The sequence below is a fragment of the Glycine soja genome, chromosome 1, assembly GCF_004193775.1.
Source record: "Glycine soja cultivar W05 chromosome 1, ASM419377v2, whole genome shotgun sequence".
Lineage (NCBI taxonomy): Eukaryota > Viridiplantae > Streptophyta > Magnoliopsida > Fabales > Fabaceae > Glycine > Glycine soja.
The window spans coordinates 53,427,555-53,571,733 of record NC_041002.1 but is presented as its reverse complement, the minus strand read 5'-3'; the positions used below and the strand labels follow the sequence as shown (position 1 = coordinate 53,571,733).

The 144,179-nt window shown below is 31.3% G+C and overlaps 13 protein-coding genes, 1 long non-coding RNA gene, 1 other non-coding gene and 2 pseudogenes across 18 annotated transcripts in view; 5 read left to right on the top strand and 12 right to left on the bottom strand.

The window, feature by feature from the left end:
- LOC114422623 (branched-chain amino acid aminotransferase 2, chloroplastic-like) overlaps positions 1-1,583 on the top strand; it is a 5,586-nt gene extending 4,003 nt beyond the window's left edge. The window contains exons 9-10 of the mRNA XM_028389081.1: positions 911-1,023; positions 1,206-1,583. Coding sequence (XP_028244882.1) covers positions 911-1,023; positions 1,206-1,320 — 228 coding nt within the window. The 3' untranslated portion in view covers positions 1,321-1,583. The remainder of the gene's footprint in view (positions 1-910; positions 1,024-1,205) is intronic.
- Positions 1,584-8,193: 6,610 nt separating this feature from the next.
- Positions 8,194-10,277, top strand: LOC114422615 (transcription factor RAX3-like). The gene is made up of 4 exons (XM_028389069.1): positions 8,194-8,286; positions 8,384-8,556; positions 8,759-8,888; positions 9,034-10,277. Exons 2-4 carry the CDS (start codon positions 8,421-8,423, stop codon positions 9,809-9,811), a joined length of 1,044 nt encoding a protein of 347 aa, XP_028244870.1. The 5' UTR covers positions 8,194-8,286; positions 8,384-8,420; the 3' UTR covers positions 9,812-10,277.
- A 22,438-nt stretch (positions 10,278-32,715) lies between these two features.
- LOC114422607 (1-aminocyclopropane-1-carboxylate synthase 3-like) lies at positions 32,716-35,383 on the bottom strand. The gene is made up of 3 exons (XM_028389056.1): positions 34,842-35,383; positions 34,317-34,609; positions 32,716-33,970 (listed from the first exon to the last, which is right to left on the bottom strand). The coding sequence occupies exons 1-3, from the start codon at positions 34,986-34,988 to the stop codon at positions 32,998-33,000; spliced, it is 1,413 nt and encodes a 470-aa protein (XP_028244857.1). The 5' UTR covers positions 34,989-35,383; the 3' UTR covers positions 32,716-32,997.
- Positions 35,384-54,057: 18,674 nt separating this feature from the next.
- Positions 54,058-56,102, bottom strand: LOC114422598 (receptor-like protein 57). Its single transcript, XM_028389045.1, has one exon. It carries the CDS (start codon positions 55,762-55,764, stop codon positions 54,958-54,960), a length of 807 nt encoding a protein of 268 aa, XP_028244846.1. The 5' UTR covers positions 55,765-56,102; the 3' UTR covers positions 54,058-54,957.
- A 12,912-nt stretch (positions 56,103-69,014) lies between these two features.
- On the bottom strand, positions 69,015-72,674 carry LOC114422588 (AP2-like ethylene-responsive transcription factor ANT). 2 transcript variants are annotated; one of them, XM_028389024.1, is made up of 9 exons: positions 72,148-72,674; positions 71,491-72,028; positions 71,182-71,264; positions 70,984-70,992; positions 70,730-70,818; positions 70,558-70,631; positions 70,424-70,474; positions 70,229-70,308; positions 69,015-69,822 (listed from the first exon to the last, which is right to left on the bottom strand). In XM_028389024.1, exons 1-9 carry the CDS (start codon positions 72,449-72,451, stop codon positions 69,209-69,211), a joined length of 1,842 nt encoding a protein of 613 aa, XP_028244825.1. In that variant the 5' UTR covers positions 72,452-72,674; the 3' UTR covers positions 69,015-69,208. The 2 variants fall into 2 exon arrangements, with proteins under 2 accessions (XP_028244825.1, XP_028244835.1); XM_028389034.1 differs by having other exon boundaries at positions 70,229-70,305; positions 72,148-72,673.
- Positions 72,675-79,763: 7,089 nt separating this feature from the next.
- On the bottom strand, positions 79,764-79,857 carry LOC114368755. Its single transcript, XR_003657408.1, has one exon. It is a non-coding gene; the product is annotated as a small nucleolar RNA snoR126 (small nucleolar RNA).
- Positions 79,858-81,456: 1,599 nt separating this feature from the next.
- Positions 81,457-82,293, bottom strand: LOC114422578 (basic leucine zipper 4-like). Its single transcript, XM_028389012.1, has one exon. The coding sequence runs from the start codon at positions 82,266-82,268 to the stop codon at positions 81,750-81,752; it is 519 nt and encodes a 172-aa protein (XP_028244813.1). The 5' UTR covers positions 82,269-82,293; the 3' UTR covers positions 81,457-81,749.
- Positions 82,294-90,381: 8,088 nt separating this feature from the next.
- Positions 90,382-91,029, top strand: LOC114422568 (phytosulfokines-like). The gene is made up of 2 exons (XM_028389003.1): positions 90,382-90,629; positions 90,736-91,029. The coding sequence occupies exons 1-2, from the start codon at positions 90,513-90,515 to the stop codon at positions 90,850-90,852; spliced, it is 234 nt and encodes a 77-aa protein (XP_028244804.1). The 5' UTR covers positions 90,382-90,512; the 3' UTR covers positions 90,853-91,029.
- A 2,089-nt stretch (positions 91,030-93,118) lies between these two features.
- On the bottom strand, positions 93,119-95,327 carry LOC114422562 (protein PHLOEM PROTEIN 2-LIKE A10-like). The gene is made up of 2 exons (XM_028388990.1): positions 95,125-95,327; positions 93,119-94,770 (listed from the first exon to the last, which is right to left on the bottom strand). The coding sequence occupies exon 2, from the start codon at positions 94,725-94,727 to the stop codon at positions 93,507-93,509; it is 1,221 nt and encodes a 406-aa protein (XP_028244791.1). The 5' UTR covers positions 94,728-94,770; positions 95,125-95,327; the 3' UTR covers positions 93,119-93,506.
- A 203-nt stretch (positions 95,328-95,530) lies between these two features.
- Positions 95,531-99,846, top strand: LOC114422552 (ACT domain-containing protein ACR1-like). Of its 2 annotated transcripts, none has more exons than XM_028388978.1 (8): positions 95,531-95,909; positions 96,248-96,342; positions 96,468-96,513; positions 97,414-97,528; positions 97,768-97,835; positions 98,231-98,887; positions 99,034-99,141; positions 99,240-99,846. In XM_028388978.1, exons 2-8 carry the CDS (start codon positions 96,272-96,274, stop codon positions 99,615-99,617), a joined length of 1,443 nt encoding a protein of 480 aa, XP_028244779.1. In that variant the 5' UTR covers positions 95,531-95,909; positions 96,248-96,271; the 3' UTR covers positions 99,618-99,846. The 2 variants fall into 2 exon arrangements, with proteins under 2 accessions (XP_028244779.1, XP_028244771.1); XM_028388970.1 differs by having other exon boundaries at positions 97,411-97,528.
- A 1,878-nt stretch (positions 99,847-101,724) lies between these two features.
- LOC114422546 lies at positions 101,725-104,109 on the bottom strand. Its single transcript, XM_028388957.1, has 3 exons — positions 103,434-104,109; positions 103,051-103,238; positions 101,725-102,625 (listed from the first exon to the last, which is right to left on the bottom strand). The coding sequence occupies exons 1-3, from the start codon at positions 103,990-103,992 to the stop codon at positions 101,954-101,956; spliced, it is 1,419 nt and encodes a 472-aa protein (XP_028244758.1). The 5' UTR covers positions 103,993-104,109; the 3' UTR covers positions 101,725-101,953.
- Positions 104,110-109,939: 5,830 nt separating this feature from the next.
- Positions 109,940-110,764, bottom strand: LOC114422539. The gene has a single exon (XM_028388943.1). It carries the CDS (start codon positions 110,665-110,667, stop codon positions 110,203-110,205), a length of 465 nt encoding a protein of 154 aa, XP_028244744.1. The 5' UTR covers positions 110,668-110,764; the 3' UTR covers positions 109,940-110,202.
- A 7,831-nt stretch (positions 110,765-118,595) lies between these two features.
- LOC114422529 lies at positions 118,596-121,259 on the bottom strand (annotated as a pseudogene).
- Positions 121,260-124,616: 3,357 nt separating this feature from the next.
- Positions 124,617-127,764, bottom strand: LOC114405810. The gene is made up of 4 exons (XR_003665300.1): positions 127,439-127,764; positions 126,091-127,093; positions 125,477-125,590; positions 124,617-125,354 (listed from the first exon to the last, which is right to left on the bottom strand). It is a non-coding gene; the product is annotated as an uncharacterized LOC114405810 (long non-coding RNA).
- Positions 127,765-128,071: 307 nt separating this feature from the next.
- On the bottom strand, positions 128,072-129,467 carry LOC114396432 (annotated as a pseudogene).
- A 6,001-nt stretch (positions 129,468-135,468) lies between these two features.
- LOC114422516 lies at positions 135,469-136,869 on the top strand. 2 transcript variants are annotated; one of them, XM_028388920.1, is made up of 4 exons: positions 135,469-135,698; positions 135,788-135,848; positions 135,929-136,137; positions 136,241-136,869. In XM_028388920.1, exons 1-4 carry the CDS (start codon positions 135,660-135,662, stop codon positions 136,268-136,270), a joined length of 339 nt encoding a protein of 112 aa, XP_028244721.1. In that variant the 5' UTR covers positions 135,469-135,659; the 3' UTR covers positions 136,271-136,869. The 2 variants fall into 2 exon arrangements, with proteins under 2 accessions (XP_028244721.1, XP_028244713.1); XM_028388912.1 differs by having other exon boundaries at positions 135,779-135,848.
- A 3,137-nt stretch (positions 136,870-140,006) lies between these two features.
- On the bottom strand, positions 140,007-141,786 carry LOC114422507 (galactomannan galactosyltransferase 1-like). The gene has a single exon (XM_028388900.1). The coding sequence runs from the start codon at positions 141,511-141,513 to the stop codon at positions 140,164-140,166; it is 1,350 nt and encodes a 449-aa protein (XP_028244701.1). The 5' UTR covers positions 141,514-141,786; the 3' UTR covers positions 140,007-140,163.
- Between the last annotated feature and the right edge of the window lie 2,393 nt (positions 141,787-144,179).

Below are 144,179 nucleotides of genomic sequence, written 5' to 3'. Positions count from 1 at the left end.
TTCCTTCATTTTGTAATATACCATCTGCTAAAAGGAGACATTTAGAGATAATCTTTTGTGTATCCCTACTATGCACATCCAATCCAAGACTAAGATTAAACAATGAATTCATTGCTAAACTTTGGTGTAAACCCATCCTTACAAAATAGTCCTTAGCCATGTCTTGAAGAGTTCTCACGCTAGTAGTTATTCCATCATACATGTCTTGTATAATCTGAAAATCCACCGTGCAAACACTTTTCTTTTTCAAAGTTTTCCACAAAACTTCTCTTGCACTAAATCATATGTTTTTTCTAAGTCAATAAAAACTATATGCAAGTATTATAATATTATTCTTTAATTTGGTACCTTTCTATCAACTTTTCCTCAACACTTCTCTTGCACTAAATCATATGTTTTTTCCGACAATAGAAACTATATGTAAGTATTATAATATTATTTTTTACTTTGGTACCTTTCTATCAACCTCCATAGAAGATAAATATCTTTTGTTGCAGACATTATTGTCCTAATTCCAGTTTTTATTTTTTCTACCCAGTATCTTCTCTTAATCTATACGCAGTTACATTTCCCCCTAATTTCATCGTGTGATTTATAAGTTTTAACCCTTTGTAGTTTACACAATTCTAAATATATATCTTGGTCTTATATATAGGGACCAAAGTGCTCCTTATCCCTTTGTTTTGGCATTGACCACCTAAATGGCTTTGGCTTGACTCTGATTCTATACGTATTTGTTTCTTAACCATTGATTCTTGCCAAGTTTTCCTCAATGTCAGCTGGAAAAGTCTTAACAGGATAGATGTGACAGGTTTTATTTAGATTTTAGACAACACTACACTTTACTTGTTTCTATTGGCCTTAGCTACACAATTTTATTCTTCATTTCCCACGGATCTGATATGTGTAGGTTGAGGAGCGATTAGTTTCAGTGGATGAATTGCTAGATGCTGATGAGGTTTTCTGCACGGGAACAGCTGTGGTTGTATCACCTGTTGGCAGTATTACTTATCTTGGCAAGAGGTACGTTGTAGTAATTGCGAAAGACAACTTGCATTTTGTACAAACAAATATGTTAACTGAGAGAACAAAGCAAAGTAACAAAAAAAAATGAAATTGATCAGATGTTTATCATTCATCCCCCACCCTGCTTAAAACCAAGTATCCTGCCAACTGAATTTTGACTCTTTTTTAAATTTCTACAGGGTAACATATGGGGATGGTATTGGCGTGGTTGCACAGCAACTTTATACTGTCCTTACCAGATTACAGATGGGTCTTACGGAGGATGAGATGAATTGGACTGTTGAGCTGAGATAAGCGCACTAAGAATAGCTTGCAGTTCATGTTTTGCTAAAACATGTTCTTTCAAAATTTTCCGAGCTCTAGAAGTTGCTTCTAAAATTTTGCTATCATATGATTAGCTGCTGTAGATAATACTATGGTGTGTTTATTGCTATTGAATGACTATAGCAAGTACATATGGTTGGCTCTTGCTATCTGGAGAAATCATTGCCAGTGGATTAGTTAACCTTGTATTTTAATTAAATATTAAGTATATTTAAATATTAAATATTTTATTTCAAATTATAAAACACAATTATTAATTCTTTTGACTAATGATACATGTAAAATAATATTTATAAAATTAATTAAATAAATTAATTGTTTTAATCATTTATTACTTTATCTATAAATAAAATATCATGAGTTAAGTCCTACGAAAAATTGCAATTTATCCTAAGGCATAAAAAAAAGCCATAGGAATTTGTTATAAGGTCCGTCCAATTAGAGGAGTTGTTGATAAAATAGCTACGATGTAAAACACAGATGGAATGTTGCACAATATTTTATATTTTTATTTTTATTTTAAAGAGGCAGAGATGGAGAATGGAGATAGGACAGGATTTTTGAGATATTTGCTTCATAGCATAAACGTTTTTGAATTCCTACTTAAACGAATGTCCCTAATAAAGTAAACGAGTTAATCTAATTAGCATTATTATAAAGTATTTTCCTGACCCTCCGCATTATTCAAATTGAGAAAGACATAAAAATAATAATGATGAAGTATTTGGTCTCCCTCCTTAATTTCATAGGGGGGAAATCCCTAATCAAGCGGTAATATACTAATATTAATTCTTCAACTCAAATAAGACGGACAATCAAGAAGGAATATGTGCTGCACAGGTGTCTCTTAATCCGCATACTATGCCACTAACAACGTGGATGGAATTTTCATTAACCCAGAAAGCATGCTTTTTCAAATGTAAGTATGATGTCTGAGTCTTTGTTTCATATGCCCTAATCTTTTTGACCTCTGTGCCTCCATTTTCATTTTTATACTTTCTAACTCCCCAAAAGCAAGCAACCAGAAGAAGAAACCGCGTAACTGACTCATGCGGAAAAGAAGCCGAGAGATTCAGAGCTAAAAAAATATATATAACTTAGTTGATTGAACGTGAATTATTAAAAAAAAAATCATATTATTTTCAATTCTTACGAATAAAAAATTATTTCTTCTTTAAGAGAATTTTTAGCAGTTGATTAGGTTTCAACATTAATTTTTGGATTGCTGCAATCAGCCGCTGTCATGCTTACATAACTTGACCGGCCAAATCCAAATTAATCACCGATTATAGTAAAAAAAAAATATTTAGTCTAATTGAAAATTTAATCTTTTATTATTGCTCATATGTGACAATTCACAACTGCAATTAATGTCCCAAATTTACTTGAAAATAGAGGAATACGAAACAGTATACATGCGTATTTTACATAATTAACTAACTTGGCTATTAGGTTCACCTTGTCACTTTCTTTTAAATGCTTTTCCGAGTTCAATTCTAATTAGTGCGATTGGGTATTCAAAGCTTTACAAGTACACTGATTCAATAGAAATGTTCATTGATGATAGAACCTTCTCCGCAACACTTGGTCTCACTGCTACTACTGTAACTTAATTACCTTCAAAACTTTATTGGCCCTTTCATATATTTGGATTTTCTGCGTCACACTTGGTCTTATTGTTGACGAAGTGGTAATGTGATAGTTGAACGAATAGTTACAATTATTCTCCGTCAAGATATGGTCACATAACAGCAAACCACGCCTCCACGAAGCTTCCACACTGTAGCACATTTTCTAGAAACTTATAATTGAAGACAAAATGGGGGCAAGTTATTGTTGAAGAGAAATGTCATCAACACAGTGTATAACATAACTTTTCAAATACACTCTTTATTATAGACATAAATTTACTAAAAATCATAAATTTTAATTAATTTTACTTCAATTAAAAATTAACCGGCCAAACATTATATACAGCGTAGTAAGAAAAATAGAAAATGGTACATAATTCATTTAAAGAAGAGAGAGAGAGAGAGAGAAAATGACACATAATTAATGATTTGATTGATTGATTTATTTGATTATCCATGTAATTATAACCTTAATTATAGTGATTATGTACGAGGCTATAATTACAATTATATGAATCATGTTCACTGTGTAAGGCTATAATTGTAATTAATGTACATCATAGGTTTCCATATTATCCATGAACTAACAAAAGATAAAACAACTTATTATATTTTCTGGAATATACAATTACTATAGTTTTGAAAATTGAATGACATTGTCATATTAGTTCTTGAATTGAATAATTTTTTTTTTTTGAAAAAAGTAAATTATACTAATTACTTTCAAAGTTTTGTAAAATTATGTACACTCTCTCTGCTTCTTTTTTTTTGTTTGTTTGACAGGCTCTCTAATTTTATTTACTCCTAGACTCCTTTTAATTTTTCAAATATATATTGACATCCCCTTATACAATACATTAATTTTCCTTAATTATTTGAAAAAATATCACACTATGCTCCCCAATAAGCAATGTTGACGTAAATGTTAAAAGTAACAAAGGATGTTTATGTAATTCTATGAAACTTGATAGATAGTTAGTATAATTTACTGAATTAAAAAATCTTCCTAAAAGCAGAAATTGAAATCACATTAGTTCAATTTCAAAAAAAAATCACTTAAATGATAATATTAATATATATTTATGAATTAAAATGATGATCAATAGTTAAATTTAAAAATTTATTAAATATTCAAGAGACTTATTTAATATTTGTTTTAGTTTTGAAGATTAATGTAACAATGTTATTATTATTTTTATTCATATAAATTAAAAATAAATATAAAAATTTATAATAATTCACACACTTTATTTAATTAACCAAATTAGATGATGTTATAAAAATTTAAAGTGTCTTTAGTTTAATATTAGATTAAACGGACACACATTTTCACACACATTTATAAGAAATAAAAATTTAAATTTTTTTTATTTAATAACTATTTAAACATCTCTCAACACTAAACCAAACCCATCATCAAGAATTGTTTACTAGTATTTTCTCATGTCATACAAGCTTATGCGCCAGGCAGGGCCACTGGGCCAGTGTCTACGTACCGTTCTAGTTACAATTAACATTACTTGAACTTGGATTCTTTACACACTATTCACTTGGACACACCTTGATAATTATTGTATTATTACATGTTCAGTGCAACCTTAATTTTTAATTATTAACAGTATTATATTTTTCCTTAGTTAGCATTATTGCTGTTGGAAAGCACAAAAGAGCCTAGTCAAGAAAGATCCCTTGAGCTGTCCTCGCTTAGAGTTAGAGTAGACTTTAGATGTTATGTTACTATAACAGATTGGACCCTGTCAAAAAGGCTCTCTCATACCTGAATGAAAACTAGGTCTACGATTACACACGCAAAACATGGAAAACAAGGAACTCTTCCTTTCTGTTTTTTCTCCTTGTTGAAAAGGTAGTAACTAGTTAACCATGGTTAATTCATTATCGCGGAATGACAAGGAAAAATAGTGAGGGTTGAGTATAGAGGGTGACCTACCACCAAGACCATTTCGTTCATTGAAAACTTATGTACTTTGTTTCTTCCACATCTTTGTTTACTTTCTATTCTATATATGCACATTAGATCTAGTAACAAATAGTGTTATGAAAATTCAACTGCTCTTGGCTAATAAATTTTGCTTTGTTTCACTTTCATTCATCTACCGGTCTAGATAAAATTTAAACGCATTTTGTTTTTAGTGTTATTTTTAATTAAAATTAAAGTTATAATATTTCACTAATACTACCTACTAGTTTTTAATCTTAAAATGTAAAAGCAACTCTCATCGAGTTAAGTTGAATTAAGTTTAAGCTTATCTTCTAAAATTTAATGTAAAAATTTATGGCACCAATTATCAAAATACAATTCTATTTGGATTAAAAAAATAATATAAAAACACTCAATTAGCTACACTAGTTTTTTTTCTTCAATGAACATTATATTGACCTTTGCGATTGTTAATTGTTATCGGATGCGAGATAAAACTCGTAGTTGAATTCTATCAAGCATTTGATTTAAATTTCAAATTGGGAATTTGTAAAATTTATGCATCCCTATTATAAAAAGAGTTATGCATCCATATTAATTATATTATATTAATTTAAAAGTAAATAATTTTATTCTATTTTAGAAACCAATATGTGCCGATTTATTTTTTTCAAAAAAATAAATGTTATTTTAATATTTATAGTTTAAATCACCCTTCAATTATATATTGTTTAAAAATTAATTAAATCTAAAAAAACAAGAGAAAAATATGTACAGGTCACCCGTATAATTCGTGACGTAATAGAAGTGATAGTAGTGAGAATCCTAGTTGTTGACTGCCATACTCAATAAAGTAATCTTGTATTGTTGTCTTCTCGTTTTTTTATAGATAAAGCCATAAAGGCTGCTAAGATAGGATTCCAATGGCATGTTTTATTAATCTAATTATTTTTTTTTACAGGATCTAATTATTTTTTAAGATGATATTTTTATTTGAATGTAAAAGAAAAATAAACAATAAAAAATAATCTTTTATTATTTTAATAAAAAGGCATTATTACTCTTTTTTTATGATTTTTGTTAGATGAGTTAAATTTAAATTCAAAAGGATTAACATAGGTCTTAAGGTTAAAATATAACTATAAAATTACTTATAATTTATCCAGCAAGCGAGAATCAAACACACATTAGTTTGTTCTTTATCAACTAACTGAATTGACACATCAATACTTCCTATTTGATGATATATAACTAAAAACCATATTTGTAAAATAAAAATAATGTTATTCTTTTTTTAAAAGCGATTCCTATACTTGTGTAATTTTCTATTTTTTTTCATTTTAATACCCTTTTCAAATGGAGGAAAACGTCAACTTATTACCATTCTTCATCCTGCATTTAAAATTTTAAATATATCTCGATAATAATTAAATAAAGAATATCAAATATTTTCTTAAATAATATTCTTAAATAAATCGTTGAACAAATACTTAAATTAATTAAGCCTAGAGCTAATTAAAATCTAAACCTGTCTAATAATAAGATACATCTATTATTAATTTAAAATATTAATTTAAAAGGATATAAATTTATAAAATATTTTAATTTAAGTTAATAGTAATTTTTAATTCTTCACTTTTCCGATTACTTTTTTTTTTATTGTTTTGGTTCTGGGATCAGACCACAAATATCTTCTAACCCAATGATTCCAGAAAATTTTCCATTAAAAAAAATCAAACACAAATTTTCTATTAAATATATTATTTTTTCGTGTAAATACAACACCATCTTATATTATTTTTTCAATCTTATGGGTTACTTTGACTGTTACATGATGTTCCACGGTTTTTTTTTTATTATTTATTCTCACTTCCCTTTCATAAACCATACCAAGTTTCAGAATTCAGATTCGTCCAAATCTCATACGTACGTACGTAGTAATTACTAATTAAGTGCGGATTAGATACCATACGGGAAATGTCTTTTAAAAAAAAGGCACCATATGGAAAATCATGCACGCCTCTATAATATAATACTAGTAATAATTTATTTGCGAGCAAGATCTATCATCTAAATGCAACTTTAATTTCATAAAAAATGCAATTTTTTGTAGTAAAAAAATTAAATGCAATTTTAAATAAAATAACCAGAGCACGTAAATTATTCTGATAATTTGATTTGAGAAAATATTTTTATCTTTATTTTTAATTAAAAATATCACCTTATTTTAACTGTATTTTCTATTTTTAAAATTTTACTTAAGAAGTGAGAAAAAATATTTCATTATTTTCTATATAATATAAAAATTAAAAAAAAGTAATTTTATAATAAAAATAAAGAAGATACTTTCTTAATAATATTACTCTTTTCTATTACATTTGTGTGATAGAGAGACAAGCACCCTAATTTACGTGAGACTGTCCTTTTATCATTACTTCGGAGGATGTGATAAAACTTCTTGGTATGTATCACTTTCAATACATAACGATATCAAAGCACCAAGATTTCAAGAATGCTATTTATATATGTTTTATTAATTATTTATATTTGTTTTGAAAATTAACAAAAAAGAATACAAATTTCTATGCATTTAATTTTTACCTTTTTCTTTCAAAGTAAGAGATCAAATGTGAAGATGGTGTAGTATTTTTTTTATTTATTTATAAACATTGCTCATGATCTAATAACCAGAAAAGTAGTTCACTACTTTATTTTTAGCATTGCTTAAAGGTTTAAAAACTTCCGCAGTATACAACTCATTGTCCTCATAATTTCATCATGAATGGCTCCACTCGATTGTTAAACTGTTTTGTTTTTGCTTTTTTGTGAGGTAGTTCCTTCCATAGGACAAACATGTATACGACCTGGTTCTTTCTCATGCGCAATCGAAGAGCTAGTCACTCGTCTAGGCATTACGTAACCAAAGAACCATTCAACGAAATGAGCTAGGTTTGTTCACTTCAACCTTTCTTTCACCTTTGGTCCCACTACTTGCACCATGCACGAGGTTTATGATCACAAAACCCATCCCATCTAACAATAATTCATATCCCCGTTACTTCAAAAAAATAATATATGAGAGAGACTGCGAATTGGAGTATAGGTCATGCGAACGGATCGATCAGAGGGTAAATAAAGAGTTACATTATTCTTATACATGCTTTTTAATTACAAATATTTTCTTATAATTTATTTAATTATATATAGATTATATATACACTAAGAAGGACAATAAGAAAAACAGTGGTCTACTTCCTGGAATTTTAAATTCATTCATTATTTTAGGCATAAAGGAATATCTTTTCTTTCATTCACATACCTTTTTGAAACCTTCCAGACTCCAAAGTTCTCTCTCTCCTTCTCGAGGTTATTTCTCTCTCCCCTTTCTCCTTCTCTTTATATATAAACATCTTTATTATCATTATCATCAACTCAATAGAGATTGGCTTTACTTGAAACTCAGACCAACTGACACAGAGAGAGAGAGAAGCATAGCAGACATGGGAAGAGCTCCTTGCTGTGACAAAGCCAACGTGAAGAAAGGTCCATGGTCACCTGAAGAAGATGCCAAACTCAAGTCTTATATTGAGCAGCATGGCACTGGTGGCAACTGGATTGCCTTGCCCCAGAAAATAGGTATGGTCCATTTATATATTCATCAATCAACACATATCCAATTAATATTCTAAAATCAAACTTCTCCAATCTCCATACATAATGATTTATTTTACAAACATATATACACACATAATTCTTAACTTACCAATCATATTTTAGAACACAAAGTTCTTTATCTATGTTGCTTCTTATTTGCTTTGTATGTGTGTGGTTTAATTAGGCCTTAAGAGATGTGGGAAAAGCTGTCGTCTTAGATGGCTGAATTATCTTCGCCCAAACATCAAACATGGGGGTTTCTCAGAAGAAGAAGACAACATCATCTGCAGCCTCTATGTCAGTATTGGAAGCAGGTAATTAAATAGGTTCCTTATATTGATCAGCAAAACTCAATTTGAATTGGTTATTGATATTAAGCAGCCTCTATGATATTTAACGGTGGACTTTAATTACTTAATCGATCGCTTAGAATTCCTTAGAACACATATATACATGCAGGTGGTCAATTATAGCAGCACAGTTACCAGGGCGCACAGACAATGATATAAAGAACTATTGGAACACTAAGCTGAAGAAGAAGCTCCTTGGAAAACAAAGAAAGGAACAACAAGCTCAAGCTCAAGCGCGCCGAGTCAGCAATAATCAGCAGAAGCAAGATTTGAAAAGAGAAACGGAGAATTTGGTAGTGGCTTCTGAAGTCATCAATCAAGTTCCCTATTGGTCTTCATCAGAGTTTTCTTCTGTGCCTATGCCAGTGGTCAATGCTTCCTTCCAACACTATGGCCTGAACAATCAAACATCTCTTGGGAGCATGATTGTTAACAAACTAGAGGGAATTACATTTTCCAACGATCATCATCAGCAGCAGCAGCAACCATACGCCAATGCATGTGAAATTCCCTCCCTACAAGACCAGGCTTTTCCAACCATGGTAAATCAAGTAACCGTGGTGAGCAATGAAAACAATAGCGGTACTTATCAGCCATCGAATATATTTCAAGGGTTTGAAAACTTCCCAAGTGATTTTTGTGAACCGGTCTGTGTCAACCCCCAACAAATGGAGGCTTTTAATTATGGAATGGAATCCATGGACATGACTATGAGCAATGGTGGCAGCACGAACACGACTTCAACAGAAAGCACTAGTTGGGGTGACATGAGCTCCTTGGTTTACTCTCCTTTGGTATCTGACTATGAACGTTGCAGACAAGGAATTCCTCAAGATCATGTTGTTGCTTTCGAAGAGTGTAAGTACTTTGAAATGCAGATGCAATAACGGCTCTGAATACGAGGTGGTGTACATGTCAATTTGTACCGCAAAAAAAATTGGTACTGGCCAAAACCCTAATGAGTTCACTTTCGCTCACATAATTATTTGTTGGTTTTGTAGTTTCTTGTTTCATTCAAACTGTGCGAGCTAGCTTCTTCCATATGTTGATACATATTGAGCACGACTCTTATGTTTTGGATTTGGTTGCTGTTATATTTATAGTCCTATATATATGGATGCTACAGAAGAAAGAATCTTAATCAGTAATAGTGCGAGACCCTTGAATACCTAAATGTGTCAGTTTTCTACTGCACCTGGATGGTCAAGTGCAGGATATATAATAGTTTTGGATACGTTACATATGATTATACCACTCGATATAGTTTAATTATGATGACATTTATGATCATATTTGTACTTGAAAATCTCAGTTTCTCACGGAAATACATGATTGAGTTGTAACTTTCGCAAAGTTCTATTGAAAGCTGTGGGAAGTTTGAAAGGTGCATAACATTTTGGCTGTGAGTTTCTTAGCTTTAGCACCCGAGGCATCAATATCTGGCTGCATTCTTTTATAGTTTTCTTTATGTCCGGTATTTAGTTGGCGTACATCTCATGTGAGTCCAACTAGAAACTATAGAGCATTAAGTCTCGTTGTCCATCAACTTGGATGCCTCGTATAGAATCGAGCTGACAATAACAACACATATACTTGCTTGAAACTAAAATTAGGCACACGTACGAAATATCCCTTTTCTTGCTGTTTATACATTGAAACTGAGAAAAAGGGTTCTTTCTTAACATATATCTTTTTGAAAATTATTTTCGCACTTTCTTTTGGTGGAAATGTGTCATTCTCGACCCTGCTTTTTTTTATCACTTGCAATTTTATATACATATAAGCAATTATTTAAAAAAAAAAAAAAAAACTAATCACGTACCGAACAGTGAAACAAACCTAATGTATCGAACTGTGAAACAAACCTAATGTGCTGCTAGCCTCACAAAAATGAAGTTAGGTGATTGCTCATGAACTTACTGTATTTTATATTACAATATAATATAGTCCAAACTCAAGTTAGAAAATTTTCTCATCCTGAGTTTTATAGTTTAATGAACTCGATCTATAAATAGAATATCGTGGTATCTCTTATTCATAATTAATTCAGTATAATTCCATTTTAGAGTTTCTTCTCTTTTAATTTGAAGCTCTCAAGCTTCCCTTTTCGATCTTCCTACCTCCTTATCCTCTTTTTCTTTTCTTTTTTTTACCAACAATGCCGGCATTCTTCTACAATTTTTAGCATCCAATGTTTGGGATTTAGTTGGTCACTGGCCGTTCTTTACATTTGAGAGTTTTGCATAAGATAAAGAAATAAAAAAGTAATGCGTGTTTGTTTTTTAATTAACGAAAGGGCAAAATTTAGAGACATTTCTTAGAAATATTTTATGTTGTTTTCTAATTAAAATTAGAGTTTCACTTTAAAATTTTGTATTTATATTTAATGTAAATATTTATTAGGCAGATATTATTGAAGTAAAATTTCATTTTTATTTACAAAATAATATCATAATCACCTAAGAAACTATATAGGTTTAAGTCTTTTCCATAAAAAAATATGAGTTGGGATTCCTTCTTTTATGTTATTCTCATAACATGATAATAAAACCAACTTAATAAGCTATTTGACAATATTTTTACAACAGAACCAATTTGATCCAGGGATGACGTGCAATTTTTTTAGTGATTAAAAAATTTGTGGAAATTACCCATTAAAGGTCTTTAATTAGTTTAGAGATTTTTTCCCCATAAGGGTGGGAATATCTAGGGACACAAAATCCCCTGAAGTAGTTCTGAAGATGCGATAAAATAATAAAATCATTATTAATTAATATGCACAGAAATTATTATTTTTAGTCTTTTTCTTAATAATTAATACAAATAAATGTATTTTTAATTTTTAATATAAGTTAACATATGTTTTATAATTTTTACTTTATTAATTAAGAAAACTTAATTAAAATTATGAAATTTTTGTTTTATTATTTGAAAATTATAATAATTTATTACTATAGGTTTTTTCAATGTTGAAGACTACATGAAGACCGATGAGAAATTGGCAAATAGAGATAGGAGAAATTCTTTTCCCAAACCTGAAATGGGGATAGAGACAGGAGAACATTGAAGTGGTAGGGATAGAGATCAGGGAAGTATTCCCTTACCCTCACTTCACATGGGATCGTTACAAATTTTTTATAAGATTGTTATTTGACTCGTTTAAAATAATATAAGACATTAATTGTTAATGATAAGATTAATAAAGAATATTTTGTATATTTCATGAGATTCTTATAACTGCTCATGTACTATATTAAGTATGACTTTTTTTCACCATATATTTAGATTTATTCATTTCTTGGAATTGAGGATTTGAGCAAGGGAACCAAATCTAAGCAACCATTATTAGACAGTGACAGTGATTTTGGATCATCGCTTGAAACAACTAATAGTTTATTTAGCGGCTTTAGCTGAATTCGTGTTCGTTTATAGTAAATAACATATTTAATGTGAGTTTTCCCAAAAAAATAGAAAAATATTTAATGTGAGATAATATCAATATCAATATAATACTACTATATATAAAAGAGTGACATCGACACATATTTGTTAACACATCCTATTGTTTATTGAAATTTATTAAAAATTATAAAATTACTAACAAGACTCATTACATTAAAAGAGAAACCAATAAAATTATATTATTTTTAATAAATTTTAGTCAAAAAGCATGTTAAAAAATATATTGATAATATTTTTCATATTATAATACATAACTTTATATACATTATTATAGTAATACACTACATTGATTATTTAGTATCTTAAAAAATTGCCTCCATATAGCATCTTCAATATCACAAACTTTTTATTAATTATTTTTTGTCTTAATCGGTGTTTCAATCCTATTAAAAAGTACCTAGTATTAACCTAATTTAAAAAATATATTTAAATCTGATTTTCATTATTTTTTCTCAACTTGAAAAAAAAAACTTAAATTCATCTATATATGTCATAAATCTTCAAAATTTATCAGACCGAACGCATTCTGCTTCAGCAAGCTTTACTAATAGGTCAAAGCATTCAGCAAAAAAAAAAAATTAAAAAAGGTCAAATCAGGCCAACGCAATATTTGTATGATTGTTTCACAGCTCGCAAGGAGTTGTTGCAACTTGCAAATTGAATCAAATTAGCAATACTTAATGTTGACTTTCCTCCTCAATTCACTTGGTATGAAAAGCTTGTTGAGTATTTTTAATTTATCGTTTAAGTATTGTTTTTACTTTTCTCACATAATCTTAGAAGTGATTTGATATTGATAGTTGATTTGTCAAGATTAGAAACTTCAACTGTAGCTGATCCAACTTTCAAATCACTGTTAAAAGTATTTTTGCCTTTCAAAACATTAAATGTTCATACTTAGACAAAAGATGTTACTAATTAGTATCATCAAACTATTGATAAGAAAATAAAAATTAAAAAATAATTCAATTTATCAATCTATAGGCCGACATTCATGTAAACTTGCTTTTTTTTATAATTTATTTGTTCTCCAAAACTTATTAATTTGCTTTTGAATTATTTATGTTTTGAGTTTTATTGTCTATATATATATATATATATATATATATATATATATATATATATATATATATGGCATTCAAATTAAATTATATGCAAGCCAATTTATAAAAAAAAAGTTTTTTATTTTTTGGAGAAATCATATAAAAAATTTACAAATTAATTTATGTATAAGTTAATTTTAACTTCTTTTTTCTTCTCCTAAAAGCCTCTCTGAATAAGTTTACCTCAACAGGCGTATTTTTACTTAACTCTTAACAATAAAATTGCAAGTATCCATCAATTCAAAATCTGGCACACATTTTAAACTAATTGGAACTTAGATTGTTTAAATATATATACACTACAACAAAATCAAAAAAATAATTATGGTAATGGTCGTCGCTAATAACGATTGTTTAAATTCCTTTACGGTTATGGAACACCCTTAATGTCTAATCAATAGACAATAAAGAAGGAAAATAACGATCGTCATTTAAAGGGGAGAGATCCTGTCAATAAGAACGCCGCATGCAAAAATACAGAGGGAAGCAGATTAATTTCAGTGGCTTTGGTTGAATGCTTTTGGATTAAGTCTCTTAAATCTTAGATGAAATTTAGTTTTACGAACAACTATAAATGTTTATCAAGAAAGGAAATTGGGTATTGATTAGTCTACATTTCAATCAATCAATTTTTTCCCATATATAAAAGAAGATTTAAATATAATTTTAATTTTTTTATTTTAAAAATTCATAATTTTGTTTTTTCTATTTTAAAAGAAAAATCTGTAATTTTAGTCTCTATATTTTAGAATCTACAGTTTTGTTTTAGTCTTTGATTTTGCTTTTATTTTATTTTTTATTTTATAATTAATTAAATCATTTCTTGATGATATCTTAAATAAATTTGTTAAATTTAAAATTGAATTGGATCAAAAATAAAAAATAAATAAAACACAAACAAAATTAAAATTTTGATCAAAATTATAAATTTTTTAAAATAAAATAACTAAAATCGTGAATTTTTTAAAATAAGAAAATTAAATGTCTTAATTTCAAAATAAGATAACCGAAATTACATTTAACCCTAAAAAAATAATGGAATTTTAAAAATGTAATGACTATATATATATATATATATATATATATATATATATATATATATATATATATATATATATATATATATATATATATCAAATAATTGTAACTTTATGTATAAATATGGTTATTTATTTATTGTATATACACAAAATTAGGAAAGGAATTTTTCTAAAAAAACTGAAAGTTAAACCTCTGATTATTAATTAAGTCCAACTAAAAATATATTACTCATGTTTGGAAATGTAGGTGGTCACTCCAAACAGAAAATTCTTACATATATGATTAGTTATCCTTTCGCCACGATTCATATAGACTATACCCCGACTCTTAGTTGTACGAGTACAGGAATATATATATATTTTTTGTGGTGTGTTTCAGTCCTTAAACAAATTCATATTTTGAACATTCCTAACCAACAGCAAGAAGACAAATGAATAAAGAAATGAGATGGCTATCATGTATATTTAATTTCTGTTAAAGAATAAAAATGAAATATTGAATGACTCGAACAACGGCCAAAATTAATTTGTTCTATGCGTCCTATCCACACGCAAGCTAGGCATAACATGAATATATAATATGTCAAAATATAAACATGACTATATAATTAAATTTGACAAATAAGGAATAGGTACGGGCTCAAATGGCGGGATTGAAAAACAATCGATAAAACAAATATTTTAGATTTGATTTCTGTAAATTTTCATTAAAAAACAGCAAAATGTTACCGTAAAGTTTACGATATGTATTGACGGAATAATCACATAATTAACAACATTCTGGCCGACGGCAGTCACAAGTTTGTACCTATAATTCAGAGATGGAAGCGGGTTGGGTAGGCAGTGCCATCAATATGAGAAGGGGAAAAAAAAGTAATGTGGACTGAACAATAATGGTCTACACACCAAGCATCATCCACCAACTTACTCAATACAATCGCTTTTGTGAATATTTAATAGTAATGTTCATAAAGTGGCTTGGAAGTTGGAACTCAGGGCATAATCCCTTGACGAGAGCAACCATTTCGGAGCATACCAACAAAGGCTTTGATTGAAATTAAGATATGTTTTTAAATTTAGATGGCACATTCTGTCAATGCCATGACGATAATAAAGGATTGATTAAATATTTAAATAAACACCAGACGAGCCTTAATTGAAGCCTTAAGTCTTCCCAGGCCACGACAAATGCCCCCTGACGACCTTCTTGCGAGCATTTATATACTTTTCATGCAACAGGCAGTAGCATTACAAAAATAGGTATGCCTCTCACGCTTTGTTTATTCATGATGTTGACACTCACTACCATGACACTATATAAACATAATATATACTTGTTTATTCTAATATTCATTTAATCGTTAAAGTTAGCAATTTTGTATTTATTATATTTTTTAAAAAAAGTACAAATATTTTGCCCTGATTTGTCTGTCTGACTATACTATTTGTTTCTCCCAGAATAAAACTAATATTTTCTTTTTGTCCATTTTGCCGGTGGCAGGCCGAAGAATTATAAGAGATGGTGATAGTAAGTAGAAAATATTTCCTTTTGTTATTAATCTGATCACTAATAATATACTGTATTTAAAAAAGAGATATCAACAAAAAGTAACTTTAAACATATAACTTTCCATATATCTTTATATCTTTGTTTTCTTTTGATCCAATAGTTTCAACGAATAATTCATTTTAAACCCCTAAAATAGCGTATATATCTTTCTTTTCTTTTAATCCAAGACTTTCTTTCCAGCGGATGGACAGTGGATGAGCAGCGGGAGTGAATATTTACAAGGGTATATCCAAACACTTAAGTCAGAGAGAGATCCAATAGGGTAACAATAGGTATATGAAAGTGTCTCTTTTCTTCTATAAATTATAGATGGATGTAGGTGACTCAACCATGTGAACTATGTTTAACTCCCTGGATGTGCACCAACCGTCTGAAATTAATCATAAGATCACATCCAATGGAAGCAGTTAAGAAAATTCCAAAACGCACGTTCTCTTGCAAGCTAGATTGAGATATAGCTGGTTATAAACCCATCTAAATTTGGCCTTGGCCTCGGATCGGATCTACCTCTCCTGCTTCGTGTTTGGGCTTGAACGACGGCCTATCTTGGTCAAGAATGGATACCTACCCTATTCTATACAACAAATAGAGTGATAAACTAATATTTATAAAGGTGTTATTCCGGAATAGGTTTCTCCTAAGGTTACAAATCTCCTGCTCTCGAGCATATAAAAATGTATTTTGCCTTTTATCTCAGGTGAGGCATTATTTATATAGAACTCTCTAATTATGGTAAAATAAGATTATAATTTATCACCATAAATGATGGAGATAACATATAATTAAGAAAATACATGTGCCTATCTTATCTCTATAAATCTTGAAAAATAAGATATAATTCACATAAGATATGTTTAGATGGAGCTAAGATATACTTAATACATGATCAAATATGATAATAAGATTATGCTTAACAACACATTTCAATTAATTTTTAGTTTTTTTTTTACAGTTTGATAAACAAACTTTTTAAAATAATTTTTTAGTAATTTTTAACATTTTTTGAAATATTGTTTGAAGTAATGTTTTTGAAAATGTTAACTTCTAATTTTTTATATTTTCTTTCATTTTTATCTCAATACGTTTATTCAATTTTCTTAGTATATTTTTTAAATAAATCATGATTTATTATTTTTATCATTTTATATTTTTCAGTTCCTTCAATAGTTAGTTTTATCAAACACTTATAATTTAATATACTAATTTTTCAATTTTCAGCTAGTTTTAGCTTCTATCATTTTTTGAGATGATACTTGAAATAATATTTTTTTAAATGCTAACTTCTACCTTTTAACTTTTTATATTTTCTTTCATTTTTATCCTAAACATATTTATCCAATTTTTTTACTTGAAAATAAATTTTAATTTTATTATTTTTTTATTATTTTACATTTTTCAGCTACTTCAACAACTAATTTTATTAAACATTAATAATTTATAAAGTTAATTTTTCAACTCTAGCTAGTTTTACAAAACATAACCTAAGTGATATGTCCGTAATGATCAGCTCATTGGGAATTGACCCATCGAGCTCAATCAAATGGGGAACGAACGGTATATGTATAAACAACATTTTTTTTAATAAAAAGATGAATTGCAGATAAAAGTGTTAAGGATAAATAATAAATTCATTCCTAAAAGGGTAAAACAGTGACAATTTGGTTCTTGAAATATTAAAAGTATAAATTTAATTCCTCAATGTGTTTAAAAGTATAATAAATTAGTCTTACTATTAAATTTATGAAACTATTTTATTATTAAACGGTAATGTTTAAAAATTAATTTGAGAATAAGTTATATTTTATAAAATCAATTTGACATCAAGTTACAAAATTTAGGAATTAATTTATCATTAAATTATCTACATAATTAATTTATCATATTTGTTACATATTTAAAACTAAATTTTAATTTTTATCTTTTAGAAATTAATTCAAATTTGGTTATTTAGCTAAAGTATTTATGAGCGTAAATAACATGTTCGGTGGGAATGAGTTTGTCCAACGGAATATCATTTTAGGAATGAGTTCGAGAATTTCCAAAAGAAAGCTTCATCATGCCCCCAACATTTGATGATGCAGAGCGAGAGATTGATAATAAAAAAATAAAAAAATAAAAAACATAATACTAGAATTTAGTGCGACCGAATTAAGTAGATGGGAAAAATCAATATATATAGACTTTTCCTAATCAAAATAATGTTTTCTCCAATAGAAATTTCATTTCCACACCTTACTCTTCCATTCTCTTAGCTCACCAATCTCAGGAAGGGCATTTTTTTTGTTATAGACTCAGGAAGGACCTATTAACTTTGTTTTTTTTCCTTCTAATTTCTTATTTTATTATAAAAATGTGATATTATTCTCATTTTATTTTCGTTTTACAGTTTCCTATACATACCTTTTAAAAAGAGAACAAAAAAGAATTCAGTAAAAAAAAACTTTTAGAAACGGAAATAAAATGAAAATAAGATAACATTGAAATTTTCTCCAAAAAAAAAAATGTTCAAATCCACATATCGCTCCAAAATGAAATATTACTTCCATCATATCATATTTTAAACAACCTTTATTGCTTTTATTCAATGCCACATTAGTCTTTCCACCAAATAAAAGAGTATTTTGCTTAGCTCCCAAAACATTCGCTACTCCAAAACATCTACGCAACCTTATTTAGGCAACAAAACCTTAATCCATCAAGCTTTATTTACGGTGAGAATTTTCCATTTACACTTTCCAATAAGGCAAAAACTAAATAACTTCAAAGTTTTCAATCCCAAAACCACCTAATGAGTAAATTTGCAACTTCGTACCTGGAATTAATTTTTACTTGTAGTTTACTAGTTCTTGAATGCAAGTTATTTGTTAAATTTGAACTCAGTAACTTAGTTCCTCTTGCGTTTTATTTTAATTTTTAGTCTTTTAAAATTTATTTATCAATTTCTATTCCTCTATTAATTTTCTGTCAGCATTTTTAGTCCCAAATTTTTTTTTACCATTTTAGTCTCTTATATATATAAAATGAGGGACTAAAAATGGACAAAACAATAACTAATTTTGAGAAATAAAAATAAATAAGAAGTTAAAAATAGACAAAAAAAAATTGAAGGATCTAAAAACTTTTAAAGGACTAAAAACTAAAATATAGAAAAATAAAACTTAATTAACTCTTTCTAAAAAAATATCATTGGAAATGAGTTTTGTTAATTGAAAGGTTACCTTGTTAATACTTACATAAAAACTGTTCAAAAGTTGACACATGTCACCATTTTAGCCAACCTTTCATTTGTACTTGCTCTCTCTTTGTTCTGATTTTTTTTTATTGAATAAGATAATTTTGTTCACTGAATGACTGTGCAAAGCACGGGTTTAGTATTTTAGTTATTAAGTTTAGAGAGTAAATTAAAATAGAAAAATAATTACATGAACTGTGTTTCTATTTAAGCCATTCAAATTATTGAGCCGAGCCTGAATGAATACTTTTAAGTTTGGCTAAAACTTCTTATACCTCTAATTATTATTTATTGCATCTCATTACAGAAAGTCTAATGTAATTTCAAATAATCGGAGGTTAAGGAAGCAGCAGGCCCTTCACTTGACATTTTCCCCCACCCTTGCATAATTGGGCTTTTAACAAAATTCTATACTAAAATCCTGTCAAGATTTAGGAAGGTCAACTATATGAACTTAGCCCATTTGATGGGCCATACTTATGCCCGTCCAATATTGAAGGCATAACGTAATGGATTACACGTCTCAACAGCGTTTAGTGAATTCGGGTCGAGCTTGATTTTTGTCTGTTTAGGGGGGAATAGACACTTGACACCTCATAAATTTTGATTTTTGAAAAGTTATCTAAAAGGTATTAAGAAATTTTAATTCACTAACTTTAAAAAAACTATAAAATTAAAATTAAAATATTGCAAGCAACTGATTCCATACGGAGTAAACCGTGATTTCTAAAATTAGTCTACAGAAATCGTGAATGCAGTGACGATTTTGGTTTTTCTTTCTTTTTTTTAATTTTCGTAAATTTATAATTTATAATGAGTTTTATTTTATAATTTTTGCATAAAATTAGGAAATTTAAATTTAAATTTTTTTAAAATTATGATTGTAATAATAAATTTGGGTAATTCAAAAACACTTGAAATTGTTCATAATATTATAAATTAAGATACAATATATTACATATATTGAAAGAAAAATATTTATTTATAAGAGGATGTCTCACATATAGGTCTCTTTGTGTAGGTCGTGATCTTTCTTTCTGTTGCTGAGTAGGTTCTTGTTAGCACCTCTGAGCTCAATAGACCCAAGAGGCACACCCAGAGACCCACTTACCTCAGGGATTTCGTGTAATTTCTACTGACAGATAACGACAAGGGAGCATATCTTTGCTAGCACTACACTAGAATTCTTGCAACAAAAAAAATACAAATTCGGTTATAATATTAGTATTTCTATTAGAATCTTTTAGCAGACAAGGTTATTAATTTGTTGATGAATTGCAGCTGGCTAGTACGACAACGACCTTTATACCTCTACAATGTCTATAAATAACATCAACAATGATATGAGAATTTGCATAATTACTTTAGTCTTCATAGTTAGTAGATAACATACTTAACAAGTAGTCCGACTTGCTGCCACTATGCTGAAACACAACACCTGACAAACCTCCATCGAACGTCTTAAAGAAGTCGTCGCCCGACTCACACAGAGTCACCAATCCCTTTCTCAAAACCAAACCTCCCTCGCCCAGGCCCAAACAGACATGAACCTCAAGATGGACTCCCTTCTGGAACATCTTGCAAACCTTACCCCTATCCCCACCTCACCTAAATTCACACCAACCCCTACACCAGCTAGTTGTTCTCGCTCTCACATGAAACTTGAAATACCCCGTTTTGATGGCAGCAACCCTATAGGGTGGATATTCAAGGCTACTCAATTTTTCGAATATCAAAACCTCCCCGATCAAGAGAAAATCACTATTGCTAGATTTTATATGGAGGGTCCCGCACTTTCGTGGTTTCAATGGATGCACCGCAATGGGTTCCTCACGACCTGGCCAAGCATGCATACCGACGTTCACAGGTTCATTTCACACTGTTTAACTTGCCAACAGGTGAAACCTAAAATTAAGCGTCGTGTCGGCTTGCTTCAACCTCTGCCTATACCCTATGCAATCTGGGAATATCTATCACTCGATTTTATCACAGGTCTACCTTCTTCCCACAATTACACTACTATTTTGGTTGTTGTTGACAGGTTCACCAAGAGGGTTCATTTCGGCGCTCTACCTTCACAATACCCTGCTTTTAAAGCCGCCACTTTGTTCATCGACACTTTTTGCAAATTGCATGGCTTCCCACGCAGCATTGTGTCCGACCGCGACCCTCTTTTCATTAGTGCCTTCTGGCGGGAACTTTTTCGTCTAAGTGGGACGAAGCTCAGGATGAGCACAACTTATCACCCGCAGACCGATGGACAGATGGAGGTCCTCAACCGCGTCCTCGAGCAATACCTCCGTCCATGACCGCCCCTCCCAGTGGTTCAAATATCTAGCCCTCGCTGAGTGGTCCTACAATACCTCCGTTCACTCAGGCACCGGCATCTTACCTTTTAAGGCCACTTACGGCAAGTCGCTGCCGTCTATTCCACATTACATTCATGGTACCTCTCATCTTGAGCCTGTTGATGACCTGTTAGCAACTCGCTTCGCCATCCATGATACTCTCCGCCGCCATTTACAAAAAGCTCAAGCATCAATGAAGGCTGTCGCAGATGCCCACTGAAGGGACGTTCACTTTTCCGTCAACGACTAGGTCTATGTTCGCCTTCGCTCGCACCGCCAGATTTCTCTCACACCCACATACACCAAATTATCTAAGCGATTCTTTGGCCCGTTTCGCATCCAAGAACGTGTAGGACCTGTAGCTTATCGCCTAGAACTCCCTGCTTCATCCAAGATCCATCTCGTTTTTCATGTATCATTGTTAAAACAACATCTCGATCCACTGCCTTCTCTTCTAGGTGCATTACCACCAACTAGTGTGGGTAATGACCCTGTCGTTCACCCACTTTCCTTTGTGGACTGGAAGTGGGACCGCTCTACAACACCTCCAACAAAGTTGGTTTTGGTCCAATGGGCGGGCTTGGCCCCCAAAGATACCACCTGAGAAAACTGGGAGAAGATTCGAGTTGCCTATGACCTTGAGGACAAGGTCCATTTTCTAGATGGGGGTGATGCTAGCACCTTTAAGCCCAATAGACCCAAAAGGCACACCCAGATGCCTACTTACCTCAAAGATTTTGTGTAATTCCTACTGACAGATAACGACAAGGGAGCATATCCTTGCTAGCATTACACCATAATTCTTGCAGCAGAAAAATCCAAATTAAGTTATAGTATTAGTATTTCTATTAGAATCTTTTAGCAAACAAGGTTATTAATTTGTTGATGAATTGCAGCTGGCCAGTACGACAATGGTCTTTATACCTCTGTAATGTCTATAAATAACATCAACAATGAATGAAAATGATATAAGAATTTACACAATTACTTTAGTCTTCAAAGTTAGTAGATAACATACCTAATAGTTCTGGTTGTTTTGTCTTTCTCTTGATCTACGATGCTTAATTAGTCCGCGTACAGTGTTTAAGTAGTATTAAATTTTACTCATTTATCATTTTATCATTAATATATTATTTTTCTTATATATATATATATTTTTTAAATTAAAAACTCTTTAATCATTTATAACTTTATGCTAAAATAAATCATTATAAATCATAAATTCACGATTTTGTTTTAAGAATAATACACAGCCAACATCGTCATTGCATTCACAATTTTGGTTTAATTTTTTTTTTTTTAAACTCACCATTGCAAACACGAATTTAATTAAATTATTTAAAATAAATAAAAATCATGAAATCGTGAATTGGTGCACGATTTCTTCATCTGGAAACGAAAATCGTGTTTGCAAACTCGGTTTTTGTGTATTTAAAATCGCCAACCCAATCACAACTTACCTATTTTCATAATTAATTTAAAAATTACCCATTCTGGTCAGAATGGTAAAAAAGTCTACAATAACTCTCATATATTTGGTATGATCATCCAATATATATTTTGTTATTATATTTTCTTGTTTCAGGAGGTATTAATTAGAGTGAGATATAAGTAAGTTACAGTGCCTATAAAACAGCCTTGTTCTCTCTGTCATAAAGAGTTGAGGCCTTCAAAATATAATCTACCAGATGAATTAGAATTGAAATTTCTGGCAAACATTGACCTTTTTTTTAAATACGGCATAACATTTTGAAATAGTACACATGTGCAATCTCCCTCAACTTTTCCCATACAAACAGAAAAAAATTAATGGAGAAGATTTTGGAATTCAGAGTTCACACAAAGAGATATTGCTTTTGCTGTATTCCATTTCGCTTGTGTAAAGACAAATCGAAAATGTTTGTTCAACATTAAAATTTGGAGAACAAAAGTTGTTTTCTTTGACTGTGAAGTACGTACATTTTGGAAATGCAGGTATACAAAAAAAAAAAATCCCGAAACTGAACATAATCATATATAATTTCAATTTTGATGTTCAAAACTTCAAAAAATGATAAACAAAAATTTATCCTCTTTGCTTGCCAGATATATTTTTGAAATGTATATATAAAAAAATAAAAAATAAAAAAATTATACATAGTTATATATGATATTATATATAATGTCAATTTATGATCTCCAAATAGTAGAACTATAAACAATATCCTATTTGATTGTGAGATATGTTTTTAAAATACATGAATACAAAAAAGACAAGAAAAAACCATAAGAAAGAAATATAAATAGTTGTGTATGCTATTTTATATAGTATTGATTTAGAGTAATTATATTCATGCATGTACCAAAGAATGCTTGAATTAGTTTGCATAAGTTAATTATTCTAACTTAATTATTCAAATCTTGAATATATAGTTAGGTTAAATATTTTAATATATATATATATATATATATATATATATATATATATGTGATTGTATGTTGTGAAAAATACATTTGGTCTCTTATAAACAAATCTTAATATTTATTTTCATTTTCTATCTCATTTTACTTTTTATATTACTTATTATTTCTTTTTTCTATCTCTCTTCCGGATATTCACCTTTATCCATCGATTTATGATGCTCTAATAATAGAACTGGTGGACAAATGGTTACCACCTTACAGTCGGTATACCCACACCAACTCATTAAAAATGACATTAACTCCGACAATAATGATCTTGCATGGAACAAATATGTTTTGACTACTACTACAGTAGCTTTTGGTTTGTGGCACCGCCATAGATTATTACAATCAAATTTTGGAGCGGAATGGTGGGGATATCTCTACCCCTTTTGGAGCCATAAGGAAAATTTGTTCTATAAAAGGCAAAACAGTTTCAAAAGATTGTCCCAAGTCGTATTATACGCACAAGACACACCCCATTGCATGCAGTGGAATCCTTCCGACTCTCTTTCTCTATTTGCCTCTGAAGTTTCTTGGAAATTCACTAACATATCAGTCCCAACCGTATCCAAATTAATTGAGCAAACTAATTAATTAATACCCCGAAAGGAAACATCTCACTCTTGGCCACTGACCCACGTTTTTCCTTTTTAATTGCATTCGGAAAAGACAATGCATTACAATAGTCCAAATGCTGAATTATAAAGTCCTCCCTTGCGATGTACGAATATGAATTAGAAACAACATGATATGTAATATACTAGTAGTGGTAATGCAAGTCCAGAGTTCCAAATACTTCGAAGAATAAAATTCTTTCTGTAACTAGCAAGAGGATCCATAGTCCTCCTCCTCCTCGGCTTTCAACATAAACGAATTCAATGTCGATGAGACCAATACTAACTCTTCGTTGAATTGGTGAAGGGGACAAAATCTGCACGATGATGCGTGACCTAGATAGAAAGTGATTTGGTCATGAATAACGGCATGCATGCGCATGAGGGAAAAAGTTAAATCAAATAGTCTACTTTCTTTTTTCTGAGTTGGATGAGTACACACAGAAAGGCAAACAATGAATCAGATTTTGACTATCCAAACCATGTATTATCATTAATTTTAAATAGGATTAATTAAATTTTTAATCTCTATTTTTTTTTTAAAAAAATTGATTTTTAGTTCTTAAATTTTTATTTGATTAGTCAAGATCGGTCTATTTTTTTCCATTAAAATTTTTTAGTCCCTAAATTTTTATTTGATTTATTAAGATTCTTTGATTTTTTTTCATTCAAATTTTTAATAGCTAAACTTTTGAAAAATATTATTTTTAGTTTTTAAAATCTCATTAAATAAATAAAAATAATAAATTTAAATTTTTATTCAAGGATTAAAAATTAAATTTTCTAAAAGTTTAGACATATTGACTGGTCAAACAAAAATTTAAGGACCATAAACTTTAATGAAACAAGATTAAAAAATTTTGGTCGGTTAAATAAAAATTTAAGGGTTAAAAATCAAAATTTGAAAAGGTTTAAGTAATAAAAACTTCGTTAATCTTTTAAGTATTTCAAAAAATAATCTTTGAAATCTTTCAACATAGGATTTTTGCCAAAGTTCAGCTAATATTATTATTATTATTTAATTATTATAAACATCGTGACAATATTTTTTTAAGGTAAAATCTGTGTTTCATTCTCAACACTTTTTTGAAATTCGATTATAATCCCCTTAAAAAAATTATACATTTTTTATTTCTCAAAATTTAAAATGTATTCTTTTTTTATTCAAACATCCAACTCCATTAATTTATTGTTATTTTACTGTTGTACACATGAAACACTTTAACGTGACATTCACGTCACTGTCACACGTGTCAAGCATTTTTTATCCTTAAATTTTAAATTAATTTTTGTCATCATAAAATACAAAAGTTTAATTTTAGTCCATAATTCATTTGTCATCTAGTTTTAATAATTTTTTAAATCTCTAATAGTTTCTTCTGTTGGTACAATAATTGGGTTCAAGAGGGGTGAAGTGAACCAAACCAGAGCAAAGGAGAGTCAAAGCTTAAAAACTAAAACCACGTTTGATAAATTTTTAAAATATCATAAACATATTTAATGCTTAATTTTTTTTATCAATAACTATAGTATTGTTTGCTTTCCCTCTAAATAAATTATCCACTTTAAAACAATCGAATCCGTTAATTTTATGTCTTACAACCGGATGAAATTTTATTTTAAAGTAACGTCAGACTAAAATACACCCGATATTCGAGATAAGATATTTAATTTGATGATTAAGTTATGGATAGGGTGTCTCGCAATCACATCACATTAAAGAGATAAAAGAGACAAACTTCCATATATTTTCATGATAGCCAAAATAAAGACAATGCTGTAATTGATCAATCATTCATTGACATCGTAATGGTCTATCTAGCAAACCTATGGGACCCAAAATTACAGTCCTAAAATTTCTTGTATGGGTTATGGGTGAAAGGGCATAATTATGAGAAGCAAAGAGCCATGTTCAATTGACCCTTCTTGTCTCCATCAACAAAGGAAGGGCTTGACTTCTAAGTTCTTAGTCGCTAGCTAGCTCCTTCCATGAGAAACTATTCAAATTGCTAATTACCAAGTAGTTAATGACCTCCTCCAAACTATTTAAATTGCACAGGTATTCTATGTTCCCTAGCATATGCTACATCATGTGAAACCCACATGTTAACCATACCATTACCACGTAATCGAAATTGTCACATCATAGCCAGCAGGAAAATTTTAATTGAAAAAAAAAGGATGGGATAAAATCTTAACTATGGTTTTGTTGCTCAATTATTTGATTCATAGAAGCATAATTTTATTAAGGGTGAAGGATAGTTTAGGATATTCAATATTATTGACTTACATGCATGATTTTCCATACTTGGTGAAATCGGTTCGTGTCTGCACAGCGATGAAGCTAGATGGTGTGGTGAAGGAGCTCAACTACATAAAAAAAAAGTTCATATAATAGATGTAACATCTCAAAATCTTTTTTCTGAGATATTATTTTAAAATCGTATAAATAATAAATATTGAAGAATACCGGTCATTAAATCTAGTTTAAGAAGAAACACACATATATATATGTTGCCTTTAATTAAAACATGTACTATAATTAAAATATTCATGAATAGAGGATATTATAAAAACACGTTTTGTATATTAAAAAAACATTTCAAAAGTTGGTGTCATTTTTCTTTCATCTTTACACAACGCTATAAAAAAATACAACTTGTAAAGAATTAACTTGCACAAAACTAAATATCGATAAATTAAAAGAAATATGTAATCATACATAATGATTTTTTATGGTCCTTAAGATATAAACATAAATGTACCGAAGTCATTACAATTGCTAACAAGAAAATAAAATATCCATCATCCCTCAAAATATTGCACAATACCACCAAAAGGTTTAATACAACAAAATATCACGATACTGAGTATAGAAATCCTCTCACCTTCAAATATACATAAAAAGGAAAAACAATCTTACATTCACAGCAGTAACTACCCAAGACCCACAAGTTACCTTAGACGAAGTCATATCCTCAGAAGGGTTGCTCTTGTCTCCCAAGGAATCTTATTTCTCGTCTGGCAAAACCATCTCTCCCTCGAATGTCTCTTCATCACAAACATCTCGGAAGAAAGTGATCTCGGACGACGAGAGATTCTCATCATCACTGAAATCTACCACATCCCTGTGAACTTGAACGGTCGTGTCCCGACAGAAGGTAGATCTAGTAGGCCTCCCATTGGCATTATGCCCAAAGAATTATTGCAAGAATCACAATGGGTTGTCCGGCCGGGCAAATCGAAAGTAAGCATAGTAAGAAATGATATGGCTGATATCACGTTGAAGGGTACACTCAAACAGGAAGTGGTATGTAGCATTTTCCTTTATAGTGATCAGTGGCATCTGGGACTCACCTAACAACAAAACATGGCGTCAGATGTATCCAAAGTGCATGTGGAGGCATGCCTCTTCCTTTACCGTATAGTTGTAGCGGTAGCTACTGATCCACAAGAACGTCCTCCACGAATGCTCCATAACCTCCCTCTGAAATTGGTGGTTGCAAGGATGAGTCCTTCATTTCTTAAACGCGACAAACAATATGCAATAGCAAAACAAAATTTAAAACATACAATCTACGTAATCATTGTGTGTAGTTATCTAAACAAACAACATTCTCGCGTCCAAAGCGCATAACTATCACACTTAATTCACAATAGGGCCTGATCACCGCCACCAATCCTCCCAGGTCTTGATGGTCTTATAAAATCATGTAGATGACAATCAGGAGTGATGGCTACATACGAATACATCATACATTGACCCCTCATCTCCAAACTCAAAAAGCATAGTCTCGAAGCCCGTCAAGAGTAGCAAAGTGAGGTTTGTGAGTTACCCACGCTAAATGGGTGCACCAAATGTAGGGTAGTCACCACTCGCTAATTCTCCTAGGTTCTTTGAACCTCTCTGCCCACTACATCTCAATGTATCTATATCCGTCATCCACTTCCTCAACACAACCTTATTTTCTCACGAAAGGAAATAGAACCACTGGTTCTTTACTCTCTATCCAGTCCTCTTGAATCTTGTCATCGCATTATGTGTGGAGTCCTCGTACCACGTACATCAACAAACGTGTACAAACAAGCAAATAAGAAAGAGAGACGAGACTCAAGCCTACGTACTACTCTTAGCGAACCAGTTACGGCCCCTTAAGCGGTAGAACCACTTGTCACAATAAAGAATTGGAAAACATAATAGTTGTACTTATAGCTATCTAACCAAACATAGTAAACAATTTAACGAGGGTCGAACACCCCCCGACCCAAACTACAACGTATACAGATTAAAATGACAATATGTAAACACACACACACATGTTATAAAATAAATTTGCATGCCACAGATATAATTGTCGGAGTTCACACTCTATCGATCTTATCATTCAATTATCATAATAAAAAACAAATATGCATTTCAATCATTTTATCAGCAGAGAATTATCACAATTTTAAAATAATTATTGAAGACACTCCAATACTTTATGCCTAAGATAAAATAATTATTGAAGATAAAATTTATTTTAATGATCTTTATGCCTAACATAAATAGTCTTAACCCTTTCTGTTATAGAAATGTCTTGGTTTTTTTAGTAACAAAAAAAACAAAAATAGAAACAAACTACTAAAAAAAACACACTCGAATATTTTGGCCAAAAAGAAGAAAGAATGTAATTATTTCCATAATGAAGACTGTAAAAATAAAATATTTGTAAAAATTAAAAAGAATATCATTGTCATTACAATAAAACTATAAAAGAGAAATAAAATGTTTTGTAAAAAAAAGGGATAAATGGCATTTAAATGCCATTATTTCTATAATTTGAACCCAAATAAAAATATTTACTTAAATACCAAAATTCCTTACACATTAAAATTTTAAAATAAAAAAAATAACCAAGCCCACCCCTCTCTCCCCATCATTAACATAAATTTGTCTATGTAAATTGAATTGAATTCGAGTTAAATTAAAATTAAAAGTTCATATTCGACTTGAATTGAGTCTTAAGGGTATATTAGATTAGTATTTTAAAAGATTATTTTAACATAAAAAAGTCTTGTGAATTTTAAAAATTATGTAGAAATATTATGACTTATCATATTTCTTAACAAAACTTTTATAATAGTTTGGATTTTAATGGATTTATATCATAAAAATTTAAAAAAACTTTATAAATTTATAAGATTTGAAAGGATTTTCCGCATTTTTTAAAAATATTCAAAATTATAAGAGTTAGTAAAAAAATAATATGAAATCATGAGGTTTGGATAAAAAATAAAATCAATATATATTTTTAATGTTTTAATAGTTTTATTGATTCTAGTTTTATGTCTTCCTATACTAACATTTCTTGCGACAAGATCTTCTCATTCTCACTTTTGGATTTGAATAAATTTAAAATTATATGTCGGTTTTATATTTTTTTAATTACTATAATTATTTTATGATAAATTCAACGATATATTTAAATGTGGTGCAATAATAAGTATACACTAGAAGAGAGTAGTGAAGATAAAAAATTGATAGGATGATTACTCAATTATGTTGATAACAAAATTAAGAGTGAAAAGAGACAAAATGATACATGTGATGAGAAAAAAAAAGTTTGATAATAATAGAAAAAGAAAGAAAAAGTCTAGCAAAATCTTAAGAATTTTAGTGAGATTGTTTGATAGATGTTTCATACTAAAATTTTTTATGAAATCCATTAAAATTTTTATTAAAAATAATTCATTAAAATTTATATATTTTTTAACATAAAATTTTTTAATTAAATACCATCAAATTTTATTATTTTCCTTAAAAAAATTAAAAAGTATTAATTAAATATCATAAGCCTTATTTATATCATTTTAAAATTCAAATTGAATATCACAATTTTTTTTATAAAACAACTTTTAAAATTATAATCTAATACACTTCTTAAATTAAATAAACTTTTTATCGAGTCGAATTAAGGTAAATTGATTAGACTCATTATGGTTACAATTTACTAGTTGGGAGGGATACATTTTATTTGGGATTAGAGACTTCTGATATTGAAGTCATACTTCCAACATACAATTTATTTATTTTTTTAAACTAATCTATGAGGTTACAAACTTCCGAAAATATTTTTTATATGTCAAATAAGTCATAGATTTTTTTAATTTAAATAATAAATCATATGTTAAAAGTGTACTTAACTTCACTTTTTAAAATATTCAATACATCATATATAACTTGCCCCCTCCAAATAATTATTTTTTAAATATTATATTAGTTCAGTGAATCTCACTATACATGTAAAAAAAAAACTATAATTGATGATGTTAGTGTGTGTTTGGTAACTTGGTTCTGCTTTTACATCGCACGTTTATTAACAAATTAATTCACGTGAACTGAAATATTAAAAATGACCCAGAAGCTAGACGTGCATCCAACTTCATCTGACGCGTATCCAGACATGCAGTTATTGTTTTCCAGAGTTTTCTTCATCCAACCATCATTCCAAGTTCCAAACGCTTTTTCTCCCGTTAATTGATTTCTTGAAAACTGACTCAAACAAAGCCAAAAGTTGCTTAAAGAAAGTACGTAGGATCTGCGGAGAGATAGCCACCACATATACATACTACACAACGATATTGGGACAAAATAACTTTTTGAGCAGTGATGGTTACTCCCAGAAAATTCAACAAACAAAGCAAAGTGTTCTCAACTTTGTTTTTTCGTTGAAAAAAAGTATAGTTTGTGTTGGCGTAGTTGGTGACGATTCATAAGAACTATTCCCTCCCTAATTAAAATAACTCTTCAATTAATTTAATTCACTCAACAAAAATAATGAATTTAATCAATCATATTAAATCTTTCAATTATTTGTATTATTATTTTTTCTTTATATCCACTTAATTATTTCTATTAATATTTGAAGAAATAATAATTAAATAAGAATATATAAGGTAAAAAATTAATGCATCTAATTCTTTTTTTTTAAAAAGTCTTACAAAAAAGAAACAAATAAATTTCTACAAAAAAATCTTATAATTAAACGGAGGATATAATTTTGTGCGATTCACCCTTTTAACAATTACATTCATTGATCTTTATTTTTTTTCTTTTATATTTTATCACATTATTTTATTTATCTGACGTTATTCATATAAATTAAGTAATTTGAATTATTAATTAAAAAAATAACTATGAGTTTTTCAACTAGTAATCATTTTTTTAAATAGTTTGCTCACTTGAGAGAGATTGAATCCCTTTCTATGTCTCTTTAAGTTATAAGAAAAAAAACACAAAAATATTCATAAACACATGTATCAATCTACATTCAGAAAAAGAATTGAATGAGATAAAAAAAAAAATGTAAATATAATAAATGATATAATATAATTTTTAAAAATATTAATTAAATGCATACTGCTAAAATATCCATATAACATATATATATATATATATATATATATATATATATATATATATATATATATATATATATATATATATATATATATATATATATATATATATATATATTACTCCTTTTTCTTTTCTCTTCAATACCAAAAATTGGGTTATTGACCTTTTGTACTCTGTCTCACACACTAGTACGTGTTCTCCTACTGATGCACCTTGAAAACTGATAGGTCAGTAAAAAATTCGTAAGAAGGTCGATCTGTGTGTAATACCGGTGCCAGCGTCGGCAGCCCAACCCATGCTGTGTGGCCGCTTATCTCGCCGGTGCCATTATATAACCTTCACGTAAGCTTTCGTAAGCAATGTCTGTGTTCACACATATTTTTTTTTTCTTTTTGTGGACATTCGCACACATATACCATATAAATATGTTATATTATTATTATGTACAACATTGATTAATAACTAGGACTAAGTTACAGGCTACACTGGATGGTTTATTTGCAAATATACATAGGTCTATTTGGGACAACAGGCATGATAAATTATACATCCATCTTACACTAATTAATACGATATTTCATGCATAAGGTAATATATTGATGATTGAGATAGAAGTTATACAAACGATGGTAGCTGACTAATTAAAGACCACACTTCACATCCAAACGGACAGAGTGCTCGTCTTTCTCTCTCTAGCTACAATTTTACCATTCAAAAAGAAAAAATAGTAATAATAATTAATAACAACAAGTGGTTATAACTTGTAACTCCACCAAAAATATTCGGGGAGGAAAAAGAAATGAATAAAGTTAATTATGCATGCGTTCAGACTTGGCACAGTTCACGTCACGACCTGGCTATCGTTCTTCTTGCTCACGGTGGTCGCGAGACGATAGCCGGAAAACCCAATTGGAGAGTGACTTTCTTCTTGAAGAAGTTCCCGAAGACTGAACTCTTTTCTTGGCGCACCCGTTGTCGCTGGACTCTTCCACGAAGGTCTTCAACCGGTTCATGGCTAGGTTTAGAGTGTCCTCGGACATGTTAGCGAAACACATTCGGAACCAGCCAGGTTCGGTACAGTGGCAGGACGAGCCTGGTGAGATGTTCAACCGAACCTCGTAGAGTATCTTCTTCCAAAGGTCCATCTCAGCTTCGAATGTGTTGGAATGGAGAAGGTGTCTCATGTCAACCCAGCAAAACAAGCCTGCATTGTTGGTCTTGAGGGTGCTAATGCCTGCTTTCTGAAGGCCTGAAACGAGGTTTCTCTGACGTCGTTTCAGCCTCTTTTGGTTCTCAGAGATGTAGTTTTTGGTGAACTTCTTGTCACCGAGCATGGCTGCGAGGAGGTACTGGGTTTGCGAGGAAACCAAACCGAAGCTTGACATTTTTGTCGCAGCCGCCACAACGGCGTGGTTTTCAGAATAGATGGCGCCCACACGGAATCCTGGTAAACCCAAGTCTTTGGAGAGACTATAGACAACGTGAACTCTGTCCCAAATGTCAAGGTCATTTCTATCCTTAAGGATTTCCATGACGCTAACGAAGCCTGGGGAGTTGTAAACGGTCCCGGAGTAAATCTCGTCGCTTATTAAATGCATGTCTTTGTCTTTGATGAAGTCAATGAGTAGGTTCAGTTCACCCCGGGACATTGTAGTGCCTAGTGGGTTCGATGGGTTTGTCACCAGCACGCCTTTGACTCTTAGGTTGCGCTTCTTGGCGTCTTGATAAGCTTGTTGCAAAGCAGGTTCAGTGACTTGGAAGTTATTTGAGCTTGTGCATTGTATTGGAACGATCTCCACCCCAGTTCGCCACTTGAGATCTCTATCGAATCTGCACAACACAAGCGTAAGCAACATCAGGGATATGTATGGGGAACATAAAAGAACTTCCACGTGGGCGTGTGTATATGCATACTAGGATATATTTTGTATTTTCTCACGTCAAGTTTTAAGATAATAAGATCATGTTCAAATAGTGTATTTGTCTCTCTCCTAATAGACAATAAATACGTATGATTGATTTAATATTTATTAGGAGGGAGATTGACACAACATTTAAACATGATATGTTATTTAGAATGAGATGATTAATTCCTGTTAGTTGACATGATTTGTATGACATTATTTATTGTAAAAGGAGAATGCAAAATGTTATAGAAAATGAAATTAATACGCACCCTGGGTAATAAGGAGTGGGAAGGAGGAAGGCCTCTCCTTTTTCCGCGAGGCAAAACATGAGGGTCTCGTTTGCTGAGGTGGAACCGGCTGTTAGAACAATGTGATTGGGATCAAAAGTGACTCTGTTTCCTCTAATCTCTGCCATGAAGTCTACCAATGCCTTCTTGAAGGAAGGGAGGCCATGGTAGTCTTGGAAGAGAGCAAGCTCACGGAATATGGATTTGCCTTCGCTTTTGAATCCAGGCACGTCAGGGTTTTTTGCGAGCCAAGACTCTAGGAGATCGAAAGAGAGCTGAAAAAATGACAAAATTTCATCAGCCCACCACCTTAATTATTAGGACATTACTCAATAAAGCTTGATAAGATGGCATGTCCAAGCTTGATTCATGTTACGCAAAAAAGCCTACAGTGGATTCTGCTTCTTTGTTTCTTTTCTGTAGTTTTTTTGTCTTATTATTTATAATAATAGAAGGTGAGTATGCACCACAATAATATTGCTGCTGCCACGAGAATTAATTCCTAACCTGATTCTCTGCAAGACCCATCTGAATAATTCCCTTGGGATTCAGAACCTCATCGAAAGGGTTCTTCTCGTATTCCTGCCATCCTAGGAAGTATGAAGAATCTTGGCCGTGAGAGTTGCATGTGGCTTTTGTAGACAGTAGCCTCATTTTTGTTTTTTGGGGTAAATTAAGGGTGGGAAAAGAGCTAATGAAATAAAATTGGAGAAAGGCTCAAGGAATAGAATAGCTTGGAAAAACAATTCGAAGAAGAAAGAATATTGTATAAGAGAGAGTAGAGAGACGATAAAGTGAAGGTCCTAACTCTTAATCCTGTTGTACTGAAAAAATATTGTTGAAGAGGATTGGTGGGGGAAGCAGTACATAAGCGGGGTATTTATATATGCCGAATTGTATTGGAAAAGATGGCCACGTGATGCTGAATGCGACACTTTTGACCAAGTAGTGTGTCTCTCTGCTAATGAAGAAAGAAGAGGCAAATCCTTCGAATGAATGTGTTAATTATACGCGCTTTGTCCACCGTCCCATCATGTCACGTGAACACCACGTACGCTCCCTCGCCTCACTCAACATTGGTCAGCTACTAAAATATTATTATCAATAATGAAAAGTGCCTCCCACCGGCAACACCCTCGCGTGGGATTTCAAGTTTGTGTAACACACAAGACATCATGAGGTATTTCCTTCTGTTTCTAAATTTTTTTCTTGGTATATCAATTCAATCATACATTTTTTTTCAGCTTTATACCTCTAGTATTGTATATATGTTTTGGAGAAAAAAAAGCGATGAATATAATAAATGAACAAACAAAAAAATACATAAACTCAGAAACAAAAATTATGTGTAAAAAAAGAAAAAGGATGATATTGTATGAATTAAAAATGAATAAGTTGGTTAAAATGGAAGCAAGGGAGGGTACTTAAGTCAAAAAGACACAAAGAAACAAAAGTCATGTAACCTGATAGGAGGGGGATATAGTAGACTTTGTTGCGGTACTGCCAACACCATACCGACAGCAAAGCACATGGTAAATATATAGGTCATTAGAGACCCACACGGTCCACGATGGCTAGGGTATACCCACAGCATGCATGGACCACAATGCTCCTTGGTTGCACTAACCTCCATCTAATTTTGTCGGGCAATTTTCATTCGATCATGTTTTAACTTTCCCAAATCATGCTCTCTCTGTTTCTCCATTCTATGTTTTCTTAGCTAGCATGTTCTAATATTTTGGTGCCAACAGGCTAACATACGCACTCAATATCGGGCTACACATCGCATCACGCAAGCAAGCATTTAACTAAATGAAATATCAAAATTAATGATTGGTCTAACTTAGCTCACTATATCAATAGTATTACCATGATAGTGGATATGAACCATACCATAGCAAGCAAGCAAATAAAAGTTGGATTTACAAGGTGTTGCTAGGTTTTAATACTCGCTTAATTATAATACTATTTACAAGGTCTTAAAAACATGTTATGATTCGATACGGAATACGTATAAATTCATAAAAATTCTACGAATATAACAAAAAATGGCAATAATTATTTGCCTTATGTGTGAACCTATATGTATAATGTTACCAAAAAAGAACCTATACGTGTAACAAACATGCATGGGATCTTTTAGTTAAGATTCTGGTAGAATTGATGGCAAAAAAATTGATGTTTTGAATAAAATTTAATTTTAGAAAAAAAATTATTTGTATTTAAAAAATGGTATTTTTAAAATTTTTAAAACAATTGACTTTTTATGATAAAGTAACGAGCATAGCAAAAAAAAAAACAATTGACTTTTTATTAAAAAAGAAACCAGCGTGTGTGCGCAAAATACGTACGTATTTTAATTTTATAGCTAATAAACACACAAATAAATTTTATTTGATGGAAAAACTGACTTTCTACCTTATGGGGTTGAAAACAGATGTGGTTGTCCTCAGTGATTCTTCATTACAAGAGGCGCAATTTATTAATTTTAATTGAAGGAAGCAAATAAAGATTTTAAGTTTTGCAAACTTGGTGCTTACATTTAAAAAATTAAAATTAAAACAACCAATAAATGATAATCACTTGATTGTAAATCTTAACCTGTCACCCGCCCTTAGTTTCTAGCTACTTGATTTCTGGATATTCAATTCCGTTGGCAGCTGGACTCACATGGATAGTTGAAAAACAAATAACCTCTTTTGAACCGCTCCACGCCTTTTAGCTCTTGTTAAGTAGTAGAAGAGTTTAGTGAAAGCGTTGATCCATTTTTAAGTAATAAAAGTGGTTAGAGTGTCGGTAGTTAATCTCGTTTTTTTGTTGTTAAAAAGAATATGTTTAACGCAAAGAAAGCAAACCTAACTGGGTTGGTACGGTAGTTAATTGATAACTGCGGATCCACGAGTTACCCCGCTCACTGATTTGCATAGCCTCGTTTTCTTTCTCTTTTTTCTTTCTTTCATCTTTGTTTTCCCCTTTGTGTTTAAGTTTTAACATATTGTTTTGACTTGTAAGAAAGGCGAAAGACAACTAATGATGCATATAGCTTTCTGACGTTTCGAGGCCGAGGTGGGTCGTGTAAAAGAAACCACGCTGAATTAACCCTAACAAGCATCTAAAAGCAAAGACGGTAAAACCTGCTGTGCTCTTTCACTCATGCGTCTTTTGCTGCAGTGCAACTCTTTCATGACCAAAAGGATTTGGAATACAGAGATTAAATGATAATGATCCATGGCACACTAAAATCTGCTCAGATATGTGGATTCATATAATTCATATAAAGGAATGAAAAGCCTAAGGACATTATGTGTATATTTGTTTAAATTTATTTTCTGAAATAAAGATTTTTTTGTAAAATAAGTAATTTTTTATTTTTTAATTAGTGTGTTTATTCAAACGGTTTCTATTTAGAAAATTAATTTTCTATTTATTTTAAGAAACAAATAATATCTATTTTTTTTAAAAAAAATACTTATATAAAAAGTACTTATTTTAAATTTACTTTTTAAAGTTTTAAAAAACTCACCCTATTTCAAATATTAAAACTAGACATTGCTCGTTACATCATTATGTCATCAAATTGAGCTTGCCACGAAGGTGTTGCAAATTTTATCACTGTTACATATGAGATTAAAAAAATGTCATTTACTAATAGTATAATACATTATATTAACAAAGAATTTTGTTCATGATATGAACATTGCGAATTTATACTAATAATATGCAAAATTCTGTTTCTCGCAAATCAATATATACTATTAGTAAATTATATATTACCTTAAAAATTAATAAATTATGTATAAGTATAATTTAAATTATGTAATTATATACCACACTATTAATTAATATAAACACATAATCTTTATATTAAATTATTAATAGTTATTGATAACTAGTTGATCCGAGTAATTCTAAGTTCAGTATTCTTAAATAATCTTAAGTTTAAGTCTTATAGATAAAATACATCGTTGAGAAGAAAAATCTTATTAAAGGTGATTAGTGAGATTAAAAAAATATTAATAGTTTAATTTTTACTATACATAAATCATATAAATAAAATAATTTTAACATTTAACTAACAAATCTTTGATTGATCTTTTAAGTAAGATCTTGGGTTTAAATTTTGTTAATAAAAAAATATAATTGGATAAAGAGATTCCATTGAATTGACAAATTAGATTGTCCAACAGACATTAGTAATCAACAGTTACATGGTGATGGTGAAAAAAAAAAATCTTAACGTTTATACTTTTTTCATTTCATTGACAAATTAATGGTATTTAATGTAAGTACGTACAAGATAGAGCGTTTGATTGTTTAAAAATGAATAAAGTGTTGATATGCTTTCCAAATTTGAAAAGAAATTTTTTTAGCCATTAATTACATTCTTTTTTTCACAGCAAAACAGAATAATATCGTTAATACCTCTGAATTTTGCTTGACACAATATGTGAACAAAAGAATATCAGAGTATAATTTGTACAGGAAAACAACATCTTCGAAAAATGCAAACATATAGCCATTAATTACGTTGATTTGAAAATAACAGTAAACGTGATTGAAGTTTATATTAAATAAGTTGGCCTATATTGATAATAGTACAGGGGATGTTTGTCTATACAAAGTATAGTATGGTTCAATTTGTACACTCAACTAAATGAGAATGGATAAATAAATTTGACATTTTGAAAATGAGTTCCTCCGACCTATGTACATAATAGACTTCGTTTATAGAACATTTTTAGTCAATGAGAATTGACTTACTGGCTAAGTATTGTTTCTTTGTCTCATTTCAAAATTAATGCATACCGCAAGTTTGAATGAATATTAATATTATTACACTAACTTTTTTTGTGTGTGACACATACACCAACTTGTTACCGACAATGAAAGTCTACCGTTGAAAAAATAGAACATGAGAGACTGATTTTTTAACTAAGATGCCCATATAAATATTTTCAGAAGACCATTTTTGTCTAAAGATTCGAGTACTTCGCTCAAAAAGAAAAAAAGATCCGTCACGTAGTGTTTTGAAAGGAAATTTTAAAATTCTAATGAATTTCATTTTAAAATACATGGATGTAAAAAAAATTAAAATGCATGGAAATGTAATATATTTTAATTATTTTTTATTTATGAAATATTTTATGTAGATAAAGAAATTTAAGCCTTTTAATTTTAAATTCGTTATGTATAATATAATTCAATTTTAGTTATATGTAAAAGTTCCTTCCCAAATATTTATTTAAAAATTAGATTCACATATAAATTTACAAAAAAACAATATGAGCCAATTTTACATAATAATGCGTTCACAAAATCATTTAAAAATAGAAGAAATTGGAAAAATAAAAAATAAATTATCAGCATAATTAATTATACCATTTTTATAGATAATTAATAACAACAAAATAAAGTATTAAATTAATACTTGATAATTTTGATTTCAATATAATTTGAAATTATAAAAGTGCCGTTTACCATGAATTTTTTTTTAACTGCACCAAGAAAGAAAAAAACTATCAATAGTAACTATGATAAAAGTATATTTGCAATCATATAAACTTGTGTCTTATGGCTGAAAATTTATATTTGCAATAATGGATAAATTGTAAAAAAAGGTGTAAGAGACATGTAAACATCTCGAAGAATTATGCATTCATTTAAAAAAAAAATATTCTCTTTCTCCAAAATTAATTTACATCCAATTTTTGTAAGACCTGTAAAAATGATTTAAAATCTTAAAATTAATAAGATTTACTATTAGAGTAAAAAATAAAAAAGATATTATATTACGAAATCCATAAAAAAGTAACTAAAATCTTAAAATAAGATATTCTATTAGACAAAGATAGGAAGGAAAAGAAATGTAAAAGAGAGAAGGATGGTGCAAAAGGGAGAGAAAAACAGAGAAGAGAAAGACGGGATATAGTTTGGAAGAAAGATGGACAAAAGTTCAAAGGAGAGAAATGTGTACAAACAATTAAATAAATGCAAAATATAAAGAAAAAAATTGAAAAGTGTACCGTAACTTCAATGTGAGAGACAATCGTACACATTAATCAACTAGCACAAATATATTTTTAGCTAAATTAAAAATGTTGAATTCAAGTATAGAATATATATAATTGTGTTTAAAATGTCTAGTTCAAATTTTGAATATATATAATTGTATTAAATATTTAAAGAATTCACAACAACACCTGAAAGACAAAGTTTAAAAAAATATCTTTTAGCTGGGTCTTATTTAAAAAATTTCAATTTACTTTAAATTTTTTCTTATGAAATTATCATCATTTAAAAACAAACAACTTTAATATTCAACAGACATTTTGCTATATAATATTTAAAATTAATTAAAAATAAATTTTCCCTCAAAAGAATCCGTCCAAAGCACACTCTAAATTATTTAAAATTAACCTTCTCTATGAATAAAAAAAAACATGTCCTATTGTTAAAACTTATATCTTAAAAAGAGAAAAAAATACTCTCTCTATTTCTTTTTAATTATCAAATTTTGGGAGAAAAATATGTTTTTATTTATATGTGGTTTGCAAATTTTAAACTTCCATTAATTACCCTTTTTATCAATTATAACCTTACTTATTTTCTAATATTTAATGAATTTACACATGCATTACTGTGAAGTGGAAAGAAAAAAAATAATAGAATAGGAATTTACAACTATTTTATTAGAAATAATAAAATTTATTATATTTTTTTATTTTTACATAACAATCTTAAAAACAGATAAAAATAATAATAATTAGTCCCATTAAATAAATGCAAGGAATGAAAATTGAAAGCGACGTAAACAAAGACGAATGGGATGCTATAGAGTAAAGACAAAAGGGGTTGCAAGTCCTCACCCCTTCACTCTAGCAATCTAGAAATATAATCCGAATTAATAACATGGTCCAAATTCATGGACAAGCCTGGGAAGAGGGTACCCCATAAATTGTTTCCGGGCAGACAACAACAAATACGGTCTCTCATTGGGGTAGAACGATCTGATTGATGCAATTGATGGCATTTTAGCTCTAGCAAACACAACTCATAAAAGCACTGTTACGGGAGCACAAAACTAAAGACATGAAACAAGAGCCTTCCAATTTTGTAACTGGCCATATTGGGACACCCCAAATCAATGAATATATCATTATTGGTAAAAATGCCCAAGCATGTACTTTCTTTCATCTTCCTTAGATAGGAAGGAAATCACAGAAGCCTATGGAAGGTTTTAAGTTACACTACCTCTATAACTATTCTTACCATTCTGAAATCAATTTTATTTAACTTAGTGAGATTTTTGTTTAAGATATTATACGTCAATTCTTAAGAATATGATCATAATAATACTTTTGTAAACTTTCGACAATTTTCCCCTTTTAAACTAATTTTTAAGAGTTAGATAAGTCTGATTGGTTTATAATTAACATGGTATTTCTTTTTTGGGTAGTGAACTAGTGATTATAATAGTATGGTATTTGAGCTAATTGAAATGTTGGACCATCCATCACTGTCTAATTTTACAAATTTTATGTTTGAGTGTTACGACTGCCCTCATTGGTTAAGAATTTGCCAAAAATATATCTTCTAAGACTGGACAAATCTTCCTTTTCAAGTTAATTAACTTTTTAGAACCAGTTAGACCTTATATGTTTCTGAGTAACCTTTGTTGTTTAAAATAAATTGTTATTTTACAAGACCTAAAAGATATCTATTACTTTTTTTTCTTTTCAAATTTGTCTTTTTCCTTTTACATCAATGGTCATTAATTTTTTGTCTTGATAATTGTAAAACTAGATTATTTTACTAATATCTGTCAAAAAAAGGTTATTTTTAGCAATAACAAATTAATTCAACAAAAAAAAACTATGATCAAGTTTTTTTCAAATTTGAAAAGGATACCTGTTTTCGTAATTTGTATGCAATATTCTAAAGTTACAACTTTTAAGATACAAGAGTTATTACAATTTCAGGAAAAAAATGCATAAAACTGGGATAAATTTATTAACAAGTAATTATAGGAAAATAAAATAAGAAGGTACCCAAATTAAACTTCTTTTATAAGTTAAAATTAATTTATATACTTTACTTTTATAGAAATATTTTCATCAAATTTTTCAAAAAATTGAAATCCATAAGTTAATTTTAACATACCGAAGAAACTTGTTTATTTTACTATTTCTTTTCTTGTCGAGAAGTTTACACTAACATGATTACCGTCGATCGTCTAATAATTATAAATTGCAACATACGATAAGATTGTTAAAATTTGTAATAATTACTCTAAAAGTTATAGTGATTTTTAATTGATTAATAATATAATGTTTTTTTTACAATAATATACTGTATAGAAAATAAACTCTACAAATTAATCCAAAATATTATGATTGTAATTACACTTTGGGAGCGAAATTTTAAAAATGTATCCTTAAATGGGATTGCAGCAAATTAAACAATCCCATTCCACTCGATCTTTTTTTTCTTATTCATTTTTCTCCCCATCAAAATTGAATAACAACATCAAATTCACTTGCATCACAAGGCATGAATGCAGTCACCCCCGACTTATACTTTAAAAGAAAATAAATAAACTGAGAAATCTTCATCCACTCTCTAGTGGTCTCAAGTATCCACAAGTTAATTAAATAGAAATGTGTTTAAAGAAAATGCGCAAAGATAGAAGAGACCACATGGTTTGTAGTGGAGGAAGGGTTACTAAATACGAAACCCTCGTTTAAGTCACCCCCGGCTCTAACACCTTCCTGGACATACTTAGACATTAGTCATAATTAAGGACCATTAGAGAGTTTGTAAGTATACCACCACAACAAACATTCACATTAGTCCATTCTTCACTCTCTTACAAGAAGACATTGCCATGATCCACATTCTTCGTTTATTCAATGTTGTAGGTTCCTTGTGACCCATCCATTTTGAATGCTCCTCTATCTTACTCATGGCTTCTCAAAGTGGGAAAAAAATAATTTTCTTAAACCAAAAATAAATTATTAGTGAGAACATCTAATCCATTATTTAGCACATTGAGGTCAACAAAAATTACCTATACCAACTCTAATTAATATGTCTATGACGCTATTTTTTATTTTTTTTTGGCAATGAGTCACGCTATATTTTAATACAAGAGATCTCAAGACTTAATTTTGAATAACAAATAGGAATATAAATGCTCAAGATCTAAAATGTGTTTCTCTAACCACTGTCTTCAATAGAAGTCCTAACATATTGGATATATTTTGACGACAAAATTATATTATTGAAACTTCCATTATTTCCTTTTACTGAAAATATTTTATTGAATTTTATTCGAGTATATTCTGCACTCTGATTTGTAATTATAATTTCTTAAATTAAACTCATATAAATACATTTTATTGAATTTAATTATAATGTATTAATTTGTATTATCATCCAATTATATTGATTATCATCATATCATGTATGGTAAAATTGTAAAATTTTATAATAATTACTTTAAAAATCATATTTAAAATATTTTATAATTGGTTGATTTCTTTCTTATTCGATAACTTTAATTAAGCGTATTAATATCTGTCAATTACTCCTAATAATTTCCCTTTCTTTCTAGTTTGCTGCGAAATGTTGATTTCTCCCTCCAATTAAGTTTTCTTGTTGATTTTACGTCAAATTATATCTAAGAGAAAAAAATTACCTTATTACTAAACACCTAAATCATCTGACATAAGATTGTCTTAAATTACTAAGTAATTATCCGTCATTAAAAAATATAAACAAGAGTATTAATAGATCCATCAATACATTCAATTAAAATAAATAAATGTAAATGGAGAAATAAAAATGTGGATGAAGGCACCCAACAAAATGTTGTAAAATACAAAAAAGGAAATTGGTTCGGGAAGAAAAAGACCTTAAGCTGCATGCAAGAGAAGTGGCCCACCGAAGGCGGCATCGTTGTTCATACCCTACTTGCAGGCCGGACTATATTCATGCATCGTCATCCCCATGAAGATATTTTTATTATTCTTTATATATATATATATATATATATATATATATATATATATATATATATATAAAAGTATATAAATCATATAAGTAATCATATAAATTAGGTTATGTTAGTCAATTAGTAATCAATTGACTCAACCATTGATCCACTGATTCAGCATCTTAATTGCATCGATCATCAATTTAGTTTTTTAAACTATGTACTCCATTAATATTTTATATTGTTACTTCTCTTTCATTTAATAAGTGTTGATATAAAATTAAATTAAAAATAATAATTAATTTTATTTTTTAAAATGATTAATATTTTTCAAACAACAGAATTATTCCTTTTAAAAAAATTTATCAGCAGATTATTCCTTTTAATGTATAGATGTTCTAGCAATATATAATTTTATTCATTTTATTTTTCAAACTTCAATTTGCTCGAGGTACTTTAATTATTCCTCCAAATGCTGTTAGGATCCCCGAACCATTGACAAAATTCCTACAATCATCAAATTTATAGTGTAATTGGAATGTATGGTAAGTGTAAAAGTTGATACATTATTAACTAATAAAATATAATATTTGATTTTAATATATTTGTTATAAAAGTTAAAAAAATTTATACCATTATAAAAATTAATAAATTTACTATACAGAATGATTTGTAATTAAATGTCATAAATAAAATATTTTAACTATTAGTACGTATATTATTTATTTTAAAACTTAAGCTAACTATTTTGGGGGGATATATATACGTGCCAGGCTTGTATTTAATTTGGGATTAGACTAAACATGTAATTGTAGGGTATAGTGAAATTGAAAGGTCGTTATCTTCATTATATATTGCTTATACATTGTAATGTATAATGAAATATAATAGAAAAATAATTGTTTTTTTATCGGTGAGAAAAACAAAGATAGTATTAAAGAATTTATAATAACTCTTGCGCTCCTAATCAATTGAGTTAGACTCATTTATGGAAAATATTTTTGCTTATACTCATTGTTCAAATATAATGAGTATTTTTTTTAAAAAAAATATTGATAGAACAAGGAATAAAAAATTGTTGGAGAAAATCACACACAATAAAAATAAAAAATGCATGATAACACACGAAAACACACCATGAAAATGCATAAATAAATATTTATTATACATGCTAAATAAAGATTACAAGTTTGATATCCTATCCTTCTTAAGTTGTGTATCACCCTATAAATTCAAGCTTTTCACTTTAGAGTTGTGAGGAGTGATAAATATTTCCAGTTTTCCACTCATAATAGACTCTTTCGTTACAAATGAAATCACACACATACTTGCTTCCCTCTCATGAACAAAGACTGGAATGTTACAATTCTTCACAAAATCCCCATTTATACAGTGGTAGGGCATGACTTCTTTCAATAATGGAAAAGTATCAATTATTGTTTGTCACAGTTCTCTCACCTTTGTAAATTTCTATCTCTTTTATCGAAAGTTAAATGTGAACTTCTTAAAAATTAAAACAATAATTTCAATATCTTATAATTCACAATGGATTGAAACCACAAATTTAATGGTTTAAAAATTTGAATTTTCTTTCCAACAAAAGCATGTGATAAATCTATTTTCAACTGCACAAAGCCTTATTTTAAGCAACGTGTCCAACATTTTTTCATTGTATATAAACTGTACACCATCAATTCTTATTCCTTATAAGGGAAAAAAATCAGTTCAACTTGTCATTCTGAACCCGAATGTTATAACAAAACCTGGTCCTTATCAATGCAAAGCAAACTAACATTTTGTTAAAAGTTTTTTTTTATTACTAAATCTCTTTGACATCAATTTTTTTATATGAAAATAAGGTATTCTATAATCCGGAAACAGCCTCTTTGCATATGCAAGGGTAAGGCTGCGTACAACATCCCTCCCCCATACCTTCGCATAGCGAAGAGCCTCCGGACAATGGGGTACGAAGTTTTTTTTTAAGGTATTCTATAATCAAAAGTCATGATAGTAACCACGAAGACATAAAGATCACTAAAATAGGGTTTGTCTTTTCTAATAAAGTTTTTCTATATGTACAACTAGAGAATCAAATTATTTTTAACATACCTAAAGAATCCAGAAATGTTAGATTTTATTGGTATTTGACATTAATTATAAATGTTCTAGATATTTAACTTCAATAATTAGTGTCATTATACATAATTAAATCCAAAACAAATTAGTGTGATGAAATTGGATATATGTTGGATTTACATATGATAAATTTTAAATATTTAAATAATGGTTGATTAAAGCTGGTTGAATACGAGTCCTATATGTTTTTTTTTTTAAAAAAAAATATACTTAGCATTTTATTTACTAACTAAAATATTTATGTCAAATATTTTGATGAAAAAAAAATATATCTGTCAGTTTGAAAGAGTGCTATTATAGCCATTACTGTCGAGCAGGATTGGCATTTCAGTGAAGACTAATCCATAAGATATATAATGCATAAGTTTGACTGCTAAGGCACGTCTCAGTACTCTTAATAAAAAAAAATCATAAAAAAATGTTTAATTTCATAGTACATGAAATAATTATACATTTAATTCAAAGAAAAGTTATACATTAATTATTACTGCTACTCGAAATTAACTGAAATGATTAAAGCAACAAGTTTTTTTTTTTATCAATAAGGGCAACAAGTTTTAAATTTTATATTACTCAAAACTAACTAAAATGGTTAAAGTACCAAGCTTTTTTTTCTTTATCAATAAAGGCAATAAGTTTTAAATTGTATTTTTTTTATACACTACAATTATTTTCTACAAATACAACTCTACTCGAGTTGGATAAACAATTATAGGTGACAAAACTAAGTTTTTCAAAAAAAAAAAAAGTGACAAAACTTATTTTAAGCATTTTATGTAACTGGATACTTAAGTTTTGAACTTGAAATCACTACTTAAACAAATAATTTCGCTACCAATTAATTCACACAAAATATACCAATGATTTTTAATGTATAAGCCAAGTTCGTAGATGAAAGTGATCAGAAGCCAACCTAACTCAAGAAAAAAGTCAGAAGCAAATATTTATGAAGTGAAGAGTGAGGATCATGAAGCTGGTCCTAGTCCGACATAGTCCATACAGTCCAATTGTTATATTGTCTTATTAAAGTCATGTGGGTCATAGTGAGTAACTATCAAGACAGAAAATGAAGTCAGTGTGGCCTATGCATATCAAAGGGTTTCACTTACAAACCAACCTCTTCCGGAAAATTATTTGCATCAGCTGTCCAAATCAAGAAGAGAAGCCCCAATTAGTCTGTATTTCCTTCTCTTTCCAAATGGGGACTCCTCCAGCCCAACATGAAAGCGAACCTTTGTAGTCTTTTCCTAGGCCCACTTTCAACTTGATCATCATCTAGATCTCCTGCATTTACTCTTTTTTTTTTTTTTTTTCAGTTCATCGATCATAGTTATCTCCAACTCTTTTTCTATGCCTTTGTTTCATCTTTCAAATTCTTATTAAAATATTATTTGTACGTAGTTTTTGAATATCTAGAGTAGACTCGTAGTTTATAATAAAATTTATAAATTGAAAGTCCACGTGAATAAAATTCTCATTATCTATATTATCTGCGGGGACTTTTATATATATATATAGCTGTTAAACAGAAACTTGTGCTAAAGAAATAAAATAAATTCTCATAGACTTGGGTCAAATTAGTTTTTCTCTTTGTTACAATATCCTAAAGCATAATAGCATGAGGAGTAACTATCAAAGAAAACGACTGCAATCAGAAGTCAATAGTTATTTGTTAGTTGTTACGATCATAGTTCCAAACAACTGGATTTGTTTTTTGGTCCAGAAACAACTGGATAGAACTAGGAGAATTCTAGTATGTGATGTTAAACATGTAGCAAGAAATTCTCCCCTACATACATCTATAAGGTTCATATAAAAGTGATGGCTGTAGCTACAAATATAGATCCTCTGTTGCTGGAGGATTGTTACCCCTAAATTGACAAGTTTTAGCCACGTGGGGACATTAAAATGAAGAGCCATTGGGATTGAACTTTGAGTTTAAATTATTGGGCCAACCTACTGTCTGGTTTGCCTGTTTAGTGAAATTGATGGGAGTTCTGGGCTACACTCACTTTAGCTAAAAAAATCCTTGGGCCCAAGAACATGCCCAAGACACACCACTCCTTCAGACCGAAAAAGAAAAAAAATCAGGGTTTTGTTTGTTTGATGTTTTTTTTTTAAAAATAATTTTCAGTTTTCTAAAATTTTAAAAAAACTTATTCAACTAACCTGTTTTATCATTTATTTATTTTTCCAAATTATTACCATTTTATGGTTATTTAAAACAGAAATAAAAGAATTTTTTTCATTCTCTCTTTCTCTCTCTTTTTTTTCTTTAAAAATAATCAATACAAATTGAAAACACAAGAAAAAATTGATATTTTTAAGATAAAATTATTGTAAATAAGTGAAATAAAAATAAAATACACTGTTGTTTTCCCCATTTTAAGGGCATCTAAGGTCATCGATTCTCTCACTCTTTGTGGATTACTTTTGGTTTATAATTATAAAATAAAATAAAAAGTAATGAGAAAAAACACTAAAGTATTAATTCAAAAATTAAAAACATTTCTTTACAAAAAACCATTAATGCACTTTCATTATTATTTTTAATGTGTTTATGGTATAATTTTTAATAAAAATTACTTAATAATATTATAACAAGTATTATAAGATTATTTGGTTAGTAAGACCCAAATATTCAATGAAAACATGTTTTCATTTTAAATTTTGTAGGCGATTATACAACAAAACCACAATTTTGTGGGATGAACATTTTTGGAATAAAAAAAATGTTAACCCCTTAGTAGGGGTCAATAGCAACTCCAAGTAGTTTTGGAGTGTTTGTTTCCAGGATGGACTTCAGAACTCTGAAACAACCCAAGGGGATAAAAAAGAATTGAGTTCAGTCTTAAATGGCTTTACATGCACAATCCTTTTTGGTTGAAAAGAAATGACAAGTCCAAATTTATTAAACCAGCCCCCAATATTCAGTTTATTTTTTTCGGTAATGGGAGAGGCAGAAAGCCCAAAATAAAAATTACACTGAAGTAATGCGAGAAAAAGTGACTCTTAAAGAATTTGTTAAATCAAATGGCTCAACATAGTAGGAGGTTGTTCAAACATCACAAAGTCTATGTCCATCTAATGTGCATGATTGGCTAGGACATCAACACGTCTATTATCTTCCCGATAAATGCCAGTGATTCAAACGTGTCCTATATTGATCAAACAACAAATAGATCAGACTATGCTCCATCCAGAAGCACAACCTTTATTTGCTTTGATACACCTCAAATGCATTCCGGATGGTGAACATTTGAGTGAACAAAACGGCCTAAAACAAAACAAAGGTGGTAATTATTTAACGCATTTCATTATTTGCTTTGATACACCACAAATTAAACTAGTCAATTTCTTTTCATTCAGTCATGGTCTTTATGTACTTGCGCATTTCCAAAATTCTTGGGCCATATAAATCTTCTTTAAAGGGCTCTTGTGAAGTGATCAGAGAAAACTTGGAAATTCAAGAATGATGATGATGCAGTTTCTTGGTAAAAAGGCAATTCAAGAATCATGCTCAATAGCCATAAACATTTTTACAAAGCTGCAGCTAGGACGGGCCTTCATAACGTGAAGAAGCGACCCAAAGGAGGCTACAGTTGGTCTTACTCTTATTGCGAAAAAAAAAAATTCACTGAAGTATGAATAACTCAATAACTTGCATGTGAAAGTCACAAACATCGTACCAGACTGGGTGAAAAATGCAAACCAAAATCCTAGAACATTTAGTGCTGGATAAATTTTCCTCACGCACAATATAAACCGAATAGAAAATTAAACTATATTTGGTGCGTGTTTAGTTTCATGTTTTTGAGGTTTGATTCAAAGTTGAAATAACTTTTAATAATTTTTGTGTTGATCCAAAATTTTATGATAAGTTTTATTCTTAAATTTTTTACAATAAAATATTTAAATATAAATTACTTCACTTTAAAATTAATTTCATCAACCCTTATCCAAACATGCATGTAATCGTTTCTTCAAGAACCTTGTTATTCAATTGAATCACTAATAGTAACTGAGTCAAGTAAAACCATATACTAACACCTTTTGTTCTCTCACAGTATTCAAATTTAATAAGCATCAGCAAAATTATATTTTCTGTGAATCTAATTTTCGGGTTTTTCCAAGTTCTTAATTTACAATTCCTGAAGACCCTTAGCTAAGTGCATGAATCCGTGTGAGTTCACAAATTAAGGAGGGTGATTCATATCACGCATATCATCACGTCTCCCTGCGTTTAGGAAACTTGTGGGCTAAGCCACACTGCTAAAAACGTTAAGGAACTCGAAAGCAACAGATTATTAAACTCAAGTGCACTTTCCTTGTGAATGCGAATTTCATAATTCCTAATTAATTAATATGAACTACATATTATATTATAACATTTATATTAGTTATTTATATTTAGATAAATTCAATATAAAGTGATCCAATTCAATAAGTCTATTAGACTGAAAACAGAAAATTGATATGGGCTTAATGAACGGAAATCAGTTTGGTCCATTATGGGATAATGAGAACCTTAATAGGTTAAAACCTACGGTATGATTATGGTCTCCAAGATACCAAATCAAGAAACAGTTTCTCCTCTCCACATCTGAAGAGAAAACGAAGGTCCCATAAGAAAGAAGGTAATTTGGTTGAAAAAGGTCATTAAATAAATAGTTGGTGACCGTTGTAAGATTCCACTGCGTGTTCAGAATAGGCAGATATCTATAGAACATATAGGGACTGATTCCATGCTAGCTAACCCACTTACTAAATGTTTGGTACCTAGAGTTTTTCATGAGCTCATATGGGTGTAGTTCCTAACATTACCTTAGTTTAGTGGGAGTCCCATTTATGTTTTATATCTTATGTTTTTCAGATATTTGTATTGTTTGAATTTTCTATAGAAATAAAGTTGATGTTTATCATTCTATTATGAGCTTGTGTTTGTGTGCAATATTTGTATTGCACTTTGGATTGATATCTATAAAAGAATAAAGTTTGGACTAGTTGGAAATAAATATGATTAAGATTACATTGTATGTAATTTTCATGTCGTTTATCCATATTTGATCTATGTCATTGAGTATGAGTAACAGTAGTGATCGTTGTGGCTTAGTCACGCTAAATTGTGATGAAAATTGCAGTGATTTCCTGTTACTATATGAGATGGACTAGATTGTATAAAAGGAGTCTAAAAGTAAATAACATAAGGTTGCGCACCTAAAGCTCAAGTGGGAGATTGTTAGGAATTTTATAATTCTTAGTTAATTAATATGGGTTACATATTGTATTATAACATTTATATTAGTTATTTACATTTAGATGAGTTCAATATAAAGTGATATAGTTCAATGAACCCATTAGACTGTCAATAAAAAATTGATATGAACTTAATGAGCTCAAACCAGTTTGGTCCATTAGGGGATAATGAGAACCCTAATAGGTTAAAACCTAAGGCATGATTATGGTTCCTAAGACACCAAATCAAGAAACAGTTTCTCATCTCCCCATCTGAAGAGGAAACAAAGGTACCATAAGGAAGAGGGTGATTTGATTGAGGAAAGTCATTAAACCAATTGCTTGTGACCACTATAAATTTTTGCTATGTGTTGATCAAGCTCTATGAATCCGGATATTTTTTAAAACCTCTTGATAATCTGACGTAATGTAATTTAATGTTCATTTGATATTTGATAAGGTTTATTAATAAAATTACAACAAAGTAAGCAAATAGAAGGTAGCGAGGGGCATGACATGAGTGAGCACAGTGTCAATCAAGAAATTCCATTAGCTATAGGAGCAACAACGGGCCAAAAAATATCCTCTACTCCGCAATTTTGTGAGCATAAAATACCAAATAATATGGGTGGGGCTAGGGGCCCAGCTCCATCATGACATTCATGCCAATCTCGGAGAATCCATTAATGAACGGAATGAAAGCACATTTGACTTTCACCCTAAATAACTAAAGAATACTTGACCATCTCACTTTCGGTGTAGCTTCAATATCTATTGTTTTTTATATATCGTAATTTCAGAACTCAACGGTATCATCACTATGATTTGTTATGGAGTAGACAAGTTTAGCAATAGATATCCGGGTCAAGATGGCTACTGGCAGTCCAATCTTTGTAGTTAAAGATGTTTGTTTGTTTATTCTGAATGTTTTTTTTTTGTTCTCCCAGGCCAGTTTATAGAACTGGAGCAATTTAATCTTGTCACATTCAATTAGTTTAATGAATTTAAATATAAAAGTATCAAATTAATCATCACCTTTAACTAATCATAGCAACTATTGGATGTATCACGCTTGTTAAAAAAAAATAATAATCTAGATTTAGTTGTCTACTGTTTTGATGTATCATGATTCACTTTGACAACTCACATACATTACTACTTCCTTTTTCGGCTAGACAATATATAAGTCCATCCACGATAAGCTTTAAAAGAAAAAAAACAGTTTCAAAAAGGAGCTTAATTTGAAAGAATCCTACAATCTTTTAACATGCAAAATACAACATAATTATTCTCTAATGAGACTATAGACATTACTATTAATCACGATTGGATTTTGACAAATAGTAGTTAAGTTCTATCAAATTTTCGTAATTTAGCATTACTCTTTTAACAACTTAGGCCATTTTTGTTTCAACTTTCAAGTATAAAATTGTATCTTAAATAGTAATACTCTCCAGAATAATATGGTTAAGAATATCATTCTTAATATGTTTGATTGATATTTAGTAAAATATAATTTTTTAATTAAAATCTAAAGGTGAAAAAATGTAGAGATACATAATTATTGTAGAAAATAATTTTCCTTCTCATAAAAATTCACCTTTCAGGCTTTCACTATGAGAATAAAATGTGGTATTCCCAGTTGAACTTTTCCAAGAACCTTAACTGTATAAGAGCTGGGTGCCACGTAGCTTAGTAAAAAATTTCCTTTTCCAGTTATATTTTCCTCCCCGAATAAAGTAACAAGAATGCAGTGTCCGTTTGTGACAACGGGAAGCATATGAGAAGATTCCACATAACAGTCGCTTTAGGAAGAAACAGAAACTCCAGTCACGAGCCTCAGCGCCTAGGCCCACTAAGCTGGGAGGGGAAGAGAAACCAAAACCGGGCCGGAAGAAGAAGAATAGGAAAGTCTCTGACCATAGAATAAAGGGAAGAAAAATAGTAGAGCAAATAAACAAGGTACCCACTAGCCATAATTATGGGAAGCACTAGATTCACGTTAACCCCTCATAACTTTATGGCTGTAAATTTTAATTCTTGTTCACACTTTGCCCAACATCATCATTCATAAAGTGTCATTAAATAATAATTAATTTAATTATAATAATAATTACTATCGATACTATAATTTATTCACCTATTGTTAAACATAATGTCTTTTTAGTAGAAAAATTGATAAAATTCTTTGTCTAAATATTATATTCAGGATTTAAATTTAAAAATATTAATTAAATCAAAATAATTTTTCAAAGTAATTAAGTATAATAGGACAGCAATAAAGTTTTGCATGATCTAAAAATAGTGATCCTAATCCTAAGCTAAGTAGGGAGGGATAGATAGATATAGATAGGCACATTGTAAATAAGAGGGTTGACTAGTTGACGTTGGACAAACAAGTGAACAAGAGTAGAACAACAAGTCATTATAATGTGAGAAGAAAAGTCCCAATCCACGTGGCTGTGTAGTACCGTTGGTGTCCTCCGATAATGTGAGAAAAACGCGGCACTCTTCTGCAGATTAAAATAAAATGGCACCAGCTGTTGGATGAGTTTGTAGTATATATTTTAGCACACTGCCAGACAATTTTGCAGTTGAACGGCGCAGCGGTTCTTCATGTATCTAGCAGTAGCAATAGCACCCACTAACCTACCCTACCCTCCTGCCAAGTGCCAACAAAACCCAACCCACCGAATCATAAAGAATAAAAATTTACTAAAATCAAGATATCTCATTGCCAATCCAAGCATCACTACAATAAGCAAAATTAAAGCTGCAAAGTATCAGCATCATCGATGCAAGTGTTTCAAAATCATTTGGATTTATACACCGCTAATCGTATTCAATAAACAGAAACCATAATAATAGAGCCAATCAGCAAAACTTTGAAACAGTTAGTAATAGTTATGGGTAAAAACAGAGAGAGAGAGAAATTATATATATATATATATATATATATATATAAATTATAAAATAAAATATATCCCCCGTGATCGATAAGAGACAATGATCTGAACGACCCATAAGTACGAAGAAATTAGGGGTAGCCCACACCCAACCTCGCTTTTATAAAAACAAAAAAATAAGTAGTACCTGGTACGGGTACTATTTTTTTTTTTTAATTTTAATTTTTCTGAGGTGAAGAAGCATCATCAGCGATCGATCAAGTTGAATAATGAAAGATAGTAGTACCTTGGAATTGGAATATTTGAAACTAGTATAGTAAATTTGTGATTTAAAAAAAAAAAAAAGTTTTTATCAATAATCAGGCATAAGGTGGGTGATTTTGCCTTCCTCGAGCGCCATCTTGCGGTCCGTAATTTTCAACCAAATACAAACCCCGGTGAAGCTAAGCACCAAGCTAGCAAGGCCACTTCCCAAGCCGATCCCAACAATGGCCAAAAGGGATAAGCCCCTATTCCTAAGCGGCGGCAACGGGTAACCGTAGAGATCCTTATTCCCTAGGAATGAGCTGGCGTTGAATCTGGGCAAGTTCCCGCTCCGGTTGGAAAGCGAAGCCGGGATGGGCCCTGAGAGGCGGTTATTGGACACATCGAAAGCGGAGAGGCGAACGAGCAGGCCCAATTGCTGAGGGATGGGCCCAGTAAATAAATTATCGTGGAGGTCGATGATGTTGAGGTAGGCGCACATTGTGAGCTGCGGGGGGATGACCCCTTCGAGACGGTTCGACGAGAGGTTCAAGACGGCGAGGTTGACCAGGGACTGAAGATCAGCGGGGATTGGGCCTGTGAGGAAGTTGGAGGAGAGGTCTAGGGCTTGGAGATTGGTACAGTTGGAGAGGAAGGGGGATATGGTGCCGCGGAGAGAGAGGTTGTTCAGGGAGAGCTTGAAGATGCGTCCGTTGTTGCAGATTGCACCTCGGAGATTCGTGGTTGAGTCGTTGCAGGGATTCGCGAAGTTCTCTTCCTTCCAGTTATGGAGCTGGTTGTTTGGGTCTTGCAGCGACTTGCTTAAGTGCGTCATGCACGCTTCGTCGCTTGGATCTGATAAAATCCCCGGGATCAGAGTAACCCAACAAAGTAGCAGCACGGTCCCAACATCCATACCTGATTCTTCTTCCGATGATTATTTATTCCTTATACGACGAGGAGGAGGACTGATTCAGATTGAGATTCATCCAAGGCGAAGCCAAGTAACTGAGAAACAGTGAAGCACGGGAAAGAGGGATCTATATATTTAAGCCTTGCTTGCTTCCGAATAAAAACAGGGGAAAGTAGAGAAAGCGAGAGATGTCGGAGTTTGTTCTTGTATTGTATCTCTATCTCTCTTGTGTTGTGTTCGGTTCTGTTAAGGCCAAAGTGAGAGAGAGAGAGAGAGAGAGAGGAGACTAATTGAAAAATGGTCTTCACTAATGTGGTACTACTCTTCAATCCTGTGGCTGGATGGCCGCCTAGTTTGTTTTGTTTTTATGTTAAAAATTAATAATAATTATTATGAATAGTATTATAAGTATTTTTTTTCTTCGGGTCCTTTATGGGAGCGTTTGTTTGGGATATGGACGTGGTACGAGTGAAGCACTTCTCGTAAATTTGGCTCACGAACGAAGAGAACGCGCGTGCGTGCGGACGGTGAAGTGAGGGGAAAGGAAAGGAGTTTGGTGACACTGGCTAACATGCGTGAGTAAAACTTATCCTGTATCATGCGTAAGTAATTTTTCACCATCAAATTATCACTACTCTAATCTAACGGTTATGACTTGATGTGCTCAACTTTGTGGAAGTACACCAGATTATAGGATCCAACTCTGTGGGTTGCACAATCCATGGAGGCAGCAGAGCACAACTTCCGACATCACTTTTGTCCACTGATTCTACAGCGTCCAATCCCAATGCCGTGCCACTGTCTAAGTGTATACCGGTGTTGAGTCCTACTATTTTTTTTGTGTTTTCAGGTCTCAATTCATGAAAGAATAAAAATATTCAGCATAAATATAAGTAAACTTAATATCTTTGTAAAAAATTTCATTTACTAACACTACACATTAAAAACCCAATCACATAAACTTTTATGATGATTATTCTTGACAAAAAATTGTAGCTCCAAAATCATAACTACCGTTTGAACCTCCAATTTTGGTATTATTGATAGTCACACAAAAGTCTTTCAGGGAACTTGAGTCATACATAATTAAGCATATGCAACAAAGGATACATGCCACCAAAGCCAAGACAAAGGATCGAGAAATTGAATCAGAAATAGTTTGTTTGTGCAGGTTATTGGGGATCACCGTTGTTTGTATCTTTGGCAACAATTTTCAGGAAAATCGAAAAACTTCAACTAAGCATAATCTAATGTAATGTCACAAAGTTAAGAATGTGACCCCTATTATCTGAGGGTGAAAAAGTTACTTGCGCATATGTTTTCCTCGCGCAGGGTCGGGGTTTGGTTTGATGGAGTGAAAATGAAAGTGTAGATAGAGGGAAGCAGAAGCGGAGAGGGTTTGAGTGGGGCCTTTCGAATTGGAGTTTGTGGGGAGCGATGACCTGCAAATATGAGGCCTAAGACAGCGACAATACGTCAAGGACATTTTTGACTTTTTCTATTTCCACGCCACTCAATTTTCTACAGTACTAACTGCACTTGCCGTTATACGTTCAAGAAAGAGAAACACCCTGCTTTCCTGTTCCTGTTCTCTCCTTTTCCTTTTTTTTTAATGACAGTAACAATAATAATAAAAAAATAAAAAGCTCTCTTTAGTGCTTTCTTTATCGTCTAATTCTATGTTACTGAACAGTCTTCGTTTTGGAATTTACTAATCAGTTCATTTTTTTTTTTAAATCTCAAAAGCTCGAATCGTCACGACGAATAACGCTAGGTTGTTCTGCTCGACCAAAATAGTCTGCATGTTTTGCATCACAATCGTGATTGCAGTAATGGAAATGATTTTAAAAAGTAATTAGCCAATATTTCTTCTCTATATGGATATTTTTTATTTAAGTATAATATTAAATTTTAAATTAAAATATTATAACAAATTAAGATTACAAGAGATTATTGATAACTAACTCTAATAAATAAAAATTCAAAATTTAAATATTTCAGATTTGAAAAGAAAAAAAAATAATTTTATAAAACTTGAATATATAAAAACAATTTAACAGTGTAAGTAACTAAACACTAAAAAAAAAATTAAAAAGTAATTACTTCGAGAAATCTGAAACTTGGAAGAGAAATGAAGTTTTTAATGTGAAAGAAAATTTTGAAACAATACTAACAAAATTCTGAGTTTTTTTTTTAAATTAAATAATAATAAAATCACATGTCATAAGGAAAGAAAATTTACAAATTAAAAATCATTGATATAAATAGTTTGACACTTGTATTTTTTAATCAAGGATTAGGATTCTATTCTCAAATAATATCACAATTGTAGATATCATTTGCTTCTAAATAGGATCCATCCTATGTGAAGAAGATTAGTTGTCAAATACAAGTTTCATATATGTCTTGGTTTAAAAAAACTACAAGTTATCTCATTTTCAAAAGTAAATATTCTATTTTATTATACAAATAAAAATAATTAAATAGATTAATTTTACAATCAATATGAATGATTTCTAGAAAAAAAAATTATCAAACAATTTCATAAAAAAAAAGTATTCTCATTTTTTTACCATTTAGATAAATATAGTATTTTAGTACATGCAATTCACAAGATATATACATGTTATTTGTATAATTAAAATTTATTATAAAATATATGTGAAAATTAAAAATCAAAATCAATAAATATTTTTAATCTCATAAATTATATTTTAAATATATGATTGTTATGTATATTTTGATATAAGATTGTTTTTAATTATCAATAATTTCTACTAAAAATATCAAAAATTAATTTAGAAACGAAAATGAAGATAGTAGATAAAAAAGAGAATAAAAAACATCTAAAAATATTTTTATTAAAGAAAAACTTATAAAATTGTTATTGTTAAAAAAACTTTAAAAAATATTTTTATTTAAATATAGTTATAATTCATATACAAAAGAAGAATGCTTTTTAACTTTATTTTTAAAATATTATACATACATATATATATATATATATATATATAATTTTTAAAAAATTAAATATGTGAAAATTCTTTTTTTGAAGAGAATTTTATGAAAATTCTGAACGCATGACTCCGTGGAGTGATGATGCACTTTAGTTGTGTATGATACATCTGGGACCTAATAATTTGCATGCTATTTATGATTACGCCTGCTGATGATCGATCAATGGCATTAAACAAATGATACCAATGTGTGTCTGGCATTCTACACTCCTTCACTCATTTATTGGGCGATATAGTTTTTTCTTTTTTTAGAACATAGGAAATTTATAATGTAGGATTTTTTTTGAAGAGAAAATAATAATGTGGGATTAACAAACACAAAGTGAGTGAATCTGGGCTCATTTGGGTTGGCTTGCACGGGTTGATCAAAAAGTGAGTCCATTTAATTCAGTTTATTTTTTAGCGAGTTAAAGATAATCAATTCGGTTTCATCCATCACAGATCAGTGAATTTTACAAGTTAACTAACCTAAAATTATACACATATATAAAAAATATACAAAGGTAAAGTTGAGGTGATAAAAATTAAGGAGCTAAACAAAAATCAAAGCATCAATAGGTTCATTACTTTATGTCTCACAGTTTATATATATTAATGATTTGAAAAGTTTTTTTGTACGTGATAGGCTAGCATTACCAAACTACGGATTTAGATAGTTTATGGCTTTGTTTCTTGCTTGAGTTTGGTCTTTGCTCCCCAAGTTGTTTGCCATTATTCTTTTTTTATCCCTCGAGTTAATGTTATTCAGGAGTGCTGGTTTAGTTTTCGGGTTAGGTTAGTGTCAATTTAGTTGAGATTATCTTCATCTTGGGACTATAGTCATGTCTCTTTTTGTTCAAAAAAAGTAATTTTAAAAGTCATATTCAAGTTATCCTTTATTAGGATTATAATATAATTAAATAATTGAATTTACATGCTACTTACTTGTATTATTTAGTGATCGAGTTAGTGTAGTAAGTTGTAATTATCTTTTTTTTTTTTAAGAAAAACAATCATATTTCGCAAATCAATAATTGAATTTACATGCTACTTACTTGTATTATTTAGTGAGTTAGTGTAGTAAGTTGTAATCATCTATTTTTAAAAGAAAAACAATCATATTTCGCAAATCAACTTAACTTAACACGTGTGTAATCTAAGTGTATCTTGAATTAAGTGAGTCAGTCCAACTTTAACTTCCATTTTAAAGAGTTTTTTTTTTTTTTTTTAACCCAATCTAACTCAAACATGTAAAGAGCCTTGGCTCACAGGTTAGAACCCATATTAACCGTTATGAGTTGGTATGCCTCAACAACTTCGTATGTATCATAACACCACGTACTAGATTTATTGAAAAAAAAGAAGTTTATTATATATAGATAGTGTAAAAATCAAAAGAAAAAGGAAACAATAGTTACTCAACGAGAAATTATAATTATTCACCAATATGTTAAAATAGAGTTTTTATTCATGAGAGTAAGAATGTTTCCCACAAATATTAACATTTATTTATTATTTTTACATGCTTTAAAATTCTTAAAAAAAAATTTAAGAATGTTTTTTTTCTTCAATTTTTTTTGCGTGTCAATTTTTATAATGTCAAATATTAATAATTTATATTCCCATATCAATTTTTTAAAAGGTATCACCTCTAAATTTAAGTCACCAATATTTTTCAATTATTTATTGGAACTAACTACGAATACTTTTCTCATAATATTTTTTCGGAAGCACTTTTCTCATAATTTAGAAATGATTTAATTTGAGGTGTACTTAAATTTAAAAGCTTCTTGTCTGATTCTTTGAACAAAAGTAAATAGTACGATGAGTGTGCGACTGATCCCGCCACTAAACATAAAAAAAATGAAGGTATCCGGAAATTGATTTGGCATCTGAACTGAAGCAGATTACATTATTGAAGCGGGACCAAGGAGAAATGATGGTCCTCTACAGATAGCACATGGATGCCTGCGGTGCGGACACAAAAGGAAACAGCATCTTTAACACACACAATGCCATCAAAGTCAAGAGAACCAGTAACCCACCAACGCTTCATAAATGCACATTACCTGGCACTTCATGTTTACATCCATAATAGCTCAGACACAACCAACAGAATGAAATGAAATGTTTCAAGTCACAATTTCCATTATCACAAGAGATTGTTATTTTTTATACAACATTTTTTATAAATTCAGTCAGATTGATGTTAGCTTCCAAAATCCAAACAAATGCAATAACCAAATATAAGGAAAATTTCATTCAGTTATTAATAAAATTTAATCACTTAGACTTCTTTTTTTATGTATTTGAGATTGTACCGTCTGGGTCATATGTTACCGCAATTCATTCTTGTTTGATTTTAATTTTTTTTAATTGCACACTCGAGATTAAGAAATTATGTATTATATTGATCATCGTCAATCAATCTCTTGAAATTTTATAGATTTTTGTGAGTCAATCGATGATCAATTCTTTACTCTTCACTTAATATAGACAATCTTTGGAGTGATATAATAATCACATGAGACTTGAATGTTAAGATTGTGATTGTGAAATGAAAGAAATACAAAAGATAAAAGTCTAATGATATAACCTAAAAAAAATAAATTATATTTTATCGCTTGAATGCCGGAATAGGTCTTATTCAACTAAAGAAAAAACTTATACTAAAACAAATATCTTTTTAATTTACAACACAGATCTTTAATCATAATATATAGCACCTCATTGAAAAATCGAACTCTACTTGTGGGAACATTTTGTTAATTATATTTAAGTATCCATTGGGAAATGCCTGTTGGTAATACCTACAAGAAGCGTGTACCCTGCACCTTTGAAGTGGGGATGATAGCTAGATTTGTTTGTTTTGCACCCTCCTTGAGAGATTGCGGATTGGGAATTGATCCAAATAAAAATTAGAATTAGAATTGATTAATTGATATTGAAGATACGATCAAAGGTTTTTTTAATCACTGTTTTATTGAAGAATAAATAATATTTTTTTATTAAAAATTATGATAAAAATATATTTTAAAAATCATTGAGAGTATATTAAGAAATTTTACTAATATGCTACTAAACATCTGGCTATAATAAAAAGTGAAAGAAAATAATAGTGGTGGAATTTATCCTAATAAAAAAATGTTGGATATGCATCGCAGCACCTTCCTTATTTTCCGTTGAGTCAAAACGTCAAAGACATTAATTTATTTTGACACGAAATTTGTTCCAAAAGTAACAATCCCTTCTCCCAATCCCCCTCTTCCATTTCACAGTTTAGGGTCAATATTTAAATCGTTGCATTGATCTGAAGATATACTAGTATTACTATAATAGAACATGGTTTATTAAGTGTTAAAGTCCCAAAAGACGCGCAATTTAAATTTGTTACGCCACTCACGCAAGCCGTTTTTACTTTCTAAGTCTCTTTTGGCGTTGCATTTGATCCTCCACCCCACACAATCCAATTCAAGCTAATCATCAAATTAATCGTTCTTTCTCGCATAATAGTGTAATATCTTGCGAGTGATGTGTGACCAAACCAACTTGATGGAGATGCTAACCTATGTAAACAGCATCAAGAGAAGTTGTATAGGACTAATTCTTTTGTTTTGTTTGGGTCATAAGCCTTAAGATCTAGTTGGGCTTTAATTATTGAGAAAGGTGGTCCCATTGCTATTGGGCCCATATGTGCCTTTGCTAGGGGTAGCAAAGGGCCCAACATGAGTGTAGTATGTAGACACAACAACATACTCTTGGAACTGTAAAACATAGTTGTTTAACCACGGATGATAAAGGGGCCCACGAGACTCGTGTGGTGAGAAATTCGGGCCTTAAGTTCAATGCTGAAACATGAGCCCTGTAATATCACCATCGATCTTCCACCTCCAGTAGCCCAATATGGTCCCACAACAATAGAACAAGAGTAATCTTATTCTTGGCTTTGAATTTTGATGGATAGCATATTGGTTTTGGTTTATACGATAACGCGAGACAATCGGATATTTTTGAGTTTTTATGTGATACTGCTGGATGTGACCCATGTTTAACTAACCAGAAACAGTATGTAAATTAAATCTTAATTCTCTGCTCTTGTTTGGTAGGTAGATAAGCATGAGATTGATTTTTCTTTATTTTTGGAAAAGGAAAAAACATACACGTGTACTGTGCCAGCTTGATTATTTATTTTTTAAGAAATAAGAATTTATCATTGGATAAATTTTTATTTTTATACAATTAAAATTTATAAAAATAAATATCTTTGAATGTACAAATTATAGTTTAAATTTACAATAAATATTATAAATTGTTATGTAAGATTATTTTTTAACAATTGATATTTTTTTAAAAAATTTATTGAAATTCAATTTAGAGATATAGATAAAATAGGGTAAATTAAAAAATGATAGACGTTTGAAAAGATAAAAAAAATGTAACTTGAGATAGGTAAAAGATATTTTTTTTTACTAATTGTAAGAGTGATATCTAAAAGACATTCATATTTAAAAGAGAGAAGAAATAAAATATTAAAAATTTCTATTTGCAAAGTGGAAAAAGTAGAAATCTCACTAGTCACTCCACACATCATAAATTTTGATTTATAATATAAAAATAGATAATTATTAATCTTATAAAAAAAACTAAAAAGTTGTTTCTAGCTAGAAACAGGTTATAAAAATACATATAAAATTTGTTAGGATGCACCAACGTTTTTTTAATAGGAAAAAACATGTTATCAAGTTAAATTTAGTTTTCTTAAAATATACATTTAAAATATAACTTGTTAATATGCTTCTTTTAAAAAGTGGATAAGTGTGTATTAGTTTTCATAATTACTGACATAACCAACTTGGTTTTCTAGAGAAGTATATTGATAAATTATAACTTTAATTTTCTTAAAATACCCAAAAAGTATTAGGGTCATTCTCTTTCTATTTTTTATATTAAAAATTGTTTTTTAAAACAGTTTTAATCAACTTACTAGCTAATTTTACACTCATAAGTTATCAAAATTTGTAAATTAATTTAAAACAACTATTTTAAAAATTTTAAAACAAAAACTACTCAAGAAAGTTTTCTAATCTAATTTTTCTTATCCCCTCGTGTGAAGAAAACACAATACTGTTTAGGAATTAGCATGGTCCACAGTACTTCTTCTCCACACGATGGTCAGCAACTCAGGGAAGGCTCTCGCAACCTGCTAGATGCCATCTCCTTAACCTTGTCCGATTAATCTTATAAGATGTTCCGATCAACTTCATGTAAAAATTAAGGCCCATACTCGGCAAACAAAGGCAAGAGCCTCCCACCACCCTGCTTCAAAACATAAGATGATACCATTCAAACGAGATGTTTAGTCTTTTAATTTTAGAAAACTGAAAAACTGTTTTTGTAAAAAGAAACAAATAAGTCCTAAATATTTTTTTCCTTTCTAAAATATAAGTAGGTAAACAATGATAAATATAAATATACACAATCTTCTTAAATTAATTGGTATAAAAATCAATTTTCTATTCTTTTTCTTGACGTAATTGAGTCATCCTAGACTTGAACTAGAAATTTCGTCCGTGAAATAAATCATCACATCTACAATCTAACCAATTGGAAGAGAATCAATAGATTCTCCTTTCATTTTTAATGTAACAATTGGAATAACATTTTTACTACTTTTATTTTTATAAAATTGTTTTAATATAATGATATTAATTTGTACATTTATAAGACTATTTTTCTTTCTATCTTTTTTCATCAGCCATCACATCAATTATTTTATATCACACTTCTCCTTTTTTTAATCACACTTTCCTTATTCTAAAAGAAAATTATAGTACAAACACAAGTTTTCTGTTATTAATACTCCCAAAAGAATATATCTTCTATCTTTTTAGTTGTCTGCTATTGAGTTTTTAAAACTAAATTAAGAGATATATGCTATGTATTTTTTCTCACTAATATATTCAACATGTTAATTAAAAGCTTACATACCAAGAAAAGAAAAAAAATACTTGTACATGTAGCGACAACAAAAATAGCCTTTCCATGTAGGAATGTAGCAACTATATATAGCTACCAATAGCATAGGGATGCAACGGAAGACAAAGTCGCATTCTGCTTGTTTTTTGTGTAAAGGATTTGAGAATCAAAATTGTACCTCTTGATCCCTGAATAAGACTTAGGCGGCATAATGTTCGACAAACTCTATTCTTTTTTGCCTGAGTTAGATATTGAATTGTATAGATGGATTAGAGACGCACATAATAATCCTTTCCCCCTTCGCATTAAAGCCATACAGCAAGGGAGAATGTCCACACTAAAAGGATGGCCACGAAAAATACTCCTTCTCATTAAATGACAGTACTCAGTAGACAGTAGTGTTCATTATTCATGGACACAACCAAATATTTCTTCCGTGGTGAGGATGCATGCATTAGTAGAATTGGATAAGAGGTCTAGATTAACTTTTTTATATTAGAAAGGACCACATTTTTTTTTTAATTATATGGAAATACTTCATGTAACCAAAAAAATATGGAAATACCTCAAAATTAAGTTTCTTTCGGAAATACTACTATATATTTAGGTATGTATGTGTTTTCTAATTGTGTTAGGAGTCTCGTTTATAGTGATAAGAATAATAAATTTTAATCATACAATTAATTATTATAATTCGCGATCGTCCAATATTACTTATAAGGACTACTAAATCACTAAAAAGGCACCTTTTAATAATAGATAAAAAAAAGCGTTGAGATTTTTTTATTAATATTTTTTTTAGTATATGACGTTTTTTTAATTAAAAGTGTCCGTTTAATCCAATGAATTTATCAGAACAGAAGAATACAGGCTTCATCAAAATTAATCAAATCCAATAATATAATGATCCCTATTAACTCTCTCCCCTGTGAAGCCATACACTCTCAAGCGCCTCCATATTCGATCTTGATCCTTCTACATGGCTAATTAATCTTTTTGACTTCAGAATGCGCGCTGTTCTCATACATTGTACCCTTTTTGCTTTTGCCATATATCGGATATTTGGATTACCATGTCACCTTTTTTTTAAGGCACGCCCACCTAATTAAAGCCAAACATTGCAAGTTAATGCCAATAGAAATGCTGTTTTTCATCACGAAGGTGGTGCTGCTGCATGTAGTCTTCAGAACAAGTACACATAGGACACGTACTTAGGAATTTTGTTTTTCACTTCAATTGGTCGATCCTTGGTTTAATTAATTAAATAACTATGCACCATCAAGCTTTTTGCTTAAGTGTGTGGTGGTCTGGTTTGGATCGTGATTAATGATACTTAAAAAAAAATACACTTTTGTCGGATTGCTTCAAAGGATAAAGTTTGTGCCAGTATGCAGAGAGAATGAAGAAACATTTAATTCGTTTTGCATGCAGCTTGCTGTTTACTTTATACCACACAAATACTTTCAAGTTCAATATTGTCCAATCTCAGAGAGAATATAATGCAATCAAATTAAATAGTGGCCTTCGGGTCAATTTATATATATTCCTCTCCTGTCCCAAGTGCGCTTACGTGTAAGTTAATTTCTTCCCTCTTCCCATAGCGCCATGATTCAATTTAGATCATAAGCACAAGATCCGGAAATTAATTGATTAGAATACAGATATATAATAGCCCACCACGTGTGAATGACCGTACCCATGTTAAGTGAGTTTGATCACTTGGGGATAGCTAAGCCACATTAGAATATTGATCAGATTGCTTTTATGAACATCATCATTAGGATTACATAGGGCCTATATAATAAAGGAAAAATCTGAAAGGGGATTCAACAATAAGACTTTATTTAAAGCAGCAAACAAATTGTAACTTGATACAGGTCATGAAGTCATTAATCAGATCACGTAAGGTCATTCTGAGGGAATATATTTTTGCACCTAAGCCCCTTTGATAGAATTCGGTAAGGAATACCTGCTGCCTTTTGCCAAAGTTCAACAAGAACAAACGATTATGTAATGATGACAATGGACGTGAAGAACCAATAACAATGTGTTAATGCTTTGGCAAGGGATCAAATATTTAAGTAGTAAAATTTGAAAATTCAAGTGTCGAATTCCACATAAATTATTGTTTTGTATTTTTATTGTATAATTTTTAATTTGTAAGGGAAGAAATAAAGAGTGATGTAAAATAAGTAAAAGAATGGTAACAACTAATGGTAAAAAAAATAATAGAAAACAAAATAACTAACTAGAGAATTCAATAGAATGAGAATGTTAGGACCTAGTATGCCTTGTTTGTTTAGGATGTATGATTTTTGGATTTTTCTTTATCAATTAGGTGAATTTATCCTGTCCACATCTATTTGATTACTTGTCCCTGGTGCCTCACAATGACAAGCTTATTTTACCTACTTATCTTCCAAATGCCTTTGCAAAGATTCAATAGATAAAATGTATGAAGTTTTGATTCTAGATGTGTGCTTTAATACATGAACATAATGTTATCATCCTATGTCTAGCAATGAGTTCATTATGATGCCTTTTCTTTTTATTCTATTAGAAGTTATCCTTTGTCAAGGCCCTAACCCCTTAAAACTGATTCATGCATATTTTTTTAAATTTTTTATTAAGAGTTCCCTCTGTCGAGCATTTAACCCCTAATGTAAAGATGAATAATGCATGAAATAGAAATAGAAATAGAAAAAGACAATAGAATAGAAAACATCTGTTGCATTAATAAACATGGAGTATATCATACACCTCTTTGACCTTTTTAGGCCTGCCAAGGGTTTAGAAAATAGAAATAGAAAAAAGTAAAGTGAGTAAAAATAGTGAAATATGAGAAATAGAAAAAAGCATTGAGGGCACCAGGCCTATTTTACCTAGCTATCCCCCAATAACAATGTGTAAATGGTTTGACAAGGGCACTAGGCCCTAACTAGGGGTTTAACTTCTCATGGCCATTGAGGGCCTTACACTGAAATAGGGGTATAAGAATTGGTGGAGGAGAAGGGATGGAAGAAGGGAATAGAAAAAATGATGGGAGAGAGAATAGAATTCCCTAAGGAAGAGTTATCAGGCTTTAGGTAGGTATAAGAGTGCTCTAAGACTCGGTATGTCCTTTTTTCTTGGCTTGACTCTCTTTTTATAGTTGTTGAAATGGATTTGGGCCTTTGTACCTGCGCTTAGCGTGCTCTGCTCGTTCAGCGCAGGTGCATGTTTTCGCGTTTAGCGTGTGTTGTGCGCTTAGCGCGCCTTGGGCTAGGCCTGATGCTAAATCCTCAACTTTTCTTCGTAATTTTTATAGCTTTTTGCTTTTAATCTCTCCAGTTTTTATATCTGCAAGCCATAATTTGGAAAAACATCAATTCTTAACAATTAAGCTCAAATAACTACTAAATAATTATTTTTAAAGACAATTTCATTTTATTTTTTTTATTATCAAAAGCACATTTATTTAGCAGTTATCACAATGACATGATGATATGGATTATCAACCTCAAACAATAAAACAATAAAACAATATTAGGACAGTCCTTTAGAAACATTCAATAATCAATATTAGTCATTAAATTATTTTAATAGTTTATTGGAAGATGATGCTTTATGGGAAAGACAGAGACAAGGAGAGAAGATAAATGAAATGATAAATATGGAAAATAGTGTGATATAATTAACAAAAAAAATAAAAATAGAAAAAAAGTAAAGTGAGTAAAAATAGTGAAATATGAGAAAATTAACATTATAAGTTATTCACAAAAAATATTCAAATGGTTTAAAGAAAGAAATGTTAAAACATTTTTTAAAAAATAAAGATATAAAATGCTTTTAACCAATTTAATAAATATTGTTTTGAAGTCTTCAAGGAATGCACTTGTGATCAAATTCCACATGATAAAGAGAGATCCCATGCCCAGCCTCGCATGATTGAGACACATAATGAGCTGTTTTTGTACTTGCGACGACCAACAAAGTGGAAGATAATGATGAATTGAAACGAATAATGAATAGTCTTCCCTATATTGCCCAACATACTTTTATCCTTTCAACTGTAACCCTTTATAGTCTTCTTGTGCGTTTCTATATTCTATACACGGTTTTATGAACTTATTTTCTTGTCTAAGAAGTCATTCTAGACTCCTGACTTGTCAAGCTCTAACTGATAAAGAATTTGATTCTTTTAATTAAGGTTTTTCAATTGGAAAATGACACTAATTTAACATGATTAGAACTTGTTGAGGTTCAAAATAACCTTTAGATAAGATTCTAACACCGGAAAAATATTGATGATACGAATTTGGAGTCCTAGGATATAAAACTTTAGGAGCTTTCCTCTCATTGTACGAGGAAAATGCTTGATGTAACAGTTAACATTTTAAAATTCCGCACAAGCTCTCTATTGTACTAGCTAGGCATTAACATCCTGTTTTAGTAAACAAGCATTTGCTATTTTGATAGAGGTAAAAAACATAAGATTATGCATCTGTCCAAGCAGCAAAAATTGGCATCTGAGGCATAGAAAGCGCAGTCCTGAGATTGGAAGATAGATCCCAAGAATCCACGTTAGCCAATAATTTGGACACTGTTGAAGGCATTCCAAAGAGCATTGGCATGCTTGTCTTATCTGGGCTCTCTTCTCTTGAGCTACTCAAACTTGTCACCAGAGAAGAAGGATTTGACAAGTGTGTTCCCATGTTGCTCCGTTCCTCAACTTGGTGACGAAACATGTTATCTAAGTCCGTTGAGAAGGGCTGAGTTCTACAACTCTCGATTCTTTGATTCTGATCAAGCTGTTGGGGGCATGGAAACTGAACCATCTTCCATTCTGATTGGTTTTTGCATCTTTTCTGCATTAGAATGGTTTCTTGAGTGTGGTCATATGTAGAAGGTTTTTGGTTAACGGTAGCCTCGCTTCTAGTTCCATCATCCATCTCTCTTTTCCGCTTAGCTTGTTCACTGCTAAGAAGGTTATTGCTCTCCATAATTTTTTCCACGTCATATCTTGTTATATCAAAGTTAGTGACAGCATTAACTCCTCTGAATTTAATAGCAGCAATGTCATAGGCTTCAGCTGCTTCCTCTTGGGTACCTAAAGTTTTATTTTAATAAAGGTAAGCATTAGCTTCCCGTACCGACAATGGAGTATTATTATTATTTTGGTCTAAAGCATGAGAATGAGAATGATATCAAAATCTTATAATTAAAAATATTAATTGAAGGCATGATTTTTTATCCTTCTAAGCTAACAGCTTTGATAAAAGCTGTCTTCAGGACTAAGTGTTCTACAATATTTAAAGTGATTCTTGATCAGCCTTATATATGTGACTTAAAAGAAAAGTTCAAATCAAAGATTAACTTTTAAGTCATAAAGCTCACTCTCGATTATTTCCTATTTTGAAACATGTTACATGAAAAAATAGTGGTGACTAGCAAAGGAAATATTAACAACAAAACTAAAAAAAAAAGAATAAAGCAGAGAATGTGAAAGAACTCACTAAAGGTTCCAAGATATAGATCTTTGTTTCCGGCTACCCTTCCAATTCGAGCTTGCCACCTTCCATGTTGGTGGTGCCTGCTACCAAGTTAATCAGAATCAACTGAGTTTAGAACAAAGTTAATTCTTCTCTAGGTGTAAATCTTGTTACATTAAATTACAATGCATATACTGTGTAAATGCTAGCCTTTGAGACCTTGTTACTCCTCTGTACATGGAGGCCCCTCTTGAGAATCCGCTGCTTTTCCTGATTGGAAAAATTTGAATGTCATGGTTGCGAACATGGATTGGTTGTTCACTTCAAGTTGATACAGAAGCAAATATATTTACCTTCGTAAATGAGCAACATATTCTTGTCTCGTCATGTTCTTCATTTCCTCAAGTTCGTTTTGATAATTTTCCAACTGTTAAAAGGTCATACTTGCATTAGTTACGTTATTAAATCCTGGAAGCTGAATACGGACTCATTGAGAAGATAAATTAGAAAGAAAGTAATCATTACTGGGAAATTTATATGAGAGGAGGGTCCCCAATACTTGAGTGCGGCCATATCATAAGCTCTTGCTGCTTTTTCTTCCATATCATAACCCCCTATAATAAAAATTTTGAAATGACTTGTGCAAGCATTTATTTTTTTTCTTTTGCTATCATCATGAGCAAAATATTAAATGATATTTTTAACTTCAAGTTAATCTATCCTCAAGGAATTTGAACAAAATTAAAAAGAAAACTAATCCTGGATTTGGAAAATCTTACCTAGATAAACTGAGATTCATCCCATGTTTGAGTGGAATCATCACCGAATCAAAGATAAGAAGAAGAAAAAAAAGATCAGCACTAAATGCAGAGCTTTTCAAAGGAGAACAAAATTAAAGTCAATAGATTTGTTTGACCAAAAATATACACAGAAAAAGAAAAAAAGGTAAAGGGGTGCGAAAATAGTCGCTTTCTTACCTTGCCTTCCTTTCCTTCCTTGGCCCTCTTTCTTGCAGCTGTTGTCCCATAGATGAGCTTCATATCTACCAGTCCACCTATGCCTGTTGAACAAATATTCTTTGGAAATCAAAGCAAAAAATAAACAGTCAAATATGTTGTTGACATTAATCTTACATGAACCCTTAACTTCTTGAGCAAGGAGCACTTTAGAAGAGGTAGAAATTATTAAGCAAATTAGCGAACATCATTATAGCCTTATTTTTCAATAATACTTGTAATGTGCCAGAAGTACTAGTAAGATTTAGAAATGAGCAGAAGAGAACAAACCTTGTTACACCTCTATATTGAGATGTTCTTTGCCCAAAGGTATCTATGGATTTCCTATGAACTATTTGCTTCTGATTCTGGTCCACCATTTCAAGCCACCTTTTCTTAGTATTAGTGGCAACAGTATTAGTGAGAGCAGGTGAACTTGTAACACTGCTTGATCCTGAGGTAGGACTCACAGACAAATTCGATGAATGCAAATCCCCATATGTTATTGATCCAATGGATCCAGATTCGCCTCCATTACACTCCAAAGGAACAATCATCCTTGATTCTTCTGCATGTCTAGCATGAAAATCCCTTGAGAACCAACTCTTCAAACCTGGATTTTCATCCTCAGCTATACATGGGAGCTGGTGTTTGGAACCTTCTAAAATCACATCTTGGTTCCTTAAGGTAGAGTAATACGAGAATTGTTGCTGGCTGATATCCTCTTGAACGTGATTTAAGTTATTTGGATTGTTTAGTCCATGACATAAGAGTTCGTTGATAAGCATACTATTTAAGCTTGAATGCATTGCTGAAATAGTTGTCGTTGCTTCACAGTATATTAATAAAAACAAAGTATTCAAGAAGTTGAATAATTAGTAGTCACATAATAAATACTTACCAAAACAGAAAAAAAATAACATAACAGAAATTTGAGTTGGAACTAACCTTGTGCTTGTGATCTACTCAGAGCTTCTATTCCAGAGAGAGAAGCATTGGACTTAAGGGGCATGATAGGCAAGGATGAACTCATTCCAACGTGTTCACCTTCCAGTTCATAGTAAAGGCCATAATTATGGAGAGGTGTATGATGGTAAAAGTTTGGTGGAACTGCTTCAACAGCTGCTGATGAAGGCTGTGTCTGATGAAGGTGTGAAGGAACACCTATATTCATTTGTGGGGAGAGGGAGAAGCCTAACCAGCTATTTTGATAGTTGATGCTAACGGTATTGCCATTTTCTATAGGCTTCATCTTGAGACTCAGTATCACTAGAGTACTACTTAACTTCACTAGTTAACAGAAATTGTAGCCAAATTTAAGGCAAGACAAGTCAATCATTGGAAGATAAATAAACTACTAATTAGTCATTCTATATATATATCCTTTCCTCCCCTTGGAACCAATATTTGTTTTGTTATATATACGTAAATTTTTGTTGGTTGAAGAACTATGTAAATAAATCCAACCAGTTGGTGTGTGTATAAATGGGTGTGTCAACGGACAGATATGTATAGGGAACAAAGCAAGTTCCTTTAAACTAAACAAAAAGAATGTGTTCCAGCAAGCAATTCTAGGCATACTTCCCGCCTTCCATTGGGATCCGTGCATGAGAAAGACATTCCCTTTTGCTTTATTCTGCGCTCCCTGCTTCACTTTCCTTTTTCTCTTTTATTTTTGTTTACGGTGTTATTCACAATATTTCTCTTCACTATTCTATACTTTTTGATTAATTAATGTTTAAACACTCTATTATGAATGCTGTATAGCACGAAATATAATTACACGAATTAATACAATTTTCTTTTTTGAAGTGACTAATACAACATTATGTATCTAGTAAGTTCTTATTTATTAAAAGCATACAAATAACAATGTGATTAAAAGTTTATCATTAAATACTTATTGAAATTTTTACAAAACAATTATGTTACATATTATGATAACGTTATGAATTTATCTTTTGCTTAACTGGTTTACACTATTTTCTAATATTTCAATTACTTAATTTTTTTAACAAAACAAAACTTCTATCATATTTTTTAAAATTTAATCACAAAATTATCATATTCTAAAAGGAATACTTGATTTTATTTATAAGTCACAAATTAACCTATTAATAATGATTTTCAAATTCTGTCCTTTATACTATTTTTAACACTTTATTATTAGGGAAACTTATTTTTTCATGCACCATCCATTCACTCTTCTCACTTCAAGCAATTAATGAAAATATAAATATCTCTTCAAATACTTCATTATCTTTCTGTTAAATAATTAGTTTAATTATCATAACCATTATCAAGAGGTTGATAATAGAGAATAGTGATTCTTAACTTGTTAATTCTTGATGATCATTGGGTAAGATTTTATTATAAGAGAGATTCAAAATTGTCATTAGTCCATATTCATTGATGGAGATAATGGAATGATTAATGATGTGTGTTGTTTGTTAAGGCGGTAGAAGAGAAATATTGAGATTGAAGGTTGTTATTGGTCTATATCCATTGATGAGGATAGTAGAGTAATGAGTGAATATTAATAATGACGTGGAAGAGAAAATGTGAGTGATAATTTAGGTTAAACATTTAATTAGTTATTAGTGAAATTAATTGGATGTGTAATTATATTAGGGTATAATTGAAAACTTATTTTATTTTCGGACATATTTAATGACTTAACTTTCCTTCCTTGGTTTTATGATTTGGTTAAAAGTGACTAATAGATAGGACTGAGTATTTAATTTTTAGTTAATATATTGATATTGGGTTGTTTCTCCTTTAATCTCCTTTTACATGCCATTATTTAATATTACTCTATATTAAATTATGTCACTTTTAAATGTAAAATGACATTAATTATTTTTTTTCTAACAATGGACTGGTTTCTTCAAACTTAAAAAAAAAGCATTTTTTTTATATACAGATATATTTACTTATCAAAATAAGTAAAAAAAAAACTTTTTTTAAACAAAAGCAATTTAGATAAATACATTGAGAGTTATTTATTTTATTAAAATAAATGTTTTTTTTTCAAGAAATAAATTTAAACAAACCTAGTCAATACCCTCAAGAAATAAATGCATGAGTAAATATATAGCTAGAACTGCATAGTGTTATTAGTCATTTATGAAATAATGGTATTTGTTAGATTGAATTATTTTATTACAGAAATTGGTATAATTAATCACTTTCTCAAGATAAGTGTATTACCTTAAATGATAAATAAAATGAGACGGAAGGAAAAAGTTGATTAAATCATTAAAGTGAGAAAAATGTGATTATTTTGATGTAAAAGCATTAGAGCAACATGTGACTATCACTGTTCTTAATATTAGTAAGGAAAAAAAAAAGAGCCAAGACATGCAGTCCCGCACTGCACGCAAATAAATAAAGAGGAGAAACATTATTTGCATTTTATAAAGTATTTTTTTGAGTTATTCTCATAACAAAATAAAAGTTTCAATTCAATAATTTACATTTTTTAGTACAAAGCTTTGTTACATAAATTATCAAAATAGAACTTCAATTTTAACTATAAAAAAAATGATACCTAAATGATATCTAACTTTAAATGCAACTACCAACTGAGCCACTATGTTGTGAGACCTTATATAAGTTATATGATGTCATAATTTCAGTCCTTATTATTTATACGAGAAAAAGATGCAACTACCAATTCAGAAAAGCTCCCCAAGTCTCAACAAGTCCATATGTCGGCATGCCCATTTACTCATCGCTGGCAGGCACTAGCTAGGTTGCAATATTTACGGAGAATGACGAGCTGCTGGAAATATTTACCACTTTATTTTTTTATCACATTAGTGGTAGAATAGGTACTTACACTAAATATTATTTGTCAACATGTTAATGATATGTTAAGACTGTGAACAAAAGTTCATCTAAAGCTTAAAGGATTATTACCTAGGATTTAATTATAAATAATTTTCTTGTACAATTGACGTTAAAGAATTTTCATATAATTAAAGAATTCACCAAATAAAATTCTTGCCTTGACAGTACTGGTGAAACCTACCATTGTTGCATTCAAGAACTCAGCAACGTTTTCATCATTCAAGAGTAGGTTCCAGCACGTTCATGCATGTAATTAAGGTGAATGGCGTGGTGTCCTACAAAATACTATAATTGGGTCAAATCGTGAGGGCGAGTGGGTTACGGAACAAAGGGTTCCATTATGATATCTTATAAGATTTAATCTGACCCATTGTGACATGGGTAGCCATGATTGCATAGAAGTAGAAGAGGGAGAACTTTTGTTTGCGATTTCTTGAATAATAGAGTAAAAAATTATTGAGGTGCTATATGCCAAATCCTTTTTATGTGCTTTTGGGAGGCCATGATTGTATTTGTACTCAATACTCACAATAAAACCAAAAAGGAGATAAGTCACCAAATCTAGTCGGGGCAACTATAGCTAGCTAGTGAGTAGTCTCAAGCTTTGTTACACCTGCATGCAGCTTTGTTTCTTTGTTTCTTTATTCTTTTTCACTTCGGTTTTGATTTTTCACAATTATATAAAGCACTTCTCATATATGCACATCCCAACATGGGTCCCTCATAGGTATCACAATGAAACACGGGATAGATGAATTCTAACGGAGACAGAGAGAAACTGTGCCACTCCATGTGGTGCAAAATTGCAAATTAAATCCAATAAAAAAACTTAAACATCATTAACGTCAAAACAATGTCTGTAGGTTATTGCCTAAGCATTTTGGTGGGTCAATTGGTCTACTCTAGAAAGCCCTGATCCGGCGGCTATTAAGAGGCATCTCATCAGCTTAAAAAGAGAGAATGAGAAATGAGAATGCAAGAACAATGAACACTGCAAAAAAATGAATAGGATAAAAAAGTAAGATAGGAAAAGAAGAAAAGGATAAAAAAGTAAGAATGTGATGTAAATTAAGAAACTTAACAAGTAATCATATAAATGATTATGCAAATAATAAAATTAATTTTATAAAAGGTATTGATGGTAGCAATAAAGAATAGTGCGGAGGGTGTCCGTATAAAATGATGTTAACCATGATAGCAATAATAATCATTGTCATAGCTATAATAATAATAATAATAATAATAATAATAATTAAAAAATAATGTTTATAATAATAATATCAATAATTATGATGATGACAATAATAAAGATATTAATAGTGATTAGAGTATGATAATGACAATAATAACAACATACCAACAATAATACATGTAGGATAAATACTGATGTAATGGAAAGATGAGGATAAAATGAAAAAAAAAACTATTTATTGTGTTCTACATCTCCTTGACACAACTCTTCTTTTAGAATAAATTTTTAACAAGTAAAAAAATAATATTAATTGATAGGTTACCAAATTATGAATTTAAATAAAATTGATATCATATCATATTCTATCTTTCTTATCCTAACCATTATTAAACAGGTCTTAAAGTCTGCCCTCTGAATCAAATTAGAGATATAGTAGGAATGATTAAGAAAAGGAGATTGACAAACATATATACTTTTTATATGGTACATACATTAACTTTTATAATTACTACTATTTAAAATAATAAAAGCTTTACGAGACATCTCGCTAGTTGATTACAAACAGTAAGGTACTGAAATTGCTAAACTACAATATCCTTGGAGGTCCAAGTGTACGAGAACGCCATATGAATCAAAACAGCGGCAACAAACAGGAAACAATGTATACGGAGTCCTAGTTAAAGTGTTTCTTTCCCCTTTTTCAATGAAAGTTCTTTCTTCCGTTTACTTTTGGCCTTAGTAGTAGTTTTATGTAGTTATTCTATTACGATTACAATTTGGTAAGATTGTTTACATGAAAAAATATTTTTGATTTGTTGTAATCAGTCTTTTCCATATATCTACATGTGTAATTAATGTATAATTGCATTCCATTCCATCGGAAAACGATTATATGAAAACCCAACAACCAAATTCTTTTACTAGTTTCACGCTGGTTAATGATATATAATATTTTGTCAACATGCATTTATTAATCACTTACCACATCATTGGTGATCAATTTTTATCTGTTTTCCGTACACATTTATATTTAATTTAACAAGGGTTAAGAACTTGGTGTGGCCGTAATATAGATGTATTCCAATGTCTAAACAATGAGAAAGACATCAGATTTGAATAGAACTTGGCTCCTTTCCCAACAGTGTATAAGATAAACCGGGTGGTATTTCTTTGAGTCCCCACTTTAGAAGCAACTCACCATTATTTATTTCAGTCTCTTATAGCGTGTGCAATTAGCGGGGACTGCCCATACAAAAGTTTCAAATTTAGATTCCCTTTGATCAATATCATCATTAGTTTGCATGCAAATTTGCGTGACCAAGTTCATGGAGACAGAAATTCTATAGCCCATGATTTGGTTTGAGAAAAAGAGATGGGCAAGGGAGTTTGGCAGTGAAAGAAAGAAGCACAGCAAGACTAGGAGGAATGTTGAGAAAGAAAAAGAGACCCTCTTTTTTTTTTATATTGGTAATGATTAGTGTATCCACTCACCAAATACTAGAGATCAATTAACAGTTTGCCTGAAAATTATGTGACATGGCCAGTAAAGTAGCTCCTGTACTACCTCAGCAAACTTTGCTTTCTTAGCATTTCACTATCCTTTTCATGTGGGGCGATGGGGAAGCGTATCTTGATGCCCTTTTCTCGACATTGTTGGCTTTGAGGTAATTGATTGCTACTTCCCTAATTAGTAATCTATCTGGGGTATCACTTTCTGAAAAATTAAATGTTAATGTCTTACTGATATTTCTTTTTGATTTGTATAATTTATGATACGTAGTTGATATTGTCAATGAAATTTTGTAGTTGTAGTGTCAATTATTTAGCTAAAAACCTTCACGAGAATCAAATTAGAAAGATTAACAAAGATTGATGATAATAATTCATTATCGTGATGCATATTTTACCCCCCATCTCTTTGATTAAAAACAACTGAATAGCTAAATGCCCATATGAAGATGTAATAACAACCATATCATGTTAATTCCCTTTCACTAACAAAGGGTCAAGCTAATTTTAGAGACTAATCAGAAGTAATTAGAAACAGACTCTTAACCAAGGGCGGGATGGAGTAAGCACCCTTCTCTTCTTTGTGTTGCTCTCTCATCTTTTCATGGTGTTTGAATCGCTTTTGTTTGGCATTCTCTTCCTCCTGGTGCTCTGGTCTTTCATATCTTTCAGCAATAACCCTCTCCAAATGTTTTTGTCAATAATTTTATCACAGATCTTTTAGATATGTTATATGGATAGAATTGACGAATATGTTCTCTTTTAGTTGTTTCTATCTACTGCCATTAGACACTCTTAAAGCGGGCTTGAGGAAGTGTGACACGAAAAGTGAGAAATCAAAGATCTTGACTATAGCACAATAAAGATACTCAAAGGAGATGAATGGCATAGGTTAAATAATTTGACATTACAGAACATTAAGACCTTTAAATTTATTAAACAAAGTTATAAAAGCGTGATAAGAAATAAAAAAGCAAGTCTTGTTGCAGGAAGAAGCGTTATTTGGAGCAAAATTAAGACAGCCTATTTTCAATAGAAAGATTGATATATCCTAATCTTACATCCCCATTATCTCTTGTGATGTTTTTCTTCTTTTTACAGGGATTAATTTTGGGCATACTCATATTTTATAAATTAACGTTTTCCTTTAAGTTGATCATGTTAGCAAAAAAAAAAACAAAAAACTTGATCAATGAATATCAATCTTCGGAAATGTAAAAGAAGCTTGTTTTAGAAAGAAATTGACACAAATCCTAACACCCTTTTGTTTAGACCTTTAACGGATGGAGGTAAAAAAATTAAAAAATAAAAAGATATCTCGTCCACAGGGGAGACCCTGAGTGCAATGCAAAGATACCCCAGTCATGTGACCAAAAAGAATTTGCTTTGGGCAATATAGGGCCGCGCCTAAAACATTCCTTGCTGCATGTCTAGCAAAAACGCTAGTGTTCATATCTCTGAAATCACATACCTAAGCAGACGATAGAGCAAACGAAACTAAGAAAGGGAGACACAGAGCAGCTAAATAAAAAGTACTAGTGTACAACTGCATTGACGAGGAAACTAACGATTTTTCAATTATCGTAAAATTGTTCATGTTATAGCATTGAATACCCAAGGGTTTTGAAGTTTGATTGTTCTGATGTTTGGGTTGTTTTATCCCCTTGGTTTTGACGTTCAAGGTTGATTTACTGAAGAGTAGAATTAAGAAAATAAATCTCAAAACTATAATATGCTTAAAATGTTGGCATAACAATCTTAAAACTGCAACTTAACATACAAATATTTCTCATAAGTACATTATACTGGATTTGTCAAATGTTTTTCAATTGTCTTCTCCCTGTAAAATTAAGGGATGCACCGTATCGATCAGCTTATATACAGTGCATTGCTGATGAAAAATCCGAAAACAATTTCAAGAGCTAAGTGAAGTTGAATAATTTTTTATAGTACAGAAATGTGCAACATTATTCTGAGTTCTAACAATTAAATATAAGTTGAAAGGAAATGGTAGGCTCAGACACGCACAAACACTATCATCGCATAGCTAACGACTTGCTTTGGTCCTTATCAGAATCGAGAAATGTTTTCGGTCACCATAGCCCTTGGTCATTATAAAATTTTAAAAAACAATAAAATCAGCATTAGAAGAACCTAATTCAAAATGTAAAGTTAAACAAACAAAAAAAATGCGCGCAACTAACAATAAGAATTGGCAAAAGATTTGCAAGAAATAAGACAGACATGTCCCGAGAAGGAAACGCACTATGGAGAGATAGGGAAGCAGAGCGATAGAGGGAGAGTAAAAAAAACTCATTCTAGATGATTTTCCCAATGGAACAAGTCCAAGCTTAAGGCCCATATTTCCCAATGGAGAAAACTATACTAATTAAAAATTTAAATGTTATAATTTTTACTATTAAATTTTAATGATGACATTATTGTTGGCTTTAAAAAATTTTCTGACCAACATTGTTGAGATTATTTTTTGGTCAATGTCAAATAGATTTTTTGACCGACATCGACCAAAGTTTTTTGGGTCGACATCAGATAAGACTTTTTTTTTGTTAACACTAGGATTTTTTTGGCCGACATCGACCAACATCGGTAAAAAAAAAACCTAGCTAATTTTTGCCAAAATATTCCCCGAATTGACATTGATCAAAAAAAACTTAGTTGATGTCAATAAAAAAATATCCCTAACCAACACCGACCAAAAGAAATAGTCATGATCGATGTTGACCAACAAACCCTAACTAAAGCCAATAAAAAAAATTTCAACTAGCATCAGCAAAAAAACCTAGTCAACATCGACCAAAATATAGTATCAACTGATGTTGGCAAAAAAATATTAATGATCGTCGTCAACCAAAAAAACCTTATCGATGTTGGCCAAAAAGACCCTAACCAACATTGACAAAAAATCAATCACGGTCAACACTGATTGAAAACCCCTACTCGATGTCAATCAAAAAATATTACTAATTGACATTGACTAAAAATCCTTGCCGAACTCAACTATAAAATAACTCTATATAAGATCGACCAAAAACATCCTTGACCGACGTCGACCGAAAGTGCACTTACAAACGTCAACTGGAAAAAAGTCCTAGTTGATGTCGGTCTAACAATGTCTAGGCCGATGTCAGCTCAAGTTGTCCTAATTGAGGTAGGCTGAAAATACCTAACCAAGATCGATTGAAAATAATTTTGATTGAAGTCAGTTGAAAATAGCTCTTAAATGGACCGATGCTAAGTTTTTACTTTTCAACATTTAATTACTAAATTTTGTAAAAAAATCTTTATAATATTTAAATCGATATAAATTGAATATGACTAAATCCATATCCACTTAAATGAATTGGATCTTAAATCTAAATTATTTTTAAAAAAATACAAATATAGATTTAAGATCCAATCCATTTAAGTAAATATGAATTACATTCTTAAAAATTCAATTCATCTTCACCGCTGTGATTACATGACGAACAACAAATTGTAGCTCAAGAAAGTGAATGGATATATGATAATAGGATATATTATCTGCATACATGATATTTTTATAATAACTTTTTATATTTCTCTTGGTCACAATAAATATTATATTTTCTTCTTATATTTCGCCAGTTAAAATATATAAATTATATCGTAATAATTTCCTATTAATATATATATTGAGCACCAAGCAACCACCAAAAGCAAGATTCACACCAGAATAACTGTAACACTAAGTAATAATTTACATTTTAATAACTATTAACCCTTCTGATTTTGAAAAAATAACAAGGATATATTTTCCAAAACCGTTACGGTTTTCTCAAAAAAAAAAAAAGAAAAAGAAAAAGCACCGGTACACTTCCTTGCCCTACTTCACCTTTAACAACTCTTTTACACAGACATGAAACAACAAATTAACCTAAGTATTACTTCGTTTAGTTATTTAACGGAGGACGAATTGTGATTAGTTTACGTGGTTAATATAATGGTGATCAAAGGTTTATTCCGCCATGACAATATTGCAGGGCCATGCAGAGGAAAATGCTTGCAATTGTTGGAAAAGCAAAAGTTGATTTATGTTGGCCAGTTTTTGACGGAGCAGGGCTCGTTCGGACCGGAGCCACTCGTTTTCGGTTCGCAAGCGGTTACCGTGGTGAAGGAGAAACTGCAACCCATTGTTCAGTTCCCGGTTTTCAACCCTAAATAGGTTCACCTGATTCCGTAAGTTCTCTAGGTGTCTTTGTTTACGCACGCGTGACCTTCGGGCAGATTCCCGGTTCGATATCATTCGCCTCCGTTTTCGCTCCTCCATGATGGATGCAACGCGGTTCGACTCGTCCGAGGCCAGTTTTTCTTCGGCATGGGCTCGGTTTGGGTCGTCTGAACCGGAACTCGAAGTGACGTGGTTGGGGTCGGGGCTGGTGGGCTTGAAGCCCAAAGAGTGAAGCCCATCCCAAGGCGTGAAACCGTATTCCAACGCCGGGAATGGGTTTCCCTGAAAAGAAATAGCAGAAAGCATGGTAGGAAACTAGAGAGGGGAGAAAGGAAGGAAGGAGAAAGGGAAGAAATGCAGCGTAGGGGTTTCATATTTATTGACGTGTCGTAGGGATTGGACTACGTAATTGACGGCATTTTGGAGGGGCATTTTGGGGGGAAAAAACTACTGGGAAACTACGTTCATACATCACTTAGCTTTTGAGTCAGTCAGCACTATAGGATGGTGGGGTTAAGGGTTATGCGCATTTTCTTTTTAATTTGGTGACGTCAGCGGACGGGTCCCAGGAAAATATTTGATTTTAAGCTTAGTGTTAACATCCACATTTTTCTATTATGAAAAAAATCATCTTTCACCAAGTATCAAGAAATAATCTTTTGATTGATTATTTTAAGCAAATGTTAAAATATAATCTTTTATTACTTGTACGTTAATAAAGGATTTATATATGTTTATTTTACTATACAATTTTAAATCCATGACTTTCTCCAATTTCTATTTCTTTGCAAAAAACTTAACTCTTTTAATTTTTATTTCTTATTATTATCAAAATTACTTACAAACTAATTATTGAATAGAAAACAATTTTATCAAAAGTTATTATATTATCTTATAAATTATAACCTTATTATAAATAAAATGGTTATGTTTATAGAAATTATTATCATAATTTGTATTAAATATTAAACATTTTCTATTAAGTTAAGAATTATGAATTGTTTATTTAACGAAAAAAAACTCATAAACAAAAATAAATTTTATGTCTCACTTTTAAATATTTATTTATTAATAAAATCATTAAATGAATTTTTTTTTTACCATCTGAAAAAATGAAAGATATTTTCCTTTCGAAGAATAAATATAATTTTCACAGTCAACATTTAGTCATGAAGGAAACTTACCCCGTGGGGGCCATGCTTGACACGTGTGGGATTCCTTGAGTGTGTGAGTATGAGTGTCCAATGATTGGAAGGATTAATGACGTTGATCCACCGTTCTTAGCCAAGCCGGAGCTCGCACGTGTTATACTTATACATATTCAATAATAAGAGTGCTATAGCTATAATAATAGTGTGCACTGTGCAGTTGTGCACCACTCAACACAAGCTAATTGTTCATTGAATATCATGACATCAATGGTGAAAGCTCCGGTTAGCACTACGGGTAAGTGACGTCCAATTATTAACTTGTTTTATTTCAATATTCTTATAAATCGAATGCCAATAGGTTAATTTAAACACAAGTGGCCGGATTTCGTTGTAGGTCATCAGGCCGCATACACATATTGTGGAGTGAAAATAAAGTACTATCTCAGTATCTCTGTGTATATGATTTTTGTGAAGAATCGTGAATTTTATAGTTTGAGTTAAAGCTAGCTATTTTATTAGATCTATCCATTTGCCACTATGTTAAAGCCGCCAAAATCGTTAACAGCAACTGTCAAATTAATTAATATATGAATAGAAGTGGTTGACGAAATTCACGCTATTTTTCTTCTATTATACTCGGTGGAGGAGCTTCATGGGAGCCGGGGCAGTCATGAACTCATGGGCCATGGTCCCCCAATTTTTTTTCATCCCTTTTAGCAACTATAGAATTTCTTTATAAATGAACTGATTATACTCTTTGCTAACTCAGGATATGGATAACTTTTATTAAATAACATGCATGATATTTCCGTTGCACTATCACCTGTATGCTACCATACGCACGTATTAAATGAGACAGGCAATGCAGCTACGTATGCGAGACAGGAAGTTATGTTTTCTAATAAAGATTAACCATCAATAAAATTACTGATACATACTTTCCACTAATATCTTAGTGATAAAAAAAATATATAGGCTAAATTACAAGGGAGACGGCTTCACCTTTTGAATTCTTAGACTAGCTAGGCTACTTACGTGTATATATGAGTGGATGCATAATATTAAAGAATAATGATTATTATATACGTACGTATATTGTTTTTGTAAAAAAAATTATGGCTTAGTTTAAAGCTGTTTAGTAATTTTAAATTTCCTTTCCCGTCTATTTTTTTATGGATCGCTTACCCTGCTTCCCCGTCAAAGGAGGGCTTTTAATACCAAGCAGTCACTGGTGAGAATCACTTCATGATTATTATTATCAGGTATGTCAAAAAGTTAGGGCATTCCGCGCACGTAATTATATATTTAAGATTTTAAAACTATTTAATATATATGAGTAACATTCTAAGACAGAGTTTGTAAATGATAACTATAAAGCATTAAACCAAGGAGTCTAGCTAGCTCAGTTGCTTAAGCAAACAAAACTGTAAAGCATTAAAGCTGCAACATCCATTAAACAAAATGCCCTAGCAAATGGGCCATAGACCAGGCAACATTTTGAACCAATCTCCTCCACAGCTTAGTGGCTAATTCGAGCGACAAATATGGCAGTTTTTTTTTTCTTATTACGACCCCGTAATAGTGAAGAAGGAAACAAGTTGGTCATCGATTTCGAACGACTAATAAAACAAAGTGACCACATGAATACAGACTCACGTCAGTGGCATGGCTAAACAATATCTAAACAAGCTTCAAGAGACTTGGCCTCACATTGATAGTGTGGCTGGCTTTATATTTTGGCAAGGGTGAGAGTACAATAATTGCTGAAAATTATGGTAAAAGGAGGAACGCAGTAAGCAAACCATGTGAAACAGGAAGGAGATATAAAGTTGGGAAGGAAACAATTCATCAAAGAGGGGAAAAAAAGTAGCAAAGGACCAACAAGATATTTTGATGCAAAATAAAATAAAAAAGTGAAAAATTAACAAAGATGAAACTTATAGCAAAAAAGAGATAGATTTTCAAGGGATTACTTTAGCAACCTCTTTTGCTTTTGGCTCGGTAGCCCCGGTCCTATGATGTTTGAGGAATAGCATGAAGCACGAGGTTTTTCTTGAAATCGATTAGACCCCGCAAGTCCGTCACATTCACGTGGATGGACATGATGAATTATCTGTAAGGCATAAAATCATCGCGTGTCATCACCTAATAATTTGGATAAGGATCAAGAGTAACAAGGCTTGTATTTCTTCGGAACAGTGAGACTTTTAATTTATTGGTCTCTAATGGCAAAGGGACACTGGTGAGTGTTCTTGTAAATAAACATTTCAACTCATTCAATAAATATTAATAAGCATCAATTTTTTTTATAGAAATATTCAAAATAATGTATTTTTCAAAACGATCAAAGAACATATAATAGAGAATATGCTTACAATAAAGATAATTTTTTTTTAAAAAAAAAGGCCTAAAGGTTACAAAATTGTCACTCATTGATTTCACATGCAACCAACCTCAATTTATAATTATATTTGGTATCTATTTTAATCATATTTTTTATGAAAAGAGGGAGGTATATTATGAAATGAGGGAGGTATAAATAACAATTGCCTTGTGTTAGCTGAGATTATGCGTATATATGCTTTTTTTTCATTGGAATTGGTCCTGCAAGCAAGCCAAGTTTGTTTTGTCTTTGCACGGAAGATGGGCTCTTATTTTTTTTTATTTTTCTGTCGTCCTTGTACACTGGGCTGGAAAAAAATTGTCTCGATCGCACTAGACCCATCTGTATCCACGTTGAAAAATAATCCGGAAACTAACTCATTTAGATATGTAACTTTTGTTTATAACAAATATGTAATATTTAAAACCTTATAGAATTAAGAAACAAAAAGTCCCCCCCTACAATTTTGAACACATAAGCAACTCTTTCTTACAGCCTTATTACAATGGTTGAGCACAGATTATGTTGCTGTAAGCCTACAAGTACAAACTACTGTGGTAAATATGTTATTAGTTCATATAAAATGATTGGCTTAATTTTAGTCCTTATAAAAAACTTTTTTGATTTTTATCCTTAAAAAAAATAAGATACTTGGGAGTTAAGGTTGGCTTAGTGAGTGAAAAAAGGGAGAATTTTGAAATTTATTTCTTAAATCTCTCTCTAGGTTAATAATCTATAATAATTACTTTTATTCCATTGTTTGGTCAACGTTACGAAACAAAATTTAATTAATGATTATTTGTTTCTTTCACGTCCAAGAATAAGTATACAAAACTGCTGACATCACAAGTCCTTTTCTATTGTTAGTTGAACATGTGATCAGTAAATTGGAATAGGCAGGATACGCTTGTCACGAGCGGTCTTAAATAAATATTGGATGAGAGAATTGTATTTATGTATGAAATCTGTATAAGATATTACATAATAGTGCGCAAAAAAGAGATAAAAGAGAGCATAATTATGAAAAGAGAGACAGAAAAAGAAAAAAAATATATAATAAAAACTTGCAAATGACAATTTAGTTTCACCGAAAAAGTAACACACATGACACTCTTTTTTTTTTTACAAATGAATTCAGAGGTACTACATAAGCATGAATGTTTTGGTTAATGGAAAAATTCCACGGTGACAGATAATCACAGGATCAAATTTCTGACCTTGGTTAAAAAATTCAAATATCAAATGACTTGTGCCAACAGTTTTTTGATAATTTTTTTTTATGAACAAATATTGGACGAAAGAGGTGCTAATGTTTGACTCTCTGTCGGGGAGTTTGATTTCTAGATTACATACAACTTTAGTTAATCTTTGCCGAAAGCTGTATCCTTAATTTGACATAACACATAAGGATATACGCTGACACTGAATGAGGATTTTAGTTTTAGATCCTTACGCGTTGGAATAGATTCTGTTTCTTTACACTTTTTATTTTTTGGTACAAGTATTTTGTGACATTATTTTCTTATACATGGCAAACACTCGCAGATACCAGAGCTAAGCCAAGTTCGATTCCATTCGTTAATTACTTGCATGTTAGTTTTCCTAGTTATATATGTTACTAATGACGCCAGTGAAATTTGTTATATATATATATGCATTAAGCAAATCAAATATTTTTTTTCTACCAGTTAAGACACTTAGTTTTAGAAACGAAAAAAGTGGCTAAAATTCACCTTGAAGAGATGCGTAAAGACAGCACTTATGATATAGACATAAACTAATTGTCCTTTGGTTATCATTTATGTATATCTATTTGCGGTCAATAGAGAATTAGGGATCATATTCCATTTTCAGTAACCTTGTCTAGTTTGTCAATACTTATCTCTCGTGCATGTACACTTCTATCTTACATGAACTTAGCAATTAGAAATCAGAGGCTTGATCGGTGCATATGATTGACAACTCATCATCACACGACGACAAGTTATGTGTACAAAAACGTTGAGGGTTACTTTGTAAAAATCTGTTTGCTCTTTAGATATTAGATTTTTTTAAAAGAGGCAAAATATCATATATTAGATATTATGTATGCAAAAATACTTGGCATCAGATGATGTAATTGTTATTAATAATTTTATAATTTTATTCCCATTATAGCAAAAACAGTGGTATTAGAGGCATGCGAAGAAATCATCACGACACGGGCATCCAATTAGTTGTCTTAAAAAAATACACGTGAAAAATAAAAACGAAAAATCTGTAATAAAATTATTGGTGTAATAAAAGAAAAAACCATTAATGTTATAAAAGATGTTATTAAAATTATTACATGAATAACATAACTCTCAATGATACAATTGTAGTAATCCAAATATATAATACCCATTCTTTTTTTTAAGCATAATAATACCCACTATTATTATAAAGAAGACGATTTTTTCTGAAAGAAAAATGTTAGTAACATTATTTTTTTTATATATTCTTTTGAATATTTGATTATTATTGATTTAATTTTATTAAAAATTATAAAATTTCATAAGTTTTACTTTTTATTTAATGAGTCTAATTCATAGTTTTATATTTTTTTTAACAAGTTTTAAGCAATAATAAAAAAATGTATTACCACTTAATAGTAGTTTTTTGTGAGAAAAGGGAAAACAAAAAAATATTATATAAGCTACTAAAATCTCTTACCAAACACATTGTATATCACCTATTAATAAATATTATTTGGAAAATTACAAATATAAATCAATAGATGATATTTGAATTGTCAATATTAAAAAAATGCACATATGAAAAATTATAAATATAAATGTCATATGGCTCAAATTTATAGTTCTTGTTTTTTTTTTTTACAATGAGAAGTGTTATCACTTGATACATCCTATACGAATAGGAAGAGAGCCTATACGAATAGGAAGAGTTCAACTTCGATTGCACTTCTGAATGAGGATATGCAGACTATGATCAATTTTATGACAATTTTTTTTAGATATGATAAAAGAAATCATAAAAGAAAGATTAATCTTTTTATAGATTCATGTATGTTTTTTTAAAAGGAAAAAATCTTTAATAACAACAAATTTACATGAATAAACTTTCAAGTAAAAAAATACTATCATATCATATTCATCCATATATTTATGTCAAAACAAAGTTCATGATATTTCGCAATAATTCTGTTGTTTCGTTGTATGCTCAATTATTTCTTTTTTTTTTTTAAGCACATCCATTATTATTTTTGGTAACTTTTACCAACTGAAGGTAGCTATTATAATTATTTTTTTTTTACATAATTGCTAGTACATTATAATCTTAAAAGACTATAAGGTCGATTACTACTTAGTTCGATGCACCTTATTGGTTTAATTGTTGAAAAGCAAGCCACTTGAAAGTAGAGCAGTATTATTCCCACTAGTATTTTATAACTCATTTTCTTTATTATTTTTCAGCACACCGGCCGTACACAACTTATTTATCTCTCCTAATTATAAAAAGATCATAAATTTACGAGTGAGAACAAAACTTTTTCTTAGATCACGTTCTAGCAACTGTTCATTAAGATTATCCATTGCAATAATTTTTAACTTTCTTTTATCTTAAAAATCTTGTTTGATTATTAAGTAAATAAATGTTTTTAATAATTTTTATCATTTTTTGAAACGTTATTTCACATGATATTTTTTAAAATGTTAATGTCTAGTTTTTTTTATATTTTTTTATTTTTATCTTTAATATATTTATTTAATTTCTTAGTTATCTTTTTAAATAAAATATGATTTATTATTTTTCTTTTCTTTTATATTTTTTAGTGTATTAATAATTTAATAAGCTAATTTTTTAGATTTTAACTATTAACTAACTTTCCAGCTTCTAAATTAACTTTTCAACTAATTTTATCAAATATAACTAAATTTCACTTTTAAAAATATAAAATTTAACACCATATGTAATACTACTTCTACCTAATAGTACCCCTTGTTCATTTTTATCACTATACTTATTTCTTGTAAAAAGACAAAAAATAATACTAAATATAATTATTTCTATCTCATTTACGTATATACACATCTGAAAAATAAATCCAAAATTAAAGAGACATTTTTTTTTTGTTTTTCGAGAAAAGAGACCATTTCTTATTTGTCATTTTTGAGTTCAAGCTACATTTTAAGTGTGTGTTTGAATTAATAATGAATTCACTATGTTATCTATTTTTTTTTTAAAACATGCATGTAATCTTGGCATAAATTTTATATGTTAACTAATCAAAATAGTGTTTAAAATTATTTTTAAAATAATTATTATAAAAATTAACAGATTTATTATGCATAATAATTTTTAATTAAATAATAATATAAAGAATCTATTCTGCTGTGTTCAGTGAAATCTTGTCTTGTTAAAAAATAGAAAAGCAACTGTGCAGTAAGTGGAGTGCTCTGTCCACGAGAAACATATGCAAAATGAGAGCGATTAGTAACAAGTCATGCAGGAAAAAAATGCAAACATGGCATTACCTTTCGCCACTGCCACTGCCACTGCCAAACACGGCACATTGTTGCCTTATTCCTTCTACACTTTTCTCTCATGTAGGACACCTTTTCTGTTTCTCTCGTTAGCTAAAAACAGAGACAGACAAGTAATCCTACAAATAACAAAAAAATCCAGCAATTAATTATAAAGTGGGGAATTTCGAAGTTCGAACCTTTCTTTTCTTGTTGATTTGTTTTTCGGTTCATTACTTGTGGTTCTGCCTGCCTTTTGGTTCTGCTCAAAATTTCCCCACTATTGACTTGACCGTTTATTTTTTTTCTTAAAAAAAGAAAAAGGAGAAAACTTTTTTTGGTTGTAGAAAATTTGATTACCACCTGCATTAAATAAATTCCCTCTTCACCTTCCAAGGTTCACACCTTCATTTTCCACCTTATCTCTCTGTATAAATTCCCAGCATCAATCCCTGCCTCCATTCAACTCACACAAACCCTCTCTCCTTTCTCTCACTAGCATAAAGCAAATATGAGCAAGGTCACGATCCTGTTCTTCACTGTTCTGTTCCTCTGCTGCATGATCACCCACTCCACACGCCCTGAACCAGCTTTATACAAGGAATCTTTGGTGTCTACACACCCTCAGGTTGGTTGAGTTTTATTTCTGTCGTTAGCTTTTACACTCTCTTTTTTCTTATTCTCAGTGGTTATGTTTAGTAAGGGTCTGATCCATATATTTTTCATGCGTCTAGGATGTTGAGGAAGTTGATGAAAGCTGTGAAGGATTTAAAGAAGAGGAATGTTTGATGAGGAGGACACTTACGGCACACATCGATTATATTTATACGCAGAAGCATAATAACCCTTGAAAGAATTTTCTCCCTTCTTGTATTGATGGTTGTTTAGTAATATTGTACATTAGGTTCTGGTAGCTTGTTTATTTGGACAAGGCTCGAGATGCTCTTTCCTTACTTTTATGCTTATATATTTAGAACTATATTTATATTATTACTGTATATGCTATGAAATTTAAACTACCATGGAAATACTTGTCTACCTGATAGTTGTGTGGTCATTTAAATCTCTTATATATCTTTGAAAAAAAAAACAAAACTGAAGAGGTAACACATAATAAGACCGTAATCCTTTTTTTTTATCAGTTAAATTATGAGACAAATGAATAAAAAAAAAAGAGTATGTGAGTATTGACTTGTAGAGGTAACCATAACTTTGAATTTAATGCAGGCTATAACTCTTCTCTGATTTCAGTATTCAATGTAATCAATAAGTTGTGTGCCTCTTTAGTCTGGAGGAGTAGTGATCATATTAGTTGACAGTTGAGCTTGATGATATAACTTCAGATATTATTTAAAACTTCCTACTACTACCATTTGAGTTGCATAGATAGAGAGGCCTCGAAGAAATAAGCTGCTGCTACTACTACTACTATACAGGAAAGTACTGTGCATGCCTTTGTTATATGTTACAGGCATTAACTTGCCATAATTCCTCAATAATTATGCTGCTGATGTTGTCTTCTCCAAGTAGCCTAAAGAAATCTAGCCATCTAGGCATACGTAGGAGAGAATCCATTCCGTGACTAACAAAGTAACGGGTACTAGTACTTAATAATTTTTTAATCAAGTTCGTCTATTTTTATCCCAACATAATGGTCACAGAGTATGAAATATTTTTAAATTTCTTAATTCGATTTATATTCTATTATCATATCTGTCCAAAAATCAGTTTAAATGAACTTCTCCAGAAACTTTTGAAAGAGAATAAAATAAGAAAAAAATAAAAAAAATCTTCCATAAATTTAAATTAGTTTAAACACAAGTAAATAAAAAATCACTTGGGAATAAGCTAATACAATTGAGTTTTTACCAATTAACTTACGCAAAGTTAATTTTAGGTCATGAAAAAGTTGTTTTTTCTTATTATTTTTTCCCCCAATAAATGTACTTTTCTCATAACCTCAAGAATTGATTTTTTTTAATCAATAATTATAATAACGTGTGGCAATGTTCCTATACCACGGGAGATTTTGTCCTCGAGGTCCATTGAAGCAATAGTTGGAGCTGTCTTTTTAGTTAATTAGTGATCACGGGTGAACTTTCCATCATAAATCGGAGCATGAAGCCTTCCTCGTGGCGTTTAATTTTAGGAAAATGTTTGGTCCAAGGACAGCTTGTTTACAGTTTATACACAAATAGATCCGTGTGATATGTTGTCATAACGGAAGAATTGAGCTTCACTCGTATAAACCGAGAGTGATGGGAGATAATTATTCATCACGCGTTCTTGCCGAACCGATATTTGCACTAGCATGTAAGGACTTGAGTATGAATAGTCTGATTTCACCAGTAACGTCGTCCTTCAATCTTTTATCCATCATGGTAAAGTTGGATCCAACCGATGAAAATTCTCAAATCATGTTCATCCAATTCATAAAAATACAATTAAGGAATGAGTGTTAGTTAATTTGGCACTCCCAGGTCCTTTTTTATAAATGAAACAACTAACTAGATAATAACTGACATAGCTAATCTAACGACAGATAGTGTTGCATTGCATGTCAATAAAGGTTTAGTTTTAGCTGATTTAAATGCTTACTAATATTAAGCTTGCAAACTATATACCAAACGTGCATAAGTGCAATTTCCTCTGCCATTGTTAGCCATATATAAACATTCCACTTCCACTGACGATGGAATGAATAATACGAAAAGAAGGATGTGCAGAGAATTTACGTGTGCAGGTAGGATGTCATGTTAGTTGCAATGCACTTTAAGCTCAAACACAGAATAGCTGAGGCTCAGTCAGTTAGTAATATGACAAATTTTCCAAACACAGATCAAGAAGTTTAACAGTAATTACAATTGAAGTATATGAAATGCCAGAAGAAGCATTGGCTTCGCCCCTCCAGCAGCAGTTTAAAAACATTATCCACGAGGGGAATGCTAGCCATAGTGAGCTAACAAGGCATTAGGAAATGTATTTAAAAAAAAAACAAAAAAACAAGGCATTAGGAAATCCCTCTCATTTAGTTTTGTCATGAAGCAGAGTTGTTATATCCAAAAAGGGGGGATGGGGAACAGAGTTCAAATGACCCGCGCATGTACCCCCAGCCAGTGGAAAATATCAAATCAATAACATATACAAACTGATGTGTTTACAATAAAATATTAAGATTCCAATTCAAGAATGGTTCTAAACTTCTAATCATGAATGATAACACCCAACACAGAAAGTACTGCTGTTTGCCCCATGAGTTTACATTGGTAAGAGAAGACACGACTTCCATGGTCACTGTACATTCTTTAATATTTCAGAATTTCAAATTCATTTACAAAATTAATCGATGTATGTGTTATATATATATATATATATATATATATATATATATATATATATATATTATGATACAACTGCATGGCCAAGGAAGCAGCAACTACAGAAAACTTTTCAAGTTCAAATCACCATTGACATCTATTTGGTGAATGAAAGTAGTCACAACTACTTAAGCTGTCACCAAAGCCCAACCTCCACCCATTATGTGCAGGCACAACGAGAGACATATTGTGACGATAACAGAGGATTTTGCTGCAACATATCTCACAATCTCAAGTACTGCCTCATGAACAATATGAGCACATCTTCTCACAGAAGCACAAAATATCTGCAAAACAAACTCCATGAACGACCTAACAGTCTCAAATGTCACCCTGCCGGTCACATCGAGAACAAGGCTCCTATTGCTGGGAACCGCCAACGTAGACGAAACCTTGCTCAGCCAACCACTCTTATTTTCATCATCACAAACATCCACTTTCGATTCAACCGACGACATTCCTACACCCAAGTCCTCATTTCTCACAGTTTCTCCGATAGATAAATATGAATCCGAACCAGAACCAACATCAGCATTTGAACTTGTTATCACTTGGTGAGATGTCTTGACGAGAGTCTCCACAGCGCCATTACAAACAGATAACAACATGTCCCTCACATTGGTCTCATGCTTTGGGTTAGTTAAGCCAGCAAAGAAATCATCATAGGTGTTGATATGCATGGTCTTGTCGAGATAAACCGCAACCGCGGTGCTCACAAACAATTGAACACAATTCCCAATTAGTTCCCCACACCTATCACCACAAACTACATCCACCCATGCTAGAACAGTTTCCGAATTGGAATTGCTCGAGTTAAATTCCCTACCTGAGTGGTTATGTTGGTCTGAATAGAAGGCAAGAACAAGGTTCCTAGCAAAGCTTCCAAGAACTACAGAAGCAAAACCTGACCCTGCTGGTGTTAAAATTTTGTCAAGCACCCGGTCCACGACGGTTGAACCGGTTTGGTCACCACCGGTCCGGTTCATGGATTCATAGCCACGCAAGACTCCCACGGTCACAGCACGGGTGACGCTAACCAAAGACTCAGACAACTGTTCCGAGCGAGCTATCTTGGAAATCTGCTTCAAGCTGTTGGGGATTTGATCTGAATCGGATTCCAGAAAATCCTTAACGTCTCTGGAGACGATTCCAATGGTATCAGCAGATTCGGATACGGCTTCCGCTACGGAGACCAATGCACTGAGAAGATTCGAAAGCCTCTTTCTCTTGCGAGCTACGGAAGGCGCGTGATAGAGCTTGAAAGCGCTAAACCCACCCAAACCAACCGCACACAGAATCAAGATCCATTTCTTTTTTCTACGGAAATTATCAACTAACTGCACTTCCATTTATTACAATCGTAGCTGACCCACCCCAAATTGAGAGACGGACCTGGGAGAAGGTTTAAGGTAAAAAATTCAGAGTTCAAACTTTGCCTTTTTTGGTGGAAGCTATAGCCCCAACTGTCATCTTCAATTCAGCCGTCACGCCACATAAGAATCACAACCACCACTAAATATTTCTTTTTGTTAAGAAAAAAGAAGAAGATAAAACACAAGAGCAAACTACTACATCCAAATACATGTGGAAGGATCAGCATTCAAGGTTGCTAATATTATTATGAGAAAAGTTGAAAGGAATATAACTGTTAGATAAAAATATAAGCTAGAGAATTGAATAAATTAAACTGAATCAACAAATTGAAAAAGAATACAGTTAAAAAGTCAAAATTGCTAATAATGTTACCTGAGGTTGTGACATGAGAATTTGAAGCGCGTGACTTGATGCTCGTATGAAAGGAAAACTAGAAGCTGCAAACAAGGTGTGATGCGTGGAATCCAAATCTCAGTTTAACGCAAATACGTGGATTCCGCTTGGAAGGGGGATATGATGAATGATGCCACCATAACATGTGTATTTTACTGCATGAGCAAGTCACCCAGAATACCAGAACTACCCACCTAGAAAACAAAAGACACGTGGCATTACCACAACAATAATTCTCCCTCCTAAGATCCTACCTATTTGGTTGGATGGAAGAAAAAAAAATAATTTTATTTTTATTTTTAGAAATTAACTTTTTTATTTTTATATTTTCTCAAACCAAATAGGGAAAAAAGTATCTATTTTTACTCTCGGGATGGATGGATCCATCCTAATTCCATTTCCGAAGCTATAGAAGCAACTCTCTTATTACTATGTCGTATCCCCAAAAGTCACGAACAAACATAGCTCCCAAGAAGTACAACAACATACCAAAGGGGGGAGAACCGAGATTTGCATTTTCAGTATTTTGGTCTCCAATATTGGATGCTATTCCATTTTGTTTAGGCTACGCGGGGTGTGTGAAAATTGAAAAAAGAAAACATTTGTATTCCTACCCAATAGAGCACGGAACACGCTGCCAAATATAGAAAATCAGGATTTGGCCCCGTTCTTTGTTCCTCTTCTCTCTCCAATTCTTTCTCAAACGTAAATCTCCACTCCATGCATTTTACATCTGCTGCTATTCCCTACACCCACCCGCACAGGTAACGTAACCGCCTTAGCTATCCTGTCTGTAATATTTTTCATGAATTTGCCCATACGCTTCTCTTTTTTTCTTTTTCCTTTTCCAAATCTCCCATAATGCTATTTTTTTATGATTTCCTTCAAAGTTTCAGTGCTTCAATGAGCGGAAAACCCTGCTCAATTTCCATACAACTTCCTTGTCTTTTTTAAGATAGAATTTTTTACGATAACTCACAATTTCTGTTTGGAAACAAGATATACGGCGCTCCATTATAGATATGCGCACTTTCTTTCACCGTTCATTCTTTCCGTTTAGAACATTTCAAAACTATACAGCGTGTGAATCTGTATTCTACAGATAGCAGCAAGGGTTCAGGGAATAATGGAAATATGTTACCATGCCCACATCGATCGCGAGATTGAATCGCTCATAGAAAGAATACATCCTCCCAGGTACTGCAGTACAATCTTCTTGTCGTCTTCTGATTCTTGTTTAATTAGATATCATTGTTTTCTTGCTTAGCTGATTCATCATAGATTAATTAATGGATTACACGTATTTAATTCTGCGCTGGCAGGGTCTGTATCGAAAATGATTCTTGCCCAGACTGCACTGTGGTGAAGGTTAGACACAATTCTCTACATTCAAGTTGCACATGTTAAATAATCAATCTTGCCTTATTCATTGTGTGTTTGACTCATTAATTATGCTTGAATACGTGGAGTGTCCCCTACTTCGTCATTTATGGCTTTTCAGTGAACATCACCCATAGATTTTTAACCTGCAGGCATAGTACTATAAGTACTTTCATGAGATAAACCATTTAGTATATAGTAGGAAAATAATAATGGGAACAACATGATACATATTAGATTAATATCCATTGTGGACATTCCCACTTGGCGACTAAGTATATAGTAACTAATCATTGTCATTATATAATATTATATTATATTATACAAGGTTCAAAGATATTTAGTTGTCAGTCTAACACTTAGTACCAAAAGCCAATGCAAATTGTGGTACGTGCTTGCTTTTTTAAGCATTATTACAAGGGGATGTGAATGAGAAAGGATAAAACAATTCTACTTTGTTGTCATCTTATAGGAAGAACCCAAGAAAAAAGTTCCTCTTAAAGAAAACCAAATTTTGAATTTGTTCTATCAAAATGACGTAACCGTTATTAAAAAGTGTCTTTGCCTACATTTATATAATTTATTTGTTCAACAAAGAAAGATGTGTCGGATTAGAGCTAGAGAGAGGAAAAATAATATTATAGAAAGTATTATAAAATGTTTTGTATGAAATAGTATATAATCAAAAACAAGAACTCACAGAAATCAGAGGCAAAACCTGCATGCCGCACGCAACCAAAAAGAATAAAATGGTTAGGGCTTTCGGCTAAAATAGAGGTCTAAAACAACTACTAAGTACTAACGCGTGCGAATTATAAAAGTTCTAGTCTTCATCTCTTAAAAAACTTAAAGATTAAATTCAATAAAATGTGTGTTGTGGAAAAGCAGGTTGATAGTGCAAACAGGAAGGGCATATTATTGGAGATGGTCCAAGTGTTGACAGATCTTGACCTCATCATTTCCAAATCATACATTTCCTCTGATGGTGGATGGTGTATGGACGGTCAGTGTCTCCCTCTTGAGTCCCTTTTATATTCTCCAGCTTTCTACAATTTTCCAAATCCACCGAAATGGTGTAATTATTAAATACCTTATTAGTTTTTATATCATGTAAATATGAGCTATGCATGAATCATATAACACCAAACCCCATAACTATCGCACTATCATCATCTGCAAACGTTAATGGCTCGGTTCTGATCCATGTCGTGTGGGTTTTTTTTTCTTTATTACAAAATGCAGTGTTCCACGTGACTGATGAAGCTGGCAAGAAGCTCACAGACGAAACCCTCATGCTCCACATCCAGCAGGTCATTGTGTCTCTTTCTATAAGTATTATTTGCACTTAAAAATAATGACGTCATACTTCAAACTTACTTGTTAGAGAAATTAAAATAAAAATGTGCTGAGACATGCACTTCATGTTTTATTTTCTAAATGCCAAAAACAGTATTAATTTTGACTAATATAGCAAACACACATTTAAAGCATAACGTTTCTCATAATTTGTCATGCTAGCTAAATTGATGTGATAAATTAATAAAAAGATGAACTTAGTTTAATAAATCAAAAGTGTTATTTTTTAAAAAGTGAAGAAACTAAATTGAAAAAAAAGAATGAAGCACCAAAATTATATTTTAACTATATCTAAGTTAATTATTCAAAAGAAATGGGTGATATGAAACTAAAAAGATTAGTGCTGCAGGAACTGTGCGCCACTAGAAGTAAAAGGGAGATTTCAAGGGATACAGAAATGGTTAGTCAGAAAGCACCACAGGCACAGCAACAAAACGTGCCAAAGGAGAACACAGCGTTGGAGATGAGTGTGACAGACCGACCGGGCCTACTATCAGAGCTATCAGCAGTGCTTGTTGAGTTGGGCTGCAGCGTTACCTCTGCTATGGCTTGGACCCACAATGACAGGGTGGCCTGCATTATATTCCTGGAAGACGCATCCTCACCTGGGCCCATAAGCGACCCAGAACGGTTGGGCCTAGTGGAGGAGCAGCTGGAGAATGTGGTTGCGGCTCACGGCGAAACCGGCCAGAAGAAGAGCGTGAGGGTGACGACGCTGGGCACCGGGCGCACCCACACGGAACGGCGGCTCCACCAGCTAATGTACGCCGACAGGGATTACGAGAGTTGCCGCGCTTGTGACGGGGACAGTAGCGGGGAGCACAAGAAGGGCTGTGATGGGACCCACGTCTCTGTTGGTCGATGCGAGGACAAAGGCTACTTGGTCGTCAACGTTAGGAGCAGAGACCGTCCTAAGCTCTTGTTCGACACCGTTTGCGTTCTAACGGACATGCAGTATGTGGTTTTTCATGCTGCCATTAGTTCCAAGAGATCCATGGCTCATCAGGTACCATGTAATCTACATCTACCAACCTACTTTCTTGTGGATTCAACTATTTTATTTTTTCAATTGAAAAACTAATAGTGTGAGAAATTCGAACCTATGACCTTTCCTACGCTAATACACTTCTTAATAATCTGTGTTGTTTACAGGAGTACTTCATAAGGAACTGCAAGGGTAGTTTAGCTCTTCCCAGTGAAAGGGAGAAGGAAGAACTCACCTTATGCTTAATCGCTGCAATTGAACGCAGAGTCTCGCATGTATGTATGCATGCTCTATATTAACCCAAAATAACAAAAAAGAATTGAAAGTAATGATTGATGTTGGGTTATTAATATGCATGTATGCACTGTTGCAGGGATTAATGGTAGATATTCGAACTGATAATAGAATGGGGCTTCTATCGAATGTGACCCGGGTGTTTCGTGAAAATGGACTATCCATATCAAGATTTGAGATTGGAACAGAGGGAGAAAAAGCGGTAGGATCATTCTTTGTCACGGATTCTTCAGGTGAAGAAGTGAACCCAGACATCGTGGAATTGGTAAGGCAAGCTTCCGGTGGATCTGTTGTTACTGATCACAAGTCGCCACATAGGGTGCATCAATCATCCTCCTCCTCGGATATAAATGAAACCATGGGCAGTATGGAACCTAAACCAAAATTCTCTCTAGGAAGCTTGCTATGGTCTCGATTAGAACGCCTTTCCGGTGGTTTTGGGCCCATTAGATCCTGACAAGTTTATACCTCCGGAACTATTGTTCTACTTCAGTGAATGTCACTACCAAATATCTGTGTACATAAGACTTTTTTAGTTAATTAGCTTTTTTTTCCTTTCCCTCGTTTGATTTCCTTGTAGCTGATGTAGAAAGGTAACTGGGTAAGAGTGTTCTAGCTTGCATTTTTTATGGGCATTGTACATATTTTTTTTTTCTTCAATAGTTCGATAAAACTTACTGGCTCCATCTGGCTATCATCCTCCTACTCTTCTTACTGACACTAGAGGTATTGCTACGAAAATAAAATTGTATTCTAAATTTCTACTTTCATGTGCGGATAGAGTAATAAAGACAGAAGAGGACTACCAAAAAATGTTCAAAGGAGAAAAGGAAACAAATAAAGAGGCAAGATATTTTGACATGTTTACAACGATCAAAGTCTTTTCTACCGAGAAGAACGATGCAAGCATATTTATTTGTTACTTATAAAAATTCAAAACTCGTGTAAATAGAATACCACTAAATAAATAGGTCAAATTAAATAAAAGAAATCATTGACTGATAAATTTGGAAAATTCCACCCAATAATGAACAACACTTTAAAAATAGTGTTAGAAATTTATTGTATATTTATAGCATTTCTCCTACTGATTAATGTCAAGCTGCACACTGATTTGCATACTTGTCTGACAGACTGACATAAAACAGCAACAGAATCAACAATGGACAAAACTTACATCAAGTAACAGGGACTGTACTGCCGTTACCACTATTCTCCAATGAAAATTGATACCACATTGCTTGCGTAATTGTTGCTTTCATCTCGATAACTAAAATTGGCAACAATTACGAAGCATTTAATTATTATTTTTTTTAAAAGTATACTGTTTTCATTTTTAATTACGAAATGCCACTTTTTATTTTATTTTTAAAAAAAAAATAAACAAGAAACACAGGAGAAATAGAAAATAGAAAATAAAAACAAAAAATAATAAAATTATTTTTATTATTTTCTAGGTTGAATTAGTTTTTTAATCTTCTAATTTATATATATTTTAGATTCAATTTGATTTTTAATTTATCTATTTATACAATCACAAAATGCACATTCTTCCAAAAAAATGGATCAATTTTAAAAATTAAAAGATCAAATTGAATTAAAAAAATTAAAAAATAAAAATGAATCAACTTTAAAAATTAGATAATCAAATTGAATCTAAAAAAAAATTAAAGGACCAAATTGAATCTAAATAATAAATTTGAGAAAAAAAACTAATTTAACATATTTTCTAATACAAACTTTTGAAAATAAACAAAATAAATCATGTATCATGTTTGTAATTAAAAACAAAAAATTGAAAATTGAAAACATTTTCTAAAATCAAACAGCTCCTCTTTACCTAAAGGTAATGTCAACTTTCATATTTATAGGAAAATAATACTAACATTATCTATGATACCTGTCCAATAACAATTAATCTAACATATGACTTAATGTTGTTTTCATGCCTTCTATTAATATTGGAAGGGTCAAATTAGTTATCATTACGGGCATGCGTACAAAACAATACGCAACTACCACTTTAGGATGCAACGTGTCAACAAACCTAATCCGGTAATTTACATCAAACGATAAAACGGAACTAATAACCAGGATAACTAAAGTAAATCAACAACCGCACTGGTCACTTTTCTTGTATTAACTATAATTTTTAAATTTAAAAAGAAAATAACACCAAGAAAAGTGTAAAGAACATGGAAGTTACAATTGCAAGACTGACGCGGCTTGATATCTATTTCAAATAGCAGGTTTCTTAACCCGAGAAGTGAGTTCCAAAAATAGTATTGAGCAGAAACTACTTAACATATCTGACTTTTAGGCACAACAGCTATGTTAATGCCTGTAATTATAGTGGTCAAAGTCAGTTCTTTGGTTTAGTGGTTAATCCTCAAGAGATACATCTAGGTAGCCCTAGTAAGGTTATGCATCACATGCTTAGAAATTTTGCAAACACCTGCCCTGTAAGTTCATTGAGTGTAGTTGTCCTCACTATCTTATAAATAAATATTCATCATGACCGTTCAAGATCGTTTAAAACAAGTTAGGTCAGTTAAAAGTATTAATAACCTCAAATAACTTGGAATTCAGATATCAAATAGAAGATTTAGTTTATGTACGGTGCAATAAATAACCATACATAGCACAATGCCCAGTGGAGACTGGTTTTATTTACAGAAACACATTCTTCAGAATGTCAATCGTAGAGTACAGACTATATGCAGATATTCACAAAATATAAGAGAATCATAATAAATAAAAAAACTTACCTCTAGGACATATTCCAAGGCATTATCATATTACATCAATATCATCAACATTAAGCCAATCATTGGAATCCTTGGTCACAGAATTACGAGCACTTGAATGCTGGGAGCCAACATGTTTGCCTTCAACAGAGTTTATATCCTTATCAGAGTTAGGCGAACTTCTACCTAACTGAACCCAATCTCGAGAGTCTTTTGTTGAAGAATCAGAGCCTGATCTAGTTTTTTTATAACTTTCATGTACATCACCATCATCCTCCTCAAGATCACTGAATGACACATCCTCGTCATTCCCGGTGTGAACTGAAGTTCCACTGGGACCAACCATTTCAGAAGTATCCTCTTCTTTCAACCAATCATCAGCATCATCGTCATAGGTTTCATCCAAAAATCTATTGGTTGAACCAGATGATGATTGTTCTGCAGATGAAATTACTGGTGCTTCTTTAACCACAGACTTGTCAATAATCTCCGGAACAACATGTTTCTCCATCTCAACATCAGAAACAACCACAGATGGGGCAGCTTCAGCAGCAGATGTCTGGAGAGGTACTGGTTCAAGTTGAGCATTGCTTGGCACAAAGAGCTGCTGTTCCTCCTCTTTTGAGGGAATATTCCCTCCTGCAGATAAGTCAGATTCTTTCTTTTCCTTACTTCTTTTGTCTAAAGCCTGAGTTAACATCGCTCTAGCTTCCATTATCTGCACACATACCATGAATTGCTGATAATACTTGCAACCACAATAACAAATAATACCAAAAGTACCAGGCAGGTAGTCAACATCAAATGTGACAAGCATGACAAAGTTTATTTGGAAGCATGCAGGACACATTTCTGGAGTGATACAGAAGGATCACCAATAACTTGCAACTTCACAATGGACTTTCATTATAAGATTTGATCATATAAGCAGAGTTACACATGATTCTATTAAGATCACTTTACAAGATTCGGATGCCAGGTTTAATCCGTGAACAATGAAAAACCTTAATTGTCTCTGTTTCAATCATTAGTTTCACATGATTAAAGTTAAAACAAACAAACAAACAAACCAAAATAAATTAGACAAAAACAACACAAGTGCATCTATGAAAGAAAACCAATGCCGATTAAAATTTAACTCACTTGTGGAGTGGATAAAATAGCAGCATCAGTTTTGCTAAGTCTAGGGTGCACGAGTACAAAGTATATCTTCCAAAAGTTACCATCACTCATGTATCCGGGGCACAGCTCCATTCTAAGAGCAGCTAAGCTTGGTGCCAGATGTTCAACAGCTAGAGCATGTTCTTGTTGTGCATCGGACAAATCAAAATCTAAAGGACAACAAAATTTCAGAGATAGTGAAATACCAGGCACAATAAAATATCATACAAAATACACACATAGATAACTGCCACCTACGAAGTAACAAATTAATCACCTCGAAATCTCGGTGAAACGGTAACAAGAATTTGCATATTCAACGCAACCATATGGCAAAATGAATAAGAGTGATAGAATCGATATACCATCAGAATCCTCATCATCGGGAAGGGGAAAATCGAGCCAAGTTTCTGGATGCAAAGCTACGCTTCTGGCGAAGGCAACCACATCCTCTGTAACTCCGAGGACACCGTCGAGATCGTGTTCCTCTTCGGATCCAAGCTGAAGGAAACTGGAAGCGATCTTGGTGAATTCGGATACCGTCTTATTACCGGAGATTTTGAAGATCCCGTTCTTGAACTTGCCACTAATCTCCGCGAAATCGTTTCGGATACCTGCAATTACGTCTTCTTCTTCTTCGTCGGTGGGAATGGGATTGGGATTGGGATTGGGATTGGGATCGGCGACGGGATTTTCAGATAGGGGATCGGGCGGCGGGGCGAGGAAGGAGGCGACGCCCCAGAGCTGGCGGGAAAAGGATTTGGTGAGCTCGGAGAAATCCTCTTTGACGCCGCGCGCGGTAGGACTGGGGGTGGATACGGAATCGGGTTTCTTCGGAGGGGATTTTAGGTCACTGCCATTGTGGTCGTCGTCGTCGTCGTCGAGTCTGAGTGAGTTTGCGATTGTCCTTGCAAACCACGACATCGTTGTTCGTTGGTTGATTAAAGCCTCTTACCAGATTTCGATCGTCACTTCCTCCTAAGTGAAGAGTCGGTCCTTAACCAGATAAGACCATTCCCTGCGACGCCGTTTAAGGGTGCACAAACTACGAAATTATATTACTTATCTAGGTTTAATTGTAATCTTAATAGAATTTCACTATTAATTTTTTATTTAAAACTCCTGAACTCTTTTTTTTCTTTTAAAATCTTTATGAACACAATTTATTAAAACATAATCCATTCAAAATTTAGTAATTAAAATATTGTTTTTACTCTAAATTAAAAAAATCTAAAATATCTTTTTTTATTTCTGAAACCTTTAGGACTTTGATTGGTAAGATAGAAATACATGAAAATTTAAAAGGAAAGAGTGAAAATAGAGAGATGATAAAAAAGATAGTTTTTGGTATACATGAAAGAAGAGTGATATAAACAGTTTTTAATATATTCTTTCAAACACGTAGTTAAAATTTATTGAGATATAATCATTAAATATAAATATAATGTGGGATCTAATAAATTTTTTCATTTTTAATAAATTTTAACTAATAAAAAAAGTGTTAAAAAAATAATGTGTTTGTAAAATTTTTATATCACTATCTAAAAAAGCTAGGAATACATGAGAAGTGGAGGGGGGGAGAGTGAAAATAGAGAGGAGCACTTTCTAACACACTCTCGACATATTTTTTAATTGGGTAAAATTTATTAAAAATTATAAAATTAAGAGATAAAATTAATAAGAATGATGTGGGACCTAGTGAGTTTTTTCATTTTTGATAAATTTCATCCAATTAAAAAAAGAGCGTGTTCAAACGGATATATTTTTAGCTTTTTTCTAGGTGAAGAATTAGCAAGGAGGAAAAATAAAAGGTAATAAGTAACTATTCAAAAAAAAAAAAACCTCCAAGGACATGAGAAATACGGTAGAAATAGACACATACCTTACATTCCTAAATAACCTTTTGCTCGTTTCTTCCTCGTGGTCTCTTTCATTTCTCCCTCACATACAATCACTGCTTCAATGTGTCGTTGTCAAGGTCATCCCAAAAGCCAAGATTTATTTTAAATCTTGTTTTCAGAAGATCATCACATAATCAATTTTTGTTTTTGATTTTAAGTCCACAAAGTTTCTGTGATGAATAATTTGATTGGTTTAATTTGAACTGTATATGACCATTAATGTTGTGAGATGAGGGAAGAGAAGATAATGAGGGCTTTGATTGAACATAAAAAAATGTAAGAAAAGACAATCGATTAAAATGACAATGATAATCAATTAAGTAGGTGAATATTTAATTATTGGCCAATGTTGTGAAATTTTTCTCACTGGAGTGCCAAAATAATCGACTATCTACATATAACAATCAATTATCTTGACTATGATAATTAATTCCTTAAGTTATGATAGTCGTTTTATAAATTATTAATGGTACTACTGGATCATTTATATGAGACGTGTTAAACTTTGTATATAAATGTTAAATGGTATTTTTTTTTATTTCTAATGTAATTTCTCTCCTCTCCCTTCATCCAAACCAAATAACCTTTGTACTTTATAAATATTTTCTAATGTAATCTAAAAAAAAAAAAATCAATATCCTTTCTATTACTCTCTTCTTCATTTTTACTTTTTTCCTATTTCCATCTATTTCATGTTTTCCTCACTTTCAAATAATAACTTTACTCGCATGTGGTTAAATATTTTAAATTTAATTACCTTTTTTTCCGTTTTAAAGTTACTAAAATCATAAATCAATTTTTTTGGTATTACTCATACATCAATTCAACACACATTAAGTGACAATTAATGTATGCATTGGATAGTGGGATAATGTATCTGTTACATAAAGTATCAATTAAATTTTTTTATCAACAAAAGAAATACATACGTTAGATAATGGATGTTACATCCTAACGTTGTACTAAACTTAAAATGTGACATCTTTATATTACAAGTTTTTTATCCATAGCTAATGATTTGTCATCTATACGGAAAAGGCATAAGTAGAACTTTTCACTTTAGCATCTAATATCATAAATTTCACCAAATCAAACACATATTCACCATTAGGTACTTCATTTTTTAAGATTATATATGTAGCCAAAAATACTAAAAAGTAACAAGCCATATAAACAGCAAAGTGCATTCATTTTCTTTCCACAATATCAAACATTATGTTGCAAAAAAAAAAATGTTCACTTGGATCGCTAGGCAATGTCTCCTGAATAATCATGCATTAAACTTTGGCAATAATCATGCATTAAACTGCTCTTTTGATGCATTATCATCTTCAAACTCATCTAAATAACAACTTTTCTTATAGGATTCTAATTGGATGAGATTATAATATTGGAAATACAAAAAATTACATTTTATTTCTTGGGTATAACGTGTACTGAATTATGATATCTTGATAATAATTAAAAAAAATGTCTTATAAAAAAGTTTGGCACGTCAAATGTAACATTTATAAAAAGTCTTCAGCTTTGCATTTCAAGTTGGTATTACTTTTTTGTGTTTGCACCATATATGACTAATTTTTGTTTCCATGTTAAAGATTTTAGGAATTGCTCATGTACAAAACTGCCAATGTTTCAAATTTTTGAGTTGGATGTACAAAATTTCACATCAGTTGAAATTTAATAGGATAGTTGAAGTTAAAGAAGCATGGAACAATGAAAATGAATATTTGGAGAACAATATTTTAATGATCCCAAAAACAGCAGCAGCATCATAATTCATTGGTTGAGTGGATTTATGGCAAAATCAAGAACTGAAATGAAAAGTTGTTAATTCTCCACAGTCATTTGAGATGATTTGAAATCACTTATGTATGGTATTAGGTGTTTGGCTTGTAGTATGTTATTTGCAAATTATGCATTCACAATTAAAAACTTTGGTGCATATTCAACCTTGAAAACTAGAGCATGATTAAATATTTAGGTCCTTGACGATTTAAGTTCGAGGGCATGCAATTGTGGAAGGAATGATTGCCTACACAATTTGAGGCTAAATTTTTTTTATACAACTTCATTTGTGTACAATTTAGAGCTGAAACAGTTCACGTACAATTTAGCAAGACCTAATTTAGGTAAACCAGAAGCTCTTCAATATTGACTTTTTTTGTGAGTGCGACTAATGGATCTAATATTAGTGAGTTCGGCAAGCTTCCAAAGTTTTATTATTCACTCTCAGTTATGAATTTGCAAGAAATGATTGACGTTCGTTCGTGATGATTTCTAGGAAAGCATTAAGAGTTAAAAAAACATTTTGTGAGCTTAAGATTCAAATGAACAATAGTGAATAAGACACATACTATGGCAAATGTTTTTTAAATGTTTTAGTCATATGAATATTTGTAAAGGCTCAAGATCAATAACTTTGGTGGTTTATTTCTCAATTGGTTGGAAAATTCTTTATTATCTAACTTAGTGTTACTAAATTTTAATGGGTATATATATTTCCAAATTACATAAACTTCATTTTGCCTTTGAACTACCACTGAATAAGAGACAAAACAATGTCACAGGCTACTGCACAACAAATTTTTTTAAAAAAAAATTAGAACCAAATACAGTATATACAACTACACACCCATCGTGACGAATTGAATCAACCATCTTTATTATTCATTGGATTCTTACCATCCAAGATAGAAAGAAAGAGATTATACTTTTGTCAATGAAGTGCTAACATTGTATCAGATAGCATAGTATATCATTTGTATCAAACATCAAAGAGCTAGTTACAATAAACAAAACAATGAGAAATAGCATTTTTACGAGCAACCTATGCTCTTGCGGCATCTAACTAGTGTATTAGTAGAATATTACGAGAATGAACAGCAGGACATATGGTACATCTTTGAGTTAATTGTCTTTCCTTTTAAAATTATGTTTAAAGGATAAAATTGACATAAACCAGTTGAAGAGTTTTACTACAATGCAAATTGTAGCAACTTTGACCTACAGTAATATCCATATATCTACTATTTAGAGAAATTGTAGCTTGTTTACAAATTCAAGTGTGTAGTACAACTTAAATCTTATTCAGTAATATTTAGATTATTCAAAATGTATTTTTAAAAAAAATATTAATTTTACTCGATATTTTATATTGAAAAATCAACACTATTTCATAAATATTATGGCTTTAAAAATAGTCTAGTGGATAACATTTAAAAAAATTGCATGAAGTTGTTTAGTGACATTGGGCGAGAATGTCATGTATAGCTACATATATCAATAGTTTTTTCAATTTGTAAGATGAACTTGGAATAAGTCATTGGAACAATCATTTGTTGATGTGTGGGGGTGTGAGTGAATACCCGTGAAACCATCAAATATACATTGAAAGGGAAAAAAGGATGCAGAACTCATGTCCTATGTTGCACAAATTATACAAAAAGATTAAAAAAAAAAACTTTCACTAGTCCAATAGGGATAGTGAGGAGATGTCGAAGGATTGTCATCATCGCCAGTTAGGAAGCAACCTCTACTAGCTTCTCTTCGTCGTTCATGCTCCATCATCTTAAACTCCTTGTGCAGACGATTTTGTCACAATTTTTTCCTATAATAATGAATTATCACCATCATGACATTCATGCACATACAATAGACAATCAAGGATAAGCTAACTAAAATAATGGCAGTCACGTAGAAAATTTTTATATTTATCGTCAACATATAAGACTGATAATTCTTTACATAACAAGTAAAAGAAACAAGCACACTACACTTGAAATCAGATCAATCTATCTTCAACATATAACAACATTGATTAATGCAATAACAACTACTCCATGAAGATTCCTTAGCGAGTGATTGATTAGACATATCTCTTAATCATGGTGAACAACAACGAATCCTGTCATGGGTAACAACTAACAACATCGGCATGTGTCCTTAGCTTCATCTGCTCTCTTCCAAAAACTTCATCCTAAAGGCATTGGCAGATGCATCTTATCTGCTATGGGGGCAATTCCCCCACCAATTTTTATTTATTTATTAATGTATATAAAAAAAATTATCCCCATAAAAAATTATATATTGTCCCTATTAGATTTTTTTAACTCAAATGGAGACTCTCCCTTGGAGATTCTCAAATTAATTACAAAACATCGGTGTTAGTATGAAACAAACCAAAAGGATCAATTTCAGTTAGATTACACACTTAAAAGGACTGAAACAAGTATTTTAAAACATAGACAAATAATAATCAATGCTCTTACAAAAGGACATTGGTCAAAAAAACTTAAAATATAAATATTTTTATTGGAAGCCAGAAAATTGAAATATTCATAATTATTTTTGTGCTTACTTATAATTTTTATAATATATTTTTTTAATTATTTAATCAATGTCCTAATAGCATTTATTAGTAAGACCTATAACATATAGGATAAAAATGTTTTTTTTTTTTACTGAAAACATAACAGATCAAAAGAATATTTATATATTCCTTGTTCCATCTTGATATCCGACAATTTTTTTCTTCCGTTTAACACCAATGACATGAATGTGCATATTTTGTGCAAAAAGTTTTCCAATGTACCCTTACTGTTTTATCAAACATTTATACTATTTTTACTATTCGGATTCAACAAGTTTTCATATTTGATGACCGATCCAGTACTCTACTCAAATTTCAAAGAATCTGGCAAGTCCAATTAAGGTAAGAAAGAAACTTTATTTTTTATTAGAAAAATAAACATATCCCCAAATACTGAAATTTATTTATTATATATCAAAGGTAAGATAATATCATTTGTTTCCTATTTACATTATGTTACGAAAAAAATTGAAACTTTATCATATTTCAACTTCATTACAACCTATATTATAATATTTACAACTTGAGTGTGGAGTGTTTTCACACGTATACATCATGTTCATGGAGGAATTCACTTTGGAACAATGACTTGAGAAAGTTTTACCAAATCTGAAAAGAACACTTTTTATTTATTATTGAAAAGTTTTACTTGAATATTTTTCATCTATACTAAAGAGTACATGTTAACTAATACATTATTAAAAAACGGTGTAACTAGAAGCAGCCGGAGCCCAGATCTAGATGGCGTACGCTCCGAAGTCCAAACGAAACAAACTGTGCACAAAAGCTATATACACCGAACGAAATAAATTAAAAATATATAAGTAAGGGAGATAAATTTAAAAAAAATATTATATATAACTAGAGAACTCGACCCGTTTCCAAGCTGGTCATGTTTCCTTGGCTCATACGAGAGACAGAAAACCAGTTATTATAAGAGGGTGATGATAAATTCAATTCCAATGCTTCAGATTGTGCCCCCTGGTGCCAGTTAGTGGAGGGCATTGTTGATGATGCTGCAATATTGTCTTTGCTCGACAACATTTGCTTCGGGGGCGTATCTACAAGGGAGGTAGCAGCAATAGGTGCGACTGCGACACTTTGGAAAAGTTGATGATGTTCCTGATCAGGCTTGAACTCCGGTGCACCCGTAAGCTGCTGAACAAGGTCACGGAAGTTGATAGCGTCCACCTTGTACACTCTGATCGGTGTCGGTGCCGGTGGTGCCACTGGCGCCTTCTTCCACGATTTAACTTGTGTCTTCCGCACGGTGTGAAGCAGAGAATGAGACTTGGACGCAGGGTAAGAACCAGAATAAGCTTCCATTTAGATTTTTTGGTTTTTGCGGCAATGATAATTAAAATTAGATAACAATTGGTGGCAGCTGGGTAAGAAGAGAGTAGTACGTTGTTTGTGTGCTTTTTACGACTATTTATAGATTGTCGTGACTCGTGTGCAAGAAGAGGGTAAGGTGCATGCGTGCATTGTTGCATGGATTAATGTCAATAAAAGCCAACGACTTGAGAATGGGGCAGCTCAGGTTTCAAAAAAACGTGGTTTTTGTCTTGACCGTCGGCGGAATGTATTATTATTGTGTAAGTAGTGTGACATATGCCAATCCTGTGGTCAAAATAATGTAGTTGGATGGATCAGCATCTTAATTATATTGTATAAAATATTTCCTTTAAGTTTGTCTTCATCTTCATTCGAATCGAAGTTATGTTTGAATCATGTATTTTTTTGTTATAAAAAAGAATGGCTCATATATGTATGAATCATGTGATTTTTTTTGTTATATATTTGTGTTAAAATATATTTGTCGTTTTAAAAGTTTAATTTTGCATTAAATTATTTATCACTAGAAAAAAAATGTTCATATTTACATTTTGTAAATTGAAAGCAATGTATTAAGATAGAGTGAAAAGACAGTTTCATTTAACGTTGTTATATAAATTAAGGATATCAAATGACTTTTTTAAAAAATTATGTGCAAAGCCGTAACAATCTTGAAACGAACGGAGTCATAATTTGACTGACTGAGTGAATGAAATAAGCCATAACATATTTGATTTTTCTGATTGTTATTGATGAACAAATGTGGAATTTTAATTTTTTATAACAAAATCAATGAATTACGTACACTTTAACAATGTCATCATAATTATTTATTTGTATGTTTTTTTCATTATAATCTTAATTGTCACTTTTATTTTTTTAGGATAAATGCTACACTCGTAATTGGAGTCAACTTCTAACTAGCCGCCTCTCACTTTCACTGGTTAGAGGGTCTTAATCAAAGGGTTCTTGCATAGTATATAATCATTCAGGATAGCATCAGGCACATGCCCATTTATTATTTGTGGTTATGGCCTTATGGGGCTAATGATATCTTCATTTGACCAAATTCTTTAACTTGACCCAATAAACGGTGTGGCTTTTCTTTAGGGAAATGCCTTCCCCATTCCATTCCTTTCATTTTTGGTAAAATAACACTGGATAACATAGCAGTCACGAAGTCCCACGAGTCCTTATTCTTTTTTTGGATTTTTCCTGCCCTCTAATTTCCTGCAATCATATACTCTAAAGTTTAACTTGAGGATAGTTGTTGTCTTTTTATTCCCCTTCATGGGTGCTTTTAACATGCACTAATTGATTAATATCCAATATAAGGAGAATAACACAAAATACATATTTTTCTCATCCCATTTTGACTAATTTTTAAGTTTTTTTTTACGGATAGTTAATATATATATATTCCAACACAATAATTGTTTATTAGCGGTTAATTTTATAAAAAAAAATCCATATTCTCTTTCTTAATTTTAATAAATATATTATTAATAATTTCAAGATAATGATATTTATTATACGAAAAATTATAAAAATTATTTTAATATTTGATTACAAGCTGAAAGCATCAATTAATATCATTTTTAATGCTAAAATATCAATCAATTTAGAATGAAGGAAATATACTGCATATAATATAAAAATATATTATATATACATATTGTTATATTATATGAGGAGAGATTAAATTATATCAGCTTAATTTTAACAACTTTGATAATTATTATATCATTTTATAACTTTCAACTAAATAATATTTTCTTAAAATTTATTATTAAATTAAAATTTATTTTCACATATGTATGAATTTTTATATTAATTTAATTTTTTTATTCATAAAATTTAAATCAACGTAATATAAATATTTTAAAATATACTAAAATATAGATCATTTGATTATTTTTTTTTATTGTTCAATTTTGATACAAATGATTTTGATAATATATAAATATAATTTAACCATTATAATTTGATAATTATTATATCCTTTTGTTACATATAACAACCAAAGAAGGTGCATGGTGAGAGGTATTAGGAGTGAAAACATGTCAAAAAGATCAATAAATTAGACTTTTCATGTAATAGGTAAGGGAAAAAAGTTATCCTTTGATTTTGTTAGTTACATTTTTTTATCTTATTATTTAATTTTTTTTACACTTCTTTAATTAATTTTGTCACGTATATAACAATTTTTATAATTAAACGTGTAATACATTTTAGCAAATCAAATCAAATCAAATGTACACTATATCATTTTTCTTAATTGAATAAATAATCATTTTAGTCTTTTATTTTATTTATTATTTAAGGTGATCATTTAAATTTTAAAAAAGTTTATTTTAATCCTTTATTTTCTTTAAAAAGTTCAAAATGTTAATTTATCTTTTGAAATGTTCACTTTTGTATCCTATCTTATTCAAGAGGTTTAAAATAATCTTTCAACTATTTAAATATATTCTCATGTAAAAAAAACTATTTAAATATATTTAACTTTATCCTTTGAATATCACTCAAATAAATGACCATTTTGAATATGGTTAAATAATTGAAGGATCATTTTAAATCTTTTAAATAAGATAAATGATCAACATGAACTTTTTAAAAGATAAATGATTAAACTGAATAGAAAAAAATAAGATAAAAGACTAAAATAATCATTTAACCATATTAATTTGTGTGTGAGCAAATAAAAATAATTACAAAAAGAATGAAAATCATTTTGGCCATATTTATATTAAATTTATGTAGAGAAATTATTGAATAATTTTTTTCATGATTTATTAAAATCAAAGATGAAAAGTTTCTTTTACATATATATATATATATATATATATATATATATATATATATATATATATATATATAATTTTTGCTATTTACCAAAGTGAGAGTAAATAATTACGAGATCAGATGATCCAATGAAAGTGTGAACGCATGGAAGAAAACAAATCACTAGTGAGTGGACAAATAAATAGCTTTAACTTTGAGAATGACCCAATCCTATTTGAATCAAATTCTATTAGCTGCTGTCTTGTTCATATTGGCAAGTATATAAATAATAAAGACACAGATTTTATGAATAAAATAGACAAATGAGTATAAGAATTTTTTAAGAGAATGTTATTTAAGATTCCCATATAGCACATTATTTAAGTAAATAGATCGAACAATTATACCATATTATTGAAACAATATTCCCTTAAAGAAAACAATTTTTCTCAAGCAATATGTTTTTGTTTTTTCATGCGATGGCAAGAACCCTTTAATAGCAAGTACATGGTAGCTCAAATTCACGGATCAAAAGTGTTGTAAATGGAGAAAATAGGATCACCAGTGATACGGATCTAAGAATCTAAGTTAAAATGGATAATCAATTAAAGAAATGAGAATTAATGATTATTAATATGAAAAAATGAAAAATTAGGAACAAGAGATTCAAATGTACAAATTTAAAGGGATCAGCAAATCAACAAAATATACATATTTAGTTATTTGTTATACTTATATGTAAAGAAAAATATACATATTTAGTTATTTGTTATACTTATATGTAAAGAAAAATATACATATTCACCGGTTGTAATGTGGATCTGCCACTGGGGATCAGTGGATCATGATTTCTTTTCACCCCGCAAGGTGTCCGGCACTGCGTCAGTCACGAAATTTGGCACACGTCTTATTCCGTAAAGAATTTAAGGTGTTTCACACTTTCACCGACAATAACAATGTAACTAGCTGCTAGTTCATGACTTCTTTAATTTGAAAAATGACTTCCATATTCTCCCCTGGTTTCCTAGTTCTCTAGTTTCCTGCTTTAAAATTTTAGCTAGATCATTTGGGCTATGTTTAGATGATAGAATGGGATGAAATACAATAGAATGGAATCAAATTATTGAAAGTTCCATGATTTCAATTATTTGAAATTTAATAAATAAAAAAACAGTATGAAACACGACGAAATTAATTTCAACTTATTCATCTAATATTTTATTTTATTTTTTCTTTTCTTTAATTTGGGATTATGTGATAGAAAAAGTTTCTTTTTGTTCATTTTACTATTAAAATTTCTAAACAATGAAATAGTAATTTTATTTTGTTAATTGTACAATATAGTAAATTGATTTGGTTTTGTATTCTTCTCTATTTTATTTTGCTCTACTCTCCATTAAATATCCAAACATAACTTAAACTTATCTATCATGGATATTGGTTGGTTTGAATTTCATATAGAAAAATGTCTAATTTAATTAATTATATTCAAGCTGAGTTAACGTATAATTTTGGACTTACTTGACTTAAGTCAAATCTAATTCAATTCAAGCCATGCACTGGTATACGTAGGATAACAAAGGCTCATTTTTAGACTCTACTTTTCTGAGTGGTAAAAAAAATATTTAGTATTAGATGTACATATTTAAAAATGATACTATGTTAGGAATAATTTTATAAAGATATGCTATTGATTCTATAAAAAATGATATGTTATAAAGGCTTGATTAATTATATATGATTAAAAATTTAAATGGTTAGAGTTGATTGAATTTAATACGTACATGAACTACTGGTATTCGACCCAAGAACATTTGAAGTGTATTGTACGTTTTTTATTAGCTTATTTGAACTAATATGTACTTTTGTAGTTAATTGGTCATATTGATCATAAGTCTGAGTTAGAGCTGTGATCACCCTTAAATAGTTGGCATTTGAAGCAGCAAAATTCTTCGTGAAGCATACATCAGCTGATACGCAATTAGCTAGTTGAGTCTGAACCCGACTCTAAACTCAGACAAAACCTGGGCAGTGGAATGTTGACTTTGACTTGGTCCGTGTTAGGTAAAAAAGAAATGGATATCATCAACTCACATCAAATACCTACAACCAGCCGTTTTTTTTTCAAATGGGGACAATTTTTTTTTTTACTTTTTTTCATTTCGGGTTGGTTTTAAATTATTATAAAAAATGGGATAAATGCTAATATATAGTATAATTTTTGAGTTAAAAGTCACCATATATTTTACTATTTCAGTTTTTTTCATTTACGACATAAGATGTATATATTATTTTTCTATCTCATAACTTTAAAGTTGTGAGATTAATTTTTTTTTATATATTTTAGGACCTTGAAATCTTTTTTCTTTTTTCTTTTAAGTTTAAAGTTTTTTGTTTTAGGATTTTTTATTTAGTTGTATTTTCTTTTCAATTTTTAATATAAATAATTTTATTTATTTATTTATTAAATAAATATATTTATTTTTACTTGTTATTAGTTTTATTTAATATATTGTATATATTTTTTATATGGTTTCATTTAATATGTTATATTTTTTAATATTATTTTATTTAAAATATTTTATATAATTTATGAATATTTATTTATTTATTATATTTTGTATATTTAGAAATTAGATAATTTTTTAATAATATTATTGAATTTTATTTGTTTTATAAATGAAATAAATAATATAAAATACTTAAATTTAAAACACTTTAATTTAATAAGTTTTTTTTAAAATTATGTTCTTCAAATAATTCTACACTGATTACTTAAATCAATCTAACCTTTGATTTCGTTCAGCGTAATCCTGTTTCTGAACCTTGAAAAGGCTAGAATCCTGCTTAAGCTGTATGGTAATTGGTTAAATACTTCAGTCACGGATCATCTTCGTCTTCATTAATAAAAAATTTAAATATTCCAAAAACCATGTTTTTGACCACTTGTTTCTTAGTCATCATCCTATAAACGTTGGGGGATTTAGAAACATATGTTCGTTATTAAATACACTTTCACTAATGAAATTATCACTGAGCAACCGGGTCCACTCCATTCGATATCTTTACACTCTCAACTCAAGATTTGGACTACTGTAGATGCAGTTGGCCCAGAAACATGTATAACTTGTTGTAAAAGAAAAATAAAGAAACAGAAAAAATGAGATCTTGAACACCTTCAGTCCTTTACTAATACCCCTGCCTCTCATTCTTTTATAGGAGGATACCGTCAGTTGTATGTACCCTCAAACTTAATGTGTATATCTACCAAAAAATAAAGATCAAAACATTTTTTTTACATTATTATTTCATTTGAAACTTAGTTATTCTATAGATGATGAGTTTAAGCTTCAAGTTCCTCTTGACCAGGGATGGATTCAGAAACCTAATAAAAGAGGATTGATTTTTTTTTCTTTTTTTATAATTATTTAATGTCTAACTTTTAATAAATAATTTTAAAAAAACTTATTATTTTTACACAAAATTAAAACAAATTTTTATATTAAATGATGATTATTTTGATTGTTATTGTAATAACAACAAACATACCACTAATTTTAACAATTTTATACTAGTTATCACTTTAATCAGTACAATAAAACAATAAACATAATTAATTTTACATAATTTTGTATTAATTAATATTAATCATTATTATAATAACAACATAGAAATTATTTTTATATAAAAATTTTAAGGGAGGATGAACTCGAACTCCTATTTACCCCCTATAGATCAGTCCTTGAATTCTTGACACCCTCTCCAATGGTGATTGTGACACCATCTAGTATTCAAAATTTTATATGTGCCTTTAGTTTTGATTTTAATAGATGCATTTTAATTAATTAGTATAATTCAAACGTGTGCGGAAATTTATCTCAAACACATTTTACATTAAATGAGTGTTTTGGTTGGGCATTTAGCCTGACGTGCATCAACTCTTGAGCTAGAAATACTAGCTTCTGTGTCATTTTTTAAACTTGGACGTGGATCTGCTGCATAACGTGGATCAATGACTCCACCAAACACACTAAAAAAATTTATGGCAGTGAGAAAAATTGATTTTGATTGATATCCAAACAGGCCTAAGCCTCTAAAGATCCTTTGGTTCGGTCAAAAATTCGTTTTGAAGGCAAGAAAAGTACTTGGGGAGAAAGTCACTTGCGTTCCTGCCGTGGATTGCATTTAATTGGCAACTTTTGTTCTCTGGCTAAGAGTTCAATTAACAACTTTATAAACAGCAGGAAGACGCATATCATGTATGAATAAGATTGCACAACCCAAAACATAATAAAGGAGAATCTACTCATCCGTTCACCAAAATTTATAAATAAGGTACCTATTTTGATTAAACAATACAATTTGATCATAACAGATGTTACTTGCATTACTTTGATGTAAATTTACGAAGAACAGTTACCTGTTTCGATAAGTTTTTGTTTATACAAATGGATTGTGGAAGGAAGGAATAAGCTGGGCCAGCTGAATTACTAAAAACAAATAAGTAGCTTTAAAAATCAATTTACAAGTGATTTTCAAGAAACAAATTGTATCCTTACCGTGCGCTATGCATCTAAACAAATTAGTAGTCACCTTGATATAAAAGTGACCAGATACTGATCTAAGCTATCAAACTTAATTGCATTTTTTTCACCAAATAAATCTTAATGCACTTACCCTTAAGCGTGCGTCTATGACTATAATAAAAGCAACGCTGCGTGGCTATTTTTTTAGGGTGTGGCTTTATTCGTGCATAGTAACACTGTTTGCGTAGGCAAATAGACTTTATAGACAATGCTGTTCTCTGATTTATAGGTATTCCTAAAGCCAAACTGCAATTCAACGTTCCTATTCAGTGAAAGCTAAGATTTCTTATCTTTCTTTTTCAATCAGCCAGTGATTCAGTGAGTAGTTATATTGAGTCTTGTCCTCAAATCCTACCACAAAAGGATAAATAAAAGTGTGCACTCACCCGGTTGTCTAGTCATCCATAAATTACTGTAAAACTTGGCACATCTGGTGAAGGAGTACACCTGCCATCTCTCTACTATTTCACTCTGTTCCCTTCACTGATAGGTCATTTCCATGGCAGCAAACCAATAATAATAATAATGCATATAAAATAATTAATAAGATAGACATCACAAATTAGAAGTTGAATTGAACTGCAGAATTAACATGAAAAATTGCTTCCATTGTACACATAAAAATTGACGGTCACAGGCTCTCCAGTCTCTCTACACGTTTGAGATCAAAAAGCAAAATTCCCAATATTTTTAATGGAAAATTCGAGGCCTCTAAAAGATCCAGAGAGGAAGAAGATACAATAAAAAAGTAAGGCATGAAGCATGGCAACTCCTCAAAATTACAATTGAAATTGCATGCTCCTCCGTCATCGCTGTGTGATCACTCTCCTAAGAAGTATCTTTTATCCAACAACAGCATGATTTCTACATCCATATATAATAACCCCAAAGCAGTATAAAAAAATTTCAGTATCTTCTTGATGGGGCTTATTGAAAATAAACATTGGACAAAAAGTAACCCGCACTGATGTGCCAATGTCCACATTAAGATTCTTCTTCATTCAAATCAATTGTTGGAATCAAAATATAAGGTATATATACAGGAGAGACTTGCACCTCAACCCCATGATCATTGTCTTGGGGTTTATTAGAGTTCGGTGGTCTTGAGATGCAACTGATCTTCTTTACTACTCTTGCCCCACAAATTTACAAATTGTTGGCGCCACCAGATTGATGTAGTCCATGATCATTGGATGGTTCTGGTAAGCTTGCACTTGGAAATAAAGATAGTATCTGAATAATTTAAACTACACAGCTTCAAAAGCTCAGCAGACTGTTGTTTCAATATAGGATTGCAACCACTCTGAATCACGAGTAGGAGTTTCGCAGCAAGCCCTGCATCAACCGCAATCGACGAGCACTCATCAGGTGAAAGCTTGCACACGGACCATAGAATCGACAAAGCATACTGAGTGCAGTTTTCTGAGATCCTCATCAACAGCTTCACCATGATGGGTATGGTGTTAGAGCAATCCTTCAAAGCCACTCTACCTTCGGGGACGGACGCCAACGCATCCAAAACACAAAGGGCCAATTCCGTACAATCAGGCTCCATGCCAGACAACAATTCAACCAACTGAGAAACAGCCCCAATGCTCACAAGCAAATTCCTAACTTATGCAAACAAATTGTTCTGAGGAGACTCAACCCAGGACACACTCCATTGCTGTGCCGCTTATCCTTAACAAGCCTCATCAACCCAACCAAGAGACTATGACTCGATATAACCTCCGATCGAAAATCCTTCTCCTCAATCAACGATTCAATCAGCCGGGTGCAATTGATCTTCGTCTCAATGGAACCCTCATTCAAGATGTCCACCATCAAGGAAACCTTAGCAGGCTGCAAGAGATTCTTCCTAGATTCCGAATCAAGGGTCAAAGTCACAAGAATACCAATAACCTCAGAGCCAACGGCATGGGAAGTAAAAGGACCAAGCAAAGAAGACACAACAGAAACTCCACCTTCATCAATCACAGCCTTTCGCGCAGTGGCATGAGAAGCCACTAATTGGTGAATCTCCTTGAGGGCCTGAACCCGAGCCTGACCCTTCACCTTCTTCAGTGTCTCGAGAAGTTCAGAAGCCCTTCCCTGAACATCCTCAGACCTCTTCTTCATGAGCAAGTACTTCTGCGAGAACCACGTGTGTATGAGCCTGTAAAGGGTGGTGTTCGGAGTGACGGAATCGTCCCAGAGCTCCTGCATCGTGGTGGGGCAGGTGAAATGCCCCAAGTTGAACCATTTAAGAATGTTGGACCTCTCGTAGGTTTGGCCTGTGCAGAGGGTAATAGGGTCTTGCATTGGTTCCAAAGAGATTGGGCAAATGAACACACTCGGCACTTCACATAACTCAAGCTCCTCAATCATCTTCCCCAGATCCACCTTCTCACCAACCCCGCCTCCCACAACGCCGCCCTCCACGCCGCCCAAAACGCCGTCTTTCACGGCGGTGTCCAGATCTAGAATCTGGCCATCGCCACCACCCTCGTACCCAGTAACCATGTCCTTCCGACAAGGCTGAAACATCGGCATTTTCGAAACCCCTTTTGAGAAAAAAAAAAAACACAAAAAAATGCCAGGCAGAGATAGAGAGAGGGAAGGAAACCAAGAAAACAAACCCCCTAAGATCAGTGCAATGAGAAAGAGAAGAAGTGAGTCTTGAAGGGGGAAAAGAGGGGTTTACTGTGGAAATTCGCTTTATGTGTGGTCAAAAAAAAAATTAATAAGGATCACATTTGACACTCACATCATGAACATATAATCGAGCTTCTTTCACTTGGTACTGGGAGCTTCAAAAGGGGGGGTTAAATCAAGCAAACAATGAAGACCCCAAAAAAGAATCTAGACCAATCAAAGACCAAACAGTGCGGACCACTACAACTACGACTACGACTACTTGAAACAAACTACTACAAAATCAGTGGCAGTAGTAAAAAAAAGCCTGACAAAGAGTTGAAGAAAATGGGTGGGTGGGTGGGTTGAAGAGAAATAATTGAGAAGGGAGATCAGAGAATAATGATGGAAAACAGCAAGAAGGCTTGGAAGTTAAAAGAGGTGAAGATGGTGAACCAAAAGGACCGTACCACCATGGGCTACACTACAGAGTGGGAAGAGAAGAAGTAGTAGCATAGAAGACCCATCCCTCTCGCTCTGCTCTGCCAAACGCTCCTTCACCTCTTCTTTTTGGGCACTTCCCAAACTGTGCAAAAATAATTAAATAATTCCATGTTTTACATTAATTAATTTTTGTTTTCTTTTAGTAATTTTTACATTACCGCCATTAGCCGGTCTCGGCCCGAGCACCACACGTGCACTCCTCTAATGTGTCGCCGTTAACTCTCCCTTTTCTTTCTTTTTAGTTTACTACTACACTTTATAACAACAATTATTAAAATTATACTAATTATTACATACGTTTTGCGAAGGTCTCTATCGTTATCATTCATGTAAGTATACCAAATAAAAATTACGTTAATATCCCTTTTAATCGTTCATCGCCTCATGGATAATTTTTTTGTTTTCTCACTATCCTTTTTGTTTTCGTTCACACCCGAAAGTTATTTCCCTTTTTATTTCTCATTTTTCATTTTGTATAGCGTTGTTTTTATTCACTTTCAGTTTTTTTTTGTACTATTATTGATATTCAGCAAGAGTTTGTGTTATTACTACGGTGGTGGTTGTAAATACTTGTACACTATAAATGGAGATTTTTAATGCAATTAGATTAAATATATTCATAAATGATATCATTATATTTATCTTACACACAGGTAAAAACTTTTATAGCATGAATGAATGGTTTCATTTGATTTAGAGAAGGTAGTTGGAAAGCGTAAAATTTTGAACAAACATTTTTCTTTGGCCCTTTCAACAGCAAAATTCGAACAAACGCACAAGGTATCATAATCATTTCATTCATGCGTATAGAATTAAAAATTAAAAATGATAGTAAGCTATATTGAAAATATTATATGTTATATTTTTTATAGTAAATTTTCTATTAAAAATATAATGTTATAAAGTCTTTCTTTCCCGTGGCATGGTAAAGGTATCAAGGGTATATTGGTCATTGAAGAGAGTAAATAAAGAAATAGTTATAGTTTAGGTCGCACGAAGCAAGAAAGGCAATGGAGTTTCCCAAAAGTTCAGGGAAAACCCCACGGGACGAATGAATAACCGGTGCAGCCCACGATGGGTCCAATGTAAAAACTAAATACTTTTTTTTAACTAAAATAAATAGTGGACCCCTCTAATCTCTATGGCAAACACAAAAATAAAATAAAATAAATAAAAGGAGCTTCTGGTGCTCAATGGCACATCTCGTTTTAGCAAATCGAATATCTTATATAGATGCCTTTTTTTTTTTTCAAAAAAGAAAACTAATACTGTATGAATTTATGCTTTAAAAATAGAAAAACGACAACTCTTGGTCGCAAAAAAATCCAAACATGGATTTAGAATTATAAAACGGGAGTGAGAGAGCGACCAAAAGGGTTGCTTTTGTTATTTTAAGGGTAAAATGCCAGCAAAGCATTAGACTGTGACAGTTTTTGCTTTGACTGTACGCATCGGTTTGCTTATCCGGTCTTTGCTTTGACTACCTTTGCCAATGCAAATGGCCAGTGCAGTTCAGTCCCACACACACTTTCTCTCTCCTTTCTTGTTTTTTTCACCCTTTACCTTCCATCTCACCCAACTGGACACTGACACGTGACTCTGCCTACTCTGTCTCCATACCACCCTATGTCACTGTTTTTTATGGCTAACCTTGTACATTTACACACATTTAATATTCCTCTAATTCTACTTTCATTATCATCTTATACTACTTTCTTCACCAGTCATCAAGAAAGACCACATTTTAAACTACAAACCTTCTTATTTTATGTTGAGAGGGTGGGTAGTAATTTCTAGTACTAATTAGATTAGATAGATAACTACAATAAAAAAATTGGGTGGGTTTGGTTTTCTTTGATGGGTAAAGGTGCAGTATTAATAGTATTACGTAGCAGATTGGATCGTTTTTCTTTGTTGAAATTGAATATGGTGCCGAGAGTATTGTTATGTGTACAGACTGGATGGATCTTTATAGGTTGGATTCAATTCTTTACTCTAGTTGGAGTTGGGACTTGGAAGTGCAGATATTTTTTTAATTATGTTATTATTAAATAATTTTGAATGAACTTCGATCTAGAGGTGAGGAAAGCCGGGTGATGTGAGTGAAATTTCAATTTTAAAATCCAAGGTCATAGAAATAGACCAAATCTATTATCGGGGATTCAACTTTCAGACACTGTGGGAGTCACATGATCTAGCACAACAATATTTTTATAATGCACCGTGTCACATGATCCACTTAGTTACTTGTACATAACAGCCATTACGAGGATCACTATTCTCTATTTCAATATCAGCATTTTTAGACTACGAAGTTTAACAACACTCACCCATTCAATGTTGCTTTTACCTCGGATAATCTTTTCTATTAAGGATCGGATATTCTTTCACCCTGCTATGGGTGCACCCCCAACGTACATTGTCCTCTTTATTCATTTCTTTACATGTCTGGTTCCAACAGGATTTTTGTATCTGATTAATTGCAATTTGCAAAACCCTTTTCTGCGTCGATTTGTCATAAAGTTAAATTTTGATGTATCGAATGTGAACCTAAATACCCAGTAGAAATGTATATTGATCAATAGCCTGAGCTCATTTAGGAATTATTCCAGTCTTTGCATATTGACATTGGGCGTCCAGAATCGCACAACTCAAGAAAATAGTTATAAGATAGGTTGGATGGTTAAGGGAGAAAAAAAGAAATATTGTAAGCTTAATTTTTCATGTTAACAAAAACTAACATTCTAACGATTAACATTTACCGATAAAAAAACATTCTTAAGCCAGTGAAGACATTCTTTAAAATTCAATGATTTAGGAGTAATTCAAGTGTAATTAAATAGATAATAATTAAATATTATTATTTTAATCTTTAAGAAAATATATTATATTAAGGACTCATTTGATATTCAGAATATGATACAATAAGATAAGACAATAATAACATGATAAGTTAATATTTATTGTTTGGTAGACACCATGATAAGAATCAATGATTGGTGTGAGATATAAGGTTAGTTTTATGGTTGAAAAGGGGAATTTAAGGGTGAAGGGAGAAAGGAAGGAAAATATCACGAGTTCGAATCCCTTTCACTTATATTTCTAACAAAACTAATATTTGTCAATAAAAAAAGTGATCAATGATTGGCGGTGATCACTACTGTCGAAAGTCTTCACTTTCGATGATGGTTCGATAAAAAAAAACATTTTAAAAAGGACATTTTCTAATACAATTTTTAAAAGAACTGTCTTAGAATCATTTTAAAAAAAAATAAAAATTAGTGAGGATTCTAAGACGGTAAAAATACAAAGTTGAACTTATATAGATGATAGTGAGATAATTGATTTTCAAGCACAAGTTGAACACCAAACTATAAGACAAATCTTTACTTTTCTCTCCTATTGAATCGTTTTTAGCATCCTACAATATTTAAGACAAATCAGCCAGATAAAAACTAGAAACAAAACTGATGTAAGAGAAGTGTACTTCTTTATCTTTTACAGGAACTCCATCTGCAGAACCTAGAGTATCTTGAGCTTCATTGCTAACATCATTCCTACAATATTTACCACACTCAAAATGAAAATGACATGCCACTATACAAATGAAATAAAGACTCAAAAAGAAACTAGTAGAATCAATTCTTCGATATTTTATAAAAGAAGCAGTTCTCTTATATTTTATAAAAGCTGGACTTCATACTACAGTTTCAACTATGACTTTCATACAAAGCTTCACTCCATCCATTCTATAAACCCAACTTCGAAATGAGTATCTGACAGCAAGAAAAGTTGTTGTTGTTGCCAGATAGAATTGGGAAACAGGAAGTTATCTTGTTCAGGAAGAAGTAAGAACCATTGTTTTCTATACATAACCTATAGATAGCAGGCATTAATCAACCATATCTGTTGAATGCTCAAAAAATAATGATCATAAATATGGTTATGAACATATGCTATGATCAAAAGGGGTGTGGTGGTAGGGGAAGTAGGTAGGTAAAAAGTGTTGAGAATTTATGAAGTTTGCTTAAAATCAGTATCGGTTGAGGCTTGGTCAAAAATGTCAAGACAAGACTCCCAATTCTCCTTTTCCCTAGTCTCCCAGTACCCTCCAACATAATGGTAAGAGTTGTTGCCTTTTTCCTTGGCAAACCACCGTGGTTTCCAACCTTTCTCTTTCATCTTTTGTGCCTGCAATTATGGTGAGTCTTTTGTTAAATTAATGAATGAGAGCATATTAACCAGCAATAGCATAATACATTTCATTATATTATAAGACAGGTCTAATTAAATTTCAAAAACAACAATTGTACCTGCCACTAACTTTGTTCCAGTCGCAATTGTTCAGAATTGGCCATTTCATGTTATCCATTATCCAAACACCTTTGATCAAGTCTTGGTCTTGAATCTATTGGAGGCAACTTCTCCTACTTGTTAACTTAAATTGTCAGTACTAAGTACTAACCAAACCACATAGGATTTAGTGTGTTTGAATGAACATTTGCAATAATTGATTTTGAATAAATTTGATTCTACAAAATTGATTTTGATTAGCATTGATTTTGAAGTGAACCAATTTTATATTTGGATGTTTCAGTGAGCATGCACAAAATTGATTTTGATTCAAACTAATTTAAAAGTAAAATGGGTTATATATGTTTGAATTTATTTACTCTAAAATAACAAGTCAGGGGTAGAATTCAGTATAATTTTTTTTTATTCAACACGGCTTAAAGTTATTTCAATTCAAAACTTGTACCTAGAATCAATTTTTCAAAGTAAAATCAACTATGTAAACATTTTCTTAAAATCACATCAATTGGTATTTCAACGTGATTTTGGATGAGTGAGCATGAAAGGAAAATGCATGCTCTCAGGGTTTAGTGAAAGGTGGGGTTAAAAGAAAAACAATTGAATCAATACTCACCTTTAATATAGGTGTGATTTCATATAGTGTAATAGAAAATTGTGTGACGTTATATCTTGTTTGGTACTCTGGTGTTAGGCTTCGCTTCCCAAAATTCCCTCCAATTACGTAATGCAAGCTCTCATCCCATTTCTCAAATAGAGTTGCCACTGTTGTACCTTTCTTATCTTCCACTACACCGTGAATCTACAACAAAACTTAAATTACAGAGCATAAGTTACATAATATGTCTATGGACTATACTCAACAGAAAATACCATGCAACTCATATTGTAATCTTATATCTCTATAGTTAATGAAAATAGTAAAATTAGCATCCATTATTCCATTATCATATTTAAATTGGTCAGAATTCATTTGATTCAACAACATAAAAGAGATGTTGAAGAAGTTATTACATAGGTTTCATGTGAAGTGATAAAAAACGATAGTGACATTTCATAACCATAAAGCCTATAAAACTTAAGAAAGCCAACAACTTTAAGAAACTTGAATTGGCCTACACATCACCGTAACATCTCACTAGAGACCTTATATGCTAACTTTGGCATTGGAATCCTTGTTTGTGTTGCAACATAATTGTTTCCTACACATCACTATAAAATCTCACTAGAGACCTTGATCGTGCATTTGCGTGCCTTATATGACTCACTTAACTCTAAAGGATTTAGCTAAAGTTATTGCTAGTATATATAAAGGGAGAATGTCTGCAGCGTTACCTACTTAATTGCTACATAACTTAATGAAGTGGAGGTGGAATGGGAGATAACTTGACCTATAGCTAGTGATCACTATAATGCATATGAGAATTAATCAATATAAGTCAGACTAAATGAGTCACAGAGATATTGGGTGCATATGGTGTAAGTGTTGATGGACAAAAGCTGTTGGTTTGTGGTTTCATGTTCTTTGCCTTCACTCTGGCTTCAAGATGTTCTATTAGTTCTTGGTATATGGGATCAAACTTCACTCCTGCGCGCAAGCCTAGTCAGCCGTGTAGCCTCTGAGGAAAATTCAAGTGAAAAATCAAAATTAAAGTTAAAAAGAGAAAGAGAGATAAAAGGAACAAGAAGAATAATACATGGGAAAGAGAAAATAGAGTGAAGTAGCAACCTTTAATTAAAAAAATATAATACTCAAACTTTAGCTATAGCATAAAATTAAAAAGGGGAAACCCCATCAAATGAATTGCACAAGCTAGAGTCCAAGAACAAAACAGCCACAATTAAGCATACTAATAATATGGTTATACTTTTTTTTCTTGTGTATGACATGAATCTTGTTCATATTGTCAAAGGCTTTTGATTTTGAGTGAAGGAAAGAATATTATTGAGATATTTTTCCGTACCAGCTTCCCTTGAAACTGGTGTTTGCAACCGAGGCACTGCTTGGATCCATAAAATTGATGCTCTTCAAGCTTGGCATTTATGAGATCAGAACTACTTACAAAACTCAAGTTGATGATCTTTCTCATCACCGTGACACATGCGCGTGTACTATCTCTGTTGATGAAACCATATGCCTTCAATTACTGTTTCAACTCCCTTTTTAAGGAACAGTCCACAACTGAGCATGTCGGAGGTTGTTCTCTATATTACAAGAGTCGATTGAAATCCATCAAAACATAAAACTCTCCAAAATGACCAACAAATTAAGGAACTTGGATGGAAAAGGCCAGAATAACAATAATAATATGGGTAATAATTTTTCCTAACCTTTTAAGAACTATATACGTATTAAGAAATTAATTAAATATATATACTTGAGCAGATGCTGATCCGGTTGAGGAACTAGCTATACAACAATATATGTGAACAAACTGAAAAATATCTTGAATATAGACAAAAAAAATAATGATGGAAAATAGTAACCTCCTAGCATATACACAACTATTGAAGAGAGGAAAATCATTCCTAAAGAGAAAATATCAATCCTAATGATGGGATCTTTGGTGGACTCCTAATCAAAATCAAAACAAGCAATTTAATCAACCAACATAATAAATCGAATATCTAAGAACCAAAACAAATTACAATATTAACACTTTACTTGTTGATGAAAGTGGATGCATTAGAGCACAAGAACAATGCCGCCATAGCAAGGATCAGGAAGTGACAAACCAAAGTGAGGGTTAAGAAGGAATCGGTCCCAAATTAAAAGCCTCAACGAAACTAATAATAAAGTGATATGGTGAGGGCAAACAAATTAGTGGGGAACATGAAGATATAGAGGTATATGATTGTGAGTATTTGGTGGTGAGTCCCAAACAGAGAAAGCACTATAAGAGTTTAATCACTTGTGTGTCATTTTAGGGTAGTGACGATCAATAACATCCTTCAGGCTTTTAGTTGTTTTCACCCATTTCAGTCTCTTCTTGTATATGTCTCTTCATTAAAGTTGCTTGTGAAGAACTTGTCAGCTTCTAACCTCCTGCAAACGTGCAAAAGTTCTTATTCATTACCATAATTTGCTTTACAAAATCACTTCACACAAGCTCAAAGATCTTAGGCTATATCACACCCAATGTATCATTTAGAATTAAGAACTAAAATGGAAGATCTATTTTTTTATTTTTTTATTTGTATTAAAGAAACAATTTATAACCTATTGTGTAGTATTTTGTTTAGCCCACCATGAAATACTATAAAATAAAATTTTTCACATTTTTCCCACTGATCCTTTTATACCCTGTTCAATTAAGCTCCACTGCTAATTATGTCTTCAACATTTCTATTACTAGTAAAACTTACAACATAGAAGTGATATGATTTGTTGGAAGCATTCAACTTTGCCAGGTGTATAAACATAAGTTAGAAAAAAAGGTGCTTTTAAGTTTTAATTGCTTTTACCTGGTTGCCATGAGTTGGAATATTACATAAGTTGTCTCACTGATTGCAAAACCCTTTATTTTCTTCTCTGCCATCAGGCCTACTAGCACTTCAAGCTCTTCAACGTCATCATCGTATACCTCTTCCAATACTTGAATTGCTTCCTTGTCATCTGTTAAATCTTCCCACTTGGAGATAGGTATCAACAACAATGCCCTCATGAATTGGTTGAGAAGGAATTGGTCCCAAATTAAGAGCCTCAATGAAACAACCTCGTTTGGAGGAGAAATAGGAATTAGGGTTTGAATTAGAGAGTATGAAAAGAAAGAGTCTCATTCTAATAGGTTTTAGGTTAGGGTGATAGAGTCTATCGTATTCGTGCATCATGTGTTCGAGGTCGTTGTCGTTGGTGACAAAGATGAGGGCATCGAGGTCTTTGTTGGAGAGCCGGTACTTAAAGGTGAGGCGGGGAGTCATAGAGGGCGACGACCTTGGAGAGGAAGGCGGGGAACTTAATGGAGCGGTCGACGGTGAAGATCTTGGTATCATCGCCGACGTAGGAAAGTTGATTGTCGTGTTTTGGTTCTCCTGCTCATCCCGCAGTGAGAGGTTCTCGAAGTTGATCTCGCGTGAGCACGAGGAGTAGTCAAAGTTAGGGTACCATGAGAACAAGAGAGGTTTAAGGATTTAGGGATTTTGTCATGAGATCAAGCTCAAGTTTCATAAACGTGAGAACTGGAGGAGTGCTTCAGTCGATTTTTTAAATTTTACTTATGCACAACAACGATGGTTTTAGTAAAAACCGTCTTTAAAATTGTTCCAACTAAGACGGTTTCCACCAAACCGTTTTAAATTTAAAAAATTAAAAATTAAAAATAAATTTTATTTATAGATATTGTTATTGATAACTTATAACATGCAAGGTAAATGTTACCAGGGCCCTTGGACATTAATTCAAGAATTAAAAATGAATTTTTATTTATTTATTGAGATGCCTAATATTCAACTATCTATCATTTAGTTTGTTAATCAATATATTAAACACACTGATTAGAAATACCCAACATATAATATACATAATTAAACATAAAACTAAATCAAGTTTTTCATAGCTTTTAAATGCAACAACGCATATTAACAACTATAAATAAAAATTAAATAAGCATGGGCGACATAAGTATTAATCATCATTTCTTATTTGAATTGTACAATTATAATATTGAGTTAATTTAGTTAAATGTTTTTTTCCAGCGAAACGATTTTGATCACTTTGTCTAGTTTTAAAACCATTTCCACAGAGTTTACGTTGATTATTTATCATATCGACTTTCAGAGTTGATAAACCGGTTAAGTGACCAAATCCCTATTGAATTGTATACTCTAGTCTGATTTTTACATCTGTTAAAGAAGACTAATGGTAAGGCTATATTGACGAAATCATTAATTAATACTATCATATAAAACTTAGACATTTCACATCTCAAATACGTATTTTGATTTGAATTTATTTTTCAAGATTAAATATGAATTGTCAAATTTTTATCTAATGATTCCGATTAAACGAGTGGATGAATTTAACAAACATTTCAATGTAGAAAATAATAATGTATTTATTTTAAACTTGTTTCACCTTTTTAAATGTAATTAGAGTTGAAAGAAGAAAAAAAATTAGTTAGCGTTGAACAAAATTTTAAAAATGAAAACAAATAAAATTTATGTCATCTGACTCAAAAACTGTAAACATCAATTGTGTATAATATTTTAAAAAAGTACAACTACTTTTTTTTTTTATAGAATTGTTATCTATAAGGTCCAAATAGTGAAGATTTAGATGTCTATATGAGTTCATAAGTCTAAATCTCATTATATCTATTATATACCAAAAATCATATCACCTTATGAAAATAAATTTATTAAATTTATCAATTATAATATAACTTCAAGAGTGATAAAAATTTACTGAATAAATAATTAAGTGTACTGTTTATCCAAATATGTCGTCAAACGTACCAAATCCATTATCTAGCTGGCTAATATCAAGTCCTCGTTGTCCTACGACTTGACCAATGAGTTGTACTTCCATCTTATTTACCATGTAAAGCAAAAACTAACAAAGCATGGTATAATATGTAGATGATGAAATCGCGAACAAAGTTTGATTATTAATCGCGTGTAATAGAAAATATTAAAATAAAAAATTATTTTATTAATTTTTAAATTTGGGAAGGGATTACTTTTAACTGCAAACAAATACTCAATGCACACTTGCACACAGAATTATTATTATTATTATGAGAGAGAAAGAGAAGATTACGTGAATGAGTTGTTCCGACATTACAAGCGTGTGACATTTATCACAGCTCACAAAATGTCCAGCGGCATGTATATTCTAAAGTCTAAATTAATTAATGCCTAATACAGCTATTCGTTATAAAATTTAAAGCATTAAATTTGTATAAAGTTTTTGAGCGATATCAATGTTTCAGGCCCCATATGCCTTGTTGATAGTTGTTGATACAAGGATGCAAATGAACATATAAGATTTACATGAGACTAGGTTTTAATGTACATATTTTAATTAAATTTTATATAAAATGTGTGAGTTATCATAAATTTTTTTATACGAATTTCGATTTCTGGATATAAACAAACAAAAACACTCTATATGTGCATAGGCTAATTTTCTGTCCCAAGGCTAGCGTGTGGTTAAATCAATTTATTTTTAAAAGATTAAAATATATTTTTGATTTTTAATAAATACTTAAATTTTATATTTGCTTCCTAATAATCTTTTTTTCATTAAGTCTCTATTAAAACAAAAGTTTTCTTTTTAATCATTGACACTTTTTAATCCCTGTTAAATTATAAAATTTATTATTTGCTTCGTGATAAAAAATTTCATATATTATTAGTTTTTTTCAAAAGGGAATAACAATAATAAATTTTTTTATCAAGAATCAAATACAAAAATTTACCAATTTATAAGAGATTAAAAAATATCAAGTACCAAAAATATTTCTTTTAACAAGGAGAAAAAAAAGAAAAAATTATTAAGTGACAAATAAAAAATTTTAATATTTATTAGAAATCAAACATATTTTAGTCGAAACAAAATAATTATTTTATAGTTTAAGCCTTCTCAGTTCTCAGATAAATGCCTAAATAAAATATGAACGAAATTTCAATTTTGACTATCAGCTCTGGACGCGGAGTCATTGCATAAATAAGCATTTGAGGCTTGCGTTGTTAATCTGCCAATTGTAAAATAATTATACAAATTACTGTAAGTCTGTAAGTAATAAGTGAAGGCAGCTCCTATATCCACTTATCCTCTTTTCAATTTATTTGCGCAGAGAATGATGTAAGTATATTTGGGAGTGTATTTTTTTTTTTTGAAACAGACATTTTTTGAAAAAAAAAAAAGAAGAGGGAATAAGCTAAGATGAAAACTGGATACAATAACTGCCCTAATTGAATACACATTTTGTCCCGAAGCCCTTCCCAAGCAATGAGTGTGTGTTTAGATATGTTTTTGTAGAATTGGTTTTAAATTAACATGATTATAGATAATTAATTTTAAGTAAATGTAAGTTTATTGTAACGTAATTTTTTTTGGATAATATATATTAAAAAATTAATTTTATCACATAAAATTGTTTGAAAACTTTCATTCAAAATTGATTTTGGGTGTATAATTACCCACGTGTGTTTTAATATTCATACATATTTTTTATTTAGTCCTTTTTGTATTGTAATTTATATATATATATATATATATTAATAATTTAATATTAAATAGCTTGGTTTTTCTTTACATAAAATTAATTCATTATTATCTATCTTATAAAAAAATAATCATTTAGGTTTGAAAAATAATAATTATTTACGTAATAATTTAACTTAATCCATGATTTTCAACTTCGTCTGTCATTTATTCACGGACCCCTAGAGCGTTTTAAAAGTTATTTAAAGAACACAAACAATATAACATTAACTTAATCATTACATTGTTGTAAAAGAAAAAATACTTAACCACTACAATTCACAAGTAATTATCACAATAGAGTTTCTATGTTACCCTAAGAAAATTTGAGAGTTTTGATACTGTTGATTTTTTAATCAATAAAATTATCATGTTATTTGGCTTCTCATTAATTAAAGAAACTTTTGTTTTTTTTTTTCAAATTAATCATTGATTAATTAAAATATTGCTTTTAAAAAAATAAAATTACAACTATTTTAAATTAAAAATGTAATTAAACGTAAGTTTAGAAGTTTGATCCCTAATCTTCAACATCTTATAAACCACACTAGTTCCTTTAGAGTGATTACTACGCTCAAGAGAAATAGAATTGTGAATGTATTAATCTTGTGTATATGGAACTAATCTTTACTCACTATAAAATTTCTCATAAAATTGTGATTTCATTTCAAAAATATAATTGTATTGAAGAAAGCCGAAGCTTCCGTCTCTTTTAGATGTTCTTATTAGGATTACTATTAGGCACACTTTCACTACAACTAGAACCATCAAATCTCTACTAAAGTTTAAGTTTTTCTCGACCAACCAAGATTCAAATGGAGACGAGCATGATGATGCTTTTTCATGTTCTTGTCATTTTTCTTCTCCTATCATATTGTGAATGCAAGTTACGAAGAGACAAAATCATAATTCTACTTCTCTTGAACGTAACAGCTGCTCTATAGGAATTAATCATTAAATCAATTGATTTATCGGGTGAAGGATATTAAGGTTTAGAATTTTAAACTTGTGTTTAATCAGATTTTTTTTATTTAAAATAGTTATAATTTTATTTTTTTTTATAAATAATGAATCGAGGACTAATTTGAAATAAATAAAAATTTCTTTAATTAATGAGAAGATAAATGACATGACAATTTTATTGGTTAAAAAATCAACAATATCAAAATCCCCTAATTTTTTGGTGATACCATAAAAACTCTCATTATCACAAATCATATTTTAAAGAAGAATAGAATTGCTGCAAAGGAAAGTTATTCATCATTAATTAGCAATTCGCAAGGGAAGAAAATTACTATCTTCAAGTTTAAATTAGCTCATGACTATCTTCTTGATAAATCATTTGAATGGCAACAACTAATTGCTATCAATAGTAGTACAAATGAACATGGGGACATGGTTGGGTTTGGTTTGAAAGGAAAGGATAAACTTGGGAAAATAACATGTCTTCAAGAGAGAATCAATTTTAATTGACACAAAAGCCACTCCCATGTAGCTTCCTTCAGATTTGGATCCGAACCACATAATCAAGTCTTCAACATAATACCAAACATCATGGTCAATGGAAAAATCAAGTTTGACCACCATTAAACTCACATTGAAGGCATTTGGACGTGGAACCAAACATGCTCTGAGATGCTAAGTTCAACAAAAATATACAAAAAAGAGAGGTCCCATATATGGAGTGTTCCAGCGGCGATAGGCGTAGCGTTTCCATTTTTTGAAATGTTTGTGGTGCGTCAATTGTTTACAAGTCATTCTTCTAAACACATGATGAATGTTTGAAAAATTAAACTTTGAAATAAAAAGGGACATATACAACAACAACGCCTTATATAATATGGAGGAATTTAATTTTGATTTGAGGATATTTTTGAAGAAAAAAAAGGAATAACATTAACAAGATAAGGAGGTCTAAATAATAATTGCCAACAAGAGACCACGAGGGTCCAAAGAAAGGCCCAAAATCAACAATACACATGACTTAAGCATAGACCAGGGCTACATCGCCTGCATGCTGTGGATACAGGCTGTGTGTCTTTGATTATTTGCCTGGCTACATTTCCGTGTTATTTTTGGGTCCTTGTGTGGCTACATTTCTCAATTGCTTAGCTGGGCTTCTCACGTTGGGCTGTATTCTTTTTGCTAACCTTTCTCAAGTTTGTTTGAAAGGAAAGAAAAAAAAATGAATTTTTGTTTATAAGGGTCAGTTTGGTAAATTAATAAAGTTAAATGAAAAAATGTGTAATATAGTAAAAATAACTACTAGGTTTCACAACTTTACATTTCTGTGTTTTAAATTTCGGTTGGACCAGCTAGTCCAGTATCTTGAATGTTTAACCGATTTTTAAGTTAGTTATATTTTTTACCTTGTCAATGCAGTAAGGATGTTGATGAAAATTGAACACAGTATTATAAAAGCTTATTTACTAATAAATTAAAATTATTGAACATAAGTAATTAATGTGTTGAAATTTAAGTTAAATCGTTCTATCTGAATCTAATCGTTGATCGAAATAGTTATTGATAAGAATTTACTTATCTTTTTGTCCACTCTCTAGAATAAGTAGGATTTTTATCTTCTAATGAATTAGATGATTAAGAGAGAGAAAATTGAAATTATTTATTAATATTTCATATGACAAATATATTATATATAATATCTTTATAATAAGTATTTTTTGACAGAATCTTTATATAAAAAAATCTTTATAATAACTGTTTTAAAAAATAACATATATAGTATATTTTATGCTGTTCAATTAGTAACCAAACACTAACGTATTATACCGTTTGAATCAGGTTTGAAAGAGCTTAAAGTATAATCTATCTGGACAATGTGTATAAAAGATGCATTTCTGTTTCAGATCCTGAGCAGAAAATTAGTAATATTGCCCTTGCACAAGTGTTAATTTTTTACGCTTACTTTCATGAACCCAGATGGCAGAAAATGAAGGTTCAACGAAGCCATCGTTAATATGCTATATCCCTCTCCCGATTCTCCTCCTCAACCACAAGTACTATCTTTCTGCCTTTCCTTCTTCAACTTTTGTTTTTTTTTTAATTCGATGGTTAATATAATGTTATCATCGTCTAGCGCGAACAGGAGTTGGAACCTGTGGAAGCAGCTTTTATCGACGACGGGTCTGGTTCTGACATCATTTCAGGTACGATTTTGGACAGCAAGGAGCATACTTTAACAATCGCAAAAATTGAAACAATTTCGGTATTTGCGTTGAAAATGCAGACAATTTGGACGATTGCGACAACAACGCCTCCACGAGCGGCAACGAAGAACATGATGACTCTGAGACGACGGAGAAGCTCACAAGGGTTCAACGAAAGAAAATCCGTAAGAAGAAGCTGAATGAAGAAGCCATTCATCGCGGAAAACTAATTGGGCCGTTGTTGCCACCTCCGATGCTCCAGCTGTTCGATCAAATGCTCCTGAAGAAGGTTCTGTTCTGGAACTGAAGAACACGTTGAATATCCCTTATTTGTTATGTTATTTATCCAAAACTAATTTATGGCCACGTTATGTATGTTGTTGTCTCTGAAGGTTATGCCACGCACAACTTGGTTTAGGTGATGATGTGGCGGCTTGTGCTAAATCAGTGAAAGTGAAGCAACGGAGAATGGCAAAAAGGCTCGCCAAAGAAAAGCAAAATGCCACTACTTCGGAGAACGCCAATCAAAGTTCCACTGTAGATATCAAAGAAACCCATTTATAAGTATATGCCGGCAACAATCACAAAATAGAGCATGCAATTTATCAGATTACAGTTCAGCGTTTACCTCGTGATTTGATTGTTTGAAGTAGTTTAGATTGGATGGATGTATTAAAACGATTATGCGTATTGTTAACTCTAGAAATTTTCTTGGTTAACGACATGACTATGTGATTGCGAGTTTCTTCAGAATTTCATTTATTTTCCCCCCAATTTATATGGGGAATGTATAAATTAGATGACGAGAGGAGTATGGAAAAGGAGGAGGACGAAGTGGTATACCCATTTAATGGATTCGCACTTGACAGTGTTTCTCGCCACTAGCTCTAGGGGATGAAAATTGAAAAATCCTGTAATGCTAGTTCCTTAAAGTAACCTGAACATTCTTTATGACATGCAGTTTCTTGACTCCTATGGTATTAATTATTAATTATTAAGTTGTAAACCTCATTTTTTTTCATCTTCGCACTTCCATGTTGCGCAGTTTCTCTCAATTTTTCATTCTCACTTTTTTTCATCTCCATGTCATGTACTGACTAATCAATTACTGAAATCCTAGAGAATGTTTTGAACGGACCTCAATGGATTTGAGATGCTAATATAATGTCACACCCCTACACTATTAGGGATGACAAAATGAATCAACCCAACTCCACTTAGATAAACCAACTTTCAATTCGCTAAAAATTTGGTTGGGTTAAGTTGAATCTATTTTGATAGCGGGTTGAAAATCTCATTCTAACCCAATCGTAATCGTAAGTGACTTGCATGTTGGACTGGATTGATCTGCTGTAATTTATAAAAAAGAAAGATAGGTAATAGAAGAGTAACTATGGATTAATCTACGTACAAAACATAAATCTTCAAAAAATGGATTCAAACCAAACACACTTTGATCAGGTTAAATGGACCAATTTCAATGGATTCAATTCACTTTATCATCCCTCTCTGCTGCAACAATTAGTGTAGAACCACCTCACACCGTAAATGAATTATTGCCTATTTATTTAAATTCCATCCATTGGAAATTTGGGGACTTAGATTATGTGGTCAAAATTAACTAAAAAGTTAGTTGTAAGTTGAAAAGTTAGTTAGTAGTTGGAACCTAAAAAGCTAGTTTATTAAATTATAAGATTATGTTCGACAAAACGAGTTAAAAAGCTAGTTGGAAGCTAGAAAGTTAACTGAAAGCCAAAAAAATAATTTATTAAATTATAAGTGTTCAATAAAATTAGCTGTTAAAATAGCTGGAAAATATAAAATGACTTAAAGATAATAAAATCATGATTTACTTGAAAATGGTAACTAGAATAAAAATGAAAAAAAAATAAAGTTAGAAACTAGTATTTTAAAAAATATTACTTCAAGTAGTATTTCAAAAAATGTTAGAGACTACTAAGAAGTTACTAAAAAAACTTATTTACCGAACAATCAAATGATTTTTTTGCTAGTAAAAAAGGTGTAAGGTAAAGCTAGTTATTGAAATAGCTGAAAACTGTAAAATAACATAAAAATGATAAAATCATGATTTATTAAAAAAAGATAATAAGGAAATTAAATAAATGTATTCATGATAAAAATGGAAGAAAATATAAAAATTTAAAAGTTAGAAGCTAGTGTTTTAAAAATTATTACTTCAAGTAGTATTTCAAAAAAAAGAATGCTAAAAGCTACTAAGAAGTTACTAAAAGATCTTGTTTACCGAACAATTAAATAAGCTGTTCAACTAGTAAAAATAACTAAAAATGAGCTGAAATGCTTTGTCAAACATAGTCTATGTGTTCGGTAAAATTAACTATTAAAATAGCTGAAAAGTATAAAATGACATAAAAATAATAAAATCATAATTTATTAAAAAAATAAAGAAATTGAATAAATATATTATAGATGAAAATAAAAAATATAAAAAAAACTAAAAACTAAAAATTAATGTATTAAAAAATACTACTTTAAATAATCGTTAAAAACTATTAAGTTAGTATAAACTCATATCGGAATGCACGTCACAACTCACATGTACACCACAAGTTTATTGAGCCATCTTAATGTTGGGTACACTAGAACATTTGTCATAACAACGTCATAAAGCTTAACCCTGCTATTTTGCTATGCTTCTATACATGTAACATTTCCAGCCAGGAGAGGTAAAAAAACAAACAAAGGGTAGGTAGATGCAACTAGAATGGGCGAAGGTATCTGTTTACTGTAGCAAGTAACGTATTAACATGTCTTAATGTTGGGTATGCTACTATGTGAGCATGACCCCACAAGCCCGATGATAATACAGGTCCATGATGGTTCTGTACGCAACCACATGCTTCATCTATCCATCTTAAATAGTGGGCCTATCCAAACTCAGCGGGTCATTCACACTGCAGGTCCAAAATAATGCATTTATTAGATCCACGATAAAATGTTTCCGCAACGAACAACAAAACAAGGTATGGTCGTTAGAGAATCTTGGCAGCATATATATAATGTTTAAGATTTTATTTTTTCTTATCTTTTCTTTTTAATCATCTTCCTCACTTCAAATATCTCAAAATTTATAAAAGACAAATTATATCACTGCGTATGCGCGGACTTGTGCAAATTATCAGTAACAAGTAAACAAGTTAGTTAGCCTGCCATATGGAAAGTGCTCTTTCAAGTTTTAGCCAATCCCATGATTGTCAGAACCAATACTGCAGGAAATAATAATAATAACAATAAACATGCTTGGGTTTGGGTAGATTGACTTTCGTGGATTCAAATAATTTGAAGATCATGGTGGTTGAGCGACAATCAACAAGGTATCTGCGCCCCCTAACCGCATGTTGTAATAATACAAGGTATCGTTTCATTCAATTACCCGAAAGCATATAATACTGAAATCGTGTCAGTGTGCACAAATCACACTTCCTTCGTCTGTTCTGCGGTTCCTATTCGTCTTTATTGACATTTTCGCTACTGTTTTGTTATGGTAAGTGTAAAATCATGGTGAGTTCACCATAAAAATAACTATTTATTGTTTAAAAAATCACGGTGAATTCAACCTATCACCAATACAAGCACACTCAGTAACAGTGAATGTTTGCATCATAGCGACACCTCCTTAGGGCACACCTTATAAAACTCTCAATAGTAATACACTTTTTTTTTTTTATATCCATAGTAACACACATTTTAAATTCAAAGCTTTGGTTCAATGATTCCAATTAGCGCTAAGACTTCTTTTATTTCAAATATAATTTCAATCATAAATGTTGTTTAGTAACGAAAAAGTTAGGCCTAATGTATCTAAAAAAAAGAAGTTTGGTCAAAATCGTGATACAAAACGCTACTATCTTAATTTCCAACAATGACGAATTATTAAATTGTATTACAAAATATACTAACTTGGGTACTTTTATTGTTTTAAATTAAAATTAATATTTTATATCAAACATTCATATTTTTTTCAAAGTTACTCATGAAGTAAATACACTAGTAAAACTTGTAGATATATAGAGGATTTCACTTGATGCTTTTAGCGGTGGTTTGAGAGGGGATATTTGAGCATGCTCCATTTTGAATTAGGGAAAACATGTTGTGATTTTCAAGGCATTCAGCAAGAGATAAAAAAGAAGAATTGTTTAGTAAAAAAACAAGGCAGGCATTTAGGGATTGGGGTAGAATGAAATTATCCCTCCAAACCCCTCCAGTGCAGGAGAAAAGATACCTTAAACTGGGAATAAAATATTATAGATAGGGAATCTGAGTGGACATTGGTGAATCAATGACGGGGATAATCAAAAGGGAGAGGGGAAACGGCGTTATCCAGTAGACTGTAACCAAATTTACGCATGACTTGGTTATCGGCAAAATTGAGAGCATTGTGCATTGCGTTCGAGCAATCATGAGGTGAATACATAGCATTATACTTTCCACTACAAGGTTGACAGCCGGTGAAGTGCGTAATGAAGGGTCTCCTCCAACTCCCTTTAGCGTTCCCAGCATCCTTCAAATACTCTTCCCTCATCTCCCCGTATGTTTCACTCACCTTCTCCGCGTGACGCCTCCTTAACCTCTGCACCCCTTTTTCCATCTCCTTGTATTTTTCCGTTATGTTCTTGAACGTTCCCTGAATTTCTTCCCAGTACCCTTCGAAGTAGTACTCGCTCTCTAGGTAAATCCTCTCCGCCCATTTATCCTTCTCCATGGCGATTAAGTATGCCAGGCCCGTCTGATCGTCTGACTCCGGGAAGAACTTGTCCTTGAAAGTTGACCTCAGCGTCTGGCCCCACTTTTCGTAATTGGGGCTCTGTGGGCCCATGCTGGCCCACGCTTCCATGAAGTCCAACGACCACTGGCAGTTCCTGATGAGGAACACGCCGGCGTTGAGGCCCGTCCAGCTCCGCTTCTCGTGTATGAGGTGGGCCCAGCCGTGAACCACGAGATTGTGCTCCCTGTAACGCTCAAGGGGGAGCTTGAACTCCATGTCGGTGAACAGCGCGTCCGAGTCAACCCACCAGATCCACTCGGCCTCCGGGTGGGCCACCATCGCGGCCCGCACCGCTGGGTACTTTGCCCAGTACGCGAACATCTTCGGTTCCAACAGCGCGTTGTTGTAGAAAATGTCGCACCCGTGGAGCCGACAGTAGTCCACTTTGTTTTTAAAGAACCGCAGGAGAAGGTGGTCGCCTGTAGGGTTCCGGCACGGCTTCGGCTGAGAACCGGTCACCATGAAAACCCTTTCTCTCGCTCCGGCGGCGAAGGAAGGGTGGAGTTTCAGCCACTCCTCGCGCTTCTCGTCCCAGTTGCGAACTTTCTTGTCCATGGTGTAACCCATTTGCGGGTCGTCGTAGAATGTTCTGTCGGGTGGGTCGAAGTTGAAATCGGGAGCGATGTGGTGCGAAGCGGCGTCGTTTTTTGAAAGAGATTCGAAGTTGGGGGTGTCGTTAGGGATGGTGGTGGTGAAGGAGGAGAAACCCCAGACGAGGATGAGAGCGGAGAATGCTCCTCCGAGGAAGAGACATCCATCGGAGAGAAATAAAGAGGAGCTTTTGTTTCTGTGGGGCTTCGCCATCATCATGGGAGACTTGTTGTTGTTGTGGTAGTGATTGGAGAGTTCAGATTTAACCATGTTAAGAAAACGTGGAAGCGGTGCTGGCTTTGTTTGCTGGTGTCTTTCGGCCTAAGTGTCGCTCGTCGGATTGCGCAGAATTCTCGCCATTTTTTTTTACAAATTAGAAGAGGTGAGGCTCAAGGCAGAAAGAAAGAGTAACGCATAAACATCTCAAATTGCTGAGATTCTAACGTTGGAAACTCTAGAGGGGCTATCTTGATGCGCATTGTTGTTTATATCAAAGAAGGGACAGCACCATCTACGTTACGAACTGGGGAAAAGAATAAAAACACTTGATTTCGGGCTTTTAGACTTGGGGTTTTATAATAAAAAATTATAATTAAATAACTTATTTTAACATTATTTCCCAGATTGTGTTTTGCTTTATTTAATTTAATGTGAGGCATTTAGTTTGTTATTCTGTCTTTTTTTAATATAAAAAACAATTCAGAAACTTGACTTTCTAATTATTCTTTACTGATGAAACTGTTTCAATATTCAAGCATGGACAGTGATGGATGATGAAAGAAAAGATGGGAAGACCATGTGAAGGGGCAACTTTGAAATCATGTACACTACTAATTTGGCTAAAACGTTGCATGATTTTATCGATAAATGTCGTGATTGAAGCTGCTGACTTGAAAAGAGACTATGGGATTGGAAAGCCATTTTACCCAAGCCAAGTATATATGGCACAGGAAGAAGCTAGAAAGAATTGTGGCACCGACTCATGTAAAATCAGAAAATGCAATTAATAGAAAAATTCTATAACTTGTTTCTTTCTTTATATGCTCGATTAATCTTTCATCATTAATTTGATAGTAGTAACTTAAAATCATTCTTTTGATGAAGAAAGATACTATAAAACTATACTTTTACATTATTTATTTCGCCATATCGCTCTGCTGCTGATATTTCAAAGGGAATTACCGAAGTAGGGTCGACTTACATTTACTTTCTTTCGTTGCAATTCACATGCCTTTCATGCTTTTATAGACATGTGGAATGTGACCGACAGTTGGCCCAGCCAAACCCCTTCAAGTTCATTTCAACTTTCCCTGTCCCAGTATTCCTCACTCTCTAACCACCGCACAGTCAAATGTATTCACAAAGAAAAGTGCATAAATTATCTAGTATTATTTTCAATTTTGTATGGTTTTCAATATAATTATCACCTGTAAAGTAATAAAGTATTTTATAAAAAATAAATTCAATAGTATTGGAATTTTTTATTCCATTAATGAATGTGATATAACATTATAAAATAAGTATATTAGTTATTTATTATTAATAAGTTTATTGTATTTGATCAAATTAAGTTAATTTGTTTGAGAATTAAATAATATAATATGAATTTAAATGAATAGATATGAATTTATTATGAAATAATAAAAATCATATTAGGTTACTGTTGTAAAAAGATTTTTTAATATATCGAATACTACACATAATTTTTTCATCCCGTCTAAAAAATTACGAAAGTCTCAATGAAAAATAAAAATAATTTTGTTAAGAAAAGATCATAATATTATTATTCGTGATCATGATGTATAGTTGAAAAGATCTTATAACAAATGTTAAAAAATTATTAGATCAAAAATCAACTACAAATTCATATATTTTATCTAATTCTTAATAATTAAACATTTTATAGATCCTAAAATTTTATATATATTATTCTAGATTATAAACCCATGAATTTTTAATTTTTACATAAAAAATAAACATTAGAGATATTCTAACGAATAGAGCAATATTTTGGAATCTATCCTAACTTTTCATAAAGCTGATCCCGTAAACTAATCAAGTTACTCGATAATTTGTGGATCTTTCGGCTCCTCCCTTTTGAAAGCTTCAACGACATAATATAGTGTGATGAAAAGAGAAAAAGACCAGTAAAACGGTGCCAAATTTATCATATACTCAAGTTATGTGATGAGCAAGAATGTTTACTGGTTATCTACCTATACAGCATAAACGTTTTACTGCACTGCTCCGTATCTTCAACGAGTAAAATAACTAGTAAGAATATAAATGATCATCAACGTGAAATTGTTTTCGTCGGTTTTCTCTTTTTGTTTACCATGCAAGTTAGGGGGGAACAAAATTTAAATCTTTTCAGAATTCTGAGTGGGATGAAATCAACTATTAACCTGTGGTCCAAGTATTTCCAATCAATTAATTCATGAATTTCTGCTCTGGGCAAGACTGTTAGTTATTTAATTGACTCCTTACTGTTGAAGAGATTGATCTCTCAAGTCGTCACATGTGTGATTCCACAGTCAATTGGACTAAAAGATCTAGTTATAAAATTAACCAAGGTGTTCACCACACACTCATCTACACCAACATGTCGTGTGTCGTAAATAGTTTAAAATACCAAATAGGTGGCTGAAAGTGATGCTGTGACTCCGGGACCTTAAATTTAAGAGTTAATTAGACTTACGGTTATGTTACGGCCATTGCCGTTTAATGTTGACCGGTTACAGTTGAAACAGTACACTTTCACATGTTGATGCGGTTGCAGCAGGGGAATTTGCAATATAATTTTCACTGCGAGATCAAATTATAAAAGAGATGTAACCAAAAAAATTATGAGAGTTATATTCGGTATAATTATTTTTGTGATGCTGCAAGTTTATCTTTTGTGATGCCATTAATAACTAGATGCCTCCGGAATTTCG

What these genes read in the sequence shown, in the direction of transcription:
- LOC114422615 (XM_028389069.1), top strand. Translation starts at nt 8,421, where the DNA reads ATGGGAAGAGCTCCTTGCTGTGACAAAGCCAACGTGAAGAAAGGTCCA. An exon ending in TGCCTTGCCCCAGAAAATAG is followed by an intron (nt 8,557 to 8,758) that starts GTATGGTCCATT and finishes TGGTTTAATTAG; the next exon opens with GCCTTAAGAGATGTGGGAAA. An exon ending in TATGTCAGTATTGGAAGCAG is followed by an intron (nt 8,889 to 9,033) that starts GTAATTAAATAG and finishes ATATACATGCAG; the next exon opens with GTGGTCAATTATAGCAGCAC.
- LOC114422607 (XM_028389056.1), bottom strand. Translation starts at nt 34,988, where the DNA reads ATGAGGCTACTGTCTACAAAAGCCACATGCAACTCTCACGGCCAAGAT. An exon ending in TGGGTCTTGCAGAGAATCAG is followed by an intron (nt 34,610 to 34,841) that starts GTTAGGAATTAA and finishes TCATTTTTTCAG; the next exon opens with CTCTCTTTCGATCTCCTAGA. An exon ending in CCCACTCCTTATTACCCAGG is followed by an intron (nt 33,971 to 34,316) that starts GTGCGTATTAAT and finishes TGTGTTGTGCAG; the next exon opens with ATTCGATAGAGATCTCAAGT.
- LOC114422598 (XM_028389045.1), bottom strand. Translation starts at nt 55,764, where the DNA reads ATGGATGTTGGGACCGTGCTGCTACTTTGTTGGGTTACTCTGATCCCG.
- LOC114422588 (XM_028389024.1), bottom strand. Translation starts at nt 72,451, where the DNA reads ATGAAGCCTATAGAAAATGGCAATACCGTTAGCATCAACTATCAAAAT. An exon ending in CAATATAGAGGTGTAACAAG is followed by an intron (nt 71,265 to 71,490) that starts GTTTGTTCTCTT and finishes TTTGTTCAACAG; the next exon opens with GCATAGGTGGACTGGTAGAT. An exon ending in TCTATATCTTGGAACCTTTA is followed by an intron (nt 69,823 to 70,228) that starts GTGAGTTCTTTC and finishes ATAAAACTTTAG; the next exon opens with GTACCCAAGAGGAAGCAGCT.
- LOC114422578 (XM_028389012.1), bottom strand. Translation starts at nt 82,268, where the DNA reads ATGCTTTCTGCTATTTCTTTTCAGGGAAACCCATTCCCGGCGTTGGAA.
- LOC114422568 (XM_028389003.1), top strand. Translation starts at nt 90,513, where the DNA reads ATGAGCAAGGTCACGATCCTGTTCTTCACTGTTCTGTTCCTCTGCTGC. An exon ending in TGGTGTCTACACACCCTCAG is followed by an intron (nt 90,630 to 90,735) that starts GTTGGTTGAGTT and finishes TCATGCGTCTAG; the next exon opens with GATGTTGAGGAAGTTGATGA.
- LOC114422562 (XM_028388990.1), bottom strand. Translation starts at nt 94,727, where the DNA reads ATGGAAGTGCAGTTAGTTGATAATTTCCGTAGAAAAAAGAAATGGATC.
- LOC114422552 (XM_028388970.1), top strand. Translation starts at nt 96,272, where the DNA reads ATGGAAATATGTTACCATGCCCACATCGATCGCGAGATTGAATCGCTC. An exon ending in GAAAGAATACATCCTCCCAG is followed by an intron (nt 96,343 to 96,467) that starts GTACTGCAGTAC and finishes CTGCGCTGGCAG; the next exon opens with GGTCTGTATCGAAAATGATT. An exon ending in TGGTGGATGGTGTATGGACG is followed by an intron (nt 97,529 to 97,767) that starts GTCAGTGTCTCC and finishes TACAAAATGCAG; the next exon opens with TGTTCCACGTGACTGATGAA.
- LOC114422546 (XM_028388957.1), bottom strand. Translation starts at nt 103,992, where the DNA reads ATGTCGTGGTTTGCAAGGACAATCGCAAACTCACTCAGACTCGACGAC. An exon ending in CGATGATGAGGATTCTGATG is followed by an intron (nt 103,239 to 103,433) that starts GTATATCGATTC and finishes GTTGTCCTTTAG; the next exon opens with ATTTTGATTTGTCCGATGCA. An exon ending in CTATTTTATCCACTCCACAA is followed by an intron (nt 102,626 to 103,050) that starts GTGAGTTAAATT and finishes GTATGTGTGCAG; the next exon opens with ATAATGGAAGCTAGAGCGAT.
- LOC114422539 (XM_028388943.1), bottom strand. Translation starts at nt 110,667, where the DNA reads ATGGAAGCTTATTCTGGTTCTTACCCTGCGTCCAAGTCTCATTCTCTG.
- LOC114422516 (XM_028388912.1), top strand. Translation starts at nt 135,660, where the DNA reads ATGCTATATCCCTCTCCCGATTCTCCTCCTCAACCACAA. An exon ending in TGGTTCTGACATCATTTCAG is followed by an intron (nt 135,849 to 135,928) that starts GTACGATTTTGG and finishes TTGAAAATGCAG; the next exon opens with ACAATTTGGACGATTGCGAC. An exon ending in ATCAAATGCTCCTGAAGAAG is followed by an intron (nt 136,138 to 136,240) that starts GTTCTGTTCTGG and finishes TTGTCTCTGAAG; the next exon opens with GTTATGCCACGCACAACTTG.
- LOC114422507 (XM_028388900.1), bottom strand. Translation starts at nt 141,513, where the DNA reads ATGGTTAAATCTGAACTCTCCAATCACTACCACAACAACAACAAGTCT.